General features: G+C 47.4%; 4 protein-coding genes across 5 annotated transcripts; all 4 read right to left on the reverse strand.

Moving 5' to 3' along the window:
* Positions 1-22,154: 22,154 nt before the first annotated feature.
* On the reverse strand, positions 22,155-36,313 carry MKS1 (MKS transition zone complex subunit 1). Its single transcript, XM_055001403.1, has 18 exons — positions 36,206-36,313; positions 34,575-34,693; positions 33,714-33,772; positions 32,572-32,727; positions 31,982-32,079; positions 31,747-31,875; positions 31,055-31,159; positions 30,765-30,873; positions 30,334-30,390; positions 29,687-29,729; positions 28,979-29,041; positions 28,182-28,252; positions 27,402-27,471; positions 26,897-27,004; positions 25,424-25,557; positions 25,173-25,255; positions 24,386-24,483; positions 22,155-23,448 (listed from the first exon to the last, which is right to left on the reverse strand). Exons 1-18 carry the CDS (start codon positions 36,283-36,285, stop codon positions 23,345-23,347), a joined length of 1,686 nt encoding a protein of 561 aa, XP_054857378.1. The 5' UTR covers positions 36,286-36,313; the 3' UTR covers positions 22,155-23,344.
* A 2,664-nt stretch (positions 36,314-38,977) lies between these two features.
* BCL7B (BAF chromatin remodeling complex subunit BCL7B) lies at positions 38,978-46,311 on the reverse strand. The gene is made up of 6 exons (XM_055001506.1): positions 46,106-46,311; positions 44,322-44,397; positions 43,770-43,866; positions 42,184-42,354; positions 41,307-41,386; positions 38,978-39,991 (listed from the first exon to the last, which is right to left on the reverse strand). Exons 1-6 carry the CDS (start codon positions 46,261-46,263, stop codon positions 39,899-39,901), a joined length of 675 nt encoding a protein of 224 aa, XP_054857481.1. The 5' UTR covers positions 46,264-46,311; the 3' UTR covers positions 38,978-39,898.
* Positions 46,312-48,740: 2,429 nt separating this feature from the next.
* TBL2 (transducin beta like 2) lies at positions 48,741-55,295 on the reverse strand. The gene is made up of 7 exons (XM_055002051.1): positions 55,079-55,295; positions 54,114-54,244; positions 52,325-52,509; positions 51,618-51,769; positions 51,315-51,441; positions 50,961-51,113; positions 48,741-49,280 (listed from the first exon to the last, which is right to left on the reverse strand). The coding sequence occupies exons 1-7, from the start codon at positions 55,221-55,223 to the stop codon at positions 48,824-48,826; spliced, it is 1,350 nt and encodes a 449-aa protein (XP_054858026.1). The 5' UTR covers positions 55,224-55,295; the 3' UTR covers positions 48,741-48,823.
* A 3,991-nt stretch (positions 55,296-59,286) lies between these two features.
* Positions 59,287-117,773, reverse strand: MLXIPL (MLX interacting protein like). 2 transcript variants are annotated; one of them, XM_055001925.1, is made up of 18 exons: positions 117,327-117,773; positions 100,033-100,139; positions 96,431-96,507; positions 93,690-93,779; positions 91,961-92,005; positions 91,624-91,822; positions 89,406-89,486; positions 70,559-70,743; positions 69,580-70,132; positions 67,675-67,748; positions 66,640-66,808; positions 66,352-66,464; positions 64,909-65,094; positions 64,566-64,685; positions 62,605-62,732; positions 62,268-62,391; positions 61,956-62,085; positions 59,287-60,337 (listed from the first exon to the last, which is right to left on the reverse strand). In XM_055001925.1, exons 1-18 carry the CDS (start codon positions 117,620-117,622, stop codon positions 60,216-60,218), a joined length of 2,799 nt encoding a protein of 932 aa, XP_054857900.1. In that variant the 5' UTR covers positions 117,623-117,773; the 3' UTR covers positions 59,287-60,215. The 2 variants fall into 2 exon arrangements, with proteins under 2 accessions (XP_054857900.1, XP_054857901.1); XM_055001926.1 differs by lacking the exon at positions 64,909-65,094.
* Between the last annotated feature and the right edge of the window lie 4,123 nt (positions 117,774-121,896).

Genomic DNA, 121,896 nt, shown 5'->3' on the forward strand with positions numbered 1-121,896 from the left:
TGGCATGCAAACCAACGGCAATTTCTTTTTAAAAATGCCCCCTATGACTATTCATCCTTTGCTATTCTCCATAATGGCACTGCTCAGGAAGATTGCAGCTCCCCACCCTCCACCCCCAATCTGGGTAACCTAAACAAGATCACACTGTATTGGCATCATAGCTCTAGCACTCTTGCCCCTAGACCTTGTTTTTCTGTGGAAGTGGCCATGCCTTGCAAGAAGGCCTGAGAACACAGACAAACTTGTGTAGAAGGGGCAAGACCAAGAAGGAGTAAAGCAAGGGAGAGTTTTAACAGCAGGGACTAAAAGTTGAAGCTGGCTGGCCTTCTCCCCTGCTCACCTGGAAGACCTCCTGGACCCAATCCGAACTGGCATTCTCCCCCTCCTGGTTTTCTTCCAGCAGGATCTCCATCAGCTCTGCCAGGGAAGCCATAGCACCGGTATAAAGCTCCTAGAAGGCAGATCACAACGAAATCCAGGAATGGAAAAGGGACAGGATGCTCACCTAACCTGTAGCCCCTCTTTTTACCTAGCATCTTGGCATCCTACCCACCCTCCCCTTCCACAGTGCATCTGCACACCTCACTTGCACCATCTGTGAGCTCCAGGGGAGGAAGGGCAAAGATGCAGCCCAGGCACAACTCCGCCAGCTCCCGGTTCTCTTCTTGACTCAGTTTTTCTGGCACCTTGCTGAAAAGACAGAAACAGGGTCTGGCATTCCCAGTGACTCAGGTATATTTCATGTAATACATGTATGTAAAAGCACTTCTCAATTAAAAACACTCATGGTGTTTTGCCACAGCAATAAAGGTCAGGGGGAAAGTCCCATTAATGGAGAGAAGAGACGATCAAACCGAATCCAGCAACCCCCCCCACCCCACAAAGATTAACAGGACAGTGTCAATAGAGCGATCATTGAGTGAGAACTCCAGCAGAGCACAGGTGAGTGATACTTTTCTGTCTCACGAGCATGTGAAGCTGACTTATACTGAACCAGACCTTTGGACTATCGAGGGCGGTATTGTTTTCTCTTACTGGCAGTGACTCTCTAGGGCTTTCACATCTCCTGAGCCTCTTAACAGGAAAAGTTGGGGATTGAACCTGGGATCTACTGCATGCAAGGCAGATACTCTGCCACTGAGCCACAGCAGAACAGAGTCAAGTAAAAGCAAAGTGGAAGGATCCAAGACAAGCAGAAGAGCCACACGCTTTGAGACAACGGGAGGAAAATGTCCAGATCGTCACCTGGTATGGAAAAATCATCACATTTGGGGCCCTTTCACCAAGAGACAAAAGGTAGCACACGTGGATCTATCCCTCTCCATTTTATCCTCACAACAGCCCTCTAAGGTAGTTTTGGCCAAGGGAAAGTGACTGGCCCCAGGGTCATCCAGGGAACTTGCAAAGTATGAGTTTGAATCTAGGTGTCTCTAGTCTTTGCATGGGTCTCCATCCCCTGTGGAAATGGGTCGTGCAAACCTATCATGTGAGGGTTGCCAACTCTGGTTTGGGAAATTCTTAAGAGACTTGGGGGTTGAACTTGGGGGGAGGAGAGTTTGGAGAGGGGAGTGACCTCACTGAAGTACAATGCCATAGAGGGCACCCTCCAAAGCAGCTGTGTTCTCCAGGGGAACTGATCTCTGTCATCTGGAGATCAGTTGTAATTCTGGGAGATCTTTGGACCCCACCTAGAGGATGGCAACTTGAGTCACCACAGGCCAAAATTTCGTATCATTCCGAACACAAAATGCTTTTAAAGAGAAAACAGTGCATTTGTTTAAGCTGTCGGCAGCCAAGCATAGAGGAATTGTGGTGAGCCCAGTATCTACTTATTCATTAGCAAATGGGGCAAAGCCGGGTCTCAGATTTGGCAGGAGAACATCCCTCCTCAGGTCCGGAGGTCTAGGGACGGGCACCTGGGCTTTGAACACAGATTCTGTGGCTTAGCCCAGGTGAGCCTGAGCTCCAGATTGGCTCATCCAAATAAGAGAAAAAGGGGGAACCTACCTCAGGTGTCTGAGGGCTACCATTGCCTGCTGGCGAGCAGGAGACATGAGAGCATCCAAGGGCTCTGCTTTAATGATGTCCTAGAGAAAACACCATGGGGGGGCTGTAAGCAAAGACCACAAACAGAAGGCTCTTAGGCACTATTTCGCCCCACCCAGGCTACAAATTATAAGACCATATTCAACCCTTTCCAGCTTATCCACCCTCAAGGAGGCATTAGTTGCCCCCTTCCTGCTATCTCTGGCTCACAACCACTCCAGCTTCATTACTCACCATGAGATGGTCGACAAGAACCCTTTTGTGGGGCAGCTGGAAGGCTGTGGCCTCCTTGCCTCCCTGGATGGAAAGGCAGACCTCAGACACACACCGGGTAAAACTCAGGATCAGCTCAGCATCTTTGGCACCCTGGGCCGAGACACAGAAGAGCAGGAGAGAGACAGAAAAAGGGGGATTCGCCTGCTTGGAATAGGGGAAGAAAGGGCAGGAAGCTCCATGGCACAGGAATGCCCTTCTTTGAAACTTGCCCAGAGACTCCCCCTTAGGCTTCATGAGTAGAGAAGGGATCTCAGGGCTCCCCCACAGAAGTGCCCGGTCACTTCACCACTTCATTCTACATACCCTCATTCAGCTGGGCATCCATTCCTCCAGTTCTCTCCTCCTCATCCCTTTCTCTCCTTCACCCAGTCTTTCAGTTGTCCAGACTCCCTTTCTGCAGTCCCTCCCCTCGTTGATTTGGGATCAATTTAAACACAATGCTAGGTGAGCATTTAAACCGGGCCTTTTGCTTCTAAATGTGAATGCGCCAGAGTCTAGGTGGGCATTGCAATGTTGGTTGCCACACTGAGCATGTAGCTGCTGGGTGTCTAGCTTGAGCGAGAGGCTGGAGGTGCACACTGTCACTCAGGCAAGTTCTTTCTTCCCATTAGCATCCCGTTTGAATTGGGGCTTGTCCAGCTCTCCTGGCAGGGAAATTGACTATAGCAGGAAATTTGAGTGACTGCCAATAAACTCACCTGCAAGTTGCTTGAGGTGTAATGGTGCAGGACCTTGGGCACAATCTCAGCTGGCACTTGAAGCAGCAGTTGCTGCTGCAGGGCACGGATGGTGGTGCTGCTGTACAGCAATAGAAGCACGCTTCTCACTCTGCCCCTCTCCAGCTGTGGCAAGCCCTGTGGTTGCACAGGAAAAACAGCTATCACAGAGGAACGATGCTCTCCAAGGCCTCCCAACAGGAAGGGGCCACAGCTCAGTGGCAAAGCATCTGCTTGGCGTGCAGAAGGCCCCAGGTTCAATCCCCAGCATCTCCAGTTAAAAGGGCCAGGTAGTAGGCAATGTGCAAAACCCCTACCTGAGCTCACAGAGATTCACTGACCTTTAGGGAAGGCAATACTGATATTGATGGAACAGTGGACTGGCTCAGTATATGATGGCTTCATGTATTCATAGACAAGAAGGAGGAGCTATGGCTCAGTGGAAGGGCATCTGTTTTGCATTCTGAAGTTCCCAGGTTCAACCCTTTCCAGCTTATCTGCCTTCACGGAGGCAATATTTGCCCTATTCCTGCTATCTCCAGTTAAAATGTTTAGATAATAGAAATACTTCCATTTGAGACCAGGGAGAGCGGCTGCCAGTCTAAGTAGATCTTGATGGACCAAGGGTCTGATTCATGTGTTCAATAGTTCCCCAAAAGGATATGGGTAGATGGGACAGAATACTCTCCCCAACTAGCTTGGGAGATATTTTGCTCTGCAGGTGCCTCTCTTTTGGGCTTGAACCTGAGCCATGTATAACAACAACCACCACCTGCCCCCAACAACAGGCTCTATTTCCCCAGCAAGTGGAAATGACTTGTCGTTTTATTTCAAGCATTTAAATCATGCCTTTTTGGAGACCTGCTTGGGGCAGCTCACAAAATCAATCGAGATCAAAGAATCAAAACATTAAGAATCATTAAAATTCACAGCCAGTAAAAACCGAGAAACATAAAAACATCATAAAACCCCAGAGGGCTCCTTTAAACGTGACCAGGGTGACTTTAATCACAATCAGCTTTCACATATCAAAAAGGAGGAAAGTGTGTTGCCTGTTTTGTTTTTTTCCCTGGTAGGTCATCCCAGCTGCTACGGAAGGGGGTCAGGAAGAGGCTACAGGGTGGGAGTGGGGAGTTCGAACCTGGCTGAACTGAAGGAGAGCCGAATCTTCCCCCTCGGAGATCTCCTCTTCGAAGTGGCTCAGGGCCTTCAGTGCGGCAGGGAACTGCCCCTCGCCACAATAGGCCAGGCAATGGCAAAGACCCTGGAGGAAGAGAGGGATACTGGGATGTGGACAGACCCACCCCTCCTGGCCCTGACCTGGATTGCCCAGGTGAGCCTGATCTCATCATATCTCAGAAGCTAAGCAGGGTCGGCTTTGGTTAGTAATTGGATGGGAGACCTCCAACAAAGACCAGGGTCGCAGAGACAGGCAATGGCAAACCACCTCTGTTAGTATCCTGCCATGAAAACCGCACCAGGGGTCACCATAAGTCAACTATGACTTGATGGCATTCTCCACCCACCCCCCTCCTGACCCCCAAATTTTAGTCCCTCACCCAAAGACTCTGAGAAGAGCTCTGCTGAATCAGACAGAGGGTTCATCTAATCTCGCATCCTGTTTCACATGGAGGCCAACCAGGTACCCAGGAGGCCCAAAGCGGGGCACAGAGGCTAAAGCCTTTCCAGTTGTTGCTGCCCCAGCAATTGCCACCCAGTCTTCACAATGCTCAGCTGCGATTGTGGCTGCCCCACTGCCTTTGCTTCTTGACCGCTCTCTCTGTTTTCAAACCGACAGGGCACAGTGCTCCCCAAAGCTCCCATTCCACCGAGCAGAGGGAATGCGGGACTGACAGGGTTTTGCCAGCGGCAACACAGGGCAAACGGGGGAGCCAGACTGCAGCTCTCACCTCTCGCTGGCCTTCATCCGTGTAATCCGCATGCAACAGCAACTCCTGGAGATGCAGCGTCACTCCAGCCACGTCTCCCGCAGCGGACAAAGCCGTGCCCAAGGCCTTGTAGAGGAATGCCTGAAGGAGAGAGAGGCCAACCAGCCACAAGCTCAGCCCCACAGGGCCCAGATACCCCCAACACAGTGGCGAGCCAGCTAGCTACAAACCCAGCAGAATCACGTGGACGGAGTCACATCTGTACCGTTTGGGATATGACTCTTATGCAGGTGTGTGTCCTCTATTTTTTTTAATTTGAAGAATTTATGCAGATTACGTCTGTCTGCCTACCCTGGTTTGGTTTCATTCAATTGATTTTTACCCATCATCATATACCTTTATTGGCATGACAACAATCACAAGACTGATAAGGTATCCGATCCATAACATATAAAAACTTTCAGCTATATAAATCCATTCAGACTACTAATTAAAATTACCTTTACATTTAAGAACTTCCACAAAAAAATTAGCAACTGCTTCAGTAATTTCAGGAACCGAATCATTTAAAAGAAACTGACATTTAAGATTATTGTTCAGATGACTTTTAGAATGTAATACATTAGAAAGCAGACATTCCCGGGCAGACTAAAATTATATGGTCAATTGTGTCTAAGGAATTAAGACCACACGGGCACAGACGGTCTTGCCTCGGGATCTGGAAAAACCGGCCCTCATTTAACTTTTAAAATAATTTGGATTCCCGTCTCCCTACAGCAATACCAATACACTATCAGTCATGGGTCCATTTGGCCACTAGTCAAATAGCATGAAAAAGGAATAACATTTCTTGATCAAAAGAACAGATTTGCCAGGTCAATCCAAAATCCCATCGAGTCCCGCATCATTTTGCATATCATAATGAAGGGAAGTCCAGCTATGCCCACGAGGAAGCAATTGGGCAGAAATTCTTGAGTAGTTGGGAAGAGATGTGCTGTGTATCAATGGAAACCACCAACCCCTTTTCCTCACTGACCTTCTCTACAGAGGAGCTGGGGTAATTGTTCATTTGCTTGGCCAGTTCGTGCCCCAGTTCCAGGTTCCAGCCTTCCTCCTGGTTCCTCCATAAGGACTTTCGCAGGAACTGGGGAGGCATCAGGAAGTCAGGACTTACTGTACACAGTCAGGCACCCAGGAGCCATGTGGGATAGGTCATGCCTCTGGCGTTACCTCTAGTAGCCTGTGTTCCCATGCAGCCTGCTCCAGAGTATGTTTGCTGTGTCCTTCAAGGGAGAGCAAAGAAGATCCAGCGTTAGCTAGGGCACTGACCGGAGAGCCCTACCATATATGGACTACCCGGCTACAGGAGAACCCTACCTACCACCTGGCTAGATCATCCACAAAGCTGTGGTTTGGGGGCCATAGCCAGCCTTACCTGCTTTCCATTTCAAGGCAGGGCCTCAGAAAAAGGAACCTTGTAACCTATAACCACTGGTGCTGGATGTGGAAGGCCAAAATTTAGACAGTGCTGGGAACTGTGCAACCATTCAGCCTTCTTTTAGACATGGCTTTCAACTTGCTTCCAGACTCAGTTCAAGGTACCAGGACCCAAATACCTAAAGGACCACCGCTCCCTATAGGCACCTGCTCGCCAATTAAGAGCAACCCAACAGCCCCTTCCGGCTGCACCCTTTGCCCATCAATTTGGTCTGGAACCAACTGGAGCCTATGCTTTTCCTGTAATGGCTCCATTCTTCTATTTTTACTTGCTAGCCTTCTGCAGGGCCAAGCTTCGATCTCAGGTCTGTCTTGATCAAGGGTAAAGCAGGGGCGAGAGGGTCCAATATAAGAAAAAAAGCAGTGGAGCAGGTGATGAGTCCAGAATCTTCCCCCACTCCTGCTTTCCCCCAAAGCACCTGGGGTTTGTGAGCCGTTTAAAGGGCCCTGCAGCTTGCAAGCGGCAGGTCCCTTTAAACGATCAGCTGGCAGGCAGCAAGGGGGGGGATCACCCCCTGCCGCCTGCCAGCTGATAGTTTAAAGGGACCTGCTGCTTGCAAGCTGCAGGAAAAGTTTAAATGGCCATTTCCTTGGGGAAATGGCCATTTAAACTGTCCCTTTCCCAATACGACCCAAATGAACCCAAACCAGTAACCAGTTCGTGGAAGTTCGTAGAAAGGAGCCTCCACGAGCCGTGGTTCGCGAACCCCAAACTGGCCTGGTTCGTGGGGTTTTTTAGGTCGACTCGTAATTGGATTCGTGCCCATCTCTACCCATGAATAGGGGTTGGGAGGAAAAGGGACTCCAGTGCTCTGCACTGCTTCTCAACCCCCATCCCATGTATCTCCCCAATGCTCTTTTTCATTTGCCAGTTGTATTTTGTAATTTAGCTGAGTCCTGTTATTATGTGTTGTAAACTGCCAGGAGGCCTTTTGAGTGCAAATAAATTTGCAAATTAAACATAAATGAACAAAAAAAAGCAATCTATTGCTTCACAAATGTTCCAAATCCACGTCTCAGAAGGGGAGATAGCCCTACTGGCTCAAAGCCTGGAGACCAGCAGAGGTGGCCCACCCGAGCGTGTTCTGCCTTACCTTCCAGAAAATGGACCATGGCTGGGACCTCCACCCACCAGTGGTCAGCAATGTCCTTGTAGACTTCTGGGCGCAAAGCCTGGAGCAGCAGCAACACCACTGCCCCACGGCCTGATCCTTCAAAGGGGGAAACTGCCAGACCCTATGAATGAGCAACAGTGAAATAAGTGGGGCAAGTTTCATGAGACAGAGAGCATAACAGGGCCTGTTGGCTCAATGGGGAGTGGCTTGGCAGACCACGGGGTCTGAATTTGGACTTGCAAGAGCCCAAAGGGAGCTATGCCTTCTGGAGCTACCAGACAGATGAGCTTCCTTCCCCAAAACACATTCTTTTCTCACTTACCAAGAGCCGGGCCAGTAACTCCTGGGGAGTTGGTGAATCCACTGGGTGGAGGGAAGGGAGGGGGGAGAGAGAGAGATTAAACCAGGCCTGAAGTGAATTTCTTAGTTTGCACACCAAAATGTCATCTTTCTTTTTATCCCCCTGTTCTTAGACCAAAGTCATAAAACAATAAAACTGAAAAATAAAGCCCATATCTAAAACCACCTCCCTTTGACACTTCTCTGCAGCCTCTAGAAGTCAAGCAACAAAATAAGCACATTTAGGACCAGAATCCTCTAAGAGGTATTGAACCTTTTGCTCTAATGCCACCAGAGGAAGCATAGTCCATTTATCGAGCATGGCATAATCCATTTTAGCCTAGACTGAGACACATAAGGACATTGCAAGAGAGTATGTACGAGAGAGTTGACTGACTGGAGGGAGCAGGGGCATAACCGAACTGAAAAAGGGATCCTTAACAGATGACCCAACAATATCATTGAAACTGGGCAACAGAATCGTGAGTGCATTTAAGGTTTTACATAACTTTGGGCTAACCAAGGAGTCTAAATAAGAAGGGAGTTTACCCTTACACAGGGCCAGATCTAGGGTTGTCGGCGCCCAGGGCAACCCAAGTCCGCCCCCCCTCCGCACGTGTGCAGCACACTCCTGGCGCTGCATGATGACGGCACTTCGTGATGTCATCACACAGGGCGGAGCACGCCGCCCCGTGGCAAGCCGGCTGCCCCAGCGTGCTGTGGAGCTGGCAGCGGCAATGCTGGTGGCTGGGAGGCTGCCCATGCCATTCGCCTGCCCTGCTGAGGGGGTGGCTGGCTTGCCGCACGTCCCCTGTCCTCAGGGCAGGCGAATGGCGTGGGTGGGCTCTCAGCCCTCTGCTCAGCCACCGGCGCGCTCCTGGTGGCTGGTGGCCTGGCGCCCCCTCTTTGACGGCACTGGGGGCAGACTACCCCACCCCGTCGATCCGGCCCTGGGAAGGCCCAAGGCAAGTGGAGAGCATGTCCTCTGAGCATGAAAATGAGTATAGCTCTTATCTCTGGCCTAAATCAGTTTGACCACATGGTTTTTGTACACCATAATGTCTCCAGTGCATCACTTAGACCACACTCATCCAGGGATCCTGCTGGTAGACAGCGAGCCAGGAACACATCATTTCCCGGCTATATACTACACCTAGCGCACTGATGGCTCTTCATAAGAGCCACAAAGGAAACTGAACCGGCCTTAGAGGTGGCTGCAGGGTGCGATCCAAGAGGCGCACCCCAGAATCTCCTGCACAACTACAGAGGATCCTTCTGGGATAGATGGCATGTCTCTTCAACTATACCCTGAAGCCCCTTGTCATGATGGGAAGCACCAGGCACGACAGTACCCACCTGGCTCTAAGCCATCTTGAAGCACTCTCTGCATCCGCCGCTCAGCCAACAGCCTCAAGATGTGGCACAGAGACATAGCAGAAGCAGTAAAATATGGCTGCATCAGGTAGACAAGCAACTTGGCCCACAGTTCCTGAAAGGAAGAGACAGGGAGTCAAGTGCTTGGAGTCAGCTCCTTCCCTGTCTGCCCTGGAACAGTCCTTTCCCCCAACCCTGGTTCAAGCCTACTGGGTTCTTGACCCCAAATCTGCTCAGTCATCTCAGCTGCGGCGTCCATCTGGCCCACAAATTCATTTATACAAAAAGATGTGCCATCCCAGGGTGAAAGCAAGTTATCCCTAACACCTGGAACATCTTGTTCCTCTCCCCTCTGACCTTTTCACTGGGACCTGTCTATGCCTTTTAACTGCTATTTTAATGATTTTGTTGCTGTTTTTTGTCAAAGAAAGCTGTTGACATCAATTTTTCTTTTACTGCTTTCAGCTAAACTGCCATTCTTTCAATGGTTTTGTTGCTGTTCCCCAGACGACATTTTTCTCACCATTGTCTTAGTCTTACTATTAAAATTGTTTTAGACTGTTGTTTGGCATTTTTATTTTAATGTTATTGCCATTGGAAACCAACTAGGAAATAACTATTGAGATTATAGTGTATTCATATTTAAAACAAGCAGACCAGATTTTTGCTGTGCTCTGTAGAGTGCCTAGTGCCAAAGTATGTTAAGTAAATCCTACCTGTAACTGAACAAGTATGGCATCCTTTCACTGTACTAAAATATTAATTTCATTTGGGGGAACTGCCCATGCTTGTGGAGGGAAGCCTTTTGAGCAGTGCCATGCTTCTACCATCTTTTACAATTTTTTTTACAAAACTTGGCAGGACGCAAAGGGTACCCCCTGACCTGGCTGGTGCCTCTCCCTGAAGCGACAGCCACCTGGAGGGCATCCATGCTGGCTCTCTGGATCGCCTTCTCCTCCAGCCCACCCAAACAGAGGCTCAGAGTGGTGTGGCTCTGGAAGAGAAAAGCAGAAAATGGGCATGTAATGCTGCAGCACAAGCCCCGACAGCCGGTGGGTAGCAACCCTGTTGTAAAAAGCGCCAATGAAAAGGATTCTCCATTTCCTTGGGAGCCCAAACTACTATTAACCCAATATCCACTGCCCAAAGCTTACGTGCCTGTAAACTGCATCTATTCCCATCCTCCCACCATGGCTTGTCTGTTCTGCAATTGAAATCTAGACTATAAACTGCTTACAAACCTGCCTTTTGTTGGCTGGCTCCACCGAAGTGGAATGTTTGGAGTATTCGAATTGGATTGTGCCTTTGAACAGCATGACTTTCCCCCCCATCCCAGCCCCCATATCCCAGGGCACTGATGCCAAGGACTCAGTCTGCCCTTACCAGCTGGTGAGCAGAGATGGCCAGCTGCAGAGAGATGTAGTTCAGCGGCCAGCCCTCCACTTTCTCTAGGTAGCCAGCCTGCAACAGCTTGCCAAGGGCTTGGAGCATTGCAAAACGGACCTAAGAAGAACAGAGGGCCAAAAGCAAAGCCAGTGAGGGGTAGTGATTAGCATTGGATTAAGATTGGGAGACCAGATTTCCTGTTCTGCCATGAAGTTCACTGGGCGACTGTGGCCAGCCATTCTCTTTTCTGTCAAACAGAAGAACTACACATGTATCTTAATGAATTCGGTCCAGCCTTGGAAAAAAGCCCACCAATATCCTTAAGCTGATTTATGAGGCTTGCCTGTCCATTTTTTTGGTGCTATTCCTTTGGAGAAGCTCTCAAGGTCTGGACTGGACCATCCAATTTTCACCTCCTATATATGGAAACCCATTCCAGGCTGATTGCCGGGACAAGATTCTTCATCATCCCAGGAGATCAAGGTAAGTTTGCAACTACAAGTTTAGGCTAAGATGCAAATGAGGGCACATAGTAGTACACCTGCACTGGTCTGCATAGCCTTTTGAGAACTAAAAAACACCTTCAAGGTCGGGAGAGAAATTATCGCTTTTGGGTGTTTCAAAAGCTTTGTGCCTGGGGCTTCTGAATGAGCAAGTACCAGCCCATAGGAGATAATCACTTGGTGATTTGCACATTTGATTTGGGATCAAATTTATGGGAGGGGGGTATCCCAGTTCCCAGTTCAGAGTGCATCTTTGAAATGATTAAGGAAACTTGAATGTTAGAATCTGAGGCCTAGAACACAACAACAGCCTCTGAGCTTGTGGGTCTCTGGCCCCGTCTCTTTTCTATTGCTCAGACCAACCTAGGGAATTGAACTGGACCAAGGAAACTAGATGTCCACCGCTGGCAAGATTTGTGAAACCTTTATGCTGGTTTCTGTTCTGTGTGCGCCTCGCCTCCCCACCCTTTAAATCTGGCTTCTGAAGCAGACCGTCGTTGCTGGCCCCCAAGACTTTGGAGAAGCAATTGGTGCAGAAGGAAAAAGAATATTTAATCATTGTACAATCCCTATGCGTTTCACGTGCAGCTTCATCAGAGGGAATCTTTCACATTCTTATTAGTTCCGTTCCCTTGTATATGCTATAGCACCAATTGTCTTCTGTACCAATTGTCTCTTCGTCTTCGTTTTACCTTAACGCAGCCTCCCTTCTCCATACCCAAGACTTTGGCCCATTTTCCCTAGCCCTGCCCAGCCCTCAGCCTCTCCTGGCTCTCACCCTGATGGCATCGTCACCCAGCACCACCTTGGTGGCCTTTACACACAGCTGCCTCCTGCTCCAAAGCTCAGGTACTGAAAGACACAAGCACAGCTCTGTTGGAGAACATTCAGGCTGGCGCAGGACCACCTACGATTTGGAAGGCGCCTGCTCTTTTTATGTAAAAGGTTCCAGGCAGGATCAAACCCTAGAGAGGAATGATGACCTTCCTGGCACAACTGAAGCACAGAAAAAAACAAACATGAAAAAAGATCTTAGTCTTTGCAAAGTATCTTTTAAGTATTGAAGCAATCAGACATTATAACAGCAATTCCAAACAACGTCCCTGTAAGGCAGTTTAGTATAATTATCCCCAGTCCTTACACTGGGCGCCGATGATTTTGGAGAGCAATACCAGCAATGCTACACGCACTTCCTCTTGGCTTTCTTCAAGCTTCGCCTGGAAAAATCCCAGCAGCTCAGAGGGGTATGAACGGGCTGTGGGAAGGGAAACGCACAGAATCTTCAATGCGTATTTGTACAATCAGAGATGGATTTATGCACAAACTAGTTTAGGGTCTCAGATTACATGGAAGTACTAAATACTTTTTAAAAATTACTACATTTCTATGTTGAAATAAATACACATTTTTTTTTTGCTATTCTTAAGGGCCTCTTAAACTTGACATCGCTTAGAGCCTCAGCTCGTCTTAATCTGTCCCCCCTGTCCAATTTCCTGTCCCCTTCTCAAACTGCAAGAGGGCTTAGGCCCAGCTAGGCCCCACTCTGGTCATACCCAGTTGCAAGAAGATACGAGTAATTTCAGTGTAATTCTCTCTTCCACGCTGGCAGGGGTGCTGTGTTTGTCTCCTGGCACAGACCTAGGAAAAGAAGGGATGTCAAGGATTTGGGAGGAAGGATCCAGCCCTCAGAAGTGAATACGCTGCAGTATTGCTTTCGGTCTGTGAAAAGGGGTTGCCATCAAGCCTCCTTTCCCTGTAGCACATCATTGATGCTCCCCCAAGCAGATTGTCATGGGCCAGTCTGGGCTCAGTGAAAGTGAGGACTCCTCAGGAGGAGCGGAGCCTCGTGTAGCCAGCCCTGACTCAGCCGATGCCGGTGATCAGGAAGAACAGCTGCAAACTAATCAGTCCATAGCTAGCAGCTGAGGCAGAACCACCAGCACCCTCCAGCTCCTACACCACAGGGGAAGCCCAGCCAGGGGCTTCCACCCATCCACCCTAGGTTTGCCCACACCCAAAGAACACCGCAGATGAAGGCAGAGAGCGGAGCTGCAGGAGAGACGGCACAGTGCTTGCCTCCTGGGACAACACCAGCTGCTTATGGATAGTGATGATGAGTAGTATCAGGTGAGAGCCCAAGCAGCTGGCTGAAAACCACACCTGGCTATAAAAGCCAGTCTAGAGGAACTGCTAGGCGTGGAAGCGATGAGTTGAATTCTGGCCAGTGCTGTGACTACCTCCTTGAAGCTTGCCTTGCTCTTGTAGCCTCTGGACCTTGCCCCGTCTCTGCCTGCCTCTGGACCTGACTTTACTGGTACTGACCTACAGAGACCCCCTGACTTGGCTTTTAGACTTTGGATTCTGGACTCGTGCCCTGACCTTGGATTGAACTTGACTACTCTGCTTGGGCCAGGCCAGCCCATGACACAGATGCACCCCAAAGGGTTTTGGCTTGTCCATTACAGAACCTTCTGCAGATTTTGCAAACCTCATCACAAATTACACCTAACTGGATGGGGTGGGGAGACTGAAGGAGTAAAGCCTTGAATGATTTTATGTCAGGCTTACCTGGCGGGTCAGAACGCCAGCCAGGGGCTCCACGTGCATCCTGGGAATTGGATTGTTGTTCACAAGAGAAGCCTCCAAAATTTGGCCCAGAATCTGCATCAAGCACCAGAAAATGAATTTTTCCCCTTTGGGATGGTGAGAGAGAAAATGGGGGGATGGGGCAGGAACGTGGCCATGCAGTTGGCAGGGCGATCGTGAAGACCAAAGGCATGAGAATGGAAACGATGAGCCCACTGGCTGCAGGATGAAAGAAGAAGCCCTCAATGTATCCAACATGCTGAAAGGATGGACTCACCGCGGGGGGTTTATTGGCTGATCTATTGTGCTGATTAGCTGTATATAAGGAGTGACTGTCTTTCAACTGGATTGGTCCCCAGACCATGCAGGTAGACTGTTTCCCCGCAAGATTACAGCAGTGAATATTTGTTGTGAGAGAGGAGACAGATCTTCTCAAATACATAAAACAGAAGTAGTAACAGCAGCCGAGCTTGGAGGAGACAGGAGAGGCATTGCCCCTGAACCTTTTACGGAATTTGCATGGGGTACGGCAGCAGTTCACACATCTGCTCACCTTTGTGACATGCAAGGTCTCTACGTCATGGTCATACTGTGCCGTGAACAGAGGGATGTCACTGTAAACCTGAGCCTGGAATTCCTTCTGTGTCAGCAGGATGCTTAGCATGGGGCCCAACACCTTCAGAATGGCCAGCTTGACCTGCCAGTATGGACAGAACGGGGGTGAAACAGAGGGGGGAGAGAAGAGAGTGTCCTACAGCTCCAAACCTTACCACCTTAGAAAAGCTTCTTCTTCCTCTCTCTCTCTCACTTTCAAGGATCACCAGCGGATGGCATGGCCATTCCACTCACGACCTCTGGAAAATACCGATCCTACCTGGATGGCATCTCACCTGGGCATCACTCCCTGGCATCCAGGTGCGGGTGATGCAGGCATAGAGTGGGAGAAGGTAAGCAGAGAACTGTTGGACACTGAGACGAGGGTGGGAGCTCCTCTCCCAGCTCCGCAGGTAGATCCGAATCGCCCCACATATCTGCTCTAGAGCTTGGGGGGCAACAAGGAGGGGAGGGACAGAGGATACGCCTAATCAGTACCAGGCAGAAATTCTGTTTTTGCATTGAGAGATGATGGGTACAATAACTCTGCTAGTGTCTCAACTAAATATTGCCGTGCTCTTGAACAGGAGGAGAAACAATCCTGCAGTTAAGTAGTAAAGAGTCCAGTAGCACCTTTAAGACTAACCAACTTTACTGTAGCATAAGCTTTCGAGAACCACAGCTCTCTTCATCAGATGCATCTGACGAACTGTGGTTCTCGAAAGCTTATGCTCCAGTAAAGTTGGTTAGTCTTAAAGGTGCTACTGGACTCTTTACTATTTTGCTACTACAGACTAACACGGCTAACTCCTCTGGAATCCTGCAGTTAACTTTCTTTCATAGTGCTTTGAAATTGAGTCTCCTGACTTTCTTTTCTGTCCTGCATTTATTGGTTGTTCAAGGTGCTTTCTTAGCTTGCTGAGTTTTAGGACAGTCAAGAACCCCCCTGACAGAGACAAGCTCAGTGGCACATCAACTTCTTTGCATATCAAAGGTCCCTGGTTCAGTGCCTGGCCTCTCCAGTTAAAGGACTGCCAGTTGAAAATATTGGGAAGGATCTTTCTCAGCCCAAGGCTGCATTCAGACATGATAAATTATGGTTTGATAAAACCTCAGTTAGTATGGATGGTCTGACAAACTGATTGTAGTTGGTTTGTTACCCAGAATTGTTGTATCCATTGTGGCTTGCTGTAACACCTGAATTCAAAAAGGAAAGACCGTTGAGTAGTGCTGCCCGTCACGCTCCTGGTTGGAAAATGAAGGCTTGGCAAGAAGCAAACCCACTGGGAGTTAAGCCCTTTTGATAGATGAACCAGTGTGTGTTGGACAAACCACAGTTTAAACAGAGAGCCGCTCCTGAGCCGGAGTAGACAATACTGAGTGATTTGGTATGGGGCAGCTTCATGTCTTCATGTTCTAAACAGTCCCACCCTTCTGCCTGATTGGCAGAAGCCACTGCAGACAGAGAGAAGTCTTTTCTCCTACCTGCTTCTATCTGAAATCCTTTTAACAAGAGGATTTGGGATCTTCTATACACCTCTCCAAACATTCTCCTTGAAAAATTGCAAATTAAGATAAATTTTGATCTGCCGAGTCATTTTTGTACTAACTGATAAAAACAAGAGACAACATAATCTTGTTTTTTGTTTTTAACAGAAGGCAGCAGCAAAGGGTTTCCAGGCACCATGCAGGTCAGTGTGGTACTGTGTACTTCCAGCCTACACTCTGATAATGTTATCCGAGCCTCTCATGGACAATGCAAGAGGAGCATTCACCATTAGAGGAAAATGGTGAATGCTCCTCTGAACTGAACTGAAAACTTGTCCTAGTGGGTAGCCAGTGGCTTTGGGATCAGTCTAATCCAAGGCTTGAGCTTTGCAATACTCACCCATACAGAGGGCCCTGCGCCTCCTGCAGTCCTCAATCCAGCGCGTGGTCGTTTGCAGAGTAGTGAGGGTGATGCCGAGGAAGGGGATGCAGCCGTACACTGAAAAAAGAGCAGTTGACACAAGAAGAGAGCAACCAGATGTGCATCAGAAATGGGACGTTTTCTCCTGGCCTTAAATGAAGGCGAGAGCCCTGTGCCCTCTATGAGCCACACACAAAAGTAAAGGGAATGCTTCTCATCTTAATTTAGATGAATGAAGCTGCTTTGACTGTCCAAAGTTTCAGCAGCCCTTTGAACATGCTCATTCTCTGTCCCTTTGTAGTCAGGATTGCTTCTCTCCATGCCAGTGGGCACATCATGAGGAGGAGTCAGGAACTGCCATGTGACCAGAGAATGCATCACAGTGGGATTTGGGGTGGGGTAGGAAAAGGATGCATCCTGGCATTTCTCCCTTTCCCCTGCCACTTCCCGCCATTCTACCATTGCTGGATGCCATCTTTCCCAGGGTGAGGAGGAGGAACTCGTCGGGTTGCACAAAGGGCTTGAGCTGCCTCTGAAGCTCCATCATGATGGGGTTGAAGTGATGGCGGGCAAAGGTGGCCAAGGTGCTGCTGGCGGCCACCTGGAGCTCACGTGGGACCCCTTGCTGGAGAAGAAGGCAGGTGTCACCAAGAGCAATGGATAACCAATAGGGAGCGGGATGCCAAGAAAAGAAGGTGAAGAGATGGGGCAATATGGTCGTGAGGAAAGACAGCCCCAGAACCTGTCTGCAGTGCCTGTTCTCTGTCCTGGATAAAGTGAAACGATCAACCGGACAACAGCATCTTCCAAGCATGAGCTTGGAATGGGCAACTTCAACCAGTTCTCAGGCATTTGGGATTTCAGGAAAAGGCTTGCAAGGCAGACAGCAATACGTTTAGGCACCCTCAATGCATTTTTCTGTGTATGCGAGAAAAAACAGATTCCCTCCTGCTAGACATATACTGCCCACCCCCCCAGCATTTGTTTGCTTAGGACAAGTTTCCTCAGAACCACACAGCACATGTCTCCATCCAGACTGGACCTGACCCCTTCCCATTTCCCCCCTACCAGGGTCCAGAACTAGAAATATTCCCCCAAGGCTCATCATTTCAGAAAGGTTTTTTATATGAGGTATGTGTAGAAGGGAAGGGTCTCTTTGGTAGTGGCACCATGACTTGGGAATGCTAGCAACTGTTTGATGGTTGGAGCACACACACTGCTTTTCAGATTGGCTTTGGGAAACTGTGCTTATTTATTTTGCTCTGATTATTCTGATTTTCTGCTGGTCAGGTCTCTTTTTAGTTTGAATTGATTTCTCCTGTTTTTTTCTTTAAACAAATTTACAGAATTGAGTGCTTCTGCACCTTAGAAATGTCACAATGCACAAAAGTGGAAAACTCGAACATTGCCTACAGTTGAGGAATGGTGGATAAAAGTACTGGCGTTTGCGTCATTGGCAAAACTTACTTCACTGATTAGAGAAAAGACATTAGTTACATTTTTGGCTGAATGGAAACCGTTTATAGACTTTTTACACGAAATAGATGATAAGGATTTGATGACATCTGGATTTATGGATTAAGAATTAAGAACAATAGAAAAATAGGGCTCTTATGTTTTAGAATAACTGAGACTATGAAAATTATGTATACTTGTTGCAGGGAAAATTGGAACTCAATTTGTAGTTTAGTTTTGTTCTTTTCTTTCTTCTTCTATTTGTTTATGTATTGTTAGTGTGCCTTTTTTTAGAATGTTGTGTTTTTATCTTTTATGTTTACTGTCTATAGTTATTATAGTTTAAATAAGGAAAATATGTAATGAAAAAAAGAAAGAAATGACACACTTGGGTGAGGGGAAGGGGAGAAAGTTGGTCATTTGCACCAGGGGCCCAGAATGCTAAAGACCCCCAACATATTATATTGCTTAAGGTTAGTGCAAAAACAATGTTGGGCCCTTCTGACCTTCAGGGCAGTAACTTCTAGAGACAAATAAGAAACATGCCAGTATACCTAACAAATCAGCAATTTCTCTTATTAACCAATATCATTACACTGTATGATGAATTTATTATATTAACATTCTATGTACTTAAATATACTATGTTATCTACTGAAAGAGGGTGGGGGGAGTGCAGGACAAGAGCCCCAAGGCTATGGGTTTGCTCCAAGTTACCTGCAGCTCTGGCATCAGAAACACTAGCACTGACTGAGCCAAGAGGGCAGGCCTTTAATTTCACCCTAGTCTGTGCCCCAGAATTGGTTTTTGATGCCAAAATTGTGTCCTTGAATTTGTGAACAGTCAAGGTTCTGCGGGCAGATTCCAAAAGGGCAGCTGTGCTAGCCTGCACAGCAAAGAGGCCAAGCCTCACGATTTCTTAAAAACAAACTGATCCAATAAATAAAATACGGCAGCAAAAGCCTCCATGAGATTTCTTGGAGCGAGCTGCTTCTGAGCATACACAAACTGCCCTCCCCACTATTAATTGTCACAGTTCACCCCAAAGTGTCTGGGGAGGAAGAAAGGGGGGCAACCAACACTAAAGGCCACCAGGCAGGCTTAAGCCTGGTTATTCTAGAGAGGTGGCCATGGTAGTCTACTGTAGCACCTTAAACATGACCCAACATTTTTTTCCAAGGTTAGCTTAATGAGCCCTGACTCTTGAAAGCTCGTGCTGGCATAAATGTTAGTCTTTAAGGTGCCACAGGACTTCTGGTGATGCTTAAAAAAAATTAACATCACCTCAGGAGATGCTCTCAGCTGCCTGGAGGCCACAAGGATGAAATCCTGTACAGGCTCCACCTCCAGGCCATGCTCCAACATGGCCCGGAGGCTGTGGTACACAGCCACCTTCTGCCAGACAGACACCTGCAGAGAAGAGAAAATTCCTAAGCAGTTTCCAGCCAGCCTTATGCATGGGGCTAATGGCTGGTACCAGGTCTGCCACCCTCTACAAGAGAGTCCTTAAAGCAGTAAGAGCACACCACTTAGCAAGCTCAAGATCCTAACTTCCATTTGTGCTAGAACCAGTTGGCAGCCTGAAGTAAGAGGGGGGACGAGTTGAGTGAGGGCCCACACCTTGCCTGCAGCTAACATGGCGGGTGTTAGAAGCAGGATTCCTTACTTCATCTTGCTGGAGTGTCCCCATGAGGACTGGCATCACAGCAGTTGGCTGGATGCGAGCGGCTTGCAAGATATGAAGGGCCACCTCCTTTTGGTCTGTGGTTTCCGGCAGCTGCAGCAGCTGGTTGATGGAGCAGAGGAGACCTGGGTGGAAGATGGAAGCAACAACCCATTAAGGTTAAGAAGGCATCACCGTGGCAATAGCTCCCCAAAGTCCATGCCTGTTAAGAATTCTAAGGTGGAGCTCCCTCAAGTTTCTAGTCCTCATGGACCATGAGAAGAAGCTTGAAAGTGTCTGAGCAACATCTGGTGACATCTCAACTGCTCAAGAGAGACTTTAGGTATCAGCTCTCCTCTCCTGGGTGTTAAGATATATGGCTGTCTCTGTGATTCATACACACTCTCCACAGCGGTTGCCCAACTTACCTCCAGTGGATGGTACTCCCTCGTCAGCCATGCTCTCATGTTGCTTCTGTTTTGTGCTTTCTGTCCAGTTGCGAGACGGTCAACAACGGCCCTGGAGGAGGAGGATTCCATCTTGCGTTCACCCTGCCCAACTCATCCCTCCATCACACTGCAGATGTTTGCTTTTCGCATCTCTCTCACACATACATTCACTCTCTGTTTGTGAAAGTTCAGGTTCCCCCGAAATAGGATGGAAGCTGCCAGGAAGCCTTGGTTGGTACTATCACATCACCTCCTCCCCTTTTCTCCAGTCTTTTTAATGGGAGATGCCCAGGGCTTTTTTCTGGGAAAAGAGGTGGGGGAACTCAGTGAGCTGCCAGCACAGGGTGCAACTCTTCATGGGAGGTAGTGCCCCTGGTACCACATGCACGTGTGCAAAGTGCGTGCATGCTCCCAGGACCGCACTATGATGTCACTTTGGGTCAGCTGGAACAAGGGGGGGGGGGAGGAGTTTTTTAAAGTTTAAATTGTCCTCAACGAAAATGGTCACATGGCTGGTGGCCACTCCATGTGACCATTTTCAAGAGGTGCCGGAACTCCGTTCTACCGCATTCCAGCTGAAAAAAAGCCCTGGTGTTGCAAGGATTGAACCTGGGACCTTCCTGCATGCAAAACAGAGGCTCATCCACTGAGCCACAGCAACTGTAGGCTGCCCATCAGAGGCATCTGGGGAAAAGACAGGTACCTTCTCCCTAGAATAGGCCCTTGCTTGCTAAGGCACGCTCAGAACAGAGCTGATGATAGTGGTACCTGATAAGCGGTACAGCCCAGCACACACCCTGCTTCTGCATGCTATGGGGGATTCAAGCCAAAATACTTCAAGCAAATTAGAGCAAAAATCCTATTTGGATATTACATCAAGGTTATTCCCGACTCAATTTTTGCAAAGATTTAAGTTGAAGATTGGACGTTATTCCTCCGTTATAAAGGAGATTTCTAACATTATGCACAAGACTAGAACTTGGGGGCACCCAAGGAAGTTGATGGGCAACAGGATGGACAAATGAAATACTTCTTTACTCAGTGAGTAATTAAACTGTGCCCTGACCCGGATGGCCCAAGCTAGCCTGATCTCATCAGCTCTCAGAAGCCAATAGTACTTGGATGGAGGACCATCAAGGAAGATCTAGGATTGCTACGCAAAAGCAGGCAATAGCAAAGCACGTCTGTTCACCTCTTGCCCTGAAAACCCTGCAGGGTCGCCACTGGTCAGCTGTGACTTGATGCCACTGTACAAACCCAATTAAACTGTGAAATTCACTGTTAGCGGAGTGGGTGATGGCCGTGAGCATAGATGGCTTTAAGGGGTGGGTTAGACAGATTCATGGAGGGAGAGGTCCATCAACGGCTACAAGCCATGGAGAGTAAAGGGAACATCCATATTCAGAGGCAGTCAAGCTCTGAAACCCAGAGCTGGGAGAAAAGATCAGGGGGAGGGCCGTGGCTTCTTTGCCCGGTTTGTTAGCCCTTCAGGGAAACTGCTTAACCACAGGACGTTGGACTACGGGTGAGACCCGGAAGGGCTCTTCCTATGTTCTCTTAATACACAGCCTACTCGATTTTTTTAAAAGAATAGAAATCCAGTCAACTTGCGCCAAACGTCAGTTCAGCTTTATAGCCTTGAGAAGGATCCATAAGCTTCCCAAGCACACAAATCAGGGATCGCTGTCATCCCAGAAGGAAGACTGGGTCTCCTTGACATCTCGCAAACTGGTGGTAAGGTCCCATTCGCTATCAACAAGGTTACTTTGGATTAATCCTGTTGGCTGAGGAGGTCTCAGATCTCACCTCAGTTAGGCCCTAAGTGCAAGAGAGAAGCGGTGCCAGCAGCAATGTGCCCAAGAGACAAAGGCATGGAGCCCTTGGCCAACGGAACAGCAACACTTAGAATGCTCTGTGACATCACTGGGAAGTGGAAGATACCCTGATCAAGTCATAGTACTAAGTCATCCGCTTGAACACAGGGTGCCATCCCAAGGGGGTGCATGATGTTTACAGAACAAAAAAAAAATAGCCAGCTCTTCTCAGAATACCCCCTGAGAGCAAGCTGCAGAGGCCACACGAGCTAGCTGCAGGCAACAGAAGCCCAGATGGCACCAGATCTCAGAAACTAGACCTATTGGAGTAGCGGCTTTGTCTAGCACTGTTTTCCGGCCTGTGCTGAAATCCTGTGTCCAGTCTAAGCTGGTGTGGAGCATCCATACAAATGGAAGAAGATTCAGAGAAGACCAAGAAAGACGATGCCATTTATAAGAAATTGGATTTTTTTTTAATGAACACAACTTTCTGGATTGTGTACAAAAAATAAAAATTTTTTTTTAAAAAAAAGTCATGCCACTTGGCATGGCCAAAGGGGCTCTGCTTACAGAAAGGAACGGGTGTGCTAGGAGAAGTCTGGGCATGGTGATTTCTTGCTGCTTAATTTATTATTTGACTACGAACAAACTCTTCCATAGATCCACTGCGGACCTTCAAGACCAACTAGGTTTCCAGGGTATGAGTTTCCAAGAGAGAGTTCCTTCTGTGTGACAAAGGGAGCTCTGACTCTCAAAGCCTCATACCCTGGGGATCTAGTTGGTCTTGTAAGGTGCTACTGGACCCAAATCTTGCTTGGCTACCCATCTGAAACTGTCTTCATTAGAAAGTGTTATCATTTTAAAGTACTCCTCGCCTTGTGCTGTAAACTCAGGAACTTCACAATAATAATACACAAAACATAAAACATAACCCCTCTTCTCCAAACACTAAACTCAGTTCCTTTGTTTGGCAATAAGCTTAAAGGCGACCCCAAGTAAGAACATTCTGATTCTGCCTCCAAAAGCAGCTCAAACCTGGCAGAGCACACCTCAGTCCCAGTCAGCTGGACGTTGGCTTTGATGCCTAGATGGCCAGCGAGAAAGAGAGGAAACCTAACAAAAAGAACTCAGATCTGAAGCCCAGCAGCAGCAACAAAAGTGCTCTGGAACAGGGGAACAAGGAAGCTTGTTTGTTAGGTGCAGGAAGGGCCAGGGCCTTCACGGCAGCTGTTAATTTGGTTTGCAAAATGCTGCTGCTGGCAAGCTGGAAGACATCTTCCTGTCGATTGCTGATGCCAAGATACGATTCTAGGAGATTTCTGGAGGCTCATTCATAGCACGTAGCCGTACCCAGGTACTCAACTGGCTTTTTACTCTTTGGTTTTGGAGAGGTTCAGTCAAAGATTCAGAGCTGTGATGGCTTATATCAAATACTGTGAACAGGAGAACGACTTGTATCCATTAGGGTTGGGGGAACGGGGCTGAAGAATGAATTCTTGCTGGTACTTGCCAGGTCAGGACCTGGATGTTGGAATACATTCTGTGTTCAAGCTCCCCACACAAGCATCAACAAGGAAGGAGCGTGCAGTGCGTCCAGCTGACAGTGCCCCCTCCAGACAGGGAGGCCTGTTGCAACCTGGACTCAAGATCAGTTCAGCGACGAGAACTCTTGCAGATAAGGAGGAAGAGCATCTCACAAGCTTCTCCTCCCAGACCGAGGACCTGCAAAGGGGTCAGGACAGGTGGGAGTCACGGCCAGCAGTGGAAGTGCTGATCAAATCCTGGGGAAGGCTCTCTCGGGCTTCCTGCATCCGCCGCCGAGCCCGCTGAAAGGCCTCTGCAATCGAGCAGATTGGAGGAAGGGGGGTTAAGGAAAGGATTCAGCCTGGGTAGATTTAGGGTGTGGGAGAACACCCCAATCCTATGCTACGTAGGAAACAACCTCCACTTAGGACTGTATGTGTTTTGTGCTTGACAACTCAAGTCCTATGCTAAGAAAAAATTCAAATTGTGTGATGTGAATAAATAATCTGAATATATTTGCATACATTTCCAAATGGTTTCAGCGTCTGTTATCTGAGGGGGGGGGGAGAACAAGGAGCGCCAAAGCGATCCCTTTGTCCTCTGAAAATCTTGCTCAGCTTCTCCTGCTCTCTCTCCCCGCTGCCCTTCCTCACCAGGAGGGAGATTCAGCAGAGCCCAAAGGCCTCTCTGGAGCTCCTTTCTACACACACAAAGGAACAGAACTTTCTAAAAAATAAATGTGCATAAATTTTTTCCCCTAAGCAGCATATACAGTTTTCTTCAAATGGTTTGCACAACTTAGGGCTTTAAAATATGTAACTGCTTTTATTAGGGGAAGGGCAGTAGCTTAGCTGGAGAGCGCGTTCCATGCAAAAGGTCATGGACTGAATCCCAGTTAAAAGGGATCATGAGTGGCTATGTGCTCCCAACATTAAAAAAAAAAGCCATACTTAGGAGGGAAGGCATAAACATTGCATAGTAGTTTCCATAACTATCCACTCGTTTTATCCAGCCCTTGTTCCAAAGAGCTCAGGAGGCGTATGTTGTTCTCTTCTCTCCATTTGGACCTCACAACAACCCTGAGAGGTAGGTTTGGCTGAGATAGATGACACAGCTGAGCTTAATGGCTCAGTAGGGTTTTGAACCCCAATTTCCACATTCTTAGTCCAATACTAAGTATTGGTTGTTCGGAGGTAGAGAAAATGGAAGCTGTTTTTAGTGCAAAGCACCACTGGAAGAAAAAGTCTCACCTAGGACGTTGTAGACAGAGCCCTGCTGGCTGAAGCCACCCAGCCGGTCCAGGACACTCTGCATACGCTTTTTCATAGAGCTGGACTCCAGGAAAGCCCTATGGTGAGAGAAGTCTCAGATAAGAGTTCAGAACCGGAACCTCCACACTTTCCATATCAGCTACAAAGCTGGAGACAAATTCACAGAGAGGAGGAGACTAGCCATGAAACAAAGACTCCATGTGCACAGGTAGTGTACCAGAGGCTGAAGACAAATACAGCCTCATGCCTTGCTTGTGGGAATCCCTTTGGAGCATTTGTTAGGGACACAAATGCTGGACCAGAGGAATCTTTGGTCTGATTTGGCACAACCCTGAGTGCCAACCACAGGCTGCAATTTACGGATTGCTCCCCCTGACTTGAGGTAGCCCACCTTGCATCAACCTGAGCTCATGCTTTTTCTAAAGTAGCTCTCGAATGAGGCTCCCTGAAGAGATGAGAAGGCACCATCTTTAGAAGTTTTTAAGAAGGTGCTGTAAAGCCATTAGATTTGTTAGGGCTTAGGGTGGGCTGCAGGCATCTTCTTGGGGAGGAGTTTATTGTACTTAGCGTGTTTTAAGACTTGAAATTGGAAGATACTTTGAGCCACAAGAGGAACGTGGGGTATAAGTATCTTGAAAGTCTAGAAAATATGGCCAACATTCTGGCATTCTTTTCTAAATCTCCTTAAACATGCAACCAGAGTGAAAGTGGACTCTGCTCTCATGCCACCTTAGAGCAATCTCCTCTAGTTGAGGCCGGCACTTACTTAGACTGTTGCAGGCAGTTCAGCCTGAACGTGACACTGCCCGTCGTCTCCGTGCGGAATCCAAACCGGCTCAGGCGGTCACCCTACCGGATGAGCATCAAGTCATTATAGCAATCCTCAGTACCTTTCCTCTCACCCCTGCCTGCCCGAGTTTTTCTTTTTCCAGCTGTGCAGTGGCACAGCTTCCTGACACATACAGGGGCGAGGAGAAAAAGAGACCCTCCCATCAAGCAGCAGCTGCATAGACTCACCTTGAAGGTGCTGGGTACCCTGGCGTAAGTCAAGTCTTCAAGTTCCGGTGATCCCCCAATGAAAAACCTTTGCAGTTCTGAGAAGGTACCGGGCTCCATGGGACGCCAAGTGGAAACAGTTAATGTATGAGCCCCTAAGCCACAGACATAGAAGGGACCATCAGGCCCAGCTACCTGACTAACAGGCCACAGCAGATGCTACTCAGCACCAATAAACCTAGCCACCCAAACATCTGCTGCCTGCAAGGGCATAGAAAAATGACTGTGGAACAAACTCATGCAGTGCAGATGAGCCACATGTTGTGAATACAAAAAGGCCAAAGCTGCTCAGGTTGTCAACCCCAACTAGATCTGGGGGAAATGCTTGGCCCCAATCCTACTATATAAAAGGCCAGCTGTATTGGCAACAACACACTTTTTACCCTCGTGCAGGTGCACTCGCAGGCCCCTCCATGGGGATAAAACGTGAATTGTAGGCAACACGGCTTGCCTTGGTGGCCCCGAGGAGGCCACCGCAGTGGCTGGAAGGCCCGACGCGGTGGTGGGAAGGCCTGGCGCAGTGATGAGGCCCAGGAAAGCCCAGTGTGGTAGCACAGCCCTCCGGAGGTTGTTTTCTAGAGCTCGTTGTTTACATAATGGGCTTGGTTGCTAGTTTGGTCATATTTGTTGCCCTTCCGCCAAGGAGCTCAGAGGATAACAACACAATATTCTCTAGTTTTTGCCTCTCAAGTATCCTAGGAGGTAAATCAGGCAGGGTGATATGGATTTCCCACAGCCCAGGCTCAACATGCTCGCTGCCAGGCACAGGAGTTGCCACCTCTGCTTTTAAAAAGCTTTTTACTAGCCCTGTTCCTGGGTACAACTTTTTCCTGTTCCTTCATGCAGGGAAAAGTATCCTGGCTAAGCTTCCACCTGATAGGAGCAGAACCAGCAAAAGAAGAGGTGGTGACATTTTCTACGACGGAGTTATCCCAAGAGACTTTTCTGGATGCAATTCTGCTAGTGTCAACCCCTGTTCTTGGTTGTGGGATTCTTCTGCACCCCACAGAGCTGTTTGGAACACTGAGAACCAACGTGGCATACAAAGTGTCAGACTGGACTGGAGAAGCTTGTGTTCAAACGGCAGCTCAGCCAGGAAGCAAACAGGATGACTTGGGGCCAGTTATACTCACTCCCATGATCTGCTGCATGGGGCAGTTATGAGGAGCAAGGAAGAGAACCATGTACACAGCCCTGAGCTCCTTGCAGGAGGGACGGGATAAATAAGAATGAATAAGTGGATGGAAAAAGCCTCCCCAATCATTCCAGAAAGGGAACTGTAACTTTATCCAACTTTACCTTGAACCCAAGAGTTTTTTTGATCCCAAATATGCTGCAGTATATAAAGTGGAGGCAATCCAAGTTGGGTGAGCCCCCTCCTTTGCCAAAACCAGGTTGTGGAATGTGCCACAGAGGCACAGCTCAGCTTTTTACCTGGCGTTGCTGGCAGCATCACAAACCCGTAGCCTTCAACGCGATACCTCTGCCAGAAATCCAAGGAGAGGACCTCAAAATAGAGCACGGGCCACTGAGGGAGAGAACCTGTGGGAGAGGGGGAGGAGGCAGGGAGTTACAGGGAAATCAGGGCTTATCATCACCCAGGACAACCCTTGTCTTAGCCCTCCACCACACCAGGCTGAAGATTTTTGGTGCTGGAGGTAAAAAAAACCAAACTGCAGCCCCCCGTCAACCTCCAAATTCTCCTGCGTAAGCCTCATGGGACTAAATGAGAGCTGTACATGGCCACCTCCCATTCATTCAATGGCCCTGTGCAGAAAGTCCCCAAGGATTAGACCTTGTGCGTCAGAGCCATCCATCTCCCACGCTGATGCCCAAAATATGCTGTCCAACTCAGCAGCCACATCCTCTATGGCAATCCATCCTCTTTTGTGCATGCTTCAGAATGCAACACACAAGGAGCTTGTCTTTGATGACTCACCTTCCAACTCATCCTCTTGGGTAAAGAACACCTCCAGAGTGAAAGGGAAGGAGAAAAAGGCCACCCTGTCCTGACAGCGAAAGAGACAAAGTCAGCTCCTGAGAAGGGCAGAAGGAAGCAGAGTGATTCCCTGTCTGGTATGGTGGTGATGAGGACCTCCAACATTGCACCCTTACTTTTTAATGTACTCTACTTATCAAACGTTGTATTTTTGTACATGTACATTTTTCATAAAGCCTTCAATTCTTTTGCAGTTTTTACACATGCTTTTACCGTTCTGATAGGGTTTAGGGTTCATTGCTATCAGGGTGTTTTGTTTTAAAGTATGGCAGGTTATCATAATTGGTTTTTTTTAATATGACGTATAAAAAACAAAAAGGAGAGATAAGGATATAAAGTCTATACCACAGAACATGCAAGTATTAAATGTAATACAATATATAAAAAGATGAGCCCAAGGGAAGAAAAGAACATCTAAACGAGGGAGAACAAAGAGGGCCCCAACACCAGCTTGACACAATTCCTGGAAAGTGCAGACATTGGCCTGTTCTGAATAAATTAATGTCACATTGTCATTTTTCTGAGCTGTGTATTGGTATAAGACAGCATGTCCCCAAATTCTAGAGAAGAAATAACTGCTCTTCCCTCTCTGAGCCCATGTACCAATGAAGGTCTGCTTCACGGCGGCCTCCTAGCACTGAATGCCAGCATTAGGTTTCCATGGGAAATGCAGGTGGAAGACAGGAAGCCCAGAAAAGATGCTGCCTGCCCCTCTCTCACCTTGCCAAGAATCTTGGTGGCACAGGTCTGTGTCACTCCAGAGAGCGGCTGAGATGGGGGACAAGACCAGTCTGCAAGAGAGGAGAAGAGTTAGTCTGTAGAGAAAGGAACAAGCAGCAGGAGCTGACGCTGGCCTGGAATGAATGGGGAGGAAAGCTAGGCTGGAATGAACGGAGAGGACTCATATACACCCCTGGCACTCACTGCACTCTGAGTGCTTGGCAGCACTGGGTGGGGGAGGCACTAAACTGGAGCCAATAAAGGCAGCCGACTCCTGCTGAACTAACAGTTGTTTCACCTGACAGAGGGGTGGAGTAGCTCCACCTTTACCAGTAAAAAGAAAATGGCATATTACCCTCACACACACCCCGACCACAGCCCCGTACTTGTGGAAGTATGCCACAGCCTAATATTGATTATATCAAACAAATTCCTGGTGGGGGGCTCGGACTAACTTTGCTCACAGGCAGCCTCCACCCTGATACTGGATCTCAGAGGGCATGTGCCACCAGGTAAGCAGAGTGGAAAGGGGACTGCCTCCAAGCACCGAGTCCAGAAACAGGTAGAAGGAAGCATTCTTGCAAGTCACCAGAGTCAAGAGCTGCAAAGCCCAGCTGTATGGGGACAAAGTAGCTGCAATTCACTGCTGCCATTTGAAAGGAAGCTTCAACAGCAACACACAAACATGCCCCAAATTACCGCAAAGGTCTGCTAAGCATTTGCTGGAGAACATCTCTTTGTGTACATCATGCCACTTCCACCCAGCTTCCCCGTAAGTTCACTTTTCATTTACTCACGGCTGGGGAGCTCCAGGAAAAAATGGATGTAGAGATTGTCGTACTCATAGCCCTGGGCTGAAACTGACAGAGAGAGGCGGCAATAGACCACAACCGAACTGCAGAGACCTAGCTCATAACCAAAGGCCACCCCACCCACTTCCATCGGGTCAGAAAAGCACTGGGCACGCTCAGCTGCTGAACAGCAAATATACATGCTCCTCTCCAGGGAAAGAAGCATGGAATCACTATAGTTTGTGGGCAGTGGCTAATTTTTTCTCAATCACGGGACTGTGATCTTCACTTGCACACACCCAAACAGTTGCAAGGAGCTACAAAGCATGTAAGACCAGACTAGAAGAGGAAAGTCGAATTAAGAGAGTATCCCCAGAAGAGCTACTAGGGATAGACGATGGAATGGGGGACCCCATCCTCTAAGCTCCTACACCTGCTCTAGCCAGAGCATCCTTCATTTCTGGGCTTGAGCATCCTCCACTTTTGGTCCAACCATCAGGAGCAGCCCGCCAATAGACTTTTAGTGAAATCCTACGCAGAGTTACTCCAGTCTAAGCCTATTAACGTTAATGGGCTTAGACTGGAGTAATTCTGCTTAGGATTTCACTGTTTGCCCAGTTTGGAAAGCACCTTAACTTTTCTGGGATTTCTCTAAGAGTGGGGGGAGAAGAAGCAAGGAAAGCACCAGGGCAGATGCTTCAAAGCGCCTCTTACCAATTTCACCATTAACGAAGAGTCGCAGTGACCCAGGGAGAGTCTGCAAGAGGGGAGGGAGAAGAGTGAGCAGAAAGATGTCAGACAGACAGGAAAACCTCTTCTTAAGACATGTCCCTGATACTACTCATGTACAAAATGTAGACTTCAGATACTGTCAGAACTCTCCCATAAACAGACACACACATTCTCTGCTTCTGACCTGGACAAAAGACTCATCCATGGGTCATGGATGTCACAAATTGCTAATCATTAATTTTAGTTGTGTAATGTATTTTAAGGTTTAAACTTTTGTTGTAATTCACCGTGTTCTTGCTGACTGAGGCACCTCTGGCATCCCAATAGAAAACTGCACAGCACACTTTCACCCTTCTTGCCTAGTACTGTTCACAGCAAAGAATCACCTCTTTGAACAAATTGCAAGTATTCCATTGATTGGTACAACACATATAGGAGTTCATACTTAAGATGGCTTTCCACAGTGGCACGGTTAAATGCACAGCACCCAATTCAGCTGGCTGATGTGACATTCCCACTGGGAACTGAACCAACTTTTGGGCCTGGTGGCACAAGCAGGCAATGCCAGCTCTGCCTTAATCCAAAGAACAGCTACCCTCTACCTGTACCTCCAAACAAGAGTTACTTACCATCTCAAAGTCGGTGCCAACAAGTCCATGGAGGTACTCCTTGTGCCGACTGTACAACTAAAGAAAAAGGTGCAAAATTTGAAGAGTAGCTCCAGCAAGCATCCACAGTTACAGAAATCAAAACACCTCAGGTATCCCCACCACACTTTCCCTCCAGGGCAGCTATAAGAGCAGCCAGGAAGCTGCAGAGCAAAATGTTTATTTTGGGACACTCTCTTCCTGGCTGGATTTTAGGCAGGTCATAGGGTTGATCATCAGATTTGGGGTGAGAAAGAAGCACCGTCTGTTGCTCCATCTTTGGTAAAGCCTCGATGTGCCTCTGACCACCGGCACGGTGGTCTTCTCCTCCACGATGTCTGGGCTGCAGTGGCAGCCTGCCTGCACCGAGAACTCCATCTATGCATTCACAATCAACAAAAGGCAGCCCTTACGTCTTTGAAGAGGCGCTGCTCCCGCTCCTCCTCATCCTGCTGCACCACGGCTGAGGCGTTCTCCAGAGTGTACTTCCACAGCTCCCGCTTCTCCCCTTCCAGCTCAATCCTTCACAGCCCCAAACACCAAACGTGAGACTCTGAGAACATGACAAGGCAAAGGGCCTGGGAGTAGCCTCGCTCTCCCCTTTGAGGGAAGGCAGCAAGCAGGCCCTTCAGCACCTGTGAGCTGCCTCCCCCACCCATCCCAAAGACCAATTGTTATGGGATTCAGGTCTTGCACTACTCACCGGTAAGGCCCTTTTGTGCCTGTGAAATCCGGCTTGACTGTGATAACTCCATTGCTATCCACTCTGATGGTACAAAGGACGTGCTCACAGTCCCCACAGCCAAGTCTGGAGAAATATCAATAGGAAAATGGGCCAGGTCACTCAGAGCAAAGTGTGGCAGCACAGGGCACTCTACGGAGCGGGACTCAGAGCAATCCTATCTATGGAACTTGGGACCCAAAGTCAGGACTTTTTGTTGGCAGAGGCAGATGCCTCAGCCAGTGTAGGCTATCTAGGAGGCAGGAGAAGTCTGTTCATCTTTTTATTCAAGGCAGATCTCTCAGGTTCTCACTGGCTGGAAATCCTTCTGGATTAGATCAGCTCCACTCCTGGTCACCTGCAGCCATCAGGACAGGACAGCTCTCTTCCACTCACCTGCCTCTGGCTTCCCTCCTCCTTTGACAGGTACTTGTGCAATGGACAAATCCCCCACATGTAGGACTGGGCTTATTTCTATACAACCACAGGAGCTAACAAATGCCGGAAAAGGAGGCCAGATGATTCCACTGGTTTGGCTCAGCTACTTGCTTCTGACCCACAATGAGGGGAGCGATTGACTTTGACCAACCTCCAAACATGTGGGTGAAAGAGAGGTACATGTGCATATAGGAAAAAGAGAAGCACCGCACATGTTACTCCAAGCACCAACTTACTTGTCTTCGGGTCCCAGGTCTGCCATTATGTACATGGTCTGCACAGGGGTGTTGATAACATGGTTGTTTTTGATGAACTCCTCTGAAGGCTTCCAGGTGACAATGCGGGACTTGAAGACGCTGCTTTCCCTGCAGGAGAGAATGGCTCACAATTAATAAATAAATAGTTGCCTCATGGTGGATCCAAAATCAGGACCCAAAAGCTGACGAAAGCATTCTTGGCGATTCCACTCACACTGGCTTGCGCTCCTGCCTTCTCCTTCTCACATTGGCCATCCTCTCTGCCAAGTATGAAGGTGCTTCCTGGACAGACGTGGTGACCCTCTGGCAGTGCTAGAACACAGGGAGGTGGGCCATTAGTTTCCTCCTGCCTCTGTGCAGGAGAGATATAGGGTAAAACAGAGCCCACATTGGCCCTCTGATCTCCACAGCCAGAGTTCCAGCCTCCAGCCATCAAGAAGCTGTTGAGAGGAACACAGGAAATGGTGACGTTACCATGGCCAAAGGGTGGTTTGTCTGCTCCTCTCCCCCTGCCCTATTCCCTTGCATAAGAGTCCCGAGCCTCTTATTAGCATGTTCCCCCAGACAGAGTAAGCCACTGATTTTCCAAAGGCCTTAAACTTCTTGTCTCCATTTGGAAAATGGGAATTGCGGCTCAACTCATGTGCCAGCTATGCAAACTGAAAATGGCAAATTAAGTTTACAGCTTTCAGCCTTAGTGAGAAGTATGTTCTGAATTAGTTTCCTGCTCCACTGCTGCCTGAAGTGGGCAGCTCCTTGCCCTTCTCCCACCCAGCCTCAGCAAAGGGAGTCAGCCCCAGGCACCTCTTCCATGTTGGTGAAGCGGTCGTGGTCTGTGTAGGTGAAGATCCGGTTGTTTTTCCGTCCTCCGGATTTCTCCAGCTTCAGGATGTCCTGGTGGTACTGCCGGTCCAATGGGCTCTGGCAAGCAGACTCATGTTGGTACAGATCCACCTCAAACTGAGCACAGGACAGAACACCCTCGATGTAGCTAAGAATGCTGAGGGCAGAGCTGGAATAACCCTAAGCTTCTGCAAGGGCAAGCTGGCACCTGAGAATTGGATGGTTTTATCTGGCAGAGCCCCAGGGCACACCTGATGGAGAACGTGACCAGAGGAGGTCATGGGGGGAGGGCAGTCCTCTGACCTCCACGGCCCTTTGCCTCATACTCAGAAAGGGCCAGATTGACCAAACATGAATGGTACAGACTGAGCTACAACTACATAGCAGAAAACAACAGCTCAGAGAACAGCAGGTGGTTTGATATCCTCTTACACTTTCTCTTGAAGATTGTGGAACTGCAGATCATCCAAATGGCTGATTACACTAGGGTGGGGAGAACAGGTGCCTACTGTAGTGTGCAGCTCATGATATCTGCTGTGGCAGAGTAGTTAAGCAGTTGAGCTGTGAATCAGCTCTCCGCTGGTTCAAGTCCCTCATCATCTGCAGCTGGCAACAATGGGTGAAGCACACTAGGGAAGCTCCAGTCCAGTATGAAAACACCCGAGTCCCATATTGAAAGGGAAAAGGTAGACAGGGGAGGGAACCCAGGAGCAGCGGAACAGGATCCAAACAAACACCATGTCACAAGCTCATGGGTTACATTCTGCCTTTAATGGAGTAGTACCATGACCCTTGTTGGTCTCTAAGGTGCCACCAGACTCAAATCCTGCTGCTATACTGCAGACCAACATGGCTAACCACCTAAAATATGCTCAGGAATTATGCAGGAACAGTGCTGTGCAGGAGGAGGCCAATGTAGAAGAGTGGCTAGCACGCTGGGCTTGGATGCAGGAGACTGGGTTCAAGTGGTCATTATAACGGGAAAATCATGGGCAAGCTACGCAGCCTGATCCAGCTCATAGGATTATCTTGAGAGTAATTGAAAGAAGATTCCTGAGGTGCTTGTGCATGATTTGGAAGGCACTGCACTGCAGTCAACTCACTTGGCTGAAGAGTTTTTCTTGCCAGCCGATCACAACTTCTTCTTCTGGAGGGTTTCCACCTGAAATACATGCAGAGGACAGACCATTTCCCACAGGTCTATATGCAACAGTCCAGCTAGGCAAACAACCCTCTAGGCCACTGCCCTTCATGAACTGTTGTTTGGAATCATATGAGGAGGAAGAGAGTGAAAAGCCCAAGGGGGAAAGAGTCAAGGAGAATCTCATGCCCCCTGTGGTAACTTCCCATGACTTCCTAATGAGACCCTCTTGTCGACTGGAGCACCCTGGTCCTAGTTTATTTCTGGCCACTAGAGGTTCGTGATGCCCCCGATGCTGGGAAAGACAATCTGTTCCTGATACCAAACCATGATGAGCAGCAGAGGATCCTGTTTATGAATACAGAGAAGGGGCCAGCAACTCATTGCGACAGGGCCCTGAAGGGGTACCATTTCCCTGCACCCACTTGCCAGTTGGAAAATAACAAGGGCATAGATGGGGTGGTTGCTTTAGCAGCCATGGAGAAAGGTTTGGGGGTTTTTTTGCTGGCTGACGTGGATCTTTTTAAAAAAACTGATTTTAGAAAATGAGAGTAGCAATAATTTCTTTGGGCACCTAATTTATATATTTCCTGCATAGGATTATGCCAAGAAGTGCTAAGCCCTTCCAACATCCTCCTATGCTGTAGGATTCAACTGAATGCTGCCCAGCAGCAAGGGCACACTCTCCCCACCGTCTCCCACTGTGCCCCAGCCAATAAGCGTCTGGTTGGTATTTACATTGCTGGTTAACAAACCAGGAGCTGAACCTGACCATCCAAGGTCATCCTTTTTAAAAGCAAACTAAAATAAGCCAAGAACTCACTTGCTGTGTTGTGAGATCCGAGGGTGGCCAAGCCAATGGCTTGCTGGCCTGGCTGGAAGGAGAGCTGTTGCAGCTGCTGCAGCAGCAGGCTGGTGGAAGTCACCCGCTGGAGGCGAACCCTGTAAGGGGGAAATGAAAAAGCACAACTGTAGGAATAACTGGAAAGCAAGGAAGGAGCCGAGTAAGGCTCCTCAAAACTCTCTCTCTCCAAAATCCAGAAATCACGGCTTTAGAAAGGATTTCATGGGTTCCTGATCTGCCAGTTAGGCACAAGAGCTAAGAGTGGAACCCCCAAGTTTAAAACAGCAAGAGCAAGAGATGAACAGTGTAGGTTAGTAACCTTCACAGTGACCTTTCTGTTTGCTTTGTAGAGGCATTTGGTTCATCATTGTCAGAGACAAGAGTGCCCCGCCTGCTTCACAGGAATTCATTTTGATCTAACTTTTTTTTTTTTGCAACTTGTATATGCTCTGATTTATATTATGTTGCTTTTATCTTGCATGTTGTAAACTGCCTCAAGGACTGGAATAATCATTAAATGCAGGATATAAAAACAGTAATAAATACGTTAATGCTTTTTGAGGTATTTTATTTTAAATCGTAATAAAACATTTTAAACATATATCATACATAAGTGATGTATGTTTGCAGCTTGTTTCTACAATAAAAATTGAGTATCTAAATAATATATAAATATTTAAACACTCTAAAAGAAGAGCTCATACTCTGGAAATCTAGTTGGTCTTTAAGGTGCTACTGGACCCGAATTCGTGTAGGAAAGCCAGTAGGTAGGAAAGAAAGAACCTGCTCGCTTCTTGCAAATATGCCAGATAATATATACTTGAATCTTGCTCTTCTACTGCAGACCAATACGGCTAATAATAATAATAATAATAATAAAACAACATTCTATTTATATACCGCCCTTCAGGATGACTTAACACCCCCTCAGAGTGGTTTACAAATTATGTCATTATTATCCCCACAACAAACACCCTATGAGGTGGGTGGGGCCAAGAGAGCTGGGTTTGATTCCCCACTCCTCCACTTGAAGCCAGCTGGGTGACCTTGAGTCAGTCACAGCTCTTCCAGAGCTCTCTCGGCCCCACCCACTCATAGGGTGTTTGTTGTGGGGATAATAATGGTCTGCAGTAGAAGAGCAAGATTCAAGTCCAGTAGCACCTTAAAGACCAACTAGATTTCCAGGGTATGAGCTGTTGAGAGTCAAAGGTCCTTTCTTTGGGAGCTTTGACTTTTGGAAGCTCATACTCTGGAAATCTAGTTGGTCTTTAAGGTGCTACTGGACCCGAATTCGTGTAGGAAAGCCGGTAGGTAGGAAAGAAAGAACCTGCTCGCTTCTTGCCAGATAATATATACAAGATCAATATATGTAATGTAAATACATAACAAAAGATATGCAAGATAATATAATGCTAAGATAATAGGATTCCCCCTTGCTTCTTGAGACCTTTTATTGGAATGGAACCAAACGAATGAAATAGTATTAATAAACTGAGCAAATAAGCAAGCAGGCAGGAACTGGAGGAGGAAAACGAATGGTGGGGAAGAGAGAAGCCGACGTTAGCAGAGAAGCCTGAGAGAACACCGACGGGGCAGGGAAAGTCTCTGACCTGATGCGGAGGTTGCCGATGGGGTCCCGAGAACGGTAGACCACCCCGCCCGTGTCTTCGTTCCAGGCGGCCTCCGCCATCCCGGCCGGGAGGGAAGCCTACAGGCGGCTTCGCATCTCACGTAGGCCGCGTTTCCATGGTTACGAGAGACTGCGCCGGTCTCCTGCCACGTGATTCACAAGCCACGCCCCGTAAGGCGGCCGAGCAGAGAGAGGTTACCATACAGTTAGCATCTTGGTCGGTGCAGCTGGGGAGAGTGTTGCCAACCTCTAGGTGGCGGCTGGAGATCTCCCAGAATTACAACTGACCTCCAGGCGACAGAGATCAGTTCTCTTGGAGCAAACGGCTGCTTTAGAGGGTGGTCTTTGCAGCATTATTCCCAGCTGAGGTCCTTCACCTCCCTAAACCTCCAGGCTGCACCCACAAATCTCCAGGAATTTCTTAACCCAGAGTTGTCAGCCCTAACACCTCTGAACATATGCAGAGCGCTCCTGTCCCCATTGGTAGCTGAAGCGAGGGAAAGGTAAGGCCTGTGAGCTTGGGCAAAGTTCTTTCTCCTGCTCAGCCGGAGCTAGGTTTGGTTAAGTTCCCCCATTAGCAGCCGGAGCGCTGGACGGGGAAAGAGCTCCTGAGCCCGTACTGAGTTTTCCCCCCTGCCCTCTCTGCAGTTAGGCTTTCGAGATCCTCGGGTGGGAGGCAGAACTCGCAGGCTGGCGTAGGGCTTTGTTTTAACTCGTTGCTGCAAAAATGAGACTCTGGAGCCTTCTGCCCAGGGGCTCAAGTTTAAAGTTGCCAACTCCAGGTTGGGAAGTTCCTAGAGATTTGGGAGTGGAGCCTGGGGAGGGACCTCGTTAGGGTATAATGCCATAGAGTCCACCCTTCAAAGCAGCCATTTTCCCCAAGGGAACTCATCTCTGTAGTCTAGAGATCAGTTGTTATTCTGGGAGATCTCCAAGCCTCACCTGAAGGCTGGCAACCGTAGCTTCAATCTAGTGTAGTCAAGTGCTTAGCCTAAAGGCAAGAGCTCTAAAGATCCTAAAGAAGCACAAAGAGGATCTTTGTCTAGGCTAAAATAATTGCCCCAGGGCTTCCATGAATTGGATGATTTCAGTACTAGATTGTTTTATTATGTGACTCTTTACTGTTACTCTTCCTCTTTACTGCTCAGGCCCCTTCAAGGAATATGAGCTAGCTGACCAACAGGAGGAGACAAGTCTAGATGGACCACTGACCAGGCAGTGCCGCTGCTCAGGGCAGAACCTTGCCCCAGGAAGAATCTTTTCGCCCATTACATATTTTTAAAAAAGCTGTCTTCTTGGGGGCCTGAAAAAGCCTGCCTAGTCCAGCCCAGGCCCATCTTAACCATATTTCAGGGAGGTCTCAATCCAAACCCTTAGGCAAATCAAAAGTATCGTCCTCATACTAGGAGCTCAATTTAAGTCAGTGCCCTGCCAGCCCAGAGAAACCCAATCATGTCAGATCTTGGAAGCTAAGCAAGATGTCTTGGGGCTGTAATTGAATGGGAGACTCCAGTGAAGAGTCCAGGAAATGGCAAACCGCCTCTGTTCATCTGCTGTCTTGAAAACCCCAGCAGGGGTTTTCATAAGTTGGCTACAACTGGACGGCACTTTCCACCTCCAGTTTAAGTCAGTAGCCGACATAGGGGCTGAATTTGCCTCCGAAGCTGCCGTAGGAACAAGATAATGGATCCCATCCCACCTTCTTGCCCACACTCCAATAAAAGATTCTGCCTTGCTCGTTCTCTGTACCCAGGAAAATGGATCCTTGTGGCCAGTGCTCAGAATCACAATCTAGCAACTGAACTTAACGCTCCCAGCGAACCGAAGGTACCCCAAATGTGCAATCCTCCCCCCCCCCAATGAGCTTGCTTGTGCTTCTCCTCCATGTCCTTCCCCGATGCTGGTCCAAAGATGAACAATCCAAGACATGTCCTTCCCCCTTTAGTAGCACCTGTTAGTAAAAGTATGCATCACTGCTCTTATACAACAGATATTCAGTTCTAGAAATACGCAGAGCTTTGCAGAGGGCCGTGTCCCTCAAGTCTGAGCTGTCTGCCAGCTTTTCATGCCTAATCTTTTGGAATTAACATACAAGGATTGTCTCCAACTCTGAATGTAGTCTTCACTCACCAGCTGGACTTTTGCTAATTGGGACCTGCAATTAAGAGATTATGCTGGGTTGTTACTATGCATTTGCACTTTATGGATTGTATGTGCAATGAAATTGTATAGCATTTTGTAGCACCGGCACTTTATTATCTTTAGGTACCTGTTTTTAGCAATTGTGTTAAAGATTTTCCATGTGGGAAGTGAAGATTTATACATATCAATAGTTTTTTACTGTGTGATTTGTGTATGAACAAATGTGTAAATAAATGCATTATTGAAGTTGTTAGTTAGGCATGTGTGTGGTTGTTGTTGTAATCCTGGTACTGGGGCTGTCACTGGGGCCAGCAAACGGATATCCTGTTTCTGGGATATCTTCCCCCCACCCTCTTGCCATGCCTGTCCAGAGCCTCTCCCCAGCCCCTGTTCCTACCTTACCTTCACCACCTCCTTCCTGCCTTATGTAAGTTTGCAAACAGCTCCGGACAGGGAGCATCTCATTTCTGAGTTCTTTACAGCACCAGGCATGTTATTAGTATTGAGTCACAGTTGTGAAGGCTCTCACCCTCCCACCCCATCAGCTCTTTGCAGGAGCTCCTCCCCCTGCAGCAGCCGTCCCTCCATAAATGACAGTCGCGACACCCGGTCTATTTCAAATATTTTAATTTTAAAAATATTCTCTTCAGTGCTAAAATATCTCTTTGCTTCCCTGCGCGGCCAGCACTTCTTGCCGCGGCAGGGCCTCAATCACAGACTCGATTCCGCGTGCAGATTGTGACGGAGGGGTCAGGTTTGCAGGGTCCAGAGGGGGCCAAGTGGCTTGGGGGCAATTGCGCTAGCGGGGCTATCCCCCAGAGGAAGGGGGCTGCTTTGAGGCAGGCCCCTACTGGCTCCAGGCATTAGGCACGTGGCTCCCTTATTGCCTGAGGGAGGGGGAATCCACCTGAACAGTGCTGCTTGCAGATCCTAGCAAGGAGAATTCTTTCTTTGCAACCAAGTCTGTGGGTCTTAGACCAGGTACCCAGATGACCCCCCCCCCTTCAAATCGCTGGCTCCCTCCTGTCCTAATGGCTTAAAACTCAACAACTATTGCACGACATCCCAGCTGGGCTTCCCTCAGGTCTGGACCTTCCTCCCAGGGAGAATCTTTTGCTCCCAACAGGAGGAGGGACCTCGAGGTTGTCCAATCAAGTGCTGAAAACTCCTCAGTCCTCCGGGAAACTCCTAAGCCACAATCCCCAGCCCAGAGTCCACAAAGAGGATTGAGAGAGAAAAAATAAAAGAGGCTGCAGCAGCTCATCCCTTAGGTGTGCAAGTGAGGATGGGAAGAGAGGAAAGGGAATGTGGTGAGGCAGGGTGGGAGAGGGGGCAAGACGACTCTCAGCAGAGGTGGGCAAAGGCAAGTTGGCACCAAGAGGGCGCTCGGTCCCAAGGAAAAGCAGGAGGATGACTGTTGGAGAGGCAGTGGGCAGGTATCCCAGTTTTCAAAAGGGTGAACATCTCAGGGGCAAGGGAAGGCAGGCGGACTCTTGGGGAAGGACTGCATTGCAGGGGAGAAGCTGGCTAGCTAGCTCTCGGAGGCTGTATGGCACGCAGAATTCTGGTCAGGACAAAATCTCTTGAGTGGAGGTGCTCCAGAATCATCCTCCCCTCCGGCTGCCTGCAGCAGAGAAAGGAAAAAAGGGCTGGTAAAAGAAGCAGAAGGCAGCCTGGGCCTGATCCTGATCCCTGCGGCAAATTATAACCACAGGCAGCCACATGGCACTGCCAGGAATACAAAGGGGAGGAGCTTTCCATGCTGAGGTCACATCCTTTTTTCCAGCCACAGCGCTATGCAAATGTGGAATTTCATCTTTTGCGCTGAATGCAGACAAAGGCCAGCTCTGTGCTTTGTACAGCCCCTTGTGCACTTAAAAGACAGGTATTGGCAGCACCTGTGTCTCTGCCAATGAACCCACTTGGTCTTTGATCAGTTTTGCTAAATTTGCATATTAGCATTGGTAGAATAGACAAGAGGAGCACAATTTCTCTGCAATGTGATATAATGTAGAGCTTAAGATATAACAGATCCTGCATCACCGTTAGAAGATCACCTTTCAAAACTACTTTTTCCTCATCGGTTGGAAACCTGGAACATTTCTTTCATAACAATACCACAGAAACAAAAGCATCAAGACTGGAAAAATGCAGACACGCTGACTTTACCATCTGTTGCCTGTGGTCCTTTTTTAAACCAGAGGAAAACCACAGTGGTTTAACTTGGAAATGCAAAAGACCCGTGAGCTTTGGACACGACCCAAAAGGAGAAGCTGTCTTTGAGGATTTGTTTCCCCTATTGAACTTGAGAGAGAGGAAGCCACCAGATTGGTCATCCTGAATGAAACTGTGCCACTCAATCTCTGCCCTGCTGATGCATTAGCAAATTTTAATCTGATTAAAACCGCAGTCAGTCTACCTATCAAGTGAGGCTTATGCCCGACTGCAAACACTTCTGCTGAATAACAATACTGCCTCCCCCCGTCAATGCTCCAAGGTGCAGATCTGGAAGAATCCTGCCTTCAAGTGCAGAAGGTATTTCCCCCCGTCCTTCTGATCTACCCAGGCTTCTATTCAATTTGATTCTATCAGCCTTCATTGGTATACAACAAAGAAAACAGAAAAAAGAACAAAATATAATATAAAACAGTTGAGTGACATGAACAGTTATTTCTGAAACTTCTCTTGGCGCAGCTTTATAGCAAGTAAAAACTCTGCTACCTTCTCAGTTATATTGGAAGAGAAATCATTTAAAAGACAGTAAACTTTGTGGGAATCAGAAGAACCCTTCACGTTAGCAAAAATAGAGTTTAAATATTTAAAACAAATATTGGCATTAAAAGAACAATAGAAAAGAACATGTGGAATTGTCTCGATAGAGCTGGTATTACAAAGGCAGTGCCTGGCCCCAAGCTTCTAATCTCTATCTGAACCCTTACCTGACCCTCCACAGGAACTGGCTCTTCTTTTGTGAGGGTTGGGGGCTCATCTGCTACTTCAGAGGGAGGCAGGGCAGGTTCTGGAAGTAACCCGAGAGAAACAGATGTTAGGGACCTGGCAAGAATTCTGCTGAACTCCTAGCAAACAATGTTCCTGGATGGTGTTATTCCCTGCTACCTGGGAGCCTAGAGCAGCCAAACCCCTGCCAATACCTCCTTTTTCCTGAAGCAGTTGACACAGCCCTCTGTTCTGCCATCTCCCTTTGCCTCACTGCCCTTCCTCCCAAAGAATCATGCCGGATAACAACAACACTTATATACTGCTCTTCTAGACAGATTAGTGCCCCACCCAGAGCAGTTAGGGCTTTTTTTCAGCGGGAACGCAGTGGAATGGAGTTCCGGCACCTCTTGAAAATGGTCACATGGCCAGTGGCCCCACCCCCTGATCTCCAGACTGAGGGGAGTTTAGATTGCCCTCTGCGGAGCGGCATGGAGAGCAATCTAAACTCCCCTCTTTCTGGAGATCAGGGGGCGGGACCACCGGCCATGTGACCATTTTCGCCGAGGGTGATTTAAACTTTCAAAAACTCCCCCCCATGCCGTTCCAGCTGACCCAAAGTGACGTCATTATGTGGTCCTGAGTTCCACCACCTCCTTTCCCAGAAAAAAAGCCCTGAGAGTGGTGAACAAGTTAGTGTTATTATTATCCCCGCAATGCAGCTGGGGAGCTGGGGCTTACCCCAGGCCACCAACTGAACTCAGGGCAGTAGTGGGATTCAAACCAGCAGAGTGCTGATTTGCAGCTGAACCATTTAACCATTGTGCTACAGATGAGGTTTGCTGCTGCTGCTGGCATGCTATTGGTGCCCTCTCTCACCTTCCAACGGCTCCTGGCCCAGCGTGGGCGGCTGTGAGTCATCAGCGCGGAAGTCAGAGGTGTGAGTGGGGCTCATTGACTCGCTCTGCTGGGGGCTGGGGCTGGAGGCGGGGCTGCTGTCAGCCTTGAGTTGGTAGGCATCTGACAAGGAGCTCTGATTGCTGTTTTCATCTGGAACATGAAGATCAATCCTATGTTCATCTATGATAAATGTCAAGAGGCCCAGGAGTGGTGGCAGTCACAGCTCTCCCTTCCTCCCTTCTCATCTTCACAACACCCCTGAGAAGTAGGTGAAGCTGAGAGAACACAGCTGGGTCCAGATCACTCAGCTCCATGGCAGAGCAGAGATCTGAACCCGTGGTTCCCCAGTTTTGGGCTCTAACCACCAGTCTTGTTATGTTCTCATTGCCCAACATGTACACAGCTGTCTTATTGTTGTCCTTGCATTATTACACTCCTCTGAGCAAAAACAATACAGTTACTAATATAAAATACAAGGCAATAAACATTAAAACAAAACATTACAGATTGAAATCAAATCTCTATAATGGCTTAAAGAAACCCCATGGGCTAAGAATTTGGCAACAGAGTATGTTATTTCTGGGTTAGTATCTATCAGCAAAAAAGAAACCACATGAGATTCAACAGGCAGCTGATATTTACTCAGGGTAGGTATAATCCAGAGGTCTCTGAGTGGCATCCACTGGTCCCAGATTAAGATGATCAAGACTTGGGCCCCGTAGCACCTTAAAGATCAACTAGATTTCCAGGGGATGAACTTTCAAGAGTCAAAGATCTATGGACTCTATTACTCGAAATATGTTATTGCTGTTATCTCTGGTTAAGGAGGGCATATATTGCAAGGAACAAAGCCTCTTTCACATTACTTTTAATTCTCGGGGGGGGGGGCTACTTTTTTCTAGCTTTAGTTTCATCCTGCTTCTTTAATATAGAAATAATAATATGACTTTACCTTACAGGGTTGTTGTAATTTTGACTGTGTGTATTGAATTTGACAAAAAAATAAATAACTGGACAAAGCTTTGCTTCCTAGAGTGGCCTGCAACTCTGGACAATTTGGGGTTTGTTACATCTCAGGATCATCAACTGCCCTTGGACTGAATACACAAAGCTCCCTTATTATTGATTCAGACTGTCAGTCCATCTAGTCCCCAGAAGCCTCCTCTGCCTGACAACGGCTTTGCAGCATCCACAACCTGAGATTGCTTTAACTGGTGATGCTGAAGAATGAACCTGGAGAGCTCTTTTGCCAGGTCAGTCCATCCATCCATCTAGCCCAGCAATCTCTCCCCTAACTGGCAGCAGCTCTCCAAATTCTCCATTAGGAGACTTTTCCCAGCCCAAAGAGTCCTTTCCCACCTGTGATCTTTTTGCAACCAGAGATACCAGGGACTGAAATGGAGACCTCTGTATGCAAAGACCATCGCTGAGACCCATGCTTTCCTCTATGCTTCTCCTAGAGAAAGCCTAGCTCTGGCCGCTGAAGGTCATTCTGGGGCCGCCCGCCCCCCACCCCCATCACCACTACTTGGTCAGCATGCAGGCAAGGCTCAGGGACTACTCACCCTGGAACTCCAAGAGGAGTGATGAATTGGCCGCAGCTTCAGCTGGAAAGCCATTGGGCTCCCGGACAGCAGCGCTACTGGATTTGGACTTTTCTTTCTGGGAGGGAGAGAAGAGAGGAAGGGCAGACAATGTTGCTTCAGGCATATCACCTGGAGGAATCCAACCTCTTTACAGCAAGGAGGACTGGGCCTTGGGGGCTGCCAGAGCAATAAAAGAGCATTTTGCCCGTCTTTGGGGTGGCGTTCAAGTTTCTTGGAGAAACAAAGATTGACAACAATCCTAGAAACTGCCACCAAGTTTGCCACTTAGAATTCTGCTTTGGGCTACTAGTGGGTGGCTATTCAACCACATGCATAAAAAACAAAAGTGGATGCTGAAGTTTCTTTCACTTTTGGCCAGGTAGGCAAGCTCTCCTGCTTTTCATCAAATGTGCTCCCATCCCAGAGGGAGGAAGGGTGGGCCAATCCTATCCCTTGCTGTGCTCAGCCCCGCTGAAGGCCTGCCGGAGGTCCCTCCTCCCAGCAGAGTCTGTTCCTTTAGCAGCCTCTCACCTCCTTGCTGTCGGCCACAGGCACCCACTTGAATATCCGAAGGGATGTGTCTCCGACGGTCACCCACTTCTTCTCCCTGGCTCAGGGAACAAAAGAGATTAGATACAACCATGCAAGTACAATAAGCACAAGTACTGAATGGGTTTCAAAAGGATAGTGGAAACCATCCCGCTCTGTTCCCACCGCCTCCGCATCTGATATTCAGAAATATACTGTGTCAGGACACGGAGGTTCCTTAAAGTCAGATTTAGATGAATCCTCATGAATTCCTATGAATTTTACATATCATTTCACAGGTAAACAGATGTCACAAATGGCCCTATTCAGAAAATAGTGTGTGTGGAGGGGGAAGTCTCCCAGGATACCTTGTTGCTGATCTAACAGTCGTCATTCTTTGGCAAATGAACTACAAAGGGAAACTCCAGAATGGCACTGTTGACTCAAGAAGTCTGACACCATTTTCAGAAAGCTTCATACAGACTTGGGATTCTTCAGTCAACAGGACAGTTTCAGGTGAGGAGCCATCCTAGTCTGCAGTGGCAGAACAAAAATGGAGACCAGTAGTGTCTTAAAGGCCAACGAACGTTTCCAGGGTATAAGCGTTCATTAGTCAAAGTTCACTCCATCAGATACCAATTGGAGGGATACCTGACAAAGAGAGTTTTAACTCACAAAAGCTTATCCTGGAAAATTGTATTGGTCTTCAAGGTTTTGGTGGTGGAAAGGTTTTGGTGCCATCAAGTCAGAGGTGACTTATGGCGACCTCCGATTGTTTTCATGGCAAGAGACTAAGAGAGGTGACTCGCCATTGCCTACCTCTGCAACTCTGGTCTTCGTTGGAGGTCTCCCATCCAGTTACTAACCAAGGCCAACCCTGCTTAGCTTCTGAGATCTGCTAAGATCAGGCTCACCTGGGCTGTCTTTTAATGTATTGCTGGGCTTGAATTTTGTTGTCACCAGGTCACTCAGAAAATCTAGACTGCCACCATCATGAATGACATCTACATTTTTCCTTGGTCACACCTCCCCGCCCCCCACATTACTTCTAACCTAGTACCTCCTTCATTTCATGGCCTCTTAGCCTTGCTGTTTTTCTTTTCTTAGACTCATGCATATGTTTGCTGAGTAAGGATTATTATACAGATTGGACAAAGTGGGCTTTAACCCACACATCTTTATGCTAGAGTAAAAACTTGAAAGTCCTTAAACTGCCACGAGATCCATCCAATGTAAAATAAAGATGTGGTGGCAAAGATGACACTGGACTACCTACAGAAATGTTATTAAAAGACCCAAATTACATGAGATGCCACACGTAGATTCTCTGACCAATTTATTTGAACTTTTACAGGATTTTCTTCAAATTCATCAGCCCGGAAGTAAAATTATAATGAAATGAATGGAACCCACCAAATCAAATTATGGGAAGTTTCACGCGCCTCTCTATTTGCATAGGGTGACATATGCAAATGAGGCACGGGTCTTTTCTCTCTTCCCAACCAGGAACAAACTTGGTCAAGGGCCGACCCATCAGTCTCCATGGCAACCCGAGCTCCACGCCAATCCACACCATAGGACCTGTCCTCGCCCCTGAACCTACCAATCGGCTCACGCGCAGCAACCCCACCTCTTCAGCGACTGGACATTAATGAATAAGCCCGCCCTCTATGGCACAGAACCGCAGCAGATTGGCTGTTCTGCTATCACCAAGGTCGCGTTTAGTTGGGATTGGCTCACAGGCCTTTAGGCCCTCCCTCCCGCGGCCCCTCTCTCCATCCTCTCACCATTTTCGAACGCGCTCGATTGCCGCCATCACTTTTTTGATGTCATCCTTGGCCCGGCTGCGGGTCTCGGCCCGCACCGAGCGGCCCGACATGGCGCCAGTGGCCCCGGCAGCCCCTGTTCCCGCAGCAGCCGCCGCCGCTTCCTGCCCGCCGCGCATGCGCGTCCCTCCCTACCGCGTACGTAACGCGTCAGCGCACCCGTCCGCCGCCGGGAAAGCGAGTGTCCTCGGTACGCACGCGCAAACCGCCTTTACGCTTTTGCTCCGCGTTGGGGAGGAGGCACGAAGGCGGAGGCTGCCTTGTACCACGTGATCAATGAAAGTCGCATTGGGTTGTAGCGTTGCCAACCTCCAGGTGGGGCCTGAAAATCTCCTGGAATTACAACTGATCTCCAAGCCGTAGAGATCAGTCACCCTGGAGAAAATGGGTGCTTTGGAGGGTAGACTTTATGGTCTATCTCGTCTCCAGGAATTTCCCAACCTAGAATTGGCAACCCTATATACAATATAGGTAAAAATGTAAGCAAGTGTACTAGTTAGAATGGTATTATGATAGTGTATTATTTTTCAGCCCATCTGTCTGTTGTCAAGCCACTTTGCATGTAACATCACAGTAGTTTCCACAACAGGCCTGTGAAGTAGGCCAATGCTATCATCCATTCATTGTGGATGTGGGAATGTGACCATTGCTGAGTGATGCTTAGTTTCAGGTGGGTAGCTGTATTGGCCTTTTTTTTGCCTAAGGCTGAGTGAAGATGGAGCCATATTGCATCTCATTTTCCCAGTCCTATAGCCTCTGTGATTGTATATTAGAACAATTCATTCAAGACCTGAGCCCTAGCACCAGGCACCCAATACTCCACTCTCATACACAGCTAAACCAGCAGGGGCACCTTAGTAGAGATGTACCATGGAATAGAGGCAGAAATTTCTGTTCCAGTGCAGAGTACAGTTTAGTGGTTACTCTATCAAATGGGAGACTGCACCCCTCTCCCAAAACTGTTCTAGCTGGCAGCAGACCTCTTCAAATATTATTTTAACGTGTTATTGGCCATCTTGAGGAAACTTTGATTGCAAGAGGAAATGTATAAGCCTGTAAAGAAGCAGTTGAAAAAAATAAAATGGTGGCTGCAGGCTCTCTGAACTAAAAGCAACTCCTGCATACAAGCCAGGGGCACTTGTACAGAAGAAACGAAGCAGCAACCAGGAACCGCTTATGCTAAGGCAAGCCCTGCTACAGAGCAGCCGCCCTTTGAGGATGGTACTTCCAGTTCTGCAAATGGATCCACTTCTTGGTTACTTGGCAATAAGCACCCATCTCCATTGGATGGATCTTATGCCCAAAGGTTGCAGCGGAAAATTGGAAGTTGCCCTAGCACCTTATGCATGAGTAGTCTATTGTAAACCCTCATAAGTAAATAAGCCACCAAGCCCACGTCACTTCATTGTGTAAAGTGGAATGAGGCAGCAATTACCAAAACGCATGCTTTGGGAGCCAATTTCGAGAGCTGAAAAAGCGGTGTAATGGTATTTCTTGATTAGAACTCCCTCCCTCACCCTACAATGGCACTCCTTCACATAGGCAGCAAACTTAAAACGCTGCTGCAGGATACAGTTTCCTACAGTGTAAGGGGCAGGGGAAGCATGCTGCATTCAATGAAAGAACTCTTTAAAAAGTACCAGCTCTGCAAACCTGACAAAAGGAACCCTGGAACAAGCCCTATAGGTGTAAGTCTGGTTGAGAACCTTGTCCATAGCCGTAAGGTTCTTGGGGAAGGGTGGGAAAAAAAATTGGAATACAAACCATACAAACGAACTTTGAAGGCAGCAAAAGATTCCCTGGGCCAGGAGTGGATGCTGGGAATTTTGCTGAAGAGGCTCAGATCACTAAGCACGTAAGCTATGCCTCTACTGTCAAGAGATGGCTTGGCTTAGTAAATTCAACCTATGTTGGGAAGTCACAGGAACCCTCCTTAAAAAAATATCACAAGCCCATCCCTGCCTGAAGTGAAGGATTCCTCTGACACCACCTGAGCCACCATCACGAAAATGGTGCTCCTACCTGCTTTGCTGAAAAGATAACAGCCCTTTTCCAGAAATGTGGGATCTAAATACAACGGCTACAGCTAAACCGATATTTTTATTAAAGGGATTATGCAGATTGCCTATATGCAATCAATATTTCTGAATCATGTAGAAGAAGAGCAAGATCCAGGAAATGGAGAAATCTTGCTCTGATATTTTGCCATTTGTCAGCCAAATTCTTCTGTACAACTGTAAGATCTGCCACTGTACCTTTTCCTCTGCAAAAGGAGTAAACTTGCTAATCTCAGTCTGCTGCATTCCATGCCAAATCCTGCTTCTAAATGGCAAAAGTCATTTATTCATACGGAAATGCTCTTGCAATGGCTCTACTCCAAGCATGGGTTGGAAACATTCTGGGGCACAATTTTTGGGAACTCGGACCCTCTGGGGAATTTGCAGATGGTAGGATTTTCCCAGCCCTGGGTCAGAACCGATTTTGGAAGCATGCAAAGTTTTCTTTGCCAATACCCACCACAGACTCCTCCTCATGCGTTTCCTACCAACCCTGAAACTGGGCAAGCAAGAGGAAATCCGAGGAAGCCAGATTTCTCCAAAAAAATCTTTTATTAGCACATATCCTGCGTTAAAATCCTGACCCTAAAGTCTGCACGGGAGCACCCCACATAGAAAAGGGTCACTTGCTCTTGCCGTAGATACTTTCCAGTGAGTTCTGGGCATTTGTGATCTGCTGTTGCAGTCTCTGCCTGGTGGACTCATTGGTGGCTTTCTTCAACAGAACCTTCATTTCTTCCATCACTGCCCGGTAGCCGGCGGTGTTGTGGAAGACCCGGATGGCCCGGTCCCCACAGGAGACTAGGAAGCGGCTGTTCACATCGAAGGCCAAGTCTGTGATGTGCTCCCCGTGGACGTTCTCAAAGCGCTCTTCCTCCTCGCCTCCTCTGGAGTTGTAGACGAAGATGCTGGTGCTGCAGGAAATGGCTAGCGCTCGGGCGTCGGGGGACAGAGCGATGCGGCAGGGTTCTGCCACCTCACATTTGCCCGTCAGCAACAGGTAGGGATCCTGCTGTTTCTTGTATTCCACATCTGTGTCCCACAGTTTCCACGTGCCGTCCTTTGAGACTGTCGCCATCCTGTGGGCAGTGGGAGATACCATAGGTGTTAGAAATGAAAATACAAAAAATGGCTACTTCCAACTCCAAACAGAGGAAACATGAGAATGTGGTAGAAAGGTAAAATACCAAGGAAGGAAAATGAACCTGCCTAATGTCTCTTTTGAGGCAAATGTGGTAGAACGGTACCACACCATGGAAGGAAAATGAACTTGCCTAACATCTCTTCTGGGGAAATCTTGGCACCAAACTAGTGGAACTCTGTCTGTTGAAGTTAGGGCCCAGCGAGATTTGCTATCCTTCTGCTGGGCCTGTAAGACAGAGATGTTCCATCAGGCGTATGGCTGAGGCCGGGGTGGCGGTGGCCCCCCGTTAGTCTCCTGTTCAGGGGGATTGAAACCCCCTCACTCCGGCATTCCACTGATACACTCGATACTATCTACCAGTTCCCATCTCATGGGATATTTTGGTTGGGTTAATGCCGTATGGGCTGCCACCTAGAGTTCTATGTTTACTGAATGTTATACTTTTCTTGTGATTTTATTGTGGTGTATGATATGTGATATTATCCGCTCTGAGCGGACTGTAATTAAAATCTATTCAAAAGAATGTGTAAGATGGGGGAAATCTTGGTGATAGGCCCTGTGGTAGGAAGCAGGAGTAACCTCTTCCCAAGTGTACTGCTGTTGTAAGATCTGGCCGTGGCCTCTTCTCACCCCCTACCTCTTTTCTGTCCCCAAAAGCAAATACCTCAATTGCAGTGTGGATTAGCTCAGTGTCTCAGGATTCATCCAGTCGCTTTTATTAGGGATATGGCTGGAGCCTATTACAGTGTTTATTGTATATATCACCTTCTTTTTACTACATTGCCTTCTGTCTCTGTAACCCGCTTTCTGCATTATGGTATGTTATGCCTTAAGCAGTTTTTATTGCCTTGGACCGTTTTTGCATTGTTTTCCAGTTCTGTAATCATAGTCTTAACAGCATTGTTTACTGGCGGTCTCTGTCGTTTGTCTGAATTGATTTTTTTTGTGTGTTTCATAATCTGCCTGGAGTCTCAGCAAGAAAGGTGGACTATAAATAAATGAAATAAATGCCACCTCCAGATTAACATTTAGAACGCTGCAGGAAGTGTTTACTTGCTGGCCATCTGGCATCCAAAGGAACTGGTTAGTGGGAGCACCTTCCACATGGACTCCCCGCATCACCACTTTTTTTTTTATAGCCCCTTGGGCACAGCCCAAGAACCATGTCCTTAAAGGTCTGGGCCCTACACACTCAGGGACCACTACCTATCTTGTGCTCTTCTGTGCTCTCCAAGGTCAAACAAGGGGGGTCCCGCATCCGAGTTTGCCCCGGAACCCGCTTCCCTCTAGAGACCTGCAAAGGCTCAGGCGTTCTTCAGCAATACTTTTAAGACTGTTCTCCCTTGGGGGCCTGAGCCAAGTCAGAAGAGCTTTGACTGTTTCGGCATGTTAGGTTACAGTGTGTTAAGGCATGGCATGGACCCTAAATCTGATCAAATAAATCATGTAGCACCAGGCCTTGGAAGGAGAGACCTTCACCCCAGTTATTGAGGGAAAAAGAAAGGGAGAGCAGTTCCTCTTGGCACAGAAGCTAATTTTACCTTAGGCTGGCACAGATGATCTCATTGGGAACAGCCAAGGGAAACTATTCTGGGAAGCTGAGACAGTGCCTTACCGTCTGGAGTCATTGGAGAAAGAGAAGGAATATACGCCCGCTGTGTGGCCCTTAAGATCAAAGGCCCTGGCCACCTCCCGGAAGTCGCCACTCTTGCCGAAACACACCTCCCACACTTTCACATCTGGGGTGAAACCGCAGGATGCAACAAACCTGAAGGGAGAAAAGACCACGGATTGGGTATTCTATGCCCAGGCTAGACCATGACCAGACAGCAGGCACCATGCAGGCTGAGGCTGCTGCTTCGAAGTCACTTAGTGGGTCCTCGCATACAGGTGTGTGCCACTTTCCTGCATGGAAGTATCCACTTTGTGGCACAGACAAGCCTGGGCATGCAACCAACACACTCCTTACCTCCCACACGGCGACACAGCTGCAAAGGCGTTGTTCATCTGGTTGGTGTTGATGCTGGCCAAGATTTCCCCTTTCGGGTCCCAGATGAGTATGGTGGTGTCACTGGATGCCGTCATGATGAATTTCCCTTGTGCAGAGAGAAAGGGGTTAGGGTTTTTTTCCCCTGGAGCTGGGCCAATGAAGCCAGGGGCGCTCAGAGGACCAGGCAAGGGGCACCTTTCAGAGAAAAGCATCATAGAGATTTGACACACTGAGCCCCTCCATCTCCAGGAGCGGGAAAGCACAAAAGCCCCAGCGGAATACCTGTGTCGGCAACTCCAATGTTGATAATGGGGGCTTTGTGCTGTTTGGGGAAGTCTTCCGGGGCTGCAACATAAGCAAAGCTGCCATCTTCTTTCTTGGTCATATTATAGACTCTGATGGTGTCGCCATTAGCCAGCCAAACAACGAAGGCTCTGAGTGAAGGAAGGAGAGTCATTGCCTGGAAGTGACACAAGGAACAAGCTGCTGTGCCTTACAGTCCAGCAGCCTCCGCCTCTCTGTTTCTGGCCGTGGCTTCTGGCATTGAAGCTGGCTAGGAAGTGCTTGGGAAACAAATCTACCTTTCCTGCAATACCCCATCTCAGTAATCACTGTATGTCTTACAGAGGAGGTGGAAGGGAAGCGAGGGCTGCTACAGGCAAGCTTCACAGCATGCCAAGTGTTCACAGAAGGCACCAATGCCAGGGGCTCTGCTTGGAGAGAGAACGGACCACTTGGCACCTAGATGGGGCAGTTCACAGGTCGAAGCAGGCCCATCAAGCATGTCTGATTGGCCCTCCGAGTCCCTAACCTTTTCTATTCCCCTCCCCCACACCGTTGTGGCCCTGGGGCAGATATTAAAAAAAGAAACACAATAGCCAGGATTTGACAGCTGCCGTAGACTCATGGGATGTAAGTTCAGGAGGGGGGTTGCAGAAGTGTGCCCTGGAATTCCTCTGCCGCCCCAGGCACACATGCATCCGTCCTACCTGGAGTCTGGGTAGAAACGGACCAAGGTAGCATGATCCAGCTCCACGTTGGCCCGCATACAGCGGTGCTCCCGCTCCAAGAAATCCTTGGTGCTCCAGATGCGGATTGTGCGGTCATCAGAGCAGGATGCCAAGTACTTGCCATTGCTGCTGAAGTCCAGGCAGCTTATGCTCCCGCTGTGACCCTGAAGAGCGCCAAAAAAGATTCACTTTTGCATACTCAACAATCAAAACTCTGGGCATTCTCCAACGATCTGGCCATAAAGGGCAACCACATCATCAGTTGAATTCCTACTTACTGTGTTAAACGAGCAGAGGTCAAAACGCCTCTGTATTATTTATTTACTTGATTCATATCCCACCTTTTATCCCAAGGGGGACCCAAAGCAGTTTACATCATTCTCCTCTATTTTATCCTCACAACAGCCCTTTGACGTACAGACTGGCTCAAGGATACCCAGTGAGCCTCCGTGGTAGTATGGGGACCTGGTTTCCCAGATCCTAGGCCGACACACTAACCACTATACCGCAGTGTCTCTCATCTTCAGCCCCAGAGTGGGGTGAGAAAAGACTGCCTCCTGGCTGAGCGCAAAAATCATTGTGGAGGATGCCGAGGAGGGGATGGACTCCACCGTTTTGCCCTGTGAAACTGATAATGTTCCTTACATTCACAGCCAGTCAGGAAAGGATGGTCATACTCACACAGCTTCCCCTTGAACTGAATACCCCGCAATGCCTCCTGTTTATGCAGCAGCAGAAGCATTTTCTGGATTCCTTTCATACTCAGCCAGGAGACCCTGCCATCCCGGCAAACAAAATCCCCTGGCTAAACCCGCATTCACAAAGTAAACTGTCTAGGGGATGGGATGCTGTAACAGAAAGGGTTAGACCTGCGTACGGGCGAAATGATAGGACAAGAAGCCTTCTTCCAAAGAGCTGCCGTACTCTGGTCACACCAAGGTCCAAATTAAAAGTCTTGGAGACCATTGCCAATGAACGGTAAGTTCTAAAACAATTCCTTCTTGTACCCGACACAATGGAAGGGAAAAACCACAGGAAAGCCGGCCACGTCCTGTAACTTCCTACACCCCCCTCAAGTGATGGGGTGCTACCTCTTTCTCCAAGTCATTCTCCACCTCCCCCTTCCTATCCTTCCCCACTCTCCACCCCCATTTCTTCTTGAGTTTCAACAAGAAAGGCTGACTATAAATGAAGTAAGTAAATAAACAAAACAGTATGTATAACAGCATTGGCTCACATTCATCCTTCTTTACCCAGATCTCCCCTGCCCCAGCTCTCAAATTATCCGTCAACTTTAAATTGTCAGCTCTTTGGTGCTGAAAACGGAGCCCCCGCCCCGGTGGTTTATGCTGCAAAGAGCCAAGGCTTGCAAGTGCCATAGAAATAAACAATTTTAATATTAAAGGCTTAAGAAAGTCAGAATGTCCAGGGAAGAACAGATGAACCAAGTGTAAGAGCGGCAGCAGAACGAATTATATGAAATAGGGCGTTTCCAGGGGTCATGGAAAGCCACTGCTGGGGTGGAAGAGAGGGAAAATGGAAAGATACATGTGTAAGCTGAGCCAGTTTCCTACTCCCATTTTGGACTCGCTGCTATTACCTGGAATCATTTCTGCAGAAGAGAATGAAAGACTGGATAATGACCGAGGATAACATTGCATGAGGTTGATCAATGTCAGAAGTACAGACTCCATTTTCCTTGACCCAGGGTGGGCAGCGTATTGGAATTACCAGCCTCTGAAACCTATCCCAGAGCAACAGAGCTCACCTTGAGGGCTGCGGCCAGGAACGGGTGTGTGAAATTGTGCTGTTGAGGCTTCTCTTTTCGACTTCGCTGGTGCTGCTTCTGTTTCTTCAGGACGGGTGCTTTGCCGGTCGTTTCGCCATTTACTTTGTGATCTAGAGAAAAGATTTTTTCAGTATGCCAGAAGTCAAGTCTTACCCAGGCCTCCATCACAGAGGCTGGGTGGAAGTATGTGGCAAGGAGCAATTGCCACCTGTCAAGGCAGCCACTACCATTCCTCTTCTTAGCACCAAACACTGCTATGTGCAAGAATAACTAACTTGTGAGAGCAAGATTTGGGTCCAGGAGCACCTTAGAGACCAACTAGATTTCCAATCTATGAGTGTTCGAGAGCAAAACCTCCAGGGTAATGAGCGTTCAAGAGAGGTTTTCCTCTCGAACACTCATAGATTGGAAATCGTTGGTCTCTAAGGTGCTCCTTGACCCAAATGTTGTTCTTCTCCTGCAGACCTGTGAGAGGCTTTCAAGTCCACAATCTAGGCTTCAAACAGCCATTTGCCAATTCACCAGTTAAAGCAGGTTTGGAATTGCCTCCAGGCAGGGAAGGTGCCTCTGGGTGGTTTTGGGTGGGTAGCCATTTTGGTCTCCAGTAGAACAGCGGGATTTGATTCCAGGGGCACCCTCGAGACCAACAAGATTTTCAGGGCATAAACTTTTAAGAGTCAGAATTCTCTTTTAGTATCTGAAGAAGGGAGTTCTGACTCTCCAAAGCTTGAAAATCTTGTTGGTCTCAAAGGTGCCACTGCACTCAAATACTGCTAAACAAAACAACTAACAAGCTCTCCCCCTCCCCTTAAAGAAAGGGTCTTTTAGGGGTGTTCCAGCTCAGCCCTTGAGCCCATTTCACGGACGGGCAAAGCAAGACCAACCTAAGCCCCGCCCACAGCCCGTCGCGAGCTTGGAGACCCCGCCCACCGCACTCTCCTCACCGTCTGCCGGCTCGGTCTCCTCCTTCCCGCCGTCCTGCGGGGCCTTTCCACTCGGCGCCCTCCGCCCCAGCCGCAGCACCAGCAGGAGGACCAGAGCCCCGAGCAAAAGCGACACGCCGACCACCGCCGCGGACGCCCCGTCCATTTCCGCCACCCCGCGGCCACCTCAGCGTGCGGAGGCAACGGAAAGGCGCTGACCGCGCATGCGCCTACTCTTTCCCTCACCCCCATGATTGACGTGGCCAGTCAAACCGAGGTGCGCACGCGCGCTTCCTTGGGGACTCATCTCGTCCCCCGCCCCCGTCTACGTAATTGAATAGTTTTTGTGCACCGTGCGAAAGTCCAACGCACGCTGGAAGAAGTTGGAAACTCGAGCAGGCAATGCCAGAGTTGCTTAAAGTAATCGGAGATGCTGGGCTCTGCGAGGGTGGCCAACCTATCGAACACGCCATTATTAAAAATGTATTTAAAGTATTTCTATACCCTCCTTTCTCTCAGACTTCCGACGACCAGGGGCTGTTAATTTCTGTGGAGTGGTTCTTGTTAGTCTGTAACACCTTCAAGACGTAACAAAAGTTTTTTCCCCCAGCCTGTCAGCGCTGGCTTCTTGCAGAGTGGGTGGAGTGAAATCAGTGTTTAGACAGGAATAACTGCACTCTTAGGGAAGTTTCTCTGAACAGTCTTTTACAGTGCAATCCTAAGAAGTTACTCCGGTTTGAGCCTATTGAAATCATTGGGTTTAGATTTTGTTTAGATTTGCATTGTTAGGTTTCTTTTGGAAAGCGGGGCCAGGAACAGGGAGCAATAGTGCCTGCTATAACATTCCTGTGAGACTTAAAAGACTGTGCTGGAGGAGGTGCTGTTTCTCTGTGCGAACAGAGGCCGTTTCCACACGGGCAAAAATTCCGCAAGTTTGGCACAGACTCAAATACAACACCAACACCACCCCCACCCCCAAGCCAATGATGACAGGGAGAAAAGAGATCCCGCTGCTCCAAACAGCAAAAACCCAACCGGAAGAGACCAAGTTAATACAATCAAAAAGAGTCCAGTAGCACCTTTAAGACTAACCAATTTTATTGTAGCATAAGCTTTCGAGAATCACAGTTCTCTTCGTCAGATGCATGGAGGGCAAGAAGAAACTGGTCAGATATAGAGGAGGGGAGGGGAGGGCAGAGTAGATGCAAACAGCTCCTTCTGATATGGAGATGCAAACAGCTCCTTCTGATACGGAGATCAGTTTGCTTCTGTTGAGGGAATCAGTTACCTGTGATAATGAGATAACCATTCATAGTCCCTATTCAGTCCCAGCTTGACAGAGTCAAATTTACATATGAATTCCAATTCAGCAGCTTCCCCTTGGATTTTGTTTTTGAAAGGTTTCTGTTGAACTACAGTGACCTTTAAGTCTTTGATGGAATGTCCTGGTAGATTGATTTCATAAGTTAATTGAGTTAATAAAGCCACCCCTAAGAAGGGACGACACCTTGGGATCACTCTTCCACCCACCGTTAGCACCCTTTTCTGAACAAGGTATCTGAAGAAGGGAGCTTTGACTCTTGAAAGCTCATGCCCTGGAAATCTTGTTTGGTCCCCAAGGTGCCATTGGACATAAATTCTGCTCCTCTGGACATGTACTTGCTCCCAATTTCTCCCCCCTTCTTCTGTAATTTTCCTTATCAAAATGTAGGAAATGATTTCATGGCACCTGAAGTAAGCTCTGCCTCGTGAAAGCTTGTACCGGAATACGTGCTGTTAAGTCTTCAAAGCGCCACTGGGACTTCGGTTTTATATTGCACAAGCGTCAACCCTCAATGAGGCCATCCCGTCTCCAGTTGCATTTGCAGCCTTTGGTTGGCAACCGTCAGTTGCTAAAGGGCAATGAGATCTCCCTCTGATATGTTTGGTGCAACAATGGATGCATTAAGACCTGGTTATGCATGGGGCCAAAATAGATGGCTATTACTGGAGTTGAAAGAAAGAATGAAAAAGAAAAGCTAAGAATGCTTCTGTGCACGTGCAACTTGAGAGCGGGTTATACTGCACTGTCTCCTACTGGAAGGTGGCTGATATAGTGGCGCAAATGTTTTAGTTGTGTGCTGGCCTGTGGAACGGCTTGCAGTTTTATTTGCAAAGATCATGGGTGCAGCAGCGTGTGACTATTTTAAAGCCTAGATGGCTTTGGAATGAGATGAGACAAACCAGTGGTCCCTTGAGGAGTGTTAGCAGTGCTGGATAAATCAAACCTCCATGTTCAGGGGGAGGATACCTCTGGCAGGCAACCGTGGGGAAAGGTGGTTTGCTTTCATGTCTTGTTTGCAGCCAGGACTGGACAGCACCATTTGGCTAGGCCCCAAGGGCAAAAAGGGCTTCAGGTCTAGACACTTGCTAACTTGTTTGGTATTTGATAAGTTGCGCAACTTATTTTATGTAGTATCATTTTTTAAAATTATGGCTAGGGGCCACAAAAGTGGGATGTGACCTTGGCCTCTCTGGACCTCTGAGAAATCCTATGGCTGGCCAGTGTGGAAAACAGGGCAGGGGATGAACTGGCTGGCCCTTTGGCCTGATCCACCAGGACATTTCTCATGTTCTCATATAATGCAAGCGCTGCCACTCAGATCCATGACTCTCCTTCCCAGTTTTCTCTGAATTCATGAGCTGCCTAGAAAGGGGTGTCCCCAGAGGTGTGTCCAAAGCTCACTATATGCATTCTATTTATGCTCATGTACAGTCTTGCCTCAGGGTTTCCTACTTTACTGAGATGTCTGAAGAGATGTGTGCCCATAAGCATGTGTAGTGCATGTCACAAGTGCCATCAGTGCCCCATTTATTTATTTATACCCTGCCTTCCCAATGGGGACTGAAAGCAGCTCACATCATTCTTCTTTCCTGCGTTTTATCCTCACAACAACCCTGCAAGGTAGGTTGGGCTGAGGGGGTGTGGCTGGCACAAGATCACCCTGCAAGCTTCCATGGCAGAGTGGGGATTTGAACTTGGACCTTCCAAATCCTGGTCCGTCATTCTAACCCCTATGCTACGGTGGTTCTCAATTTTCTCCCTTGCTGGAGCTCACTTACTGCAATAACTACTGTGGTGTTTAGCACAGACATGGGGGGCTGGAATCCCAAAAACTTATAATAAAAATCCCATTGAAGGGTGTGATTTTGGTAAACATGCGTAACACCAGGCTGCACGACAAAAAATTAAGTGATTTTAATGGGCTGTGTGTCTGTTGGGGTGGGGTCCTCTCCCAGCACCATTATCGTTTCTAACCCATCTCTAATGTGCCTGATGTAAATTTGTCTCTGAAGTTCCTCTTGTATCAAAGGCCAGCACAGCTTGGGCACATCCCTAGGGGTGCTAGTCCCTTCTGGTGTGTGCAAAAAGGCAGTACATCACCACCTAGCGTAGGGCTGTGGCTCAGTGGTAGAGAATCCGTCTGGCATGCAGAAGGTTCTTAGTTCAATCCCCAGCATCTCCTGTTAAAAGGATTAGGTGGTAGGAGATAAGTAATGGATAAGACCTCCACCTGAGACCCTGGAGAACCTCTGCCCGTATGAACGGACAATATTTACCTTGATGGACCAACAGTTTGATTCGGAATAAAGTAGTTTCTTATGTACATATGTACCTGCATACCACAAGGACATAAGAGGCTTCCAGTCTCCAGCAAATACCAGAAAATATCCATACACAAGGCCAGAATGTTTAGATCGCAGCTGCTGAAACGAAACCAGATTGGAGCATTTTCAGGCAGGAGGTTTACAATGGACTTGACTTACGGCAAAACCAGCACTGGCATGCAGAATGGATCATCTTTTTAAAAAATACATCTTTCTAATACTGACGGGCAATCACTGCAAGAGGCTCAGCAGTGCCTTTCAGTGGCACTCAGAAAAATGACCACATTCCAGAAGGCAATTAGCAAACCGACCGTGCAGAAGAAACCACATTTTTGCAACCGCTGCGTGTTTGCTTGCAGTTCTGCTGTGTCTTGCTGTAAATGTGTTCACTGAGTTATGCTAAATGCTCTTTCTCTTTGTTTCTGGAACACTCGGCAGGTGATGGTAGATAAGAGGGTGGATTGCCTTTGATGGGGGGGAAGAGGGCTACCAGAATGTGTTTCACATCCCTTCCACTCGAATGGGAGACTGAGAAAAATTTCTGCAGTTTTGAAAAGGGTAGAAAAGACCAGTTGAAAACCTGTTGGGAAACGTTTACTGAGAAGGGACATCTGTTGTTGTTCTGAGAGATGGTGTTCCAGGGCATGCGCGTATTTATTTTCCAGCTGCTCAGCCAGTACATTTGTAAATAGTTTATTACAAAACTTGTAAATTGGCTCCTGGAATTTCCTGCTGCTCAGAGAACTAGGGAGAGCAAAACAATAGTCTGGGCTGGTGTGCCTCCTCTCTGTACTAGACGGAGGCATCCCAGAAAGTTTAGAGGGGCACCCTGCACTGGTAATCTTTCAGACAAATCCTGCAGGAGTAAGATTATGGTACACAGGGGATCCCCCGCCCCCCCCCCCCGCCCCAGTTCTTTTTCTAGGTTAGCTGCTGTGACAGTTCTAATATGATGACAGGGCTAAGGCAACACATAGACTGTTCTTTTGGCAGAGGAGCTGGCTTCACCTCCTATAATACTTTCGAAATGTGGGTTAAAGCACAAAACAGAAATCTTGGCACAGCTCTGGCTGAAGGCAGGCAAGATTCTCTGGTGAACGAGAACATGCTAACCCCACTGGCTCTGCCTTGATCTCAGGAAACAGGGGGCAAGCCAAGGATATTCCAAAAAGGCATAACCCCCAAAGCTAAGCCCCTTTGTGAAGTCACAGGAAGGGTTATATAAAAGATGTCAGTGAGAGGAGAAGGGGCCAGCTGTGTTTCCCACCCACTCCCCTGGCCATGCATGGTGATTCCCAGGAAGCTGGGAGCAAGGCAGGTCAAAAGAACTCAGAATGAAGCAACTGCTGTGGGGGATCCCTTCCAAGCAAACAGCTGGCGCACCCAGCAAGGTATGCAATGCTTCCAGGCATCCACTCTGTGCAAGCCGTTCTTCTGCAGGGGTGAAGCTCTGTCTTGCTGTAGCCACTGCCCCCCTGTGCCCCCCCCCACTCATGTCTCATCCTTTGGATTAGGAGGAGCTGTGGTTGGGGACCGTGCCCGTCACTGCCTGGGTCGCCTGTTCAGGGATGCTTGCCGGGTTGCTCAGAATTGAAGTGGAGACACTCAGCTGGCGGAGGGAGCTCAGGACAGCTGGGAAAGCAAGAAAAGGGGAAAGCGTTAGGTGAAAGCAACCCCATGGTTCAGCTCAGCCCTGCTCCCTCTCTGGGAACTGGGCTTGATGAGCCAGTCTTGGAAATATGCCACCTCCCAGGGATGTCGTGCTGAGAAAACCTGTTGCTGCCATAACGTCTGCCAGCATCCTGCTACTTTCAGGGTCCAATTTTAAAAGATGTTTTCATATCACTAAAATCCTTGAGATTCAAGTCTCGCTTGACTGACAACCTGTTCCTGTGCATGTTTACTTGGAAGTAAGACTGAGTCAAATGCAACTTAATCCCTCCCCCCAATTGTGTAGTATTATTAGCAACTGCAAACACACGATAGACGATTCCATTATCGCATCAGGTCCACAGCAGGAGGGCAGCAATAAGGCACACAGAAAGGCACATCTGCATAATTCATTCTGCAATATTTGCATAATAGATTCTGGTTTTGTTAGGCATAGGGAGAGGCTGCACGGAGCACTGGATTCAATGGAAATATTATCTGGCCACCCTCTTGCACCCAAGATTTCAGCACACATCACCCCCGTGCCAAGACTATCTTTGTACCACCTGGAATGTTGAAATCCATCTTGGTACTGCGTTGTATTTTACTGGTTTTATTTGTTGTAATTTATCTATGATTGTAACCTGCCCTGAGCCTGCTTGCAGGGAGGGCGGGGTAAAAATCCATCCAACCAACCAACCAATCAGAAGAGCTAGAAACCTGCTCCATTTTCTGTTTTAAAAGAAAGATGAGGCTATCCAATAGTGGAATATGACATCCGGAACCTCCTTCTACACTTTTCTCGCATCATGGCACTCACAGAGCCCTGCCCATGCTAACTGTGAGCTGTCCCCATCTGATGCATATAGTGTTCTTGGGGGTTTGCCCCGCTTTCCCTTCTCCGGAGGACTCATCCGAATCGGCACCTCTCCACTTCTCAGAAGTGCTATAACACATTGTGGGGTGGCCTAGATGCAAATGGCCAGCGTGAAGCTGGTCCAGGGGCCCTTGGATGTCCTCGGAGGGCAGGCTCCCCCATGTGTACTCATCCCTCGAAGACTTGGCGTGCATAACTTTGTGAGCATCAGCCAACACAGGTCAAAACTTGCAGGAAAATGTTTCCGAAAATAAAAGCTTTTTATAAAAAAACTTGGCAGCTATCATACAGTTCCTCGCACCCAAGGAACCCCCAGGTTGCAGGCATGGGGTTGAGATTCAGCGGCAGAACTTCTGCTTTGCATGCAGGTCCCAGGTTCAATCCCCAGCAACTCCAGTTTGGAGGCTCGGGTTCTGTGATGATGCGAAAGACCCCGGACTTGTGACTGTGGAGTGCCACTACCGGTCAGGGTAGATCATACTGACCTATGATCTAACACTCTATAAGGCAACATATACTCAAATCAACATCAGTTCACACTTTAAGCCACAGAACATCAAGCGCCGTCGTCCTCCCCACAAAGGTGAGGCAATTGGCAACCAGAGATGGGGCTGTTTGGTGGTGGCACCTTGCCTTTGGAACATTTTGGTAAGGAAGGAAAGGCCCACCCCGCAGCAGCTTGGCAGGCAGGGGCAAGGAGAAGTGGGGGGGGGGGCTACTCACTTGGCCGGAGAGCTGGGAGAGAGCAGTACTGCTCCAGCCAGGCCAGGGATGTCTGGCTGAGACTCTCCATGCTGGTGGTGGAGACCATCCCATTGAAGGACTCAAAGAGGGGTCTCATGATGATGCTGAACTGAGACAAGGGGAGCAGTTAAGGGCAATGCATTTTGGGCAAGGGGCTGATTGGCTACTAGGCTGCACCAGCTGCCCCTGTGCACACACCCTCCCCATCCAGTTCCCATTGGCTTTCCCAGGAAACTTCTAAACGGCTGCACTTAACACCTACTCCTGCAGAGCCCACATCCGAAAGGATACAACCCAGAACTTCCAGTTCTGCAAAGTACACGAGCGCACATACTGGTCAAACATGTTTCGCATCTGGTCGAAGCGCTGGCGGGTGATGGGCACTCCCGTGGCAGGCAATTGCTGCTGGCACAAGCTGGAAGGACATAAGATGGTTTTGTACTGAAAGAGGGAAACTGAGGCTTGGCACAAAGGCTGGACCCCCCCACAGTCCTCCATGGTTTGCAATGTGCGGTCCTGCTCCTTCCTCTATCCATGCAATGTGGTGCAGTCAGTTTCTCTGTCCGATGCTCTTCAGAACCCTCCCCCGTGCCCCCCAAACCCCACATTCCCTTTCCTGCCAGCCTACTTGATAGCGGCATTCAGCTCTCCGATCTGATCCCGCAGGCGCTGTGCCTCTTCCTGCAGAGCAGCTCGCTCCTGTTGCAGCTTGCCAATGTATTCTGCGGTCTTCTGCAGGGTGGTGGCTTTGCTGACCTGCGGAGCATTGGAGGTGTGGGAAAGAAAGCAAGTGTGGATTTTGCCAGGGCTCAGCCTTGGAGCGGCCAGGTGCTGTTAACCAAGAGCCAAGCTACAAGTGACGCCTGACACAGGTCGGACACTTGTCAGCTTCCCTCAAGTTTTGATGGGGAATGTAGGCATCCTGGTTTTACAGCTTGGCTCTCCATTACAGCTGCAAAACCAGGACGCCTACATTTCCCATCAAAACTTGAGGGAAGCTGACAAGTGTCCAACCTGTGTCAGGTGTCACTTGTAGCTTGACTCCAAGAGAGCGATCAACAGCATTTCAGTGAACAAAAGTCGAAACAGAAGTCAGAAATCAGACTTTTGCACAGGTGAGTTGCACGTTTTTTAACAAAGGACCTGCCATCTATTGGCATGTTCAAGACCAACACAGAACCTTCATGCTCAGAGGCCATCTACCTCTCAAAACCAGTTGCAACAAGAAAGAGAAGCCCCATCTGTAAACCCTTTCGGTAGCATTTTGGGGAACAAGAGGCTCCTTTGGTGTGACTCAGCTAGACTCTTCTGAAGTTCAGGGTCCAATTTTTCATCATATCGATGCTCAGCAACATTTCTTAGATCAACTCAGAAGAAGGAGCCAGAAATCAGACTTAGCCAATTTGGTGTAGTGGTTAAGAGCACAGGATTCTAATCTGGAGAACCAGGTTTGGTTCCCCACTCCTCTGCTTGAAGCCAGCTGGGTGACATTGGGTCAGTCACAGCTTCTAGGAGCTCTCTCAGCCTCACCCACCTCACAGGGTGATTGTTGTGGGGATAATAATAACATACTTTGTAAACCGCTCTGAGTGGGCATTAAGTTGTCCTGAAGGGCGATATATAAATCAAATGTTGTTGTTGTTGTTAAGGACAAAAATAGAAAAGAGTCCAGTAGCACCTTTAAGACTAACCAACTTACTGTAGCATAAGCTGTCGAGAATCACAGTTCTCTTCTTCAGATGCATCTGAAGAAGAGAACTGTGATTCTCGAAAGCTTATGCTACAGTAAAGTTGGTTAGTCTTAAAGGTGCTACTGGACTCTTTTCAATTTTTGCTACTACAGACTAACATAGCCAGATAAGAGGAGTCCTCCGAGTGTAGAACACTCCAAAACAAATTACAAACCTCGAAGGTTATATATTAAATATATTTTGTAAATTTTTATATTTTTGATTCTTACAAAAGTGCTCAAAAGTGATCAATATTCTACAATAAATATACAGCTAATAAACCTTTATAAATAATCATAAATATTCATCAAGCGTCCAATCCTTCCAGTCCACTTTGGATTCCAAATGCCAGAGTTGTAAACTATATATTCTTAGTTCTTGTTCTATTTCAAAGCTGTTAATATCTGTGTGGAGCTTGAAAACTATAAATATCTGTGTGGAGTATCCTCACAGACTACAGACTAACATGGCTAACTCCTCTGGATCTATGTTAAGGACAAAGGCATTGTATTTCCTGCATATGAAGGAGAGCCAGGGAAGTGAGACCCTTTGAATGTTATCCTTCCTTCCCAGAACCGTCCCCATCGGTAACCATTCTGTCTGAGCAGCGGCAGGGGAAACAGGTAATCTAGGAGGGCAGCAGCGACCCCAATTTCAAGTCGAAGCCCTAGACAGACAAATTCCTCAAGGCCAACCCCCCAACTTGAACGCTCACCTCCAGAGGGCTGTGGACATTCATTTGACCCCTGCAGCATACTGTGGGTTGGAGAACTTGGCTTTATTGGTACATCCCGACGAGCTGCAAAGGGGGGCTTTGTGGCCTCAGACCAACCCTCTCCTTCCCTGTCCCCCCACTCACCTTGAGACTGGGTTGGGCACTCAAAGTGCTGACTAGGCCATGCAGCGTATCAAAACCAAGCTTAATGTTGAAACGGCGCTTCTGCTCGGCAGAGATGTGGGTGATCCGGCGGCTCTCTGTCTGCAGGAGAGGAAAGGCATGATCATACACTGCCTCCTCCCGTAAAGCATCCTACCCAAACTGGAAGGTCAGCCGCAGAGGCTTTGCTTTCGGTTCCTTCCTGCACTATTTGGTAGAAGGTAGGTCTGACTCACAAACCGTTATGCTGGAATAAACTTGGTTAATCTTACAGGTAGCCCCTTGATTTCTGTTTTACTTTGTCTGGTAGGCAGTGAATACTTACACAAGACAGGGCCTTGTTAACGGTGGCACCTGGGCAAATAGCAGTTTCCCAGGGCCATCTGTGATCAGCAAAACTGCTCTGGGGAGGGGAGGCTTGACTCTCCTTGCTCTCATGCCATGGTTCCAGTCTGGGTTGGGACTCTGTGTACCTGGACACGGAACTTCCAGCATCTTGTCTGGTCTGGAACTAAGGTTGCCAATTGTTAAAGAAATTTTCCTTAAGCTGTGTAAAATTTAGCAAACTTTTCTTTGCTATAAGCTGGGATGAGTCTTGGCCAACTCCCTCCCCTTGCTCTCCTTTGCTGTCTCCTGTCCTCTCCTCTCTCCCATCTTCAGATGGTGGCTGGAGATCTCTTGGAATTACAACTGATTTCCATGCAACAGAGATCCGTTCCCCTGGAGAAAGTGAGGGCTTCCGAGGGTGGACTCCGTGGCATTATACCCCCACTGAAGCCCCTCCCCACCCCCTTCCAAGCTCCACCCCCAAAATCTCCAGGAATTTCCTTACCCAGAGCTGGCAACCCTTGGACTCGAGAGCGGAAGGGAAACTGGTGAGCATCAGGCAGTTCATTCCTTAGAAATCTCAATTTCTTGCTGCCCCACCCCAATCTGCTATCCATCATCAGTCACTACCCCAAATCTTAGTTTTCCCTGTGCTCTGCTATGGCAATCATTCCCCATATTATGTGGCCAAAATCAGGAACTGGGTGCAAGACCACCTGGGCACTCTATCCCAGGGATCTGAGAGGGAGCAAGAAAGAACTAGGTAAGGATGTGGTTGCGAGGGAGATGGCGTGGGAGGGGTGAATGCATAAGCTAGAGTGATGTGCCAGCTACTAGACTAGAGATTATTTTTGTTGAAGAAAGAGGCATAAGAGGAGCACTGCGCCCATCTTATATTTTTATGCGTGAAGTTTTTAAAAAATCTATGGTTTTAATCGTATAAATTAATTTTAATGTGTTTTTAAAATGTTGTATTCTGCCCTGAGCCCTTCATGGGGAGGGCGGAATAGAAATCCAAATAAAACAAAATAAATAAATCTTGTTCACTGTCATGCCACCGTCTCTGGTCCAACAAGTTTTGCAGGTTTTCCTTGTGCTTCAAAACCTGCTTGATCCAGTGATACCAGGAAGGAGGCCTCCATTAAACCAACTACAGGTGTCATTAAAAATAATATTTCCTTAGATGGCCATAGCTGAGCGCAGGGAAAACTTAGATTTTGGGTGGGGACTGGCGATGGGTAGCAGATTGGGGTGGGGCAGCGAGAGAGCGCGATTTCTGAATAGTTCCGCAAGGAGGGCAAAGAAGATACCTTTCTCCATGGCTTCTCCCACTGTTTTCTGACTTGTCTGTCTCAACTCTCGATTCATCCTTATTGCTGAACCCTTTCCATCTTTGGGGGACAGAAATTCATTGGGCAGGTTGGAGGCAGAAGCGACTGACCTTGCTTGGTTCTGGCCTGCTCCGGGGAGATGAGTAAAGAGGGGGGGAAATCCTGATACTCAGTCCCTCAACGGTCACTGGGGAACCCTGCCCCGACATCCTCCGGTTGCTGCCTGGGAAAAAAGCTTCTGTTATTAATTGCCTTTGAGCATACACCAGTGCATCTGAGCATACTCAGAGTGCTTTCCCTGCCTTGTTGAATCTGTAGTGATTCAGCACCGCCCCCCAGCATAAGAGCATAAGCAGTTGGACAAAAACAACCCTATATCCTGATTCTGCGTGGCTCACCACAGACTGGCGTGGGTGAAAGCCTTTCTGTCTTGGGGACCAATAGTGGTCCTGGCGGCGACGGCGTGATTGGAATGGGTTGTGAGTTGTTGGAGACGGGTGAGAGTCGGGGGCTGATTTGGTTCATTCTGGGCAGGAAGCAGACAGGTCCGTCACAAACAGTACTTTGCTACAAAAGCAAGAAAACTTAAGATTAGCTATCATGGGTTCATCACAGGTTTTCAAGGTAAGAGATTAGCAGAAGTAGTTTACCATTGCCTTCTTCTGCACAGTACTAACTCAAATTAACTTTGGTCACATCATGAGAAGACAAGACTCACTGGAAAAGACAATAATGCTAGGAAAAGTGGAAGGTAGTAGAAAAAGAGGAAGACCTAAAACAAAATGGCTTGACTCAATAAAAGAAGCCACATCCTCCAGTTTGCAAGATCTGAACAAGTCTGTTAATGATAGGACGTTTCGGAGGTATTTCATTCGGAGGCGACTTGACAGCACATAACACACAACATCATAGGTTCATTGTAATTCATGACATGGGTGCCTGTGGAACTCAAAAGCACAGGATGTAGAGATGACCATGACAACCAACAGGGGAGGGTTGTCCTGTTTTGTGGACTTCCCAGCGGTATCTGGCTGACCACTGTTGAAATCAGGCATAGACAAAACTTGATCTGTCCATAGACAAACACGGCAATTTCAGTTGTGATTTCTCTCCAAAGAAAAGCCGTATTTCTGCTGTCTGAATAGAGGGTACAAATTACATATCCTTGTATGCGTCTGTTTAGTTGTGTGCCAAATGGTTCTATGTGTCTTCACTGTAATTTTTCCTCTGCCACCTCCAACTCAGAGGCGCTCCCTCTTCCCATCTGAAGTTCTTGAGATTCCTGGACTTCTAATTGCAGATGTCTTCCATAAGCACGTCTACATCCCTTCCAACTCCTGGTCTTAAATCCTGTTTGGAACCTGGAAGACAAAAATCTCCCCTGCTTCCTGCCAGACCTCCCATAACCCAACTTCACCCCAATTGACTCTTACCAGGGATTCTGGCACCGTGTGGGTGAAGGTGTGAGCGGGATCAGGCACAGCTTCCAGGTTTGGCTCTGGTTTAGCTGCAAAAAAGAAGAGTCAGAAGGGGGAAAAAGTATGCCAGTGGACGAGGCGTGGGTGGGTACTATGTTCATAGCAGCAGTTGTTTCTCTTTCACAAATTCAGAATGTACTTTAATTCCCACCGTTAAATGGTCTGTCCATTTAAGCAGAGTGTACCCCCTTACTTCTGTCCAGTTTGTTTGGTCAAACATTAATATGTGTAGGCAGGGCATTTTTTCAGTGGGAACATGGTAGAACGGAGTTCCGGCACCTCTTGAAAATGGTCACATGGCCGGTGGCCCCGCCCCCTGCACTCCAAACAGAGGGGAGTTTAGATTGCCCTCTGCGCTGCTCGGTGGCGCGGAGGGCAATCTCAACTCCCCTCTGTCTGGAGATCGGGGTGGGGCCACTGGCCATGTGACCATTTTTGCCGAGGGCGATTTAAACTTTAAAAAACTCCCCCCTTGTTCCAGCTGACCCAAAGTGACGTCATTGTGCGGTCCTGAGTTCCACCACTGAGTTCCACCACCTCTTTTCCCAGAAAAAAAGCCCTGTGTGTAGGGCTTGATGCATTCCTTTTAGGGTGTCTCTGTGTGCCACAAAGAAGAGGTTATAATAGAAAAAACAAACAAACAAGATCTCAAGAATGAGAAACAAGTCACTTCAAAGCACCAGTACTAGGTATAGATCCAAAACAAAGTAAAGTTTTATCTAGTCAGTAATCTTCATATTTACAATCAAAATGGCAATGCAACAAGTGTGACAACATGAAATGCAGTCAATGTTTCTAACAATATCACAAATAGTCTATAAACTTCGAAAGGAAAAATGAATTCTTCAATGAAAGGAAAGAAACTGTCCTTTCTTGTACTAAGATGCCTGGCTCTCCCAGATTATTGTTTCATCACTACACAATGCTGACTGTCAATGGAAACTTTTCTCTTTTCACTGCTACTTAGTAAACAGCTACACATCTGGTCACCTTTGGCGAGGCAAGATTGCTTCCAGGCAACAGGGGAGTTCTACAGAAAAGGGTGTTTTTCTTTTTAGGCCACAAATGATATTAAGATGTGGGAGCAAATGAAACCATGACGATTAGGACTGTCCACCAGAGAAAAGATTTTTTTCTAGTTAATCATCCCTCGTTCAGCCAATGAACAGATATGTGAAATTATACTGTGCTTTTGGGATTCACCTGTTTTTTTGGTTTTGTTTAATTTTTTAATTACATTTTTCAAACAAAAAAAGAACCACCAATCTGTGAATTACAGATATAACAAATTCGATTACAAAAGGGGGGGGGGGAAGAAAAAAATCACAGAAAAAAACCCAAAACAGACAATGTTGAATCAAGTTGTTGACAGAGGGCTTAATATTTAACACATTTTTCAGATTTATCTTGCAAGATATAACTAGGAGAGGAAATCATTAATGGCACAGGGGATTTTTTTAAAAGCATTTCTTTATGTACTTCATACGTAGAGAGTGCCCTCAAGTTATAGCTGACTTTTGGCAACCCCTGGTGGGGGTTTCATGGCAAGAGACTAACCATTGCCATTGCCTGGCTCTACAACTCTAGTCCTTGTTGGAGGTCTCCCATCCAATTTCTAACCAAGACTGACTCTGCTTAGCTTCTCAGACCTGATGAGGTCAGACTCACCTGGGCTATCCAGGTCAGTGTATGTACTGCATATCTAACTCCTCTGTTGAGCTGGGAGCCGGGGCACTGGACATTTGTCCCAAAGTGTGGCCCTGACAGCATGTGGCTACCTGAAACAATTCCTGCACTCCCTCTCTGGCACCCACGAAGAAGCCCCTCTTCTTTCCTTGGCATCCCTTTTACCCCACTTACCTGTGGTCAGCAGTTGTGTCAGACAAGGGTTGGGGGCTGCTGGAGGCACGGGGAGTCCTGTGGGTCTCTTGCTCTTGGAGTTGATGACCTTCGCTTTGGGCCTGCTATTCCCAGATTGCGTCTGCCCTCTGGGAGTGCCAAACATGGGGCTACTCGCAATGCCAGCCTGCACATGCAGGGCACCAAAAGGAGCATGGTACGCTGAAGGCAGATCTATACCATAGCCTGGCACTGATACGTTTGGGGGGAAACATGGTGTGGAATGCAATGTAGACGGTGGGTAGTGGAATTTGGGGCAAGGCGCCGAGGGAGACGGGCATGTTGGGTCCTGACTCAGTAGTGGGGTACTTGGCAGAGGGGGCAGGGTGGGGCAGAAAGACCCATAGGGGTCTGGGCTCAGCCACTTTCCAGGAAAGGCGTAGGGCAAGACAGGTTTCTGCTTCAGGTCAGGGCCAAGGCCACTGGGAGGGGTTGAAGGTGGAGGATTTGGGGGGAGGTCAGGACTGAGGAAGGGGCTGGGCAGATCCAGCTGAGCTGAGCAGGCACCTGCAGGCTGAAAAAGAGAGTGGGGAGACACACAGGATCAGTGCAAAAAACAACGTTGGTCCTGAACGCACAGCAAAGCAACACAAAAGGTAAAGTACAGATGGGGTGGGGGGATCCGCTAGCACAGATATGGCCCCAGATACATTTCCAAGCCCTTGAAATTGTGGTAAAAGAACTAACTGACTGTCGAATACCCGAATTTGCTCAGAGTGGCTCTCCACAGCCTACCAATGGAAGAATAACATATTCCCAGCTAATATGCAACAGCCTCTAACTTAATGCCCCAGGGACCTCCGCTCAGATTCATCCTTGGATCAGGGCCAAAAGAGACACACCAAGGTCAGTAAGTCCAGGGCTAGCTTCCTCCCTGCAATCAAAGGGAGTCCCTGGGGCCACAGCAGCTGGAAGAACAGGTGTTTGAAGGACTACACACCTGGAGGCGGGTGCTGGGCAGGATTGGTGAAGCAGCAGGGCCCTGGGTGAGCAGCGTTTCAGCTGGACTGGGCAGCAGGTCGCTGCCACCACTGTACAGGGTCTCCGGTGCAGGCACAAAGCAAGGCTGCTCCTGGTAGTTCAGGGACGGATGTGCCGATAGAGAACGCGGACTGGAGAAGAAATCTAGGCAGCCGAAGAGACAGAGCGTCTGTGGTCAGGGTAGGCCAGAGAGGTTGTGTACGAAAACATTCCCAATTTTGCAACCTGAATCAATTATGCAACTTTAATCCACATGGACACGTTTGCACATCTTATTTTGCTTCTGTTAGATGCAAGGGTGGGGCAGGGAGAAACACAGAGGGCCAAGTATCCCCCCTTATTTATTTTATTTATTTATTTATTCAATTTATATACCGCCCATCCCAGGGGCTCTGGGCGGTGAACAGTTAAAATTGATAAAAACAAAACTAAAATCAATATACAAATAATAAAACAAATTAACAAGGTGCAGTGGTGGGGAGAACCTTCCCCACCCCAAAGGTGGGAGGCCGACATGGCACCGCCCCCTTCAATCACCAAACGCCTGGCGGAACAGCTCTGTCTTACAGGCCCGGCGGAACGATAATATGTCCCGCTGGGCCCGGGTTTCCATTGACAGAGCATTCCACCAGGCTGGGGCCAGGACTGAAAAAGCCCTGGCCCTGGTTGAAGCGAGGCGGGCTTCCTTAGGGCCGGGGACCACAAGTAAATATTTATTTGCTGATCGGAGCGATCTCCGGGGAACGTACAGGGAGAGGCGGTCCCGAAGATATGCCGGTCCCAACCCACTCAGGGCTTTAAAGGTAAGAACCAACACTTTGAACCTGATTCGGAATTCAACTGGAAGCCAGTGCAGCTGGCGCAGGACAGGTGTGATGTGTGACTGGTAAGGTATACCAGTCAGGACCCGTGCCGCCGCATTCTGGACCAGTTGTAGTTTCCGGATCAGGCCCAGGGGTAGCCCAGCGTAGAGTGAGTTACAGTAATCTAGCCTGGAGGTGACCGTTGCATGGATCACTGTAGCCAGGTCCTGGGGCGTCAGGTAGGGGGCAAGTTGCCTGATCTGACGAAGATGGAAAAATGCAGACTTGGCAACCGCCGTGACCTGGGCCTCCATCGATAGGGAGGCATCCAAGAGCACACCCAGACTCTTTACCACTGGCATCCAGGGCAGGGAGCTGGATCCCAACATCTGGCAGCCCCCGTCCCAGCTGCAGGACCTCCGTCTTCACTGGGTTCAATTTCAGCCTGCTCTGTTTCAACCATGCCGTCACAGCCTCCAAAGCTCTGGCCAGATTGTCTGGGGCCGTGTCTGGCCGGCCGTCCATCAACAGAAAAAGTTGGGTGTCATCCGCGTATTGATGACAACCCAGCCCAAACCTCCGCACCAACTGGGCGAGGGGGCGCATATAGATGTTAAATAACATTGGGGAGAGTATCGCCCCTTGGGGAACCCCGCACACCAAAGGGTGACGGGCCGATAGATCTCCCCCGAGCGCCACCCTCTGTCCCCGACTTGGACCACTGCAACAATTCTGGCTCAGCCCCGTTGCCCAATTGTTTCTAGACTTAACCCTGCAATACTGAGGGCTAGAACCTTGCTTTTAAAAGAAGAAATAGGGTTCTGACAGTGTGAGGCACAATAACTCTGCACACAATTGTACTGGTAGTATACTGAATTCTGCAGCAGATATTCTAGTCTGCGCAGGACCAAATGAGTGATCCCCCCCAGCCTGCTCCCCAAATATCAGTTGATCTATTCCAGACCTGTAGACAACCAGACAGCCCAACTGGCCAGACCCTTTTGCTTCCTCTTAACGCCCAGGACTCCAACATGTTACCACCTCTGTCTCTTTCTACAAGACTTTTTGCAGGGGGTTGTGCAGAAATGACCATCAGATACTATCACACAATTCCAAATTTCCCTTTGAAAAAGCCCAGAATCCCTGGTTTGCTGATGGTTGCAGCTGCAAAACTTGCAACCCAACCTTACCTAAAGGCTCCTCCATCAGAGAACACCCTCTCATTTTAGCCTCCCAGCTAGTTGGGAGTCACCATAAGTCGAAGCTGAGGGCTAAGCTACAAGTGACGAATGACACAGGTTGGACACTTGTCAGCTTCCCTCAAGTTTTGATGGGAAATGTAGGCATCCTGGTCTTGTAGCTTGGCTCTCCAACTGCTGTCCAATGGACTTTTCAATGGTTACTTGTCCAACATTCTGCCAAGCTGCCTACATTTCCCATCAAAACTTGAGGGAAGCTGACAAGTGTCCAACCTGTGTCATCCGTCTCTTGTAGTTTGGCCCTCAGAGGCAGCGATTTCTGCAAGATGACCAAGAAAACATTGCTTAGGAGCTGGGCAAGGGTTTTCATTTTAGGTCTCCGACATCCAAAGCTCATCCTTTTCATAACCATGTCCTCTCTACTGCTCCTTTCAAGCAATTTTGGAGTTCTGGAAAGAACCCTGGCTGACCTGTTTTCTAAGCAATCCAGTCTAGGGCAGCCACAAATTGATATGATTTTTCATTTTAGACACGACAAATCTGTCTGAAAACAGAAATGTAGGCTTGGCTCGAGGGTGGTGTTCAACCTTCTGTAAATTTATATCTAACAGTTTTAAATATGTAAATCCTTTATTCTCCTTAACACTTCTTTCACATATAATAGACAGAACAATTATTGGTTTTATAATCAACATTTAAACTGTCGGTCTGTTGTTTAAAACACTCTGGACTTAATTAGGTTATGATTGTATTCAGGGTGTTTTTTTCCAGGAAAAGAGGTGGCGGATCTCTCAAGAGGGAAATGAGGAAGCAACACACGGGATTCTTTGAAATCATATTATTTTCAAGCACTATTGCCGAGTATTTTCAAGAGGTGCTGGAGCTCCGTTCCCCCACGTTCCCCCTGAAAAAAAGCCCTGATTGTATTATGTAATTTGTATTGGTTAATAAAGTTTAAATACATTTTTTTTTAAAAAGGGTGGTGTGTGTTTTTCGCTGCCCTGCAAGGAAATTAAATTTCCCCACCACCACCACTGCAATTGTGTCAACACTTTTCCCTGCTTTGTGAGTGGAAACTTCTTGCTTTGTGCAAGAAGGAAACTGTAGAGCTGGGATACATCTTCCTTCTCCGGATCTTGTCAATCAAAGATCCTGGGGAACTGTACTCTCTATTCCAGGGTTTCCTCCAATTAGCCTGGCACCTTCTGACCTCTGCTACCCTTTGCAACCTCCTATATCACCCACTGGGTTGGGCTGAGCCCCACAAGTAGAACTTCCTCCCGGCCACTGATGCTGCTCAGATCTTCCCTGCTTCTACTTAGCCAAGGACTGGTTTGGACCGCCTGCGGTTCAAAGCAGCAGAGAAAACAGCTGCAATTGTGAAATAGGAGTTTCTGCCACACAGAAGCAGTCACGGGTCAAGACCCACCCTTGGGCCACAAAAGCCCAGCCCTAAACATCGTGGGGCCCTGACCACAGCAGGGTGGGGTGCTTTAGAGGGAGAGGGGGAGCATTGCCACATTCAGGAGCGGCCCACCCAAAATTTGCAACATAGTCTTCCTGAATCTCAGCTTAGCTTCTTCATAGACCTGTCAGAGCTTGGAAGAGAGTTTAATGGTCTGAGAAGAGGTACTGGAGCTAAGCTCTGCCTCCATGCATACCACAACTGAAGACCTGGAGGCTCTGTCCATTGAAGACACATTTACAGGAATTGAAAAAAATGTTTCTGAGTACGTTCACCGTGTGCCCCTCTCCTCAGTTAAGTAGCTAACCAGGTTCTTGTTTGGCCTTCAGATCCTCTTCATGTTTTATGGGTACACTTAAGTGTGCCTTTATACACAGGCAGCGTTTATTTCATTTATTTATTCCCTGCTTTTCTCCCTAAGCAGATTACTACATAATTCTCCCTTACTCCACGCTGTTCTAACGCCAACCTTGTGAAGTAGGTTTGACTGCGAGTATAACCACCCCAAGGTCACCCAGCAAGCTTCCATGGCAGACCAGGGATTTGAACCCAGTTCTCCCCTGCCCTAGTATGACACTCTAACCGTTACACCATGCTGGCTCTCCAAGTATAGGCATTAGAGAAGCTGATTCACAAGAAAGCCAGGGCTAGGGTTGCCAACCTCCAGGTGGGATCTGGATATCTTCCAAATTACAACTGATCTCCAGATGACAGAGATCAGTTCACCTGGAGAAAATGGCTCCATGGCGTTCTACTCCATGGAAGTCTCTCCCCTCCCAAACTCTGTTCTCCCCAGGCTCCATCCCCCAAATCTCCAAAGATTTCCTGGAGTTGGCAACCCTAGTTGGGACTGAGGGCTTTCAGCTGAACATACGCTCCTTGGCCACCTGGACTGGCAATTCAGTGTGAAACAGTTGCATCAGACGCACCAATGTTTCCAGTATTCAACCACCAAACACGAAGCAGAAGTGACAGTACCTCTGAACATGTGCCAAGTGCCTTCTCTCACTGCCACAGCTACCTTCTCATGCATCTGGAGTTAGCAGGTGCAAATCTTAAGCCACACCTATTTTCCAATAGAAACTAACTCGCAGCTGAGATGCTGAGTCTACTCTGCTCGACTCTGAGAATCAGCCAAACATACTCCTTTCCTAGCAGCACGCCCCCATGTCCAGCCCCCCTGTGGCATGTGCTTTTATTATTTTTTTGCTGGCTCCCCTCCCTCTCCTTCTCGCCTTGCGTGCAGCCTGTGGCTAACCACATCCCATGGCCTTCCCGAAGCTGAGCCCCGTGACCTGGCCGTGGCGCACTCTCCCTTCCTGTCCCTCCCACGCAACTCTCTTGCTTCCGCAGCATCAGACAGTCCAAACCGCTGCCTTGGCATTTTTAGGGCTCACTCCAGCTCAGAGGGACATATTCATTATTAGCCCTGCTTGCTTCCTCAATCTCGAGTGGAAATTTTGTAAACCGCAACCTCTCTGAAGTTTCTTTTCCATCCAAAGCTGGTACAATCCCTTTGCTCATTTTTGTTGACATTCAGAGTGTTTTAATTTCCTTACAACTTAACAGTTAGCAAGAAATCAGTTGAAGCTGCATGCATTTGCGTGAATAAAACAATTGTTCAGGTGGAGAGAGCATTTCCTTTTGCTTTTCGAGAATATGCTCCTGTGTCAGAGCAGGTACCATCTGAGAAGAGGCACCCTCTGGGGGAATGGGAATGCCTCTTCCCAGATAGTACCTACTGCGCGCATCTCTAGCAGAGTAATGGTACAGGCCCCCCCTCCCAAAAGATGGAGCCTACATTAAGAGCCCTGTGGCGCAGAGTGGTAAGTGGCAGTACTGCAGTCCAAGCTCCGCTCATGACCTGAGTTCGATCCCGGCGGAAGCCAGGTTCAGGTAGCCGGCTCAAGGTTGACTCAGCCTTCCATCCTTCCGAGGTTGGTAAAATGAGTCCCCAGTTTCCTGGGGGTAAAGTGTGGATGACTGGGGAAGGCAATGGCAAACCACCCCGTGCCAAGAAAACGTCGTGATGCAACATCCCCCCCATGGGTCAATAATGACTCTGTGCTTGCACCTTTACCTTTACATTTGTAATTATTTCTATGAAAAAAGTTAATTTGTCCCCTGTTCTTTTCACTTTGTTGTCACAACCACCCTATGAAATGGGTTATGCATGGGCTTGAAGTTTTTTACTTAAAATCATTTTGTAGCACAGATTCAGAGTCTGTATTCCAAGACATGGCTGCATTCAAAAATCTCATTTATTTCTCTCTTGATTCTGGTCTTCCCACAACAGAGAAGACCCGTTTGGCTTCAGCAATACGTTTGTGACACGTGCCTTCGGAGCAGGCTTGTGTGTTGCCTAATCCCCTGTGGCGACTCAAGATTGCTTCCAAGTGACCAGCTATGGAAGTAATAACACAAGACAGTTCTTCAGGGTCTTTTTTAAGGCTTACAAATGAAGGATTGGCTCCTATGGGCGGGTACAATTCCTGAACATATTTGTTATTAACTTTGACTAAGTTACTGGAATGGTTGTGTTAGACATCCATGTGATTGGAAAGAGAGAGCGACTAACTCCAGCATATGCATGACAATTAGGCCAAAACCAGCAAGATTGCTTCAGGCTGGCTGCAAAGTGTTCTTTGTACCTCTAAGTATAAGTAATGGTTATGCATATACACTTCAATACTGACTCACAAAAGCTTACGCTGGAGTAAATTGGATTAGTCTATAAGGTGTCTCTGAATGCATGCTTAATTTTCCTGCAGTGGATGGACACAGAGACTCTTCTGGAGTTGATGAGCTTGACTCCTATTTGTCCTGGGGGCTACTGGGAAAAGATGCACTTAAAAAGACCATTCTAGTCCACACTTACATAAATATTGCCCCTTCTCTGCAGTCTTTATGTGCGCTCACGCACACCCACTTATGCAATACATCAAATGCATACACCCAACTTCCTACCCCACCCCAAGGTTCACAGAAATACCCTTAATCCCTCATTTTCCCCTCCCCAACAACTTCACAATACAATACACCCTCACCACACACACAGCGTGACCACTTCCCCCTTTCAGCTTCCCACCAAACACACGACACCCTCCTCTGCAATGTTGCCCCATCCCTGCACCCCCCCACCACTTATTCAAATCTGCCACCACAGCTTCTTTACACACACACACACACACACACACACACACACACAACTCCCCCCCCCCATATTAGGGTCCCCACTTGAGGCCACTGCCACACCGAAGTTTTTCGCTGCCTTAGCTCCCAAACTGGAGCCTTTTCATTTTGGAGATTCAACATGATGTTATGCTGTAAGCAACCTGTTTCCAGCCCTCACCCCCCCCCACACACACACACTTTCCCAAACCTGCTTTACTCCAATCTTTCTGGAAAGAAAGCAGACGCAGGGCATTAGCACACTGGCTGCTTCCACACACGTTGGATAATGCACTTTCAACGCTCTTTAGTGATCATTTGGAACTGGGTTTTCGTGTGTGAAATACAAAATCCACTTCTAAAGGATAACTAAAGTGCATTGAAAGCTCATTATTCAACGTGTGTGGAAACGGCCACTGTCTGGAAGGAATACTGCGCATTATCCTCTTTGCAACAGGTTCTCCATCGGCACCACCTTCCTGCTTTCAGCCCCTCGCAGGTGTCGTTTCCCCAGCGTTTCTCCCTGCCGTGCCACCAGAGCACTTTCGATATAGCACTAGAACAGTGGCGCTCACGCCCTGACCTGGATAGCCCGGGTGAGCCTGATCTCATCTGATCCCAGAAGCTAAGCAGGGTTGGCCTTGGTTAGTAATTGGATAGGAGACCTCCAGTGGGTTGCAGAGGCAGGCAATGGCAAACCACCTCTGTTGGTCTCTTGCCATGACCCCCCCACCAGGGGTTGCCATAAGTCAGCTATGACTTGAGGGCACTCTCCACCACCAGTGGCACTCACAAGCCACGTTTGCAATTACTGTTGACTAAAAAAGCCACATTTACTTCCATCTTGGGCATGAGACCTGCACTGCAGAGAGGCTCACAGCTTATCCATTCCTAGGGTTACCGGTCTTAAGGGGTCTCTCCTGGAATTTATGCTCTTGTTTTTATTATTTATCAGACTTTTGTGTCTATTTCTGACTGTAGATTATCACTACTTTTATGCCAATAAAGGGATTGATTGATTGATTGATTGATTGATTGATTGATTGATTGATTGATTGATTGATTGATTGATTGCAACAGATCTCTAGATTACAGAGATCAGTTCTCCTGGAGGAAATGGCAGCATCGAAGGGTAGATTCTAAGGCATCACATCCCCCCTGAGCTTTCTCCGATCCCTGAACTCCATCTTCTCCAAAGCTCCAGGGATAGCCCAAGCCAGAGCTGGCAACCACCCATTTCTCTGGCAGTAGTTGTTTCAAGGTGGGCCCCAACTGCCATCCAGAAGCCCCAGTGGGTTGACCTCACTTGTTTTCTTGAGACATGGGTGAGGTGCCACATTGGGGAACAATGCTCAGAAGAGACACGACTGGTACATCAAAGAGCCACATGTGGCTCCCGAACCACTGAGTATCACTACACTAGAACAGTCTTTCGCAGCTCATCTATTTCAAACTTTAACGGAACCTATAGCTCTGAAGTGCATGTAAGAAGAGCAAAACGCACAAGAGTTGGTAAGTCACCACAGCAGCTGTGACAACCACATCCCAGGAACCCCGAGTGGGTGTGTGAAATACATGTAGAAAGGAACAGCTGGAAAAAAGATGGCAGAAAGCATGCAGAAATTTCCCATGCAGGGAAGCTCTGTCTCCAACGTACATGTCTCTACATTTGTAGTAGCAAAGAAAACTACACAGAGCATCATTTGAGTCTGGAAGCTGCCTAAGATACATTTGGCGCTGAAATTGTGAAGCACATGGAAGTGAAGCATGATCTGTCGAGTTCATTTGGATCCCACCCTTCCTTTAAGGACATGAGGGTGGCCACTGTGGCTGCACCATCCCGATTTTATCTCACAACCAACCTGTGAGATCGTGCAGCTGAAAGCCACTGGCCTGACAAGCTTTAGGATCATGGAGATTTTAACCTGGGTCTATCAGATCAGAGTTTAAGAATTTAACCACTATGCCACACTGGTGTAAGTTGGTCAGCATGGCAATTGGTTAGGGATGCTTCTGAAATCCTCCTGATCTGGAACGCTCACCATCTGAACTTCTCCCCAGATTCTGGGGAGTTCTAAACCATCCAGTCTTGTTTCAGAAGTGGAACCACTGCATTAGAGATTTTCTGCTGCACAAAATTCAGAAATAAAAAAAATGAGACAGCACATAGTGCGTGCTCTCCGTTCATTTGCAACCCCCTCCCAAATCCGGATGCACAAAATAATAAAACACAACAAAACGGAAATTTTGCTGCAATGATGTGCAGATGTATCCAAATTCTTTTGCGTAGTTTTTTTTTTAAAACCACAGCATACAGACAGAAAGAATAATATATTTGGCTGCATCAAAGTTGCTTTTTTGCAGTGTTTTAGCAAAGAATCTGTATAAGGAGTTGTAAAAGGAGAAAAAAATATTGATTCAGTTCCAGAATTAATTCTGTTACGTCAGAATTAAGACATATCCTCTGAGAACAACAAAGGAACAGATGTGGACGAATGCATTCACCTCCACAATCAATCAATTCAGAAACTCAATATTTAAACAGTTTCTCTAGTTTTAGAATTCCACATCAATACTAGGACAAGGTTGGAAGATCCTTTTGAAAAAGAGATTCAAATAACTCTCTTGGTTATTACATGCGTCTCTCTCTCCCAGCCCTCTCTGTTTCCCGCACTGTAAGACTGTAGATTGAAAGCACCACGGAGGCAGCTCTAAAAACCAGCCTCATGGACGTAAGAACCCATCTATATCACCAGAGCAGTTAGCCGTGTTAGTCTGTAGTAGCAAAATGGCAAAGAGTCCAGTAGCACCTTTAAGACTAACCAACTTTACTGTAGCTGTGCCATCCCGATTTTATCTTCACAACCAACCTGTGAGATCATGCAGCTGAAAGCAACTGATGCTACAGTAAAATTGGTTAGTCTTAAAGGTGCTACGGGACTCTTTGCTATTTTGCATCTATATCACTGCTCTGTTCCCATTTTGCAGATAGCACCGTGGAGGCTGTGATAGGGCAATTGCTACAGTGCAAACCTTAAAGCCTATTTGAACGGTCATGACACTCTTCAAGGGCCTATAGGAAATGCAAGTTCATCAGGATTCCAGACATTCCAGGCCCTCTCAATCCCCATCAGCTCTCCTAGCAAGAAAGTCACAAAAAAAGAGCCAGTGTGAAACAGGTTTACAGTGAAAGAAGAAACTGCGGCTGGTGCAAAGCACAGCAGCCAGAACGAGAACTGATTGGCTCTCTTCATTTGGAGGGGCTGCGGTTGAGCAGTAGATCATCTGATTGGCATGCAGAAGGTCCCGGGTTCAATCCCCGGCATCTCCAGGTAAAAGGACCAGGTAGCAGGTGATGTGAAAGACCTCTTTACCTAGGACCTCAGAGAGCTGTTGCCATTCTTGGTAGACAATACTGACCTAGATAGACTAAGTATAAAGAATAAGTATGGCAGCTTAACGTGTACTGAATCTCACCTTTCTGAGCATGTTATACCAAGATTATGCTGTCCTCATTAGCTGCCAGTTCATTTCTGGGCTCAAATCAAAGTGACCTTAAATGGCATGGCAACTGGCTATCTTAAGAGAATCATCGTGGCACTGTGATCAGAGAGTCACACTTGAGTTCCAGGTTCAAATTCCCACTCAGTTATGCATTGCTCTATTCACTCTGTGCCCACTACCCTCTTCCAGCCCACTCTCTTCCAGGGATGTAGCGAGGACAAAATGCAGGATAAAATCTACAAGCAACACCCTGAGCCCTTTGGAGTTAGGCTGGTGTGTTGCAGTATACTGGACTAGATTAAGAAAGACCTGAGTTCAAAAATCTCCATTTGCCATGAAACTGACTGGCTTACCCTGGGCCATCACTTTTCCCCAACCTTCCTCACAGGGTTGTAGTGAGGATAAATGTGAACTTACCGATACGTTTATTTTTCAGCAACCCTATGTGTACCACATGATATTTGGTGGATCAGGTAAGAGGGCTTTCTCATGGTGGTCCCCGGCCTTTGGAACTCTCTACCACAAGAGATCCAGATGGCTCCTTCCTTTTGCCAGATCAAGACATGAATGGGATGGTGGATTATAATCTCTGCCTTCTTGGTTTCTGTTTCACGGTGTTAGATCTACTGTTCTGCCTGTTTGGTTTCTCAGTGTCATATACTTATTATTGATTTTTACCTTTCTACCCTTTGGCTTTATGATTGATTGTTCAGCTGCCTTGGAAGTAAAGGCTTAGTAAAGCTATTTCAATAAATAAATAAACTTGCTCAAGATAGCTCAAATAGAAAATCCTTGCCCTGAGACTGGGACATGAATGTAAATCTGCCAGATCCAAACTGTACTTTATAACCTAATTGACTGAATATATAAACATTCCTGCCTTCCTGAATCCCCTCACTTGGCAAATATACACAACTCTCGAGGTTGGATCTCCGCATTTTGCCGCTTTCCAGAGAATTCTAACTTTGCAAAGAAACACCAGTCTCCTACATAGAAAGGCCCTCTCTTACCAGAGGTGAACTATAAAAAATGCAAATAAATAAATACGACATGCAAACGTGCATTTTATTCATAGGGCACACAATGGTGTTAGTATGAGTTAATTCAGAATCACAACCACTGTTGGATTCATGCTCTGAAAGGCACTAGCACAGTTCAGAATTCCCAGCAGTCAGAAAAAAAGCTGTAGGTTTAGGATTACAGTTCTTCCTGAAGCTTCAGAGTTTCTCTACACGAGACGCCTCGGTGCGTGTTCATCAGGTGTAGGAAGACACGATGTTAGCCAGGAAGCGTAGTTTTAAAAGACAGAGCCAGCGGAGATTGCTTCTCAGAGGGTTTGTTAATTTCATTTTCATCTCAGTCGATACTCTTGTCAATTTCACCTCTCCAGTCTAGAACTGTGTGGGATTGCAACCAGAAGGCAGTGAGGAATGGAAATGGGCTACAGCTGCCTTCCAAAGCTGGGCTTGGACCTGGAGAGTTTATCATGGGCTGAAGTTTCCCTTCTGGCATTTCACAGCCCCTTCATACAGAGCCTTTGCCCTGCCATCGGCTCTGTCTTTTTAAACTACCCTTCCCGGCTACCATTACATCTCTCGACATGTGTTCTTCACGTGTCAGATGTCTCGTGTAGAGAGACTCACACTCATCTCCCTCAAACAGAAACAAAACCCAGAACATCAGTGTCCTTTGCTGCTGTTTAGCCGCTGTCATTCTAGCCTTTCCCCGTGCAAGCTTGGATTTTCAGTTGTACGTTTCTGACATGGAAGGAATCTCCCTTTTGTGCTCATGCTTCTCTGCAAAGCACCTTAGTGATGCTGTATGGATGTTATGTGCATTTTAAATAAAACAATCACCATGATTACCTGCATGGCAGAAGTTGGAGGGAGGGGGCAATGGCTTGCTCATCGATACAACAGGACTCGGAATACATACCCCACCACAGTTTGCTAGCTAACAAGCCCGCTTGCTGGCCCAAAACTCATCTCAGAAGAGCCCACTCTCAGTGGGAATCTGGGACTAATAATAATAAATTTTATTTATTATCTGTCTTTTTCACTGAGATCCAAGGCAGATTACACACTGCAAATAAATACAATATAATCAACAGCTAGGACATTCACTGAGCAAAATACAATATGATCCGCCGTTAGGATGTTCAATGAAAATCAGATACAACAGGGCATGGTAGCAGTGAATTTGAAAACAAGCGTAAAGCTAAGCACAGAGGTGGTGGTTTTGGCTTCTGCACACAGCAAGAACTTGGATTTTGCTTAGTTGCCCCAGAAACCCGCCATGCCACATCCCCTGTGGCCAGTACTATCCAACTGAGAAATTGCCAGGATAACATATTTATAGTCCTACATTCCTAATCCACAGTTTCAAGCAAGGCAGCAGCATCACATGCAGCTAATTTCTCCAAGGGTATTCCAGCAATCGATTGGCAGGGAGAAAAACAAAAGGGAGCTGGGTAGGTTGTGCCTCGCCCAAATCCCTTGCAATACCTGGACCCAGCTCTTAGACAAGGGGCCAAGCTAGAAGTGGCGACTTACACTTGAATGGCAAGTGAACAGACTCGCATGTATTCCTCCTTGTTCACTTGCGCTCCACTCGATTGAGTAGAGCGTAAGTGGAGTGCAAGTGAACAGGGAGGAATACATGCGAGTCTGTTCACTTGCCATTCAAGGGTAAGTTGCCACTTCTAGCTTGACCCAAGGTTGCCAAAGGACCTGGGAGGGGGGAAATGACTTTGCCTCCCTTTGTGTTGTTTGCCGCCTTGATGTGCAGGAATCCACAGGCCAAGCTTTCAATAGCATGACAGTGTATTAGTAAAGAAAAAAAGGTATCTGCTAACGTGTGCCCAGCAATAGCAGCTGCTTGAGAATTTGGCACCGTCGTTTTCATAGTGGAGAGTTGCGGCTCCTTTGAACAATTGCTACGAGCTGGCAGCTGAGGATGGGCAACAGAAGATGGTGTGGACAGAGGGAGTGCAGAGCTAGCCCTGCACCTGAGCCCCAATACTAAAGAAGCCGGAAGTGTGATCTGCTTAGGACAATGTATGAAGGAGAGCAGTGCGGGGTGGGTCATCTCTTTGCATGGAAGCTGGACAGGTGAATGGTGCTGCTTCTCAGGCTGCCCACCAACCCCCCCCCGAAACTTCTTCTGCACCTCCCTGCCTTCACAGCAGCCCAAACGCAGCAAGGCGAAGCTCCGTTCTACCCGTGAAATACCACTGTGGGACCCTTAACGCCGAGAAACAGTTGCAGTGTCCAGTTTAAGAAGCACGTAGTGTTTTGTGTTGCAGCCGGACATGAGAAGAGCTGCGTTCAAAGCCCGGCTCTGCTGTAAAGTGCGCCAGGTGATATTCCCCCCCTGTCCCCAGCCTGGCCTACCTTACAGGGTTATTATGAGAAGCAGTGTCATCCTGAGAGCATTGCCCTCCACCACCAGCCTCCTTAACATCCATAATTAGAGAGAAGGATATCCAGGCAGGGAGCCAAGCAAGGAGCGATGTCATCTCCCTCACCCCTGCAGACCCAGCAACCCCTTCTCCTACCTGCTGCAGTGGACCAGCGGTATTCAGTCACCATCCCTTGGGGTTGCCGTGGTCCTGCCATCAGGACTCCTCCATATGCCTCATGTTCCTCTCTGCTCCGGCCTGTCAGGGTTGGTTCCTCATTTGCCAGGGGCTCTGCCCCGTGACTGACAGGCAGAGAGGCCTGCAATCTCATTGAGGACAGAGGTGCTGACCTTACTGCCACCACCACCTTGTCGTTACAGCGACCTCCATGGGGCTGGTCTTACTCCTGCCTCGGACCTCCCTCCTCCTGTCAGCGCTCTCTCAGAGGGCCAAAGAAACGCCCAGAAGGAAGAAAGAAGGGGGGATTTCTGAGACATTTGTAGCCCTCCGTAGCACACAACAGAGGGGAAAGATTTGGAGACTTGGCCTCTAACCCAAAGCTTCGTTCACATTACGTCAGTAAAGGTATTCTGAACTGAAAAAAATTTAAAAGGAGAAAAGATCACCTTAGAAGGAACACAGACAGACCTAGGAGCACAAGGTGATTTTGAAGTTCTGATTTCTGCTGTTTCAGCTCCCCAATCCTCATTTGGATTGCGCTTCCCTTTTGTGTGAACTGAGCTCCAGAATCTTTAATTTCATGCCACCTTCTAGTTCCTCGCATGGAGTCTTCTCCATAACATTCCTGCTTTTATCTTCATGGTGATTTTATGCTGCTGGCTTTACGTTGATGGTTTTAAATGTCGATAGTTTTATTATATTGATAGTTTTATTGTTGTGTGTGCACAAAGTGCCATCAAGTTGTAGTTGACTTATGGTGACCTCACAGGTAAGAGACAAGCAGATGTTGTGTGCCTGCTTCTGTGTAGGTACCCTGACTTCCTTGGTGGTCTCCCATCCAAATACTGACCTGGGCAGACCCTGCTTAGCTTCTGAGATTTAACAAGATTGGGATAGCCTGGGCCATCCAGGCCAGAGTCTTAGAAAAGTTTTATTGGCTAGGATTTCATTTATTTTTTTACTATATTCTTTTGTAAGTTGCCTCAAGCAGTTTTGGAAGAGGAGGGGTAGAACTGACATAATAAAAAATAAAATATGTGCCTTTTTCAACATTATTTGAGCACTGTTAAAATCAGCATCATTTGGGATACATAAATGAAATGAACTAATGATGTACATTGTATGCAGAAATACCATATACATTACATATAGAGGATAAAGGTGAAGGTAGTCCCCTGTGCAAGCACCGAGTCATTACTGACCCATGGGGGATGTCGCATCATGACGTTTTCTTGGCAGACTTTTTACGGGGTGGTTTGCCATGGCCTTCCCCAGTCATCTACACTTTACCCCCAGGAAACTGGGTACTCATTTTACCGACCTCGGGAGGATGAAAGGCTGAGTCAACCTTGAGTCGGCTACCTGAACCCGGCTTCCGCCAGGATCGAACTCAGGTCGTGAGCGCAGCTTGGGCTGCAGTACTGCAGCTTACCACTCTGCGCCAGAAAACAGAAAGCGAAAAGTGGAGAAATGAAACCGTTGACAAAATATCAACAAATACAAACGGAAACAAAAATAGAGAGTATTTGGTCTGTCTTACCAAAAGCCAGACTCCACAACCTCAGCTGCATACTGCAGTTGTCATCTTTTTTTACTGGCTCCGTTCCAGAAACTATAAACAGCATCCAATCTACAGACCTTAATAAGGTAGTTGACATTTTCCTTCCCCCATCATCACTTCACATTCATTCCAGGAAAAGTTTATTGTCTTTCTGGACTGTGCAACCAGGGCCAATCAAATTAATTGATTTTTAAAAAATGTGCTCTGTTAAGAAGATGCTACCAATTAATCATGCAATGTAAGTTTTCATTCTTTTAAATATTGCTAATTATGAATTGTAACTCCTGAGAAGAGGCATTCCCGTTCTCTCTCACAAAGAACAATGACACCATACACACTGCATAATGATGCTATAGTGTCACAGCAAACACTGTTTTACAAAAGAAGGGAAATCTTTAAGCACTTTAACACTGCATGACACTGCATGTGGATACATTTGAGAAGAGGCATTCCCATTCTCTCATACAAAGGAGGGAAAGCCTCTTCTTAGTATCTGCAACAATATATGCAGGTATAATCTGAAATCGAAAAACAAACATTTTCTTAATAATGCAATCATATGTCACAATAGGCAGCACTGAAGAAGAGGCATTCCCCACTCTCACTCACAAAGGAAAGAAAGCCTCTTCTTATGGTATCTGCAACAACATATGCAAGTATAATCTGAAATTGAAAAACAAACACTTTCTTCTTTAGAACAACTGTTTTCACTCATATGCAAATTAAAAACTTGAAATGCTCAGATTTCTTCAACTGGGTCATGGCTCCCCGTGTACACACAAGACACGCCTTCTTTCACAATGTAAATTCGTCTCTAATAACAACCATTCCCAGTTCTGCATTCACTCGTTACACAGTAGATTACAAATAGAATCCTGTTTTGACCCATAAGGGAACCACTTTTTCTTTTTGCTTGAAACAGCTTAGTTGCAAGTTGTAACTGGATCGTTCAAGGACAACTATTCCATATAAAGCAATTTTCAACTTGAGCCAGAAATCCACTTCATCCCTTTTCTGTTCTATAGAACAGTGGCCAAACACCATTGCATCTGGCCCAAGAGGTCAGAGATGAGAGCCACTGGCCACTGCACAGCCACCTCAACCCCCCTTGCCTTCTTCTTAACCCCTAGTCAATCCTCCCGAGAAATTTCCCCTTTCTTGGGCAGAGTTTTCCTTCCTCTCTGTCTAGCCCCACAGTTCAGTTTCACATTCCTGTAACTGGAGCTATATTTGGGGAACCGCAGCAAAGGGGTTGGACTCCACTTTGCCAAGGGTTGCCAACATGCCTGGAGAAAAATATCCTGCCCCTTTAGTAGAAGTCTAATGGGTAGAAATGGAATGGTTTTCACGGCATGGAGATAAACAACATCACCGGGTAAATAATATTCCATTAAGCCTAAAGGGACAGGGCTTTTTTCTCTTTTTTACCAAGCAGTTGGCAATTCTGACTTTGCCCTCTTTCACATCTTTATGGTCCTGTCTCTTTCTCAGACCCATTGGATGGGGGAAAGTGACAGTTAAAATGTTCAGGTCTCCTTGCCTTACCATTCAGACACAGAGCAGAATTTGAACCTCTCTCTGTTGCTGTCAGTTTTTGGATAGTCTGTGATCTGACCTGAATAGCCCAGAAGAGCCTGATCTCGTCAGATCTCAGAAGCTAAGCAGGGTTGGCTTAGCTGGGAGACCTCCAACAAAGACCAGGGTTGCAGAAGCAGGCAATGGCAAATCGTCTCCGTTAGTACCTTGCCATGAATATCCCACCAGGGGTCGCCATAAATCAACTATGACTTGAGGGCAGGATTTCATTCATTTCAAGAACTTAATACATTTCTGTTTTTATATTGGTTAGTTCAAGCTTTCAAGCAGAAACTAGTACTTGGAATACTGTGCAGGTCTGGGACGTTTCCACACTACTCACCTTCATCCGGAACGCTGTGGAATGTCGCAAAAAAACCGCGGAAGATAGCATCTTCTCGCGCAAGTTTTGCACGATGCGGCACAAAATTCACGCAAGAAAACGCTATCTTCCATGTTTTTTGCGGCGTTTCGCAGCGTTCCAGATGAAGGTGAGTAGTGTGGAAACGGCCCAGGTTGCCATATCTCAAAAAGGACGTGTTGCAGAGCTAGAAAAAGTACAGAAGAAAGCAACCAAGATGATTAAGGTGTTAGAGCACCTTATCTGCGAGGAAAGACGGGAGAGTCTGGGACTTTCAGTTTAGAAAAGAGACATCGAAGGGGGCGAGAACAAAATAGAAGTTTACAAAATTATGCATGGGGTAAAGCGAGTGGACAAAAAGTATTTCCCCATCCCTCTCCCACAATACTAGAACTTGAAGGAATCCAGTGAAGATGATTGGCGGTAGAATAAGGACTGACAAAAGAAATGCGTATTACACAACTAGTGATTATAGACATCTTTAAAAGGGGATTAGATAGATACATGGAGAATAGGTCTTTCATGCTGCTAGTTATGGTGACTAAAGGGACCCTCCACATTCAGTGGCAGTCAGCCTCTGAATCCTAGAGCAACATTTAGCCTCTATGCCCTGTTAACTCGCCAGAATAATTGGTTGGCCACTGTGTGAAACAAGATGCTGGACTATATGGACCGCTGGTCTGACCTGGAAGGGCTCTTATGTTCTTAACCTGATTTTGGACTTTTACAGGACATCTCTACGTTATGTATTGAAACCAGTTTAATTTTTGTAGCTCCCCCCCGTCACCGCAAGGAGCCGCGTAACTTGGATTTCTGCAAGGGGGTTTTCTGCAACATTTTCTAGGAAACCTGGCCTGAGAGCCAGGACATTTAAAACAGGTTTGAAACCGGTTTCAGTTTGTAGTGTAGACGTGCTGTAAATTGGATGGCGAACCAAGGCTATCAAGAGTGCACCTCCACTATGAAGCGTTCAACTCTTCTCCCCGCAAACACCCCCCAAAATACAGATGCAGTCATTTTCTGCATCACTGTTCAAGCTGCGTTTAGATCCACTGAGGCAGCCTGGAAAATTGTGGCTTCTGTTTGTGAAAGGAAGGAGCCAGGAGGGCCAGACTTCACGCAGAAGCTCAGACCGGCTGTCCCTCGGCACTTCCTGCTCTCTCCTGCCAGGCCTGATCTGGCCAGAACAGGTTGCAAGATACTCCGATAACTCACATTCAGAAGACCATAGTATTTTGTTTGGAGGAAGCAGGTCGGATTGTGGAAAGCCTGTCCTTGATGTGAGGTTAATGCTTGCTATACCCTACTCAACCTGTATATGTATAAAGGCTTTCAGGCATGGCTCCTCTCCACCCATACCGTCCTCACAACATCCCTGTGAGGTAGGTTAGGCTGAGACAGTGTGATTTCCCCAATCCACAAGCATAAGGTAGTGTAAAGCTTTAAACCCAAGTTTCCCAGATCTGACTCTTTAACCACTACCCCATACCGGGGCTCACCTTTCCCCATTTCTCTTCTCTTCTCACCCACTTATTACATTCATTCCCCACCCCCACCCCCAATGACGTCGTAACAGGCAGTTCCTACCAGAGATCTCCATGAAATCATCAAGATTTGGCTGTAGCGGGGCCAGGTCTGGCTGGATCATGTCAGCATTGCCAATGTAGGCTGAAGAAAGAGAAAAATCAAGAGAGAGTTCAGTTGGGGGAGAAGGGGTGGGGGATTGTTGCCCCAACCCAGAGAAATTCCCCTTGCTACTCCAGAATTATTACTCAGAGTAGGAGCTGCTGGCTCCTAGCCTCTCTGAAATTCAAGAAATCGACTTTGATGTCAATCAGGCCAGGCGTTCCTAAATTCGTACAAAAACATTGGCTTTGAGTCTCTCTTCACGAGATGCTTCGGCAGGTGTTCGTCAAGTGTAGAGAGAGGCAATGTTAGCTGGGAAGCATAGTTTAAAAAGACAGAGCCAGCAGAGAATGCACCTCAGAAGGTTTGCTAATTTGATCTTCGCCTTCCCAAAGGCTCTGTCAATTTCACCTTTCCAGTCTAAAACTGTATGGGATTGCAACAGGGGGGCAGCAAGGAATGGAAATGTGCTGCCTTCCAGAGCTGGGCTTGGACCTGGAGAGGTACTTATAATGGGCTGAAGTTTTCCTTCCGGCATTTCGCAGTCCCTTCACACAGCTCCAGTGCCTAGCAAAGCCTTTGCCCTGCTGCCAGCTCTATCTTTTAAAACTACCCTTCCAGGCTAGCATTGCATCTCCTGACATGTGTTCTTCACGAGTCAGATGTCTCGTGTAGAGAGACTCATAGTTGTGCCCATTCACACATGACAAAGGCCTGATTTTGGATCAGATGTGCACCTGGAGTTCCATGTCTAGAATTTAATTTCCAGGCATGTGCAAGTCTGGACTGAAATATGGCTTGAGCCTTCCCCTCTGCACCATTTTCTCAACTGGAAACTGCCCCCAGGGAGCTGCTGTTTGTCCCCTATTGAGAAAACATGTATCTATTGATGGCTACACATAAGTTTTCCCAACAAGGCAAGCACCCACTCCCCAGAACCCTTTCAGATAAGGAAAATAGTATGGGGGTTTAGTCTTTCCTCCTTGTGGACAAATGTTTCAATCTAAAGAGTGTCCCTGCACACCTGGAAATTAGATCCAGCTACAGAAGTTCCATATCATAATCTGGCGACATTGAGGACTTTGTAAAACATGAATCAGCTGAGGTTTCCCAAACATTATAAGGTCCAGGCAAGATTACCTTTGCAAGACCAGAGCATCACGACTGCTGTTTCAGATTTCAGTTGGCAGGGAATCACTCAGCTCCCAAAGTGTTTAGCAGGACCCTTGAAGCATGACTCCATGTGGGCATACAGGGAAGAGAGGCCTGTGGACTATGCTGTAGCTCAGATATAAGGTTGTCCAAAGAGGCTTTGCATAACCTTATTTCCATTGTCAACATATATAAACTTCTAACGTCATTCTCTTGCTCGATCAGACAAAAGTCTGGTAATCCCAACACCCCACTTCCTAGCCAGATGCTTCTCTGGGAAACTCACATGAAAAGCAAAGAGGCAATGACCTATTTCCTGTTTATCCCTGGCAATGTGTAAGCAGAGGTAGACTGCCTCTTGGCATGGAAGTTCTATTTAGCAGTCCTAGTTATAGCCATCTTAATAACATCACTGCTGGGCCATATTGGCTAGCATCTGTTTCCAGCAGCAGCCTCTGGGTGTGACCCCAGCATCTAATTGCTAATATTCTTTGCCCACTTACATCAAATGTGAATGGAGTAAAACTATGCTGCAGAACTTTTTATAGGTGAAGGCCCAGGCAGTGGCAGCTGGATGGCTCCCAAAGGTCATCTAGTCCTCTCCCTGCTGCCTCCCAGAACAGAACCATTTAACCATCACAGATCAAGGTCTAGTTTCAGGTGGATAGCCGTGTTGGTCTGCAGTCAAAGAGCAAGATCCAGGTTCAAGAACACCTCCCATATATGACTCTTAAGGGAGATTCTACTTGATGAATCTTGTTTTCTTCTACTGAAAGAGAAGGGTGGGAGCAGAAGAACCTGTCTTCTCATTTCCCTGCGAGACTCATTGCCACTGGATGTTGTTCAGATATACACGTCATCTCTTTTTGGGGATCTTGCTCTGATGCCATGAGCTTCCCAGAGGCAATTGGGTTGCCACAGCTGGAAAGCTGAGTTAAACAGACCTCCTGGCTCATTCCTGAATGGGGGCACAGCAGGTTCCATGCACAATGAAGTACATCTACCCCAGGTGACTGTCCAGACCTACCTTCTTCCGCTAATGGCTGAGGAGGACAGGGGGCCTGGGTCATGGTGAAGAGGGTGTCGGAGATGTCTGAGAGGAAGCAGTCCAGATCGAAGAGCTGCCTCCCCTCAGGCTCCTCTTCCTTGTCCCTTAGCAGCATGGGGACCACGTTAGAGAAGAGCTGGTCACACCAGTTTTCCAGCGGCTTCCAGGTCCCGTCATCCTGGACCGAAAAGAGGGCGGGTTGTTCAGAGGCCATTTTGCAAGGCATGGCTCAGGCGGACCCCCCCTGTCCTGTTTTGCCAGATCCTGCCAGCCTGACAGGAGATGTTCCCCTTTGCTGTTTCCAAAGCCCACTCACCTGCTTCGGGCTGGGAGCCTCCCAGTCTCGGCTGGACTTGCGGAGCTGCAAGAGGAATACAGTAGGAAGGTTTGTGATGGCAGAGGGGGAAGCCAAGCAGAGGGGATAAGGAGGTGACCCAAAGACCAGGGCTGGAGAACTTGAATTGGTTTTTTAAAAAAGGCTCTCTCAGGGCCAAGCTAGACATGCAGGTTTTTAAAGAGCTGGGTTCTCGGAGCCAAGCTACAAGTGACAAATGACACTTGAATGGCAAGTGAACAGACTCACGTGTATTCCTCTCTGTTCCCTTGCGCTCCACTTGCTCCAAGTGGAGCGCAAGTGAACAGGGAGGAATACACGTGAGTCTGTCAAGGGTCATTCGTCACTTGTAGCTTGGCCCTCTGTTCCCATGACCCAAGTCGAATTTCCTGCAGCTACACAGCAACTTTGGGGGGTAGGTGTTAAAAATAAAGGAGACCCTCAATGGCCTCCAAATGCCTCTGCTGGGGGAGGAGGGACTCCCCCTCTCCCCCCTCGAGCCGTTTCCCCCTGTCAAAACAGCAGGGGAGGGAGTCCCCCCCCATTTTTTTCTGTTCCACGTGGAGTATTCCGTGCACGTGAAGCAGTAAAAACGGGGGGGGGGGGGGAGAGACTCCTCCTGTCCTTTTGTGACCCGGGAAAATGGCTTGAGGAGGGGAGCCCCTCTTTCCCCCACGGAGGCATTCTGAGACCATTTGGGCTTTCTTTTATTTTTTAACAGCCATTTACTTTTAAACTGCTGTATGGCTGCAAAAACCTGAGTTGGATCTGGGGAACTCTTTAAAAACCTGCACGTCTAGCTTGGCCGCCAGCTAATGGCCTGCAAGGTGGTTTGCCTTAACGATTAAACGGAGATACAAGAAAGCCAATATTAAAAATATATAGAGAGAGAGATGCAGAAGCCTGGTCTTCAAAGCTCGTCAAGGAAGTCAAAGTGGGAGAAGGAATTAACCAAGTCCCTGGACAGAGAGAAGTCTATGGGTTGGATCTAGACTAAATTTTCCAGTCAGAGGAAGGAATATTCCTGCCTCACCCCAGTCTCCATGAAATGCTGCTCCTGGGGAAAGAGTATCTTGAGAGATTATATGAGGGAGTCTACGGTGGGAAGGAAGGAATAGGTGGAACTTGCCAGTTTAGCCTGGATCCAATCTTTTGCCCTGCTCCCAATTTAGGGTTGGATCCAACTAGCTTTTCTGCTAGTGAAAAAGGAAGGATGTGGACCTGGATGTACAAAATCCACGCGGGACGTGGGCTGCAGCATGGAGGGGAATTGGGAGTGATGAAGTGAAAAAGGCAGCTGGATCCAACCCTTACAAGGGAGGGTATGAAAGGCAGATTCAGCCACAGAAGAGTGGACAGCAAGGCTGAAGTGGCTCTTAAGCTGTGGTTATGGAGGTCCCCAAGACTGGATGCTGAACACTGGAAACTGGGCAGTCCACACAGATCCTGCATCAACCACTAGGCAGAAGTGCTGCTCGTTGTAGGCCTTGGCTGTGGCTTTTGGCTCCTTGTAGTTCTCTAGCGTCACCTGCCTCTGAACATAGAACCTGAATTTTCAATGCTGAGCCCCGGAAGGGTCTGGCTAATCAGGGATCCTTGATCAGTGATTGTTAGCTTCGCATCTCAGGGGCTGGCTAATCAGGGATCCTCTTGGGCGTCTCAGCTCAGGGTTGGGGTAAGATGGAGGAGAGTGTAAGGAAAAAAACCTGACCCGCTTCTTGTAGTAGATGCGCCACTTGTGATACTCCTTCATCACGACCTCAATCCGTCTCTTCCAATAGTTCCCCTCAAGCACTACAGCCTATCAAAGGAGAAGCACCCAGTTTAGGAACCATTCCAACTAGAACAAACTTCCCAGTATCTCACGTTCGGTCAAGACTCAACACATACCTATTGCATCTTTTCAAGCTGCTAAGAGATTTTCCTCAAGAAGCATATTAAATAACAAAAAAGCATTTTTCCCCAAAGGAAGGGATGGAGGAGAAGGGTAGTCAACGGCAGGGCTTTTTTTCTGGGAAAAGATGCGGTCGAACTCAGTGGGTTGCCAGTACAGGGGGCAACTTTTGGCGGGAGGTGGTGCCCCTGGTACCACATGTGCGCGCACAAAGTGCACACATGCTCCCAGGGCCAATGATGTCACTTTGGGTCAGCTGGAACACCGGGGTGGGTGGGTGTAGAGGGCAATCTAAACTCCGCTCTGTCTGGAGATCAGGGGACGGGGCCACCAGCCATGTGACCATTTTCAAGAGGTTCTGGAACTTGAGGTTCCACCGCGTTCCAGCTGAAAAAAAGCCCCGGTCAAAGGAAAGGACCTGGCAAGGAGACCTGTTAAGAGAGGGACAGATAGCTCTGGAATCTTCAAAAAGGTTGCTGATTGCATTGGGATAGGAAAGCAGTAATAGCTCTGCGGCTCTTCGGAAGGTCCCAGCCAGGCACAATCTCTGGCATCTGCAGTAAAAAGTATCAGGGAGCAGGTGGAGCCCTTTTCTGGGACCCTGAGAGCCTCTACCAGTCAGCAGGTGGGCCAAGAGTTTAACATATAAGGCAGCTTCATAGGTATTCAGTATGCAGAAGCCAACAGACACTTGAATTTGGACATCTGCAGTTCCTTTGGAAAGGCAAAGATCAGACACCGACCAACAAAGTTTCCAACATAGGGCTAATGGATGCTGGCAGATAATGTGGAACCAATTGTGATAATGGGAACCAATGACAGGGGCATTCTCTTAATTCCTGGGAAGCTCTCTGGAATACATTTAAAAGAGTTTAGGCTGGTGGGAAAGGACAGAGAAACAGTTCGGAGCCAGTTTGCAACCTGCATTTGGATCTGATCAGAAGAGAAGGAGTCCAGAACCGTAGGAAGGCTGGAATACCATTGGAAACCAGCATTTTATTATGGTTCTTGATCAATCCAGAATACTGGTAGATGAGTATTTTAAACTGCAGATTTTGTACATGTGCATATCAGCTGCACGAGAGGGTCTGCAAAGCACTTTCTGAAAGCACATGTGAATCTGGCTCACAGACAAGAACTGAGTGGTTTTGGCTAACTCAGGCCATGATGGGGGTGTGAGTTTTTATTCTGGGAGTGGGAACTAAATGGCCAGATTAAATTAACTTCTCTGTTTGACTCCCCTTAGGATCTGCTTGTACATACGAAAAACAAGCAAGCATGCCCCACCACCTCCCAGCTTCCAGTCCAAAGGACACTAAACACTAGCATCACCATCTGACCACTCAGGGAAGTGGGAGTGCATAGCAAAAAAGGAGGCTTGGTTAATGTGCTGAATTGGGACCCCAGAACATCTCCCTGTTCTTGGAACAGGGAGATGCTTGTCTGCATAGCTGCTGTTGCTGCTGCAAATGCAGAGGCATTTGCAGTGGCAATGGAGCACCCACACTGAAATTTTCCTTACTCTTTGTTTGCGTCAGCCTTCTGTGACTACCATTACTCCCTCTGTCACTTTAAAAAGAAATCAGAAAAGGCTAGATTGTTCTAAATATTATAATACTAGAAAAATCCATTGCAATTATAGATAAATTTCCAGCTTTCATTTTTTAAAAAAAGCTACTAGCCCTTTTCACTGTGGAGGTATAAGAGGAAATGTACAGCCTGCATATTGCTACACTAGGGCCATTTCCACACGGCTTACCTTCTTCCGAAAACTTCTGAAAAACAGCTTCTTCGCATGCTGTTATCATGCGAAATCGTGCGAGAAGACGCTGTCTTCTGCATTAACAGCGTCTTCTTGTGCGATTTCACACAATAACAGTGTCTTCCTGGTGTGATTTTGCACACAAAGATGCTGTTTTTCGGAAGTTTTCGGAAGAAGGTAAGCCGTGTGGAAACGGCCTAGAATCCTGAAGCAGCTTCACAAGCAGCTACTGGAGAAAGAATCAAATTCCCTTTCAGTGCACCCAATTCCACACAAGTGCTGTGTGTGGGTGAGTGAGAGAGAACCAGCTCATGCAAGAGGGGGCTATTGCACACAGCAGGACTGGAATGGTCACGCATTTTCTTACATCTTTCATCTGAGAGCACTAGCATGTGTGAGATATGTAAATATGGACCATGTGGGAGACATGGATCAGTATTTCCATAAACCTCTTTGTGCTTTTTGGAGGCAACTCAGCCCCAAGCCAGAGGTGACTGCTTGGATGGATCTTGGATTAAAGTATCTTTTCACAACCAAAAGATGTGCGTCAGGCATAGCAAAGGAAAGCGCATGAAAGCCCCCTGGTGGTGTATGTCCTTTGCTGCATGCCATGCTTGGCTTTCAGTATGGGTCTTTACCATCCACTGGAAAGTCTCGTGGCCTGGAGAAGCCACAACTTGCTCCATGAAAAAGAAAAATGTGCATCTTTTTTGGAGGCCACAGCAAGGGAACTGACATGCTGCTAAGCCTCCCTCCTGGGCTTCATGAGGAATGTGGATGAGATGGAAGTACTCACTTCTGGCTTCCTATGCTCATCTGAGCCATCCAGAGGAGTGACAAATCCACACACGGGGCTCTTCCGGCGTTCCACATCTGTGAACAAGAATCCATTACAGCAGGGCTGGTGTCAGCATACTCTGAGGTGGGGCAGGCATTCGGGGGGGGGGTACTGTTGCTGACCCACCACCCCTGCACCTCCTCTGGAACCTGTACATGTGCCCAGGGCTTTTTTTCTGGGAAAAGAGGTGGTGGAACTCAGTGGTGGAACTCAAGACCTCACAATGACATCACTTTGGGTCAGCTGGAACAAGGGGGGGGTTAAAGTTTAAATTGGCCTCAGTGAAAATGGTCACATGGCCGGTGGCTCCGCCCCCCTGATCTCCAGACAGAGGGGAGTTTAGATTGCCCTTGGCACGGAGTGCAATCTATACCCCCCTCTGTCTGGAGATCAGGGGGCAGGGCCACTAGCCATGTGACCATTTTTAAGCGGTGCCGGAACTCCGTTACACCACATTCCCGCTGAAAAAAAGCCCTGCATGTGCCCTTCCCTGTGCATTTGCTTGCAAGTGTGCCACCACCCACACTTCCAGCATTGATAGGGAAGAACATGCAGGTGGTGTGCACCAGTAGCGCTCCTGGCAGCCATAGTAGCAGCACTGCCAGTTGAACGCATCAGACAGTTATGGGGGGAAAGGACACGAACGTGGCTCAGGCAGCTGTGAGCGCAAGCAGTGGGAGGTCATGTAGGCAGGGAAAGGACGCACACTCGGGTGAGAAGACATGCAAGTTGAGCAGTGGAAAGGGGAGCGTGGCCAGTGGTGGTGAGCAGAAGGGAGCTCCTAGGTCCTGTCTGCTCAGGGTCCCTCCAAACCTGGAAGCAGCCCTGCATTACAGGAAAGGCCCTGATCCTCAATCAACCTTCAGAGCAGCAATGTCAGCTCCCTACGCTATGGCCCTTCCTGACTTTTTGCCCCATGTCCTGGAGTGCTGTCCAGTCCTTTTTCACCGAGGCTCTTGCGTCCCGGCCAACCGGAAGAAATCCGAAGGGCTGCTGCTTTTCCAACATGCCTAGGGCGCCAGATTGTGAAAGGCAACAAACAGGGAAGAGAATGCCCCACCTCAATACCAACTTGAAGAGAAGCTTAGAATTAACTGGCTTCTCGGATCTTCATCTTTGTTGCCTCTGGGCTTCTGCAGCTGCCATGATGGAATATGGAGGGCTTTTGAAGAGCTTATCTATTTTTATTTTAACATGGTTCATTTCAAACATCTAGGAAGTAAATGTTCATTCATGTGTGTGTGTGGGGGGGGGGAGTATCAAAGTCATAGTTCACCCAGGGCGCCAAAACCTTTGGCCCAGCTCTAGTTGTAACCTCCTCATCTCCCACCAAAAAAAGTGCTTGGCAACTCACAGAATCAGTTCACAGACTCCTCTTTCTCCAGAAGTTCAGACCCCAAAGTCAATCCTTATCTTTAAAACCCTCCCTTTGCTTTCCCCACCACTTCTGCACCCCTGCTCATTGCTGTATTCTTCCCATATGCAACAAAAAAGCTGGAAGTTTACTCGCTTGCCGAGAAATGAATTCATGGTTTCATTTTTTAATCATTGCGTCCAGGGCTTTGGATGGTAGGAGCAATCAGTGTGGAAAGGTCATTTTTACAATTGCCTTAAAAATCATCACAAGGCTTTTGAGATTTAGTGTGCCATTTTCGGGGAAGATCTCTGGCACAAACTTAATTAAACTGTATAGCTATCTAGGGCAAGGGTCAGCAACTGTTTATCATTAAAAAGCCAATCAAAATTCAGAGCAAGAGCATAGCGGAGAGACAGGATAAGAAAGTCTATTTGCATAACTGAAAAGATACAGCTTAATGTGTCGGATAACTGACATGAGGGTTAATAATCCAAAAAGTTTCAGCAGCCCAAACACTAGTTGCGAGTCTTATCAGAAAGTGGCACACATGAGGTCTCACAATAAGTCATAAAAACACACAGAAGCAGAAAGCATGAGGGCTCCCTCTATCATATGTGGTGGTCGTGTGAGGTAGCTAGGCAGTTCTGGGGGGAAATAATAAGAGAAATGAGTGAAATTTTACAGTTTCAAATAAATAAGAACCCAGAACTCCTGCTGCTAAACTTGGGAATGGAGGGAATCCCAGCCCACCATAGGACGTTGATATTTTATATGACTGCAGCAGCTAGACTTTTGTATGCGCAGAAATGGAAAGTACAAGAAGTGCCAACTATTGAAGATTGGATCTACAAATTGCTGTATATGGCTGAAATGGACAAGATGACAAGAAAACTGAGAGATCTGGACTCAGGGCAGTTTAACACAGACTGGGAGAAGCTGAAACAATATCTGGAGAAGAAGTGGGAGGTGGGAGGAAAACTGTGGCAGTTTGAGAACTACTGAAGTACAATAATAGTATAAAAGAGAGGGGTGACTTTACCGGGGGAGGAAGAGAAATGTGAATTTATAAGCAGTTAGATTAATTAATTGATTGAGATATATATAGATATGTAAAGGTTAATTGATAGAATATTGATAGAGAATAATTAACGGTTTAAACATGAGGATTGAGTAATTAACAATATTTTTTTTTTACTTGATAAGACTTATATGCACCAAACTGAATGTATAGAAGAGTTAAAATGACTGACTATGTGATGAGTTATATAGAAATACTATAAAAAGAAGAAATGATTAATATAGAGAGAACAAATCAAATTGTTTGATTTAAATGTGGGAAATTTTTATGGTTTATGACATACAGAAATATTCAAAACTGGAAAATGGGATAAATTGTTTATCTAAAGAAGTATAGTTTGGATGTATAGTAAGTAAAAGAGTTAAAGATGTACTGCTTAATATAATGGAGAATATATATTTGTTTTAGATAGAGGAAATTAATAGAAGTAAGGGAAAAGGGACAGAGGGTGGGAAAGCTGTTGGAAGTCAACAAAAGGGGGGGAAAGGGAGGGGGGTAGAAACGAAAAATTAGGGGATAATTGAATGCAATGTAATGTAAAAATATTAATGTTCTAACCCAATAAAAATTTTACAAAAAAAAAAAAACACACACAGAAGCAGCCTGTACAATTGTTTTAATACATTGGCATAAATTTGGGTATGGTTAACACAGTTTCCCTCTAACCCTTCCCTTTCCGTAAAGCACCTCTAAGAAGCCCTTTAGTCCCATAAAGATAGTTTCAGGCGGGTAGCCATGTTGGTCTGCAGTAGAAGAGCAAGATTTGTGTCCAGTAGAACCTAAAGACCAATGAGATTTTTCAGATAGTCTTCCAAGAATCGAGCTCCCTTTGTCAGATATCTGGATGGCTGAAGCAGCTTCCATTTGTTTTAACAGAGTTGGAGAACATGATTCCTAGTGGATTGGGTCCTGGATGTTTTTAAAAGGTAGACATCGAGACTTCAGGACCAAAACTGGGAAACGGGAAACTCTGAGATTTGAGATTCACAGGATGAAAACTCTAACAGTTTTGTGCAAGTGAAAGTCTGACCAGCTCCCATATACTGGAGCAAGTCTGACAGCCCCGATTGCAAGGGAATGAATGAATCCAGCTCCCACCCACCCCACCCCGGCCCCAGAACTCACATTGGATGTACCAGGCTCTCCAAATGGCATTGTTGAGACGGATTTTGTCCCGGCAGAGCAGGCGCAGGCCTTTGAAATTTTTCCACTTGGGGGATACCAGATTATCACTGCAAAGCAATGCAATAAGATAGGAATAAGGTGGCATGTGGTTGTGGGAGGTGGGCAGAGTTGCAAGAAGTGCAGAGAGCTTGCAGACTTTTTTTTCTGGAAAGGCCCTTGTGCCTTTTTAACAGCTGCAGAAGTACAAACTAAAGATCTTTCCATACAATTATACTCAGTCTCGATGGATGTGGGAGAGGTTTATTGACAGTCGTCGGCTAGGATAGCTACATGGAACCTCCAGCTGCTGAGGCAGTATGCTTCTGAATGCAAACAGTGCAATTCAACAAACACTTCCTTGGGTATAAACTGCATTGAGTACACCTGAGTAGGATTGTAAGTAGACCTGCTTAGGACGACACTGTAAGCGACAAACAACAGAGAATGGCTTTTATTGATTTATTTCAATATTTAAGGTAGGTAGTCCCCTGTGCAAGCATTCATTGCTGATGGGGGGACGTCGCATCACGACATTTTCTTGGCAGACTTTTGTTACGGGGTGGTTTGCCATTGCCGTCTCCAGTCATCTACACTTTACCCGCAGGAAACTGGGTACTCATTTTACCGACCTTCGAAGGACGGAAGGCTGAGTCAACCTTGAGCCAATTACCTGAACCTGGCTTCCACCAGGATCGAACTCAAGCGGGACCACAAGTGACGCCTGACACAGGTTGGACACTTGCCAGCTTCCCTCAAGTTTTGATGGGAAATGTAGGCAGCTTGGCGGAATGTTGGACAAGTGACAGTTGAAAAGTCCATTGGACAGCAGTCAGAGAGCCAAGCTGCAAGACCAGGATGCCTACATTTCCCATCAAAACTTGAGGGAAGCTGACTAGTGTCCAACCTGTGTCAGGCGTCACTTGTGGTCCTGCTCTCAGGTCGTGAACAGAGCTTGGGCTTTAGTACCGCCGCTTACCATTCTGCGCCACGGGGCTCTTGCAATTTTATGCCCCGCCTTTTATTCATGGCTTGATGCAGTTTACAAATCCAAATTAAAAAAACATACAGCATGCAACAAAACCCCAATAATAGTCCCTTCCCTCCAAAATGCCTGCAGCCCACATCCCATTAGCAAATATAATGCCCTTCTATTGCCTCTGAAAACCCTTTGGCCTCCATGCCTCGGTTGTAGTACATAGTTAAAAGGAAATTGTTGGGAGAGACAGCTTGATCAAATGTAAGGGAATTACTCTCAACCCGAGCCCAGCATTCTGTTTCCAGTGCGGGACAGTCAACACTTCTGAATTTCAAAAGTATACTTAGGCGTCTGCAGGTTATGTATATGACACAAAATTACAGTGACTGGAACTCCAGACATTTAATTTGGTCCTGACAAGCAGTCGCAGATGGAGGGAGGCATTATGGACCAGGGTCAGGGTGCTGGCAAAGGAGAAGTTTACATTGCCCCTGCACCATTTCCCCGGCTGAAACGTGGGCTCCTTGCCTGTTGCTTAAGCCTCAGTAGAGAGGACGGTGGAAGAAAGACAAACTCTTTTTTTTAAAAACTACCCCAATATATACATTTATTTAGAAAATGTGTATATTGCCCCTCAGACCTACTGGAGGCAGCTCACAAATAAAACAATAAAAGAAAATCAAGCAAAACATAAATAAATGAATGCAAATAAAAAATAAACACGACAACAGCTAATCATGCCAAATAAAAATGAATAATAAATAATTAAGAACATCCCAATAAACATTCCAAGCCTGGGCATAAAAACACATAAAATAAATACAGCTGTTTAAAATGACATTGCTAGAACTGTCCTCAGGGTAGGAGTAGACTATGAAACAGCTAAAAACATGGAGCCCCTTTGTTAAAATCCTGGATAAAGAGAAATTTTTTGGCCTGGCACCTAAGGAAAAGGAAAACCTTCACCAGGAGTGCCCCCAAGGGAGAGGGCATTCCAAAGGTGCAGTGACACCACCCAAAAGGTCTCTGGTCACCATATCCGTTACGTTGAGTTGGGGTGGGGGCATGGAGAATAGAGCTTGAGTAGAGTCCCTTAACTGGAGGGATGGACTGTGTGGGAGGAAGCAGTCTGTATGCAGATGTGTTTGATGGACTCAAATTAATATGATTAGCTAACTATTTTTTTTTAAATCAGGCCCTAATTATTTGTAGTTCACCTTCATAAGAACCTGACCTGCCAAGGCTCAGCCCTGTAGGGAATTCCAGAGGTCAGCTCTATAGCAGCAGCAGCAACATTCAATTTATATACTGCATTTCAGGACAACTTAATACTCACTCAGAGCGGTTTACAAAGAATGTTATTATTATCCCCACAAGAAAACACCCGGTGAGGTGGGTGGGGCTGAGAGAGCTCCTAGAAGCTGTGACTGGCCCAAGGTCACCCAGCTGGCTTCAAGTGGAGGAGTGGGGAATCAAACCCAGTTCTCCAGATTAGAGTCCCGCACTCTTAACCACTATACCAAACTGGCAAAGAAATAAAACTTCATCTGAGCATGCACAGAGTGCAGTTTCCCCTCTGTCCTCAAGCAAGCCCAACTAGTATATATACACACACATCTAGTATCAGCAAAGAGTTATTTTATATTTTTAATCTCAATTTTTCAACAAGAGTCAGAAACCCAAACAAATGAAATTAAAATTGAATAATGGTGTTGTTTGGGGAAGGGGATTTTCATCAGATCTGGATCATGACTTGAAGAGCTTTGAACCCCAGCCTCTCTTGAATGTAAAAATTAATCCCTACAACCCTGAGAGGTAAGTCATCATTAAAGTATAGTGTGTGTTGGAAACCTAGAAGTCTCCCAATGAAATCTCCAAGCGCACAAGGAAGTCTTAGCCGCCAAGCACTATTTGCTCAGCTTCAGCTTCCTATTACCAATGTAGCAACAATAATACTGGCCTACCTTGTAGGGTTGTTGTAGGGAATGCATCTTAATGTTTAAAATGCTTTCAAAACATCCCGAAGTGCTAAGTAAATACCAAATAGCACAGATGGGGCAAACTGAGACCAAGGAAAGAAAACAAACAGAGGTGCAGAAGAAAACCACTGCAATTAGACACCCAAACTGCAGCAAAACCTGTGTGTGAAAGCAACCCAGCAGAGAGTGTGACTGCCCCAAAGCCACACATGAAAGAGTCTATAGCAGAGCGACTCCCTCAATAAAAAGTTCCTTAAAACAGCTGTTCAAAAGAGCATATTAATTCCAGGCACCGTAAACCGGCTCATAGCCTTCCTTCCTGCTCCGTATCCAGGGAACCGGAGAGAGCCGACCGGCTGTTTGCTTGGCATTGCTGCAGCAGTGGCGTGATCGGGGCTGTGTTCATTTCACTAATCTGTGTGCACAGACCCGCACTCAGACCCCCCTCCTCCAGTCTTCCGAATAGGAAAGCTGTAAACACCAGCTGGGGTGGAAAGTCCTGGAAAACAGAGCCCAACCTCCCAAGAATCTGGACAGACCTTCCTGACGAGATGAAAATTGTACTGGGTACCGTTCCAGGGGAATCCATGCCACAATTGCATCCCCGTTTCCACTTTTTGGGGTTGCTTGTCAATGTTTCATTGTTGTGTGTTGCTAGGGTTGTCATTCTTAAAGGTTTTGGTTCTCTCCCCAGAGTCTTTAGAAACCAAATCTGAACAGCTATGGCTTGACTTTAGCACTCATGCATGTGTGCTAGGGTTGCCAACCTCCAGGTGGGGCCTGGTGATCTCCTGGAATTACAACTGCTGTCCAGACTATAGAGATCACTTCCCCTGGTGAAAATGTCTGCTTTGCTGGGTGGAATAGATGGAATTATATCCCTCTGAGCTTGAGGTCCCTCCCCTTTCCAATTCCTACCACCCCTAGGCTCCACTGTAAGAATCTTAACAAATTTCCCAACCTGGAGTTGGCAACCCTATGTGCACATGAACACTAAGGCAGTATATGCTGTAAAACCTGTTCCACATGCAACTAAGGTCTAGATTTTTGGACTACTAGCAAAAGTCTATTTTTTAGTGTCTTTTTAACCAACAAAGAACCAGCACTGTCCATGCAGGAGAGACTATTGCAGAGTTACTAAATCCAGCCTTCGGCCACAGGGCCAAGAGGCTGGGGGAAGAGGCCTGTTAGGAAAACAGGCAAGTTGCAAAGCAAGCCCTTCCCTTCCCTTGTGAAATATCGGAGGGGATGTGCTTTTTATTTTTAAAACATGTATCCTGTCCTTGTCTACCGCAATGGGCTTTCGAGACAGCTCACAACTCAATTTAAACATGCTATAAAATACTCCACATTCACAGTCTGAAAATCCAAGCGCAGAAAACAACAGAGATAAATAGCTGCCAACGTGAATGTGGCAGTGTATATTATTGATGGATAGGGTTACCAGCCTCCAGGTAGTAGCTGGAGATCCCCCAGAATTACAACTGGTCTCCAGGCCACAGAGATCACTTCACTTGGAGAAAATGGCTACTTTGCGGGGGGGGGGGGTGGACTCTATGGATTTATGCCATGCCAAGGTCCTTTCCCTCCCCAAACTGCACTTTCTCCAGGTTTCTCCAGGTTTCACCCTCCAGATCTCCAGGAATTTCCCAGCTTGGAGCTGGCAACCCTGTTGACGGATGAAGGGTGGGTAGGCAGTTAACACAGTGTTTTGAAAAGGTTCTAGAAACTCAAAATGAGAATGGGGCGCTTTTGCCTCAGAGAGCCCTACATGTACCGAAGTATGAGAGGGCTGCCTTCAGGGAATTTGGACTCGTGACTCGGACTCAGAGCAAACACTCTGTTGATGCCAAGTGGGCAAGCCAGGAGAGGGGCGGGTTTTCCTGGGCCTCCTGCCAGCCTCGCTGTGGGCCTAGGTTACCCAACTCCCCCTTCTGAGGCTAGATACGCTCCTTTTTAAAAACAAATCACACGGAGCTGATGTCACTTCAGGATACCCTTAGAGGGAAGTGTGGGCTGAGGCAGGCAACCAATAAGCGCTGGCCTTGGATGTGGGAGACTTGGGATCGAGCCACTTCTCCTGGGGACTCATAGTGTGTGGCCTTGGCTCACCCCTCCCCTCCCCCTTTACAGTGATAGCAGCAACACTCTTTATTTTCTGAAAGGAAATTAACAGTGACATTTGGAAGCCGTAGAACAAACTGCCTTCAGAGGAACCCAGCCCGTTTTCTGCAAAAGTCATCGTTTGAGGGAGCAGCCAGTTTGGGAAGGAGACATGTCCAGAATGATGACTCACACAGAAATACGACAGGCAGCCTCTTCTGATTCTGTTGTGTCTCTGTATGATGTGATGGGAATTGTCAGTGGGGATTTTCCAAGCTTGAAAAGCATCTGTGGGGAGGGATTTAAACTGCGATTGTTTGTGGCCACTAGCCTAGGAGGTGGGAGTTGATTGGGGGGAAAGTAACACTTTCCTGGGAGTAAGCCCCTCTGAATAGACTTGAGTAGGCCTCTATGTAGGATTGCTCTCTCAGTTGCCCTCCTAAAGGCGCCATTTGCTCTGAGTGGGAAATATACAGCTATCCAGATTTATTTATCTTACTTAAAATACTTGTAGATAGATCAAGATGGGCAGCCATGTTAGTCTGTAGCAGTAGAAAAGAGCAACAGTCCAGTAGCACCTATAAGATTAACAAAATTTGTGGTAGGGTATGAGCTTTTGTGAGTCACAGCTCACTTCTTCAGACACCAGCTGTTTTCACATGTCTTACCTGCCGCCGGAACATTGTGCAAAACACCTAGAAGACAGCGTCTCCTTGCACAAAGCGCAAAGAGACGCTGTCATCTGGGAGTTTTGTGCAAAATCGCATGTTCCTGGTGCGATTTCGCGCAAGAAGACGCTGTATTCCGGGTATTTTGCACGATGTTCCGGCGGCAGGTAAGACGTGTGAAAACGGCCACCATCTGAAGTATCTGAAGAAGTGAGCTGCGTCTCACGAAAGCTCATACCCTACTAGCACTAATTTTGTAAGCCTTATAGCTGCTACTGGACTGTTGTTCTTTTCTACTTAAAATACCTGTATCCTGCTTTTTGTCAAAGAAGAATTTGGCTAGCAGGACATTATTAAAACGTTGTCTGAGATTTCCTTTCTGTTTCCCTCACCAAGTAAAGAAAAGCTCTAGAGGCCTTTGCCTAAAGAAAAAAGGCTACACTATAGGCCAAGCTATAAGTGAGGAATAACACTTGCCTGGCAAGTGAACAGACTCACGTGTATTCCTCCCTGTTCACTCGCTCTCCACTTGCACTCCACTCGATCACTTGCCATTCAGGTGTAATTCGTCACTTCTAGCTTGGCCCTCACTCCTCATGGCCCACCTTCCCCTGCCCAGCCATTGCTTTTAAACCTGCATTTATTTAGCTGGAAAAGAGAAAACTAGACCTAATCTGTTTCAAATACCTGAAAGGCTTGTCACATGGAAGAAGGCAAAGACTTTCTGCATCTCCAGAGAGCAAGATCAGAACCAAATGGTGCAGGGGCAATGTAAACTCCATCACTCCTCCATGTTTCCCCCAAGTTATAATCGGTCCCCAATGACATTTTACATTTCCTCGAAAACTGTCAGGGATGATGTTCTATAACCTCACACAAGGAAAACGGGGCGCGAGACATGCAGGCACACAAACATCTTCAAAGATGTTTATAAGGCAAGATCGAAATAACGGAAAAGTAATTTTAAAACAATAATTTTTTTTTTAAAGGTCGGGAAGATTTGTTCCCGCCCGCAAAAGCAGAAAATGCGGGTGTGGGGTGAATGCGGATTCGGCCAGTGACTATTGGGAACATAATGACACTCCAAGGAAGTGAAACTTCAGTAAAATTCAGGCACTGAACTGTCCTGCATAGGAAATGCCCACGAAAGCTTCCCACATGCTTCCAAGTTTCCAAAAAAGAAACGGGAGAGAGCCATCAGTGCTGTCAGTGGGGGAAAGAGAGGCATCATTATCTTCAATGGTGTTTCTTTATAAGGCAAGATTGAAATAACGGAAAAGTGTGCTCAAAATTTTTTTTAAAAAATGGGCGGGGAAAAAAAGTCCCACCCCAAAAAGCAGTTTTCGAGCGGCCGTGTGACCGGAGGGACGCGCGAGAAAGACGGATTGGAAACAGGAATGTGAACGAAGAGGAAAAAATCGCGGATTGGAGGCAAACGGAAGATATCCGATAAACATGCGGGTAATGGGTGAATGTGGATTCGACCCAGGTCTAATGGGCTTGAGTTACGGTGGCGGGGGGGGGGGTAGAATTTAATTGAACATTAGGGCAGACTTCCTAACAGGGAGAGGAGTTTGACAACAGAACCAGTTCCCTAGGGTAGTGATGGGATCTCATTCGGGATCTCATTTGCTGGAGTTCTTCAAGCTGAGCCTGGACAGCCTGTTAGGAATGCTTCAGCTTTGAAATATATTCATTTATTCAGAAGATTTTAAAGATTAATATACAAATGAAGCTGGAGGCTTTTTTGTTGGGACTAATGGACAAACAGTTAGAAATCACTCACGGAACTTTGTTTTTGTATATGGCAAGGGCAGCAAGACTGTTATATGTTCAAAAATGGAAAACTTCGACATTACCTACAATAGAGGAATGGTCGGTGAAGATGATGGAACTTGCAGAGATGGCCAAACTTACTTCTTTGAGTAGAGAAAGTACATTCATTGCTATCTGGACCCTTCTTCTTGCCCAATATTGGGAGCTAGTCCGGGAGGAAAGGCCTTTCTTTGCCTTCGGAGACCCTGAAAAGCAGACTTTTTGAGCAAAATGGAAAACAATGAATTGATGATTTGTGCCTTTGAAAATTAAGGCAAAAGAAGGAGGAGGAGGAGGAGGAGGAGAAGAAGAAAATTATAGGGAAAGGAGATGTATTTTGTTTATGGTAAACCTAGAGTGTGTGCACAGTATGTAATGTATATGTATCTGTAACAGAGAAAATCAGAGGTTATTCCTTTATATTTCTTTTTAGTTATAATGGTGTTTTTTTCTTTTTAATTTTTTAAAATTCTGTTTAAAAAATTCCGAATAAAATGTATGGGGGAAAAAAAAGGAATGCCCCATCTTTGGAATGCCGGTAGTGAGCACGGAGTTGGAATGGGTAGTCTAGAAAGCCCTCCCAACTCTAGGACTCAGGAGGACTCTACCAGAACTGTCTCAACTAGGCTGCCATTCCATGATCGAGTAACACCTAGGGCCAAGTTATGTGTCTCACAGTCAACAGCTTTTGGGATATGGCAACGAACAATGACTCCTGCAGAGTTCTAGCAGGAAATCTCCTAGGGCCCCCCCCCAAAAAGTTTTAATTCAGGTGGCTACCCACCTGAAAAAGAAGAACTGAAGGAAGAGCAGAGCCATGTTCGTCTGCAGAGGGGCAGCAGGATCCGAGCCCAGTAGCACTTTAAAGGCCAACTAGATGTCCAGGGAATGAGCATTCGAAAGTCAAAGCTCCCTTGAGAGCTCATATCCTGGAAATCTAGTAGGTTTTTAAGGGGCTACTGGACCAGAATCTTGCAAACTGCTATTCTTTTCCTGTTTTAGAACCTTTGCCGCACTCTGTTCTACAGCAGTCGTCTATGGTCACCCTCAACCTCTCCCCTCGTTTTTCTGAGACAGAAACCCGATGCCAAATTTAGGAGAGGCAGAGGGCTGGTAGCATAGCTCCCCCTGCAGCACTGATGCTTTGCAGTCTGAAGGGGCCAGTCGTTCCTGCGCAATTAGGGGAAAGCGATTTCTATGCTGTGAAGGGAATCTATGTTGGTTGGTTAGGAGGTCGGAAGAATTTTGGGGAAGTTCCAGAGCATTTCAGTGGAAACTTACAACATCGCTCCCAAAGGAGAGAGTGTTTGCAAAGCTGGTTGGAGAACCACTGCACTTCTTCTTGCCCAATATTGGGAGCCACTTCGGGAGGAAAGGCCTTTCTTTGCCTGAGGAGACCCTGAAAAGCAGACTGCTCTCCAGGGTTACTTTCGGGCAAAGAAAGGCCTTTCCTACTAACTGGAGGCACAAGCACCACCTCCAAGCCTCTGCCCATACATCCTCTCAAGTCAGTTCATTGGTCCATCCAGCCTAGTGTTGCCAACCTCCAGGTGGGGCCAGGCGATCTCCTGGAATTACAACTGATCTCCAGACTACGGAGATCAGTTCCCCTGGAGAAAATGGCTGCTCTGGAGGGAGGAATTTACAGCATTATACCCCACTGAGGTCCCTCCCCTCTCTAAATCCCGCCCTTTCCAGGCTCCACTCTAAATCTTCAGGAATTTCTCAAACCAGAATTGGCAGCCGCTATTCAAGGACTGGCAATGGCTTTTTGCAGGCTCAGACAAAGGTCTCTCCCACCCTCCTGTCTGCCAAGACGACGACGACAACAACAACAACAACAACAACAACAACAACAACAACAACAACAACAACAACTGCACTTATATACCACTCTTCTAGACATATTAGTGCACCACCCAGAGTGGTGAACAAGTTAGTGTTATTATTATCCCCGCAATGCAGCTGGGGAGCTGGGGCTGAGAGGAGTGGCTTACCCAAGGCCACATACTGAACTCAAGGCAGCAGTGGGATTCGAACCAGAATCCCACTGCTGGTTAAGTGATTTGGCTGTCCTGATTCACAGCCAAACCACTTAACCACTATGCTACAGCAGATGCTGCAACCAGGACAGCAAAACTGGTGCTCTGTCATGGGGCCAAGGCCCTTCCCCAGTGATCAAAATCCATTCAAACAGTGGCTTTGTGCTCCAGGAAACCTTGGGTTTCCTCGGTGGCTTATCAGAAGATAAGAAGATAGCACGGCCTCCGCTACTGTGTCCTGGATCACTGAGCTAAGCTTCCAGAGTGTGAAGATGATAAGGTCACAGCAAGGTGAGTCCATCTCAACTAGCCTCATGTCCCTAAACTGAGAAGCCCCCAACTTTTAAAGTTTTCATGGTCCACCATACCTGCAATCCCATTTGAAGCCAATTCCCCAATCAATGAGCACATGAAAAAATGGAACCACCACAAGGAAAAGATGGGTTGCCAGCTCCAGGCTGGGAAATTCCTGGAGATTTTAGGGGGTGGGGTTTGGGGAGGGACCTCAGCAGGGTATAATGCTACAGAATCCCCCCTCCAAAGCAGCCGTTTTCTCCAGGGGAACTGATCTCTGTGGCCTGGAGATCACTTGTAATTCCAGGAGATCTCCAGCCACCACCTGGAGGCTGGCAACCTTTGTGCGGAAGCATCCTTGAAAGGAAGACATTCAACAACTTCCATGATGGAGCAATTGCAAAACTCTCACAAGATATCAAAACATATTGACTTTTTGCATGGATTATCTGCACAATTATATATGTATGACAATATCTTCCTCCTCCTCTATTTCCAGGGCAGGAAGTGGGCATGTCAATGTATCCCTTAACCCCCTGATTTCTCCAAGAAATCAGGGCTATATTTGAGGCCTGCAGCTGTGGTCTGTTGGAGCCTGGCCATCTGAACCTTGCTGTGTGGAGGCTCGCAACAGGAGCGGAGAAGGCACTCTGCACATGCTCAGAAGCACTGCTCATCATTCCCAAGGCAGAGCCCCAAAAAATCAAAGCAGGCCAAACCCCACGCGGAAGAAGGGCAGCATGCTGGACGAGCAGAAATGTGTATTTGCTCGATCAAGCTGCCCTTTGCTCCCAGCCAGTGTTGCAGGGAAGGGCAAACTCCTCCCTCTAAGAGACCTCGCTAGGGAAAATCAGAGGGAGGGACACACTCCAGGCTCTAGTGTCCACAGGGCAGGTTGTACGTCTGTGTGCGTTTCAGCTAAGAAACGTCTGCATCAGAGAAAAAGCACAGGCAGAAGGAAATTTGCTCTAGCGTTACCGCCTTTGAACTGGGAGATACTAATTTTTGAAACATGTATGTCCTGTTCAAGGAATATCTGATATGGCTAACAAATTTTTTAAAGAGGTGCACACATTCATAAAAGCCTGCCATAATAAAATCCATCCAACAAACAGCACGAGAACAACTCAGTCCGTTAAATGTGAATCCACCCAGTGCCCGAGTGCCAAGAGGTAAGCCGCTCCCGAGATTCCAACCTGCCAGATCCAGAGGCTGATTCACAAAATCTCTCTGCCCCACTGGCCAGATGTGCACTGAGTGAAATCCTCACTGCAATTTGCAAACTGGACGAGCCCAAAATATCCAGAAAGGACGTCTAAATGGAATATCCCTTATTTTAACTAAAGCAACATTCTTGTCATCACAAGTGCAAGGGTATGCTTGGAAGTGGAACTCCTAATGAAATCTCAGAAGCTGGAGGGATGGCTAAGGAAGATTGCCAGCGGTTGTGGGCATCACTGCCCTTCATAGCCCCGTCCGGGAACTACCAACCCCAGAATAAATTAGGCAAGATACCCCCTGACAATGGCCATCCAGGGCATATAAGTGAGGACCATTTCTCTTTTGTCTGTATCACTGGGTGGTCACTCACTAGTCAGAAACGTACTGCTTTTGACCACGCAGTTTCCATTTATCGACAGACCCATTTGCTGTCATTGTAGTCAATCATTTTTTTTCCTAACTGTCATCACAACATCCCGTGGCAATCAATTCTGCAAGCTGATTATGCACCAAGCAAAGAGGTACTCCCTTGAACTTGTCCTGAATTTCCTGCCCCCTGAGTTCAAGGGCCTTCGCGGGAGGAGAATCCTTGTTTCTCCTGCACATTGCAACGGCGGCATTTCTTAAGAAGAAGACAGCAAGCAGCGTCAAAGCAGCAACCAATGGTTGCGTTTGGGCAGAGGGTCACAGAGGATGCTTCTAGAGTTTCCACCTCTGGTTTTGCCTCTAAGAGCCAAGCTACAAGTGAGGAATGACACTTGCCTGGCAAGTGAACAGACTCACCTGTATTCCTCCCTGTTCACTTGCCATTCACTTGCGCTCCACTTGTGGAGAGCAAGTGAATGGCAAGTGAACAGGGAGGAATACAGGTGAGTCTGTTCACTTGCCAGGCAAGTGTCATTCCTTACTTGTAGCTTGGCTCTAACATTGCTGTCCACACTTGTCAAAGTCAACAGGACTTCATAACAGCAAGTTCTGAAATCATCAATGAGGGTGGCTGCATTGTTTTGTTCCCCTTCCAACAGCAGAAGAATCTTTTGTATGATTTCTCCTGCTGTGCCATCAAAAAGGAAAAAGACGGTGCTTCCAAAAATCCCAGCGGTCAAGCGCCTTCCCGGCTGGAGATCATTGGGTGAGTTATGTACGTGTAAAGTGCCATCAAGTCACAACTGACTTCCATCCATTAGAAGAGATCTAATAACCACATTACTTCTAGCAGCTAAAGCCTCATTGTCATTATACTGGAAATCACAATCAACACCTACTATTAACACATGGTTTAACAAAGTTTGGGATTTCCTACTGATGGAAAAAATTACTGAAAAGTTATATCTTCAAGCTAATCCTGTAGGTACCTCAAACTTTTATACTAAATGGGAACCTTTCTTAGACTTCCTATCTAAAAATGATCTTTTGTTAACAAAACTACCATATCCAAAAGTTATCGATATGGAAATATGGGGACTATGGTGAATTTCTCTAGTAGAAATTTATATTGAGATTGTTATTGTTACAAATATGTGTTACCTGTTTATATGATCAAACTATAAGTTAACAATTATTTGTATAGGAGTTGGTTGAAACTTGATAATGTTATGTTATCTTATGTTATGTAAGTTATAAGTTATAAATAAAATTATTTTTAAAAAGTCACAACTGACTTCTGGCAATCCCAGCGAGGGGTTTTCAAGGCAAGTGAGAAGCAGAGGTGGTTCAATAAGGTGTGTGAGGGCTCTGAAATCCCACTTCCATGGGCTCACCTTGCAAAAAGAAATTCCACTTTCGCTGGCTTTATGGTGACACCATAAGAAGAGGCCTGCCAGATCAGACCAAAACCAAGCCTCCTGTTTCCAACAGTGGCCAGCCAGACATCTCCAGGAAGCCCCAAATAAGCAGGGCAGGTTGGAAACAGCTTTCTCCCTTTGTTTGTCTATGGCACCTGCTTCTAAGATCTACTGCTGCTGGACATGGATGTTCTCAGGGCTTTTTTTCCTGGGAAAAGAGGTGGTGGAACTCAGTGGGTTGCCTTCAGAGAAAATGGTCACGTGTCTGGTGGCCCTGCCCCCTGACCTCCAGACAGAGGGGAGTTTAGATTGCGCGGAGCGGAGGGCAATCTAAGCTCCCCTCCGTCTGGAGATCAGAGGGCGGGGCCACCAGCCATGTGACCATTTTCAAGAGGTGCCGGAACTCCGTTCCACCACATTCCAGCTGAAAAAAAGCCCTGGATGTTCTATTTATTAGGTGTAATGTAAGTTGATAATTCCTGTACATAATAGGTGCCTCGGTGCATAAGACCCAGTAGCATCTGGCCCAGGAAGCCCATAAGGAGGGAAGAAAGGGAACAAACCCACTGACTGTTTGCAATGCTACTACCCATGAGAAAACCTTTTTTTTTGTTAAAGAGAGACTTGAAGTAGCTGTTCTTCTCATATACCCTCATTCCGTTTCCACCTCTGATAAGCTTTGCAAGGTTTCTCTATTGTTTCAGAATCTTTCAGTGCTTGCTTGACCAACGATGGCAATGGGTCAAAAGCAGAGGCCCACAAATATTGTCTAGCCTTAAGAGCCAAGCATTATTTATAGTTCCTCTCTGACCCTTTCTGACACACAAAGAACACTGGAGAGTCGGGGCAGGTTGCAACCAGAATATGCAAACCTTCTGAAGCAGCAAGGGGGATTCTTGCGTCTACGGAAGGTGTGCTGAGCCTGGTTTGGTGGAAGCCTCCCCCAGGGAGAAATCAAGAAAGGAGAAAGACCTGCCCCTTCGTGTTTGGATTGTGCAAGCAGTTGCCAGGATTCATGGATGCTGCTAGAGGCTACAATCACGGAATCCAAAGGATGGCATGTCTAACATGGGGAGCAAAACTCTCTGGAACCTGCTGCTAAAACAGATGGGCCAGCCACGGGTTTGTCTTCAGACGAGCCCATCCTGATCCATTCCAACCAACCCTCACGTGACCAGCCTTCAGTTCCTACCCAGATTTCTCCTACGGCATCGCCACTGCTCAGGAGCCCAAAGGGGAGGTGAAATTGACATAGCCTTCCGGGAGGCTAAGAAAAAATTAACAAACATCTGAGGAGCGATCTTCACTGCTTCTGTGTTTTTTTAAACTACGCTTCCTGGCTAACATTGCGTCTTCCTACACTTGAGCGTCCTTGTGTAAGATGTCTTGTGTACAGAGACTCTGAGGTCTCCTCACTAGTCCCCCGTAACCATTGAGCAACCTCTTTTAGCATTTGTGGGAGAGGGGTGAAAGTAACCCTGTTCAAGCTGGTTTTGACTATCAGTAAGAAAACACCAGAGTAGAACCAGCAACCTTCTTTTTCTCGGGCCTATTAAGAGAGAGATGGTACTGGTAAGAAATTTAAGTTTCTTTCAGCCCAGTTTGGTGGTTTGGATAGCACCTACACTGGCTCCATGGCTGGACAGCGGACTTGGGTGGAAACTTCCTTGGCGCACACACAGACACGGAAGCTGGCCTGAAAACTGGTAAGGAGACAGCATGACTGTACTTAGCTATGGAGGGTCTCTGGGGTCTCAGGAGCAGACTTTGAAATTTCTACTCTGCTTTGCCATCCTCTAGAGGATTCAAAATGGCCTTGTACATTGCGGTTATTCTTTTTTATACCATTGGATGATGTTGCTAATGTTATTAGCACAGGGGTTCTGTTTTGCTCTTTTACGAAGCAAGGATGTATTTACTCCAAGGGATGCACAACAAAACGTCCTCGTGGAATAGCATGGTTCATATTCTGGACCACGGGCCCAGGAAGTGGTCCAGAATGCTCAAGCCGGTGGACTTGACTTGACTTCAGTCAAAAAAACACCTCCAACTGAGAATACATTTTAAATAAAACATCTTGAATACAAATGTAATTCCTTATGTATTTTGACATATTATCCATTTGTTATTTGTACGTAATATTCACTATGATGAAATCAATAATGTAGTTGTAAAACAGATTAGTTATGGCATTAGTAATTTAAAATGTTGAATATAAATGTATCCTAACGTGAGTATTATTGCATCTTATAGAAAGTGTCTTGAAAAAAATGTATTAAAGGGATGTTGGGGGAAGAAATATTTTGTGTTTTATATATTTTGTGATATATAATATATATTTTTCTTTCTGGATCCCCTTACTATTCTGCTTTTCAAAATAAAAATATATTACAGAAAAAACAAACGCCTCCAAGATGACCCGTTCAAAAACTAGCAGAAGCCAGGGCTCTTTTTCGGGAAAAGGGGTGGTAGAACTCAGTGGGTTGCCAGCACAGGGGGCAACTCCTGGCGGGAGGTGGTGCACCTGGGACCACATGCGCATGCGCAAAGTGCGCACATGTTCCCAGGACCACGCAATGACATCACTTGGGGTCAGCAGGAACAAGGAGGAAGTTTTTAAAAGTTTAAATTGCCCTTGGCGAAAATGGTCACATGGCCAGTGGCCCTGTCCCCTGATCTCCAGAAAGAGGGGAGTTTAGATCACCATTCAGAGGGTGATCTAAACTACTCCCTGTCTGGAGATCAGGGGGCAGGGCCACCAGCCATGTGACCATTTCCAAAAGATGCCGGAACTCCGTTCCACCACGTTCCACCTGAAAAAAAGCCCTGTCAGGAGCTATGTGCACTGTAGAGCCCAACAGCTCTGAATCCAGCAAGACTTCTTTGTTTTTTGTTGCCAAGTGAGGCAAAAAGACAATGCCACAAACTCTTCCATTCAGTATGCTTAAGAACTGCATGCAGTATAGGGTTGCCACCTCCAGGTCAGGATATTTCTGGAGACTTTGGAGGTGAAGCATGGAAAGGGTAGATCTTGGGGAGGGGAGTGACCTCACTGGAGTACAATGCCATAGAGTGCCCCCTCCAAAGCAGCCATTTTCTCCATGGGGACTAGGTTTGCCCGCCTCCAGGTGATAGCTGGAGACTCCAGGAATTACAACTGATCTCCAGGCAACAGAGATTAGTTCCCCTGGAGAAAATAGATGCTTTGAAGGGTGAACTCTATGGAACTATACCCCCACTGAGGCCCCTCCCCAAACTCCACCCTCTTCAGGCTCTGCCTCCCCAGATCTTCAGGAATTTCCAAACCTGGACCAGGTAATCCTAAGGGGGACTGATCTCTATGGCCTGGAGATCAGCTGTAACTCTGGGAGATCTCTACCCACCACCTGAAGACTGGCAACCCTAATGTGGTAGTGGGATGGGGAGGGCAGGAGCTTCACTGGGGCAGCCGCACACCCTAAGTAACATCCCTGAGGCAAGAGGCATGTGATATAAGCACCCACTACAAGACCCAAACCTGGCGGCTGGGAAATAAAAGGGGTGTGTGGCATAAGGCCAGGGGCTGGCCATCCTATGTGCATTCTGGTTGCGACACCGTGGGGAGAAATCCAGACAACAGTCTAATGTGTTGTGACAGCAAAGTTCCCGCTCAGATCACTGCTGGGATCTGGCACTGACGGAGAACGGCCATCACCTTTGTGCCCTGCTTGTCAGCTTCCCGGGGGACAATTGGCTGGCCACTGCTGGACCAGAGGGAGCCATCTTGGTCTGATCTAGCAGAGATTTCCGCATGAAGACAGGCTCCAGTCCTCATTGTGAACGGAGAGCAGAAATGCACCCAGGGAACATAGCAAAGGCAAGTGCAAGGACAGATGCTGCAAATAACCCTGGTAAACTTCACATGTTGAGGGCAGAGCAGGGGACTCACTTTGGAACCTGCTCTCACCACATCCTTCAATCCCGCAGCACGTCCAGTCCTTCTTTGGCAGTTCCAGACCATATCCTGGATCTTATGCTGTCTGTACATTCCAACCTTTCCCCTACTTGGGACTTGGCAAATTGCAAAGAATTGTAATGAAAAGCCGGTGCCAAAGGGGAGGCACCGAGAACATAAACTTGGTTAAAGAGTATAAGGAATAGCACAATTGCCGTGTCCACACTGGATCGGGCCAGATAAATCAGTTGCTGTGGAAGCTTCATTTTCTCTGAACCAATCGTCTGGGATTAACCAAACCCAGGACCCCTCCTCTCCCATCCGGACCACAATTTTTCCTCTCTTGGATAAAAAGGCATGCTGGACTGGGGGCACCCTTCAATCCAAAGCCAGAAAGGATCGGTGTCAGCTGGAGCAAGGGAGATGATCACACACTTACCTGTACGCCAAACTCATACACTCAAAGAGTCGAGTGATGGTGGGATCGATGCTTCGGGGATCGGGGGTCTCCGGTTCAGCCCGGTGGTGGCGTCGACGGGGCACTGAGTCACTGTGTGGAGAGGACACCATGAAGTGTCCGCTGTGGATCACTTGGCATTCAGATAGGGAGCTGGCATCAGGCCTGGCATTGCTGGAAACTGGGCCGTCTGAATCCGAATCCGAGTCAGAGACGGGGGTCGGCCCCATCTGTGGTTCCAGGTAAGACCCTGACAAGCCAGGTTGGGGGGCAGCCATGGTGGGTAAAAGCAAACAAGACACGGGGACACCTTACAGTTCCTCTGTCAATGCCTCTGCAGGAGAGTAGCTGATTTCAACATATGTGTACCTTGCTGCACCGCACCTTAGTTAACAGGGCATGGTTAAACCACGCCTTCTTCTCTCAGTCAGTCACCTTCTCCAACCCTTCTAGCAGCTCTCACAGCTGCATTTATAAAGCAGCTGGATGTGACTCCGCCTCCAAGGGCAGGCACAAGTCATTGTGGGAGAAAAGTTAACCCCTTGTGATCCTAGGCAGAGGCAAGAGGCCTCAGGTGAAAAAGCAAGCAAGATTGCCAGCTTTCCAACTGGCTCCTGCAGCTATGCCCCCCAAAGCGGCCTGAAATGCTGCAATGAGCAGGTGGCAACCTTTATGTCCCTGCTGGGAAAAAAATAATAAAGCTTCACCTGCTAATATCTGCAAATTTAGCTATGGCAGAGCAAGCCAGACCTGTTTTTATCCTAGCCACTTGGTAGCTTGCCCCTTCTGTCCCTTCTCCTTCTAGACCCCCCCCCCTCCCGTACTGCTGCCCATGAGTTGGCCAAACAGGCTTTGTTTGCCTTGACCGGGGCTGCTGGGAGCATATGCAGGAGGGAGAATTATACGCTGTGTTTACCCAGGGCTAATGTACCCCCCCCATACAGCATTTCCAAGCAAGCAAACACAGATTAAGAGACAAAAATAAGTGAGATTATAGCAACCCGTGGGCAAGACAGCATGAGCCAAGAGAGAAAGCCGTCTGGCTGGCTTTGGGGGAAAAAAAATACAACGGAAAAGGGATCAAGGATCCTTTGGGTTTTCGCCAGTATGAAGTAAGGCCACAGACAGAGGATGTCCCTAGAGAGATTTGTCAGGCAGAATCAGAGGTGTCTTCGGAAATAGGAATTGCAGCACCTGCCTCAGACATTGCTCAAAGGGGTGTTTTGAGGGCAAAGGCAGGTCTAAGGAATCGTGCATATGCTCCAGCACTCTGGAAACAGTACCCAGGGTCTGCCCTGACCTGGATAGCCCAGGCAAGCTCAATCTTGTCAGAGCTCAGAAGCTAAGCAGGGTTGGTCTTGGTTAGTAATTGGATGGGAGACCTCCAGCAAAGACTAGGGTTGTGGAGGCAGGCAATGGGAAACCACCTGTTAGTCTCTTGCCATGAAAACCCTTCCACGGGTCGCCATAAATCAGCTATGACTTGCGGGCACTCTCCACCATAACCACCGCGCCATTGCAGGGTCCATCCTTAACCAGTTCTTGTTGGGAGAGAGCAGGGCAGTGGGGAGGCTTTACTTCATTTCTGAATGTGGCCCAAACTATTGCTGATTCTTTCCCAGCTTTATTTTCCTTAGTCACCATTATAATACTTTTGGGGGGAGTAGGGTGGGGGAGCAAGCAACTGCATCAGCTATAAAGAGAAACTCAGTGATTATAGTTCTGCCCCAGAATAAGAATGGATTCAGGAATACTGTGGCCGCTGTGAGCAAACAGAAAATAATTAAGTCGAGAAGAAGAAACAGTTTTTAACACAATGCAGACAGGAGTGGGAGAAGGTAAAGGAACAGTACTATAAGGAAGCCTCCATGGTGTTTATTAAACCACTTGATTGCAAATTGGATTTAAAAGACTGAGTGGCCGAAAACAGGGACAGGACGGGGAGATGAAAAATAGCATAGAAAATATGGGAATGTAATGGCTAGGGTTGCCAGCCTCCAGGTGGTGGCTGGAGATCTCCTGGAATTACAACTGGTCTCCAGGCCATAGAGGTCAATTCCCCTGGAGAAAATGGCTGCTTTGGAGGAGGACCACTATGGCATTATACCCTGTTGAGGTCTGTCCCTTCCCCAAACTCTGCCCTCTCCAAGATTCACCTCCAAAATCTCCAGGAATTTCCCAGCCCTAGTAATAGCCTATCAAGGCATTGCCTGAATTCTTTGGATGAATTAATGAATATTAGCTCTGGACTAAACATCTAGTGTGGAAATAATCTTGCCATTGGCTGACCTGCTGTGATTTCACAAAAATAACAACTGAAGGGGAAGGGTCGCTAGAGAATGTTGACGATCAGCGCCGTTCTGAGAGGGAAAGTGGCTGTCTGTTTCACTACGGCAAAAACTTAAGTAAGACATTAAGATTGTTTCCAGCCAACAGCAAGAAAAACAGCAGATGTTTTGAAAAAAAATGCTTGTCCTGTCCAATGGCGATGAGCCATTAGCCATTATCCCCAAGCAGAAGGGAAGGCAGCTCTTTTGAAGAGAGAGAGGAGTCAGGCCATGCTACCGAAAATTTGAGTGAACCTCACAAACTGTTGGTAGCTATGGCAGCCCACGGGTGAATCTCACAGACTATTCTCATTTCACTAAGGTTCTGCTGCCTGAATTATGGAGGTGTGTCTACTGATCAGTTCTGAAATCCTTCTGCATTGATATTTTTTAAAAAGCATTTTGACTATTGCTGAAGTAGAACTGCTAGTTTATTTGCTTTTTGCTTTTGTTGTTGTATGCATGTTCTGTTATTGATTATAGTTGCTGTAGCTGCCCCAGCAATTTGATTAAGAGCGCAGTATACACTTACTTTAAATAAACAAGCATGAAATGCAATAATGTGAGAGGAACAAATGGTGTCCATGCCAGATAAAATTATTTGTTGTGGGAATATCTTGAGCCTCCGAGACGTCAACGGTACCTACTCCCAAGTAAACATGCAAAGGATGGTAGCCACAGAGATTTCAAAAATGTTTCGGGGGTGGGGGGAAACACCCAAGTTTTAAAGTCCAAACATGAGAGTTAAAGAACTCAGAACTTTGATTCAAATTTCGTAAGTTTTAATGCATTATATATTTGAACAAATTTCATTTCACTGTGTCTGTGGAGGGATAAGAAAGCATTTCAGAGGTCTACAAAAACATACTACCTGGGCTACACCTAAGAATAGGGATGCCAGCTTCCAGGTAGTGGCTGGAGATCTCCCGGAATTACAACTGGTCTCCAGGCCACAGAGATCAGTTCACCTGGAGAAAATGGCTACTTTGGGGGGTGGACTCTATGGAATTATGCCATGCCATGGTCCTTTCCCTCCCCAAACTCCACTTTCTCCAGGTTTCTCCAGGTTTCACTCCTCAGATCTCCAGGAATTTCCCAACTTGGAGCTGGCAACCCTACCTAAGAAACACACAGATACTCAAAGGGATGCAATCAAGACTTCAACTGAGGGGAACATTTGGTTAGTGTGGTATATTATCAGAGAAGAACAGGGATTCTCAGATTTAAAATCTTGCATAATCATGAAGTGGGTGACTTAAGACTACCAGTTAGGCAAGTCTACCTCACAGGATCGTTGTGAGGCTAAAATGGAGTTTATTGATGGAAAGGTGGGGTAAAAATGCAATCGATATGAGGTAAGGCTGCTCTTTCAAGAGGGCAGCACTGAGATACCCAGCCCTATACTCTATCCCCCTCATAGGAGTTGGCCTTGCTGCCCACCTTTTGGTGGTTTCTACAACAAAGAGTAGGTAGGTCTCCCAGTTTTCTTTAAAAACACCTCTCCTAGCCCTTCCAAGAAAGGGCTGTGTAAAAACAGTTAAAAAATCCAACAGTAAGATAAACCATAATGAATTAAACCAACAAACACTTTGCAGTTTAAAACCAGCTTTAATTAGACAAAAAAAAATTACGATTTATCTAAGTTTACCAACTTCCAGGTGGTAGCTGGAGATCTCCTAGAACTATAACTGATCTCCAGGGGGGTTTTTTCTTGGGAAAAGAGGTGGCGGAACTCTCAAGAGGGAAATGAGGAAGAAACACATGGAATTCTTTGAAATCGTATTATTTTCAAGCACTATTGCTGAGTATTTTCAAGAGGTGCTGGAACTCCGTTTCCCCGCATTCCCCCTGAAAAAAAGCCCTGCGCAGGCAATAGAGATCAGTTTCCCTGGAGAAAATGGCTGCATTGGAGAGTGGACTCTATGGCATTATACTCCACTGAGGTCCTCCCCTCTCCAAACCCTGCCCTGTCCAGGCTCCCCCCCCCCCCCCCCCGAAATCTTCAGGATGGAACTTTCCAGCCTGGAGCCAGCAACCCTAGATTTATCGTTCAGCCCAGCAAAACAACGGTACCTTAAGATATACAGAGGGATGCCACGCCCTTCCCAGGGGGAGGGGGGGGACTCTGTGCTTCTATGACAAGCAGCAGATATTAAAGAGATGAAGGGTTTTTTGCAGGGGGGGTTGCAGAGAGGTTTCACCTGTTGGATTTATTCTGCCAGGCT

This window comes from Eublepharis macularius, chromosome 17 (genome assembly GCF_028583425.1).
Source record: "Eublepharis macularius isolate TG4126 chromosome 17, MPM_Emac_v1.0, whole genome shotgun sequence".
Lineage (NCBI taxonomy): Eukaryota > Metazoa > Chordata > Lepidosauria > Squamata > Eublepharidae > Eublepharis > Eublepharis macularius.

Coding starts and splice junctions, on each gene's coding strand:
- MKS1 (XM_055001403.1), bottom strand. CDS start 36,285: ATGGCGGAGGCCGCCTGGAACGAAGACACGGGCGGGGTGGTCTACCGT. Junction 34,694..36,205: donor ATCGGCAACCTCCGCATCAG/GTCAGAGACTTT, acceptor TCCCCCTTACAG/GGTTCGCCTCCAGCGGGTGA. Junction 29,042..29,686: donor CTTCGTTAATGGTGAAATTG/GTAAGAGGCGCT, acceptor TCTCTCTGTCAG/TTTCAGCCCAGGGCTATGAG.
- BCL7B (XM_055001506.1), bottom strand. CDS start 46,263: ATGCGCGGCGGGCAGGAAGCGGCGGCGGCTGCTGCGGGAACAGGGGCT. Junction 42,355..43,769: donor ACTCCTCTTGGAGTTCCAGG/GTGAGTAGTCCC, acceptor TTCATGTTCCAG/ATGAAAACAGCAATCAGAGC. Junction 41,387..42,183: donor GGGCCAGGAGCCGTTGGAAG/GTGAGAGAGGGC, acceptor GGTTACTTCCAG/AACCTGCCCTGCCTCCCTCT.
- TBL2 (XM_055002051.1), bottom strand. CDS start 55,223: ATGGACGGGGCGTCCGCGGCGGTGGTCGGCGTGTCGCTTTTGCTCGGG. Junction 54,245..55,078: donor GGAGACCGAGCCGGCAGACG/GTGAGGAGAGTG, acceptor TCTTTTCTCTAG/ATCACAAAGTAAATGGCGAA. Junction 51,442..51,617: donor CATTGGAGTTGCCGACACAG/GTATTCCGCTGG, acceptor TCTCTGCACAAG/GGAAATTCATCATGACGGCA.
- MLXIPL (XM_055001925.1), bottom strand. CDS start 117,622: ATGGCTGCCCCCCAACCTGGCTTGTCAGGGTCTTACCTGGAACCACAG. Junction 92,006..93,689: donor GCATCTACTACAAGAAGCGG/GTCAGGTTTTTT, acceptor TTCCTCTTGCAG/CTCCGCAAGTCCAGCCGAGA. Junction 64,686..64,908: donor TTAACAAGGCCCTGTCTTGT/GTAAGTATTCAC, acceptor CCTCTCCTGCAG/ACAGAGAGCCGCCGGATCAC.